At 40.0% G+C, this 121,896-nt stretch overlaps 4 protein-coding genes across 4 annotated transcripts; 2 read left to right on the top strand and 2 right to left on the bottom strand.

Annotated features, from left to right (window-relative positions):
• Positions 1-30,100: 30,100 nt before the first annotated feature.
• hsf4 (heat shock transcription factor 4) lies at positions 30,101-41,186 on the top strand. Its single transcript, XM_036561739.1, has 12 exons — positions 30,101-30,346; positions 31,788-31,896; positions 32,375-32,502; positions 32,617-32,741; positions 34,245-34,320; positions 34,436-34,503; positions 35,309-35,408; positions 36,646-36,770; positions 37,294-37,488; positions 39,122-39,230; positions 39,611-39,676; positions 41,058-41,186. Exons 1-12 carry the CDS (start codon positions 30,221-30,223, stop codon positions 41,154-41,156), a joined length of 1,326 nt encoding a protein of 441 aa, XP_036417632.1. The 5' UTR covers positions 30,101-30,220; the 3' UTR covers positions 41,157-41,186.
• Positions 41,187-51,485: 10,299 nt separating this feature from the next.
• On the bottom strand, positions 51,486-56,178 carry nudt21 (nudix hydrolase 21). The gene is made up of 7 exons (XM_036561763.1): positions 55,913-56,178; positions 55,458-55,658; positions 54,033-54,096; positions 52,626-52,715; positions 52,331-52,406; positions 52,122-52,236; positions 51,486-51,860 (listed from the first exon to the last, which is right to left on the bottom strand). Exons 1-7 carry the CDS (start codon positions 56,029-56,031, stop codon positions 51,839-51,841), a joined length of 687 nt encoding a protein of 228 aa, XP_036417656.1. The 5' UTR covers positions 56,032-56,178; the 3' UTR covers positions 51,486-51,838.
• Positions 56,179-57,734: 1,556 nt separating this feature from the next.
• Positions 57,735-59,656, top strand: LOC118801412 (leukotriene B4 receptor 1-like). The gene has a single exon (XM_036561740.1). It carries the CDS (start codon positions 57,809-57,811, stop codon positions 58,760-58,762), a length of 954 nt encoding a protein of 317 aa, XP_036417633.1. The 5' UTR covers positions 57,735-57,808; the 3' UTR covers positions 58,763-59,656.
• An 11,272-nt stretch (positions 59,657-70,928) lies between these two features.
• Positions 70,929-118,220, bottom strand: bcar1 (BCAR1 scaffold protein, Cas family member). Its single transcript, XM_036561597.1, is given in 9 exon segments — positions 70,929-73,063; positions 73,739-73,828; positions 74,919-76,112; positions 78,688-78,798; positions 84,679-84,822; positions 105,526-105,576; positions 105,578-106,204; positions 116,939-117,468; positions 118,161-118,220. Coding segments are annotated over 8 exon segments (2,742 nt in total). The 5' UTR covers positions 116,951-117,468; positions 118,161-118,220; the 3' UTR covers positions 70,929-72,550.
• Between the last annotated feature and the right edge of the window lie 3,676 nt (positions 118,221-121,896).

Raw genomic sequence — 121,896 nt, forward strand, 5'->3', positions numbered from 1 at the left:
AAGTGTTAGTGTGGCTCATAGAAAAGCAGTGAAAACTCAAACATGTACAGTTGTGATATCAGGTCTCACTCACACAAGCTGAAACTGAAATTTCACTGTGGCTCATGTGGAAATGTACCGTGTAACCGAACGCTTCACATCCACAGGTGAGTTTCGTTAACTTATTATTGCAGAAAGGTTTCAAGGACTGCTGTGAGAGAAAAGTCCCCAGAGTGGGCCTACATATCTTAACACAATCTGCCAGTTTCTTTATTCAGCTTTTCCCAGCCTTTTTACAAATATCACAAGGCAGTAACGCTTAGAAATTGGCTTTAAGGACAGTGATGAAAAAATACAATGAATAATATCAGTCAGTGACTCTGTGATTCTAATTTATGGTGTCTGTTTTATTACTATGAAAGTCCTTACTGAAAACATAACTCTTTTAGTGAAGGATAATTAAGAGCGCAAGCAAGTTAACATCATGAAATTACACCAGCCTTTGGGGACTGTGCTGGAAGCTACTGGTTAAATAACCCTATTGGCCCACATTAGCTAGTAACAGTGGTGAGAAACTAGGAACCAGTAGATTCTCCGATCAGATCACCAGATGGACTGGATATGAGGTCAAAAGGTCAGAAGAGGTCATGCTTGCCATGTAAACTAAAATTTATGGGTGGTCCAATTAGTGTTCTTCTACGACTTAATGGATTCGCATTGTTTCATTCCTATTCATTTTTTAGGTGCCACAGAAGAACCACTCTTGGTTCTCTGAAGAACCTTTCAGCAAATGATTCTTTGTGGATTTTTGTAAAGGAGATGTGCAGGTGGACCTTTTTAAAGACCATAATGTAAATGTTCTATGCCAAGTTTAAATGGTTCAAAACCACTTAGAAACTGCTAAAACCTTATTTTATTTAAGAGAGTATGTTACTTAAGACCATAATGCAAATTTAGGATGTGTCTCCTTGTTGATGTACAGATAAGCATGTACTGGAGGCGTTGAGCCAGTGGAAGGGAAGCTTCTGTGAGTCGAACAGGTCAGGAAGCTCAGCAGCAGGCTTTCCTCAGTGCAACTTGCACAAGACAGGCATCTGATATGATGCAAGAGTCGGAGGGAAACGTGCAAGCGTAGACATGCATGAACACGAGAGATCCAGCAGAGGAGAGCCTTGTTAAAACCAGAACGGTGCAGCTTGGCTGATGGTGCTATCGCACCTTGGGGCTCGTGGGAGAGGTGTTATTTGATTTAGGTCTGGTTGAAGGTGTTCTCAGAAACACTAGGTTCTTTTTCTGGCTGGGAAGGTGGACGCAGGCTTGATTCCTGGTCCAAGATAGAATAGAACAGCCATTCATTCGGTAACCAGCAGCGGGGTTATCACTTATTTGCAAACTGATTAAGCTGCCCTGTTAAAACTGAATTTGGTTTACCTGAGAAATATTATAATTGAAGTGATGATTTTGCATTTCTTCTACAAACCTGTTTCCAAAAAAGTTGTGATGTTGTGCAAAATGTAAATGTACACAATATCATTAAAAGATTCAGAGAATCTGGAGAAATCTCTATTCAAGGGACAATGCCGAAAATCAATATTGGCTGGCCGTGGTCTTCGGCCCCTCAGGCAGCATTGCATTAAAACAGATACAGTTCTGTAGTGGAAATCACTGCATGGGCTCAGGAACACTTCTGAAAACCACTGTCTATGAACACAGTTCATCACTGCATCCATAAATGCAAGTTCTCAAGCAGAGAAGAAACCATAGAATCCAGAAAGGCTGCTGCCTTTTCTGGGCCTGAGTGCATTTCAGATGGACTGAGGTGAAGTGGAAAAGTGTCCTGTGGTCAAACGGATCAAAATTTGAAATTCTATTTGTAAATCATGGACACTTTGGGAAAAAGAGAACAGGGACCATCTAGCTTTTTAACGGTGCTTAGTTCAAAAGCCAGCATCTGTGATAGTCTGGGGGTTAGTCATAAGTGCACATGGCATGGGTAACTTGCACACCTGTGAAGACACTAATAATGCTGAATGATATATACAGGTTTTGGAGCAACATGTGCTGCCATTCAGGTGATGTCTTTTTCAGGGGAGGCCTTGCTAATTTCATTAAGACCAACCACATTCTGCACATATTACAACAGCATGGCTCCATAAAACAGTCCAGGTGCTAAACTGGCCTGCCTGCAGTCTAGACCTGTCACCCACTGAAAACCTTTAACGCATTATGAGACGAAAAATTGGACCAAGGTAATACCGAACTACCGAGCAGCTGAAATCTTAGATCATATAAGAATAGAAAAACATTTTACTTTCGAAACTACAGCAATTGGTCTCCTCAGTTCCCAAATGCTTACAGGGCATTACTAAAAGAAGAGGTGATGCAACACAATGGTGAAAATGGCCCTGTCACAACTTTTTAATTTCTCAGGTTCAATGTTTGATATGTTGTCTTTGTTCTATTTTCAGTTACATACAGGTTTAAATGATCTGCACATCATTGCATTCTGTTTTTATTTACATTTTGCATTCTGTTTTTATTTACATTTTGCAGTTGTAGTACAAATCTGCTATGTGCATAGAATTCTCTTATTAAATTCTAATTGAATTCTCTACTTGAGAAGTCCTATTTGAAACAATATGAAATAACATCAATAATAAAAAAATCAAAAGTTGGTAATAGACAACACCACTTGTTTTTGGCAGCTGGAGGACAAGGCATTTAATGCTAAAATAGTGCATGCCTTGGCACAGTTCCTTGATTTTCAGTATAGGCCTACTGCAACCTACAACACTTTTCAACACTTTCCATTCTTTTCACTGTCAAGCTTGTTGTGCACTGTGTTGTTATTAAGCATCGCATAATGCTGAGGTATACATCAGGGCTATCATGATTCAATCTGGGGTATCTGTGATAATCTGGAGAAAACTGCACAGATACTTTATATGTACGAATCAGACAGTCAAATGCCATATACATTTTACATTATACGACTTATCTGCTAAAACTAATCCGTCTTAAATACGGCTTAAGATGACATTCTGTTTTCATTTAAACGTATTATACTCATACTTTAATGAAAAACAATGTAGGCCTTTGCTAATATATAGATGCATGATAAAAAGGTCCAAAAAGCAAAGAAAGAGTCAGGGACAACAAAGAATGAAAGGAAGAGAACAAACCAGTGTGCCAATTAAACTCATCCGTTCAGCCTAGCAGATGGCATGGACAGAACAGGAAAGGGAACTTGAGATTGCACCAGCCTCCACTGCTAACAAGGGCACTGATCTCTCTTCCTCTGGCTCACTCAGTCACTTCTTCCCCTTCTCTCTCTCTTTCACTCACTCACTCTCTCCTCCCTTTCCTTTCACGCTCTCTCTCTCTCTCTCAGATGGCCACTCATTTGTCTTTACTTCAGTAGTGATGCATCTGATTAGCTGTAATGTGTCTTGCTTGCAGTCATCAGGCCCTGATGACTGCCGGGGTGGGGTGTGGCAGCAGAAGAAAGCACGGAAGGGAGCATACACAATGGGGATGGGGAAGGCAAAGAAAGAGCCTCTATTAACTCCATTGTCACTAGAATCATCTCTGCTATTACCCAGTTCAGCTTTTACTATTACTGACATTTGGTTGAACTTAAAGAGAAATTTCACGAATTTTTCAAAATTTCTGCATTTTTGAAAAGTAAACAAAGTCATTCAGAATGGTTTGATATGAAATGGTTCATTGTAGAGAAGCTTACAGAGATTTCTTTACAAAGGCGGCAAACCAAGGACTGGAATGTCTACAAAGCAAATATAGCCATTTTATTTACTATACAAAGTAACCTACTGGCGTCTTCTGAGTTTTTACATGCAACGTTGACAATAGCAAAGAAGATTTTCTTTGGGACTATGTTGCCTTATAACATCCTACATTAGGCCAAAAGATCACAGAACTATCAAACAACAATGTCTCAGGCATCAGGCAGTGTATGTGTATCCATTTCAAGTAAAAGATGTCTGTGAGAGACCTTTTACAGGCATTACATGCTTCAGAGTTGTGGTTCTTATCACCACCACAGTGAAAATTTCTGACTCTGAATGACTTTGTTTATATCTCAACCATTTAATTATATAGAAATTTTCAAAAATATGTGAAAATCCCCTTTAAAGATATACTCCAGTTTTTTTAAACCTAATCTCATCTTTCACATCCATATTATATGGTCAATTACCACAGACAGTTCCTTAGAAAAGAACTGAAAAACGATTTACTTCAAAAGAGATTCATAATAGAAACCAATGGCGAGCTATCCAAAGTGTTCTGAGTCAAGAGGTTTTTTTGTTCTTTTCTCAGTATAGAAAAACACAGCATAACCAAATTCAGAGCGAACTTGGTTGAATTTAGGTTGGAAAATGCTGGAGTATTCCTTTAGTGACAGCTGGGAGATAAGGAGAGCTTGCCACTTCTCACAGTAAACGGCAGGCAACGCATGAGCAGTCATTCAGAGTAATGTTAGGCCTGTCTTGCTACGTCATCCCATCAGTTTACAGTAATAACAAAACCAGGAAGGGCATCCAAAACATTTCCACGATGTGATGATGACTTCCTGTGTCAGCACTGGGCTGAATCAAGTACCTTAAATAAGACAATGCAGGTGCACAACACATGCATGCATATGCTCATGCCAGAATTGGGATGATCACTGGCTCATATTACCCCCATTTTGAAACTACACTGGCTGCCTCAAAAACTCATTTTTGGTTTATTTGAGTCAAACGCTACAAACTATGTATACTGTTTTTGTCAGATTTCATCAGTGATTTCAAATATGCATTTGAAACTTTATCATGGTTTTTTTGTTTTTTGTTTTTGTAAGTCACTTCCTATTCAAAAAGATAGGTGCCTGGTATAATTGTAAATAACTGCCCGGCAGTGTTGCCAAGATGGCTGTTGAGTGGACAGACTTTGTAATAATTGGTATTAGAGAGATGTATAAGGATTTTGCCTGTAGTAATGGTAGTTGGTGAGCTAGCTTAGTTAATCAGCCAGCATGTAGCATCATGGTTTGTGTTCATACTTTCGCAAAATGGATAAGAACAGGAAAAAGGTTGGAGAGGAGAAGAGAAAGAGTGTGCTCAGGATAACTAATTCAGCAAGTCAGCAAAAGGTCAGTCTTTAGCTTCAGCCGCCTCTACTCACCTGAGCACTCAAGCTATCTGCTACTGCTGAGCTGATTATGGTACTGTCATACTTTATGGATGGGTATACTTAATTTGCTATTTAGTATCACAAGAGACATATATGCAATTTAAAAGTCTGGAATCACATCTTATTGTCAACAAACAATAATACTGCAATATACACACTACTGGGCAAAAGTCACAGGCATCTGAGAAAACTGTATGTAAAGCCAGTAGTAAAACCATAAATATTGTAGCATGATCAAGAAATCTGCGTGTTAATTCCAGGTTACTGTTTTCCATCAGTTACTTTCTTGTTTTTTTCTAACAAAGACTCTTATTGTGGAGGTGGGGCTCACCTTCCTTCACTGTGTTTATGCATTACAACAGGAAGAACCGGTCAGTCTGTTAGCCTAAAGCTTTGCTTGTTGTATGGTGTGGCTGTGGCCAACTACAGCCTTTAATAAAGCACAGCGTCTTGTGCATAAGCTGCATGTCTCTTTTAATAGCGGTAAATGCTACAAAATAAATGAACAAATAAGCAATTTATTGATGTGTGTTAGATAAACAGTTTCCAGCGCACTTCCTGAGGATGTCCAGTATTTATAGTTACTATCCAAACCCTAGATTATTTAATAAATCCTTTATTTAATTAAATCAGATGTGCTGTTGATGGAAAAAACAAATTCATGTGATGGCTAGAATATGAGAAGTCAGGAACCAAACCTGTGTTCTTCTAAGTGTATTCTTCTAACCTACATAATTAATAACTTCACTGACAAATAACACATTCTTTTACTATACTTTACTTTTTATGTTTTATTTGTTTTTGTTCTAATGTTACACAGCAATCCAAATAGATGGTCTAGCATAGACGTTTAATGATGGGTGGAGTGGCATGCCTTAAGAGAATCAACTAATTTTAGACCTAAGTAGAACAAATAATCATGCAAATTACATTGTCATTTTTCATTAATTAATAGTAATTTTGGCATGGGGGGGACATTAATACCACTGATTCATTTTTTACATTAAGGTAAGGACGCTGATCTGTTCAGGCATTCAGGGAAACCAATACTTGCTTTTTCTGCTTTTCTAGAAAAGTGTAGTACACTCGTTTTCTTTTCCAGCCACCGAAACTCAAATCAGTAACTCCTGTTTGACTACCAAACTACTTCCTCTAAAGCTGTTAACTTTCAGTTCCTTTGGCCAAATGGTGAAATGCAGACAGCAGGGACATTCTATCCCTTACAGCAATTCTTTAGCGTAAGTTATGTGTCCCATGTAACAAAAGCCTGAAAACATGATAGATAGAAAGAGAGAGAGAGAGAGAAAGAAAGATGGAGAGGTGTATACTGCAACACGTTGGCAGATGTGAAAGGATTTAATTCACACTCCTCCGCTACATTCGCAGGAGGCACCGGCTACATTAACAGCCTTTTGCACTCTTGCACATTATTTCAGATCAGAGGGTGACAGTCTGAGTCCGAGGGGGGGATGGGGTGGGTGAGTGGTGTTGTTTGACACTCTGGAAATTCCCAAATGAGTAATTACATATGCACTCTTGCACAGTATTTATGTGTATATCATCACTGTCGTAAACCTTGTATCTCCACTGTTATTGTTTTTCGCTATTTTGCATTATTTGAAAATGTCAGTTACTCTTTACATTGCGTTAAAATTTCATAAAGAATGGTCCTATACAACAATCAAAACATACTTGGGAAAAACTCTAGTTACATTAACTTCCATTACAAGCTAAGAGTGCTTTTTCATTCTCATGTGAAGTTACTATTTTGGAGATAAGAGATTTTGTTCTGACAGCAGTGAGATACACGTATACACAGACAAATAAACTTGACTAAATTCAAACCAAACTAAAAGTACTCCATGCTGAGCAAATAACAAGAACCGCATACGGACTGGCTAGAGACTGACCGATGTATCACTTGGCCAAAAATATTATAAATATCATTTGGCTGACGTTGATGACTCAATATCAAAAATATTCCTGCAAAATAAAAAATATTGCTGCTTAAGTGCTGTTGGCAACTTTTTTGGTTGTAGCATACAGCAATATGATTCACTCCCTCTTAGTAAAAGATATTGATACAGCATGTTAAAGCTGTTATTGTTAAACGTTGTTGAAGTTGAAGAACGTGGGCCCTTTAAGCAACATACAGCAATACAGCCTGTACTGCTGAATTGAATACAAAACACTATCGTGGTTAAACTACCAAACATGCAAAATGCATCCAGAACTTACATTAGAATAACACTTTTTTATAAATATAACTAATGATAAACAAGAAAAATGAGAAGGAATTAACAGACAAAAAACCCTAAGAATACTGGGTCGCTCCACCTCCAGTGCTTAAAATTGATATTATTTAAGACTATGAGTTTCAGCTGTTTATTTGAGTTTATGAAACATCAGGACAGGCACTCAACAATTCACCTATATACTCATAATTATTGAAGTATAACATTAAAATCTTGAATTTACATCTACATTTATATCAGCTAATATTATCCATTGTTCTCAGCTGACAATCATTTTTAGCCCCTTAAAATCAGCATCAGCTAAAATGAATCAAACATTTTTTAGCCTCTTCAGATCAACATCGGTTGGGTCCCTAACCGGACAGGCAAACTTTCATGTTTGAAAGAAAACAGTCTTCTTCAGTCCAAGTTCACAGGCACTTGATTTTTGCTTTCATTGTTCCAAGCTAAAAGTAGAGTTTTATGATTAAACTAGGTTCACAGGGACACACACACGCTGCTAGTGCACATGGAGCAATAATTAATCTATCAGCATGCTTCGCAACACATGATGCAGTTGTTCAGTTCTCGAGTCATATACCACAATCTAGAGCATATGCTTGAATTTTTGTAGAGTAAAAGTCTACAATGTAGGCCAAAAATGCAGGATCATTTCAGGGTCCAACTAAGGTTACCTATGACCTCTCTGTTAAACTGCATACAATGTGCTCAGCTACACTGGGACTTTCCTGAGAGCAAGCCCAGAACTGTTTTATATTGTATCTGAGAAATTTAAAACATAAAGCTATTTATCTGGGGAATAAGCATGTATTTTCTCAGAACTTTTAACTGTATTTATGTTTATTCTATTGTGAGAAAAAAAATGTAAAATGTTTTTTCAGGCAAAACATGCTCACTCGTTTGCTGTAACCTTAATAAACCAGATGTCCAAAGAACTGACATCAAAAATTTTCATATATTGACCAAATATGGAGTTCAAAACACATTTTTGAACTTTTAACTGACTGTAGACCAAAGTTATTTTGGTTATTGCTCTGAATGACCTTAGACCTTAATTATGTTCATTTTATTAAATAAATGGACATTCCATTTTGTCACCATCAAAACAATAATTACACTACTAAACGTTTCAGTAGTGACCATTTTAGCTAATTTTGAGTTTTGGCTAAATATGACTCAAAAACTCTAGCCAGTACATGACCAGCAAATACAGATTTGAATAGTTGTACCCACATAAAAAGTTTACTTCACTGAAGAAAAGATGTGTTTTGGTGGTGACAGTTCTTAATGTTACAAGCTGATTTTTAGACTTTGGGTCACAGTTATTTCAAAACAATGTGATCTAACTACTCATTATGTGGTCATGAGGGACAGGGACGCAATTTCACTTCCTGCTCTAAAATGCAGGGTTGTGGCTAAAATAAGGCTCCACCTATCGACTAAAACTCTTTGTGTTTTAGTAGTGACATGAAAACATGGGCCACATTTTTTTGTTTCAAAATTAACCTCATGATACTTTAAAACATGCTACTTTAAAAAGATCTTTAAAAAATATTGAAAAAAGTAAGTTTTTTTTTACGTTTTTTTTTACAAGTGACAGACACCTCCCAATGGAAAGTACCCTATAAATGATTATTTTATGTATATTTAGCTTAGTACTGTCTCAATTAATGCTGTGGATTTAAATATATTATAATTCTTATAAATGTCTAAAATTTGAATAGGTAGTTGATTTTTTAAACTGTGGGACTGCATTTTTGTTAATTTCACTGTGAAACTGCAGTACATCAGATCAGATCATCTATCAGATTTGTGTTTTGCATTATGGGAAAGGAAGGCATCTTGTGTCTGTAGTTATTTATTTTAGCATAAGAAGATGACTGGCTTGCATTTGAAGTGTGGTTGCATTGCCAAAAAGCTTGCATTTCCATGTTATTATTTTCCTGCCTTTAAAACTAAAATATCTAAATGGACTACTTTTTGATTCGGCTGCTCTGTATTGTGTTTCCTTAGACAAGCAGTGCAAACTGGGGGCAAACTGATTAGTTCAGTCTGAAATGCTCGATCATTTGGAAGACAGCAAAACTGTATTTGCTTCAGTCAGGAACAGCACAACATTTAATCAATGTTCTGAACGTCTCTTATCACTTCGATGTAAATTGGTGGTAATATGCAAACTTGTTCACAAGTTAGGAATTGAAAATAGGCTTTGTAGCTAAGTTTCCATATATAGCTTGTGTGAACAGGCGAGCGAACAGTACATTTTGAAACATTAATTATGTTCACATACCACATCAAACTCATATTTTAAAAGAGAAAAGAAAACGATTTTTTCTGAGTATATTGGCCATTTAAAATATCAGACAGTTGGAACAATACAATGTAAAATTACTTGTCAGATCAACCTAAAAATAACTGATATAGTAACAAGTAAATTAACTAGTTTTATTTAATCTAAATAAATATGTTGAGTGAATGATTCTTTTAATCAATGTAATTTTTTGAGGTAAATAAAATAAAACTAATTCAATTTCTTGTTACCACATGAAGTAGTTTTAAGGTTGATCTGACAAGCCATTTTTTACAGTGCACAGCTGTAACCACAACAAATTAAATAAATAAAAAAGAAAGGAAAAAAAAAGCAAATCTTAAGTAAATCTTAAGAGTCAAGTCTGCACTGTTTCAATCAAACTCATGCCAATTTCCTATTATGCATTGTATAGGTATCGACCATAGTGCAATCCATCCTCCAGCAGTTTCAGTGCGTGGGAAAAGTGAGTAAAAATATATTTTATATTGTTTACCTAACTGAGATGCAATGCTAATAATGTGAGTTAGGAGACCTTTTGACTAAGTTTGAGTTGGTTGAACTCTAGTGTCCACAAATTGACTTAACTCAAAAAAAGCTGTGTTATAAATAGCCTGATCATTTTAATGTGAGCTGACTGTTAATTTTTTCCCATTGTACATAAATAACAAGCAAAGAAAATAATTATCTTATTCTATTTATATGTTCTGCTATTTTATTAATTTATTGTTCTTTATACCCAGTGAATCTGACAGAACTTTCAAGAATGGACCGAAAAGCATATTTATGGTCCTCCCCAGAAAACAAAATATAATAACAATAAACACATTTTAAAAATAAAACAGCAAAAAAGATCATTTATTTTTAAAAGTTCACATTTTTGGAGTAATGCAGCATCAAACTGACCTAAACACTAAAACGTGAGTCGAAATTCATCTTAGTAGTGCCACGGAGATCATGTTAATCCAACATGATCCCTTTGTCACTGACTGTATACGATGCAGCACAACACAAAAAAAAATGTTATTAGCAAGCAGGAAGGGCACAAGCAATTCAGACATGCCCTATACACTGCAAACATATGAATGCCTGCTGCAAATACAAGCCCAGGACACTCCCCTGATACTACACACTGCCACTTACTTAATCTTACTGCTTTATTCTTAGCTCACATTCCCTGCCCCTCATTGGCTAATCTTGCTTATTCACTACCAACCACATGGAGATGTTCCTGCCTTTGTAGCAGCTGATTGTGAAAGAAAAACCCTCAAGGGGCCTTGGATAAATAACGTGCAGGAGCCAGCCTATGGTATCCAGCGTCAAACTGAATACAAAATACATTGAATGGGATGGCTGTAGGTCTACGAGGTCCAAAGAGGCATGAGTGATGATGCTGAAAATCTGTGTACATATAGATGGGACATATAAGGTCAACTGATGGCCGGTGATTGAAGAACCGACTGAGGAACTGAAGAACCACCAACTGATGTGCTTTATTGTTATCTGGCTATAGCCTATTTCAGCTCCAAGTGGTTCTTGGAAAATCAATTTATAACCGGCATGCACTGCTTGTACATCAGCAGCAACAAAATGTTCCAACAGACATTGCATTGTGTCATGAACTTCTGCGAAGAGGTGAAAAAAAAAGCTCAGTGGTGTTGAAACACTCACTAAAAGCACTCTGACGACATGTGCGGATGTCTTGTATTCAACAGGCCCGGCAAAGGAGCTATGAGTAAAAAATTGGTGCAGGCAAACAAAGAAAAGCGAGTCTTTTGCGTCTACAGTGATCTAGGAAGAAGCTGTTTTTTTGTGTGGGTTATTTTGGAAGGGGAGTGCAGGGGATTTAGTGGTGGTGGTGGCAGGGTAGGGTGCCTCGGAGGGAAAGGGGAAGGCAGGGAGTCCGAGGGGGTCCAGGGGAAGCTCTGTGAAGCAGAAGGAGAGTCACTTTGGGGGCCTGGCTCTTAACAGCACCAGCAGCTGAATAATGCAAAGGGGCTGGAGAGGGAAAAGTGTGGAGAGCAGCGGAGAGAGAGGCTTCGACACAGCAAAGTACCCTCGCACAGCCAGTTTCCTCCTGAATAAAACACATGCCATGCCACTCAAGCGGGCAGCAGGAAAAGCAAGAGGGGAGAGGCCCTTAGGGACAGAAAAAACACACAAAGCAAACTCATGCAGAGGCACACACAAAAACAAACAAACATCAATGATTAGGCTGAACAAATGAATGTAGAGACATACTATGGGTGCATGATGTGGATGAATGGTGGGAGCTAGAATATAATGCAAAATGTAGAATAATTTCTACATTTTGCATAAATGCACTGCAATATATTAAAAATACACTGGTGTACATTTGATGTAACCTGGTTAAAGACTAGCCTGCATTATTTTGGCCAAAATAAATGAATTTGTAGGATTACGTGAATATCTTCATTCATCAAAACACCCACAGAAGCACACAGTGAAACACGTTTAAGCCGTTTTTCCACTAGACAGTGTGATATGGCACAGTGCAATTACTAATTAGAATCCAGAACTACCTGTACCCTGCTCAAGTATCTGTGTCCCTTTCCCATCACAGAATGCAGAATTTATGGGTGCACAACCTTTCTGGATCAAAGTGGCCCGATAAAAGTATGGTACGAATGAATCATTTGAGAGCGAATCAACAGGAGAACCACACTTACAGCAGATCACCAAAGTTCTAGTCATATAGAAAATCTCCAGTTTACCTTCCCACAACATACAGCACATCCCTAAAATGCAGCCAATACAAAGCGATGCAAATCCTGCTATGTTAATCAATATAGCCTTTCATACTGGGCAGATGCGGCAAGCAGCAGCACATAATAAGTTTGCTTCCTCTTTATTTTTTGCCGCATGCCACTATAGAAAGATGTTTAAGATGTAGTGAATTTCATGGAGTATAAGGATTGGTTGGTGGGGTATTGTCCCAGTAAATGACCCCCCTGACACAAGCAGCTGAATGCAGCTGTAGCTATCTTCCTGATATAATGCAATGCAGAAAAGAGGCTAGCAACTGTTGCTAACAGCGATTGGAGGGCTATGAAAATGAGGCAGGCTTGAGATCGATCTGATACAAGGAACGACATGCAGTGTTCAGTACTTAATCGTGCACTACGCACTATACAGCACACAGTTTGCTATTTCTAACACAGACAGTATTCTGTCTAGCCTGTGTTTTTCAGAAAAGGTTGTGGCTGTCTAACTCACATAATGCCTGACGATTCTGTGGAGTGTGTGATCAATCAGTGGTCTGCACTGTTCCTAGCTCCCACCTGGTACCCTGGCAAGAAAGGTTACCAAATTCAGCAAGAATAGTAACACTTCACCTGACTAGGTAAAGGATGACAAAATGCATAATCACACATTTATAACTTGTGATTATACCATGCTGTACCACACTTTCCAGTGGACAAAAATCTTTAGTTGTTGGTTTGAAGCCCATCTGCACAATGCAGCTTCCTGTGATTAGCCCTAATGCACAGACGCACTGAATCCAAATAATCCTGAGACCATTAGCGTGGTACTAAAAACCAAGTGGGTATACCACAAGATAAAAATCTGTGCCAGCCCAGCACACACAGTAAACAAATAAACAACAGTATTACACCAGGGTGAATTCACAAGAAATGGAATCAGGAGATTGTTCTGATTAAGATCTGGGTTATGGAGTCATATACCAATGTCATTAGCACAGTGGTAATGCAAAAAGGAATCCTGCTATGAACTAAAGTGATTGAAAAGTGCACCACTTTTTGTTGTTGTTCCCTAAACAAAGAATTTGAAACATGTTGTTTAATTAGTCCAACACAATCTATCTCAGTACTAGAAACACATATTTAATTACAAACAATTTTCCAACTTTTGCAATTAAATTCAAATTTAGTTTCAAATTATTTGTGGCTGACCTAAAATGTTGACTGAACATCAGTAGTAAGTTAACAGAACAGCAATAAGGTCTTAAATTGTTATGTAAACTTTTTATCTGATGTTCAATAAACGTAAAAAAAAAAAATGAACAGATAACTTTAAGGGGTCGCAAGTGGCGCAGCTGTTTAAGTGTTAGGCCCAATGCCAGGAGACTGTGTGTTTCAACCCCACTGCGAAGAACCCAAGAGGAGAAAATACTTGATCTTTCTTCATTCATCATCCCAGATTCATTTCCAGTTTATGTCAATATGCAAGAATAATATGAACAAGAATTAACACGTTTCAGAAGCACTGTCAACATCATTGTGTACATTTGTACTACATGTTGCATGTTATTGTTTGTCACATTTTAAATTCATCTTCATCAGTTTATATTGTGTAAAGTACACTAAGGAGACCCAACAAAGATGAATGATTGTACTTACATGCTTATTAGAGAAATATAGATCTCACTTCAAGCACTGACAATTGAGGGTGATTACATCAACATATTGTGAATATCACACTTTGAAATTATTCATACGTGACACTGCACAGTGGTTTTCATTATTCCACTGCGTGGCCATTACTGCAGCACTCTATAGTGAAGCCAATACGTCATACAAAGAACAAAGAATTGCTTGCCATATTATATTGAGATATTCAGAGTGACCGTACTCTCTAAAGCTTTTTATAGCAGGAGAATAATAAAATGTAAGAAATGTGCAAAGGTACGTAATTCATCAGCAAAGTGTTATAAAGAATATGGCCTCAGCTGTCAAAACTTCAGCACGTTGTATGAGCTGTCTGACTGACTGAAAGGAGCCGCTGTTCAGTTTGGAATCACTTGGAATGACACATTTTACATTATATATTTCATATGAACCCTTCTACTTAATTAGTTTAAACTGCAGTCACGGAGGAAAAAAAAAGAAAACTATTTAAAAAATATGAAGTATTCAGATGTTTAACAGTGACAAGGATTGTGTTATGATCCATTTAAACCCAAAGCATTATCTGAGATAGCAATAAGCTAAATATATACTAAATCATCATTTATAGGGTACTTTCTACTGGGAGGTGTCTGTCACAAACCCTAAATCTACAATTCAGTGAAAATAATACTTACTTTTTTGCTGAAAGCTGAAAGATTCAGATTTATCATGAGTTTAATTTTTAAATTAAAAAAAACATTCAGAAAAAGCTGACCCACATTGAGTGTATACATTAAAAACAATACAAGCTTTTTTTAATGTTTGAAAATAGCCCAGTAACTTTATTTTGGGTAAAAATAAGCACATATTTTATTGAATATTATGATAATCAACTGTAACATTTGAAAATTGATGCTGTTGATTTGCTCTTTTCAGATCAATGCAATAGGTGAGGCCTTCTCACAAATTCACTGCTCATCTCTCACCATATTTATTATCTTTACAGCTTCCTAGTTTCTTTCTACCCCAAAAGTTTACAAGTCTAACATAGATATATAATGTGTTTTAACATGTAATATGAAGTCTATGCTACTTAAAAGTAACTAAACCTGGTCAGCCCTCTCCCCATCCCCTAACCTCATGAAATGTTAGTTCCAGCACCCAGCTCTGAATTTTTATTTTTTGTTTAAATTTTATTTTATTAAGTTTTATTTATAGCGTGTACTCTCTTAGGTAGTTTTGTGGCATGATGGTAAAAATCTGAGGGTTACAGTTAATGTTAGTAGACCTGCAAGCCCTAGAAAATATCTCACATGAGGGAGCTCAAACTGCTGAAACTAGACAAAACCCGTCATGTACCAGACACATAACACTTCCATCAGTTCAGTGGCCTGATTCACCAATAACATCTAGATGCACTGTTCAACAATTCAAGATTCACTCGCAGCCACAAACAGTCCAGAGATATAAAGAGTTATAAAAGATTCAACAAAAATGTTTAACATATCTACATGCTTCTCGGCTTGCCTGCACCCTGACCACAGTGTTTAAGGTTATTTTGAGAGTGCTGTGTTGTAGCTTTTGCCAGTATGTTATTTCAAGCAGTAGTGTACAAAAGCTGTGACTGTACTGCCTGTCAAAAAAAATGTTGTGGTAGGGCGCTGTGAGGGAATGAGCTATCCTTTCAATTTCCTCGCTACATGTTTGAAGGCAACTGGATTTAAAAAAAGAGGTAGTTTCCCAAAATGGATCCATAAATGTATCGCAGTAGTTGGTTAAGCAGTGGTGTAAATTTCTGATCTCACAAATATTTGATTGCAGACCTTTAGGAAATTGTTAATGCACATAAAAGCCTAATGTGTACATTTTATATCGGCTTTGTAAGTCTATTTTTTCTGCTTGTCATGAGCATCATACCACCACAGGCATCCGCAATGTACTGCATAAGGCAAATAGCTATAAACTATAGGTTTATTAGGATGTCACACTAAGGCTGGCTTTACTTTCATGCTTTACTTTCATGCAACTTAACTGCTTGAATACAACATGAAACAAAATTTTGCTTGGTGTGTATAATGTAAAGCATTCTACAACTCATTTGAAACTCTGCTGCAACAGTTGTAAGTGTCAAGTTTCATGAAACAGCCGATCAAAATGGCAATAAGGTATCATATTATAACGGCAAACAACATACTTTCAGATGATTGATTTAAGGTGGCATATTAGGTGGTTGAAAAGACACCCCCTCCCAGTTTAACTGACCCAAGGTTGGCAGTTTCCATAGCTATGTGCTGCGCCTTACTCTTCTTCAATATTCTGCAGCTCTAATGATGTACATGACTATACTCATTTTCTCATGATGCCCCTAATTTTAGACAGAGCTCAGATTCATTTTGAATCCAAAGAATGATTGTTACTGAAGAAGAGACTGAGACACACTCCTCGAAGAACTTCTAGGAAACAATAGATTACAGACAAAAAACTCAATTATACAGAAAAAACCATAGATAGATCATTAAATGGTCAACAACAATGACAAAATGAATACATACTTTATTGAATGCTATTATAATCGATTATACCATTCCAAAATCAGTTCAATTGAATTGCCACCTTCAGATCAGTGCAATAGTTAAAGGGCCCGTAGCATGGAAACAACATTCCCTCGCTTTGTTGAAATAAAAGAGTTTGAGGCAAGATGTAAACATGGTCAAGTTTTAAAATGAACCATTCACTACTCAGTCCATACACTCCAAACATGGAACCAACTCATTTATATATATCCACCTATTCGGGTTCGAGCAGTTTAGCCCCGCCTATTCATATTAAAGTTCTAGGGAGTGTTTCAGCTCTGAGCGCCTTTTAAACGAGGCACAATACAGAGCAGACAATCAGAACAGAGCTGATTTATCTAATAGTCTTAAAGACATGCTAACAAAAACAGCTTGTTTAACTCTGTTTAAGTATTCCTATTAATAAATTCTAAGGAATAGAGAGATGTTGGAAAATGATGATGTAAAAATGAATTCTGACCCTTTTTGGTACATAAAACCACAAAAATGTCATACGTGGACCTTAAGGGAAAAACAAAAAATACAAGAAAAATGCAGGATATGGACCATTTAAGGTCCTCTCACAAATTCCCTGCTCATCCCCTCCCATCTACATTTAAAGCTAACTTAATGGCAGAGCTTTTAGAGCAGCAACTGGCTGAGAGAAGATAAAATTTCACTGAGTGAAAAGAGGAGAGAGAACTCTTCACAAGGTAATATAAGCTTTGAAAAATGCAAAGCGATTCCAGTACTGCCATCACTACCTGACAGAGAACGAGAGAAGAAAGAACAGAGATGCAGGAGCATGGTGAAGCTCAGTGGTACTAAAAGTGAGAGATTAATCCACTCTTGCTGCTCTCTCTCAGCTTTGGGCCCTTCACCCCTCTCTGTTTCTCTCTGAGCGTGAGGCTTTGATCCCAGCGTGGCCTTCATAGCCCCAAACCCTGCAGGGCCAAACGTCACGCTCCTAACACACCAGTCAAACCGAAGCCTCACTGACAGATGACTCAATCCATCTCCTTCCCTCCATTCACTCGCTCACTCTCCTGCTCACCATCATAGGACTGTCCATGGGGCTGTGGCTAAGAACAGACATGTGGCACACCTCGGCCCAGCTGTAAGCAGGGACAGTTGCTTCTGTCAAGCTGAGGAGACAGGAGAGTGCATTGTCTTACACTGTCACACTGGAGCCTCAGAGGGATGTTCAGGATGCCTGGATGGTGGGTTAGTCATTTAGGAGAGATTTGCATTACCAGGCTATTTGAGACAGGCGGCATATTTGACCAGAATACACATTTTCTTCAGGTGGATCAACTTCGTTCTGGCACAGCAAAGCTGGCTGCTCATCTCACCAAGAATATGAATAAAATGGAAATGCAAATAGAGACCAAGAAGAAAAGACTAGACCCCACCGATATTAAACATGACATTGATACCAATTTTAAAGGACCCATACACTCATAGAAAAAGGAACGAAACTGTCAGTGGGGCAGTACCCCTCTTGTCACTGGGGTGGTATCCTCAATGGTACATCTCAGTACCTTAAGTCAGGGAACATAACTGTACCACAATCCATTGAAATTATATTTTTTTAAGTTGCGTTGACTCTGCACACCCCGTCTCGTCTCCAGGCTTTTTAATTTATTGTTCTGTTTTAAATCGTTAAGTTATGAAAACATACAAATATGAACTTTTCACCTGGGAAAAACTGGACCTTACAACCACTGTTGTACTTTTGAGGGTACATTTACATTATTTGTACCTTGATGAACAAAAAATGTACCGGCACTGTACTTTTATTTCTAAAAGTGATATCATGGAAAACTACATTTTTGTCACGTTTCTAAAATAAAAGAGAAATGCAGTATATACACTGCTCTACACTATTACATTTTAAAAATGTACAATTCAGTCCCCACTACATACATTTTGAATTTGACTTTGTCCATTCATGTAAGTTATAAGGAGTGTTTCAGTCCAGATACCAGTGCAATACAGGTTAGCTGATCAGAACACAGGTCATTTATAAATATCAGTCTTAAAGGCACAGTCACAAAAACAATCTCTTTAATTCTAAGAGGTTATAAAATGGTCATAAAAAATGAATAAAAAATGTTAAAAAAAAATAAAATACCCAAAAATATATAGGCCCTGAGTTAAAAATTCATAACAAGTAACATCCAATATATACTATAAATAGACATACATGCATTTACTCACACACACACACACACACACACACACACACTCACACACACACACACACACACACACACTCACACACACACACACACACACATATATGTGTGTGTGTGCGTGTGTGTGTATATCGTTGTTGTTGAAAGAAAACCTCATATCTCCAAAATGGTAACTTTACAGGAGAAGGAAAAAACCTACTTTACTTTTAATGTAAGTCAATGGAACCAGACATTTTCCCAAGTCATTTTAGATCATTTTTTAGTCCATTCATCATAACATTTACATGCAACGTAAAGAGCAACAGGCATTTTCAAATGTCAAAAACTGAAAAATGGAGATTTTCCTCCGACAACAGCAACATATATATATAAACATTAAAAATATTATATTATAAAAATGGCTGACACTCAGTCTTAAGTAAGTGTGGAGGGGTGCAGAGCTTTTTGATATTCCTAGCATTGTTGTTTTCTGATAAGAAACAAACAAACACAAAGATTGTTGTGTTATAATGTCATCATCCTGCTAAGGGCTAGGTCTGGTTATTTTAATCACCGTGGTGTTTTGTGTTCAGCTTTATTACTCCAGTCTGTACTGCAACCAGTGCCTTCAAACTTAACAGTCAACTTAACAGTCTTCAAGAAACTGAGAGCATGAAACACCTCTGAAATGAGTGATCTCACATTAGAGGCCTTAGATCTTTAAACATAAAATAAACCTCTTTTAAATAATTGTGCTTGATTGTCATGGTATTTGTTGATGCCTTAAATGGAAACCTTACTATTAGCTGATTTTATTGGCCAAACAAAATATAGATCAGGCCCTTGTACACCTCCATCTGTTTGAGAGGTTTCAGAGCGCACACTCAACCGATGCTAAGATGTAGTTTCCATTTTAAAGTGTTTGATGAAAGTCACTGGCAGAGAAGCTTGTGTGTTTGGCCACTTCTAAAACTGTAAATTAGACACACATTTCATATAAATATATATATGTTATGAGAGACTTGGTATGGCTCTTCTACATAACTAAACCTCCTTCATTTGATACTGAAGGAGGATCACTTAAGCAAGCCTAGTTTTGCTAGATGAAGGCAATCTGGCAAGCCAACATTATAACACATATATATACAAGAAGTATAAATTAAAGTAGATTTGAAAAGAATTAGTGTACATATATATGTATATATACGTATGTGTGTATTTACTTGGTGCTATGTTTCCTGTAAAACTGCAAAGGAACTTCTCTGTACATTCAGCGTCTATCAGCATAGATACTTGCTGCTTGTTGCAGTTTGTTAGCTGCTATTCTTATCTTTTTTGGTTCCTTTCAGTCAGAAAGAAAATACTGAAGCTCAAAAATGAATAGAAATGAGTTCAGCATTACAAAGAAATACAACATTTATTTGTAGAGGGTTACAAATGCAGTAAAATGAATAAAATGCTGACATTTTAGCACATCGCCCAAATATTCTGTTTTTCAAGAGTACAATAAGTACATAGACAAATACTGGTTTGAAATATTGGTCAAACTAAACTTCTAAACTTCTGTCTGATGCAAATTTCTGCAGATACCAGTATGATTCCAATATCATTGTGTATCCCTACTCATTAGTGCAAGAACAGTACAGTGGTCCCTATTTATGACACCAGGTCTTTCACTGCTGTGTTCAGTGTTTAATCCACATATTGGTTTACATAATGAGTTCCATTATGAGTTACTGACTATTCATATTAACAGCAAGACATTTCTCTGAGTTACTTAACTAACTAGACCTGATACTTGGAGAACATGTACAATAGCTATACTACAAGAATAAGTGCCATAGCTAAATGAAGTCAATCCTCATTTTGTTGTGTAATATTACTCCTTACTATAATGATAGTTGAAATGCAATTAAATCCAGGTGCGCTTTGTTAATCAGTGCATTGCAGCAAACTAAAGCTGTCCAGCAGAGTAGTGGTGGAAATCTGACCAGGACAGTGGGGTCAGTGCCCAGGGGCCTCTGACTGCCAGGGGCCTTAACGAATGGGGATAGTACAGTGCAGATGCAAAGATTAGAAGAGCAAATAGCCCTTAAATATGTAATGACTAAATAAATGAAATAAAGGCCTCTCAGCCCATACCTCCTGCACATATAACATGAAAAGCAAGCCCCTCGGACCTCTACAAGTAACTAGTCACGCAGACACGACCTAAAATACCTTGTACTAAAACCTTGTATCATAATATCTTGTATTATGAAAATATTAAATGAATTAAAAGTCCCCTAACACTCAAAACTGAGCAGCAATATAACTGTGCAGGAAATAATAGGAAATTGCATGTTAATAGATTTGTTTGTTTATATTTGTAGTAATTAGTTAATTAGTTAAAGTTATTTTTCAGGTCTTTTTTAACATATTGCATTAATGAGTGTGTGGGTGGGGAGGCATCCAAAAATGCTCATGAGGGGGGCCTTTTGAGACCATGATTCGTGTCTGCAGTAGAATAGGCAGTACTGAAAAAAGGACTCTTTTAAAATCAATGTGAATCAGAAATTGCAACACATTTTCTTTCTGTACTGTGAGGTATTTCTGAGTGAAATGCAGTATCAGGGAGGGTCGCTGAACTAGCTGAGTGCTTCACTGGATGATAGGTGGGAGTGGTGAGATGGGGACAAACATTTAATTATTGGTTAATATTATTTTTCCCCACCTGCTAGTACACAGTGACATAAGCAAAAATCAGAAGACATTTTTAGTGGGCAAAAGTCTCTACATTTACAAAGAATTTTGTCTTTTATTTGCTGTGGTATGATGAATCATGCTTTACATGACCAGGAACACGAATTAACAAGGTAAAAAAGAATCATTTCGATTTCAGGTTGACCTGAATGGTGTGCTTATGTGTGAAACATCACTCTTACAGGAACATCACTGCAGAAAATCAGCCTTTTGTCACACTTTATTAGGGCTTTTGGAGGAAAAAACTAATTGCTTTAGAGTTACAGCTCCATCTGGTGGATAAAAATTCTGATATAACTGAACTAGGGGTGGTTGCCAAGGACCCATGGAGATAAAGGCTGCCTTTTATATTTGTCCATCTCTTTCTCATCTCTTTCTTTTTGTTTGTCTGAATTCAAACAAAATCCATGTTAACAGACATTTAAAGATAGACTGTGATTTTACAGCAAAAATTGTGTCCTCTTATATGTCAACAACCTACAGGTGTACGCAAACATTTGAACACCCCCAGTCAAATGACGTGTTTTGTTGATTTTCTAAGGGAAAATAAGTTAACGCATCTTTTATAGATAACATTAGCATACAACTGTATATTAAGTCTTATTAAATGTATATTAAATTGCTCTTTGAATTAACAGACCAGGTCAGCCCGAAAACAGTCAAGAACCCAATGCAGCAAATATTCTAAACAGCAAAGTAAACAAATCTTTAAGTTACTTCAACCATTTAAGGAAGTGTCTTCAAGAATAAACTTCAAATGAATGTAAAATGAACCGGTTTGCCCCATGTGGCTTGAGCTGTAGTACTGCCTCATCTGTTAATAAAGCACCCAGCCATATGTAGGACTGTACACAAGAACAAAAGCCTGGAGCACAGCTCGGTCACTGGGATTATGCGTTTGGCCAGATTAGCAGAATACAGAGCTGGCTTTTAACTTTATTAATAACGAGTTCATGAATGAGCGCCATCAGGGTTTGGCCTACATCACGCCGTCCAGGTCTCTCTGAGCTCTCTGGGCCAGGGACGCTTTCATGGGCCACTGATGAGATTACATGATTTATGAAAGATGGGAGTTGTCTGAGATTTAGGAGATTTGAGGGCAGACTGGAAATGTTTATTCATGTTTAACTGAGCGTGTTTCAGCCTGTAACTCGGAGCAGATATAAGAGAGATGGACATACGCCCTGTGAATCTTTTGACGGGTTTGATTTTTGAGTCCTCCAGCTGCAATGTGCAAAGTATTGATTGGTTAGCTTTGTTGTAGAACAGTGTAAACTAAATGTAACAGAGCTACATTAGCCTCACCTGCACTAACTGTGTAGTGTGTCAGAAAGAAAGGCATCTTGCTGTCATAGCTGTGTGTTCCAGAATGACCACAGTTATTTTAAATGCTGAATAACATTTAAAATCTGTGTACACTGACCTGCAACAAGGCACTCAAGTAGGGCAACATGCATGTATGTGAATACATCTGCATTTTAATAAGGGGGCATGGTTACACCTGATCAAGGTGGTGCAGTGGGTAGCGCTGTTGCCTCACAGCAAGAAGGGCCTTCGATTCCCAACTAGGCAACCAGGGTCCTTTCTGTGTGGAGTTTGCATATTCTCCCATGTCTGCATGGGTTTTCTCTGGGTACTCCGGTTTCCTCCCACAGTCCAAAGACATGCAGTCAGGCTAATTGGACATGCTAAATTGCCCCTAGGTGTGAGTCTGTGTGTTAATGTACATGTCTGTATGGCCCCTACATGTCCTGCCCAATGACACCATTCCATTTATTTTGATAAAATTTTTCTTTCCAGCAACTATTGCTCATTTCATGGAGCTCTAGTCATGTGACAATGATGTGTTGACCATGTGTGAAACAGGCAGTGCACCCAGGGGGATACATCATGGTCACATTAACATTTAACAGTTATGAAAACCCTTTGTATTGTCACATGCAGATTATGTATCATTACGTAGATGGATATGTCACAGGCCGGACCCATCATGCACCACGCAGCCACATTTGACGAAACCAACGCTTCCCATTGGAAACAAATGAGATACATTGCTTTGTGCTGTTGTGCTGGAGCAGCCGCTTCGCTTGTGCTGTCTGTGTGAAAACACTGACCCGTTAACATGAGCGGCAAATTGAAAATCAAGACGTTCTGTCTCACTCACGTCACGCAGAAGTAGTAATCAGCCCTAAACAGAACACCGCCATGTGTCGATGTGAAGTGAGTGCGACAGTGTGCACACCTCCATTATAAACAAATTTTCGGATTCATTTCCAAATTTCTTCCCACCTAGATAGGTAAAAGCGTTTAGGAACCACAGCCATGAACACCACGTAAAGTTACAGGGCTGGTTGCTCCTCAGGCATTAACATCAGCAAAAAAAAAAGTGCACCGGTAGCTTCATGGCATGGGTTTCCATGGCCAAGCAGCTGCATGCAAGCCTTAAATCCCCAAGCACATTACCATGCATTGGATGGAGTTGAGTAAAGAACATCGCCACTGGATTCTGGAGCAGAGGAAACGTATTCTTTGGATTCACAAATCACGCTTCTCTATCCTGGGTCTGGTGAATAGGTTTGGCAAATGCCAAGAGAGCGTTGCCTGCCTGATTGCACTGTGCCAACTTGGTGGAGGAGGGATAATGCTATGGGGTTGTTTTTCAGGGGTTGGCCTAGACCCCTTAGTTCCAGTGCAGGGAAATCTTAATGTTTCAGTATAACAAGACATTTTGGACGATTGTATGCTTCCAACTTTGTGGGAACAGTTTGGGGAAAGGCTTTTTCTGTTCTAGCATGACTGCCCCAGTGCAAACAGCAAGGCCCATAAAGGCATGGTTGGGTGAGTTTGGTGTGGAAGAACTTGACTGGCCCGCTCATCCAACATCAGTCTGACCTCACAAATGCTCATCTGGATGAATGGGCAAAAATTCCACAGACACACTTCAAAATCTTGTAGAAATCTTCCCTGAAAAGTTATAGCTGTGAAGGGGGACCAACTCCATATTAATGTCTATGGCTTTAGAATGGGACGTCATAAACACTCCTGTAGGTGTAATGTGCAGGTGTCCCAATACAGCAAGAAGGGTGTGGGTTTGTTCCCCTGTCTGGGCGACCAGGGTCCGTTCTGTGTGGAGTTTGCATGTTCTCCCTGTGTCTGCGTGGGTTTCCTCCCACAGTCCAAAGACATGCAGTCAGGCGAATGGGACATGCTAAATTGCCCCTAGATGTGTGTGAATGTTAACAAATTAAATAGGACACTGTTGTAAATCCAGTTTGTTTCCAGCTTTGTAAATTGTACACATTTCCATTGAAAAACAGTCCATCAATGTTATTGCAGAACAAAGTATTCCACAGTTTTCTACTAATATTATTATTAGTAGTTGTGGTAGTGGTATTATTATATGCCCAATCATACACACACACACACACACAACACACCTCTTTGTCTTTACCAGACTGTTCTATGCAATACTCTTTCAATCTTTCTGAATCCATTTGACAGAAATTGAGAGAGTGAGAGAATGGAAGGGGGTCCATCACATCTGAAGGCAAATATCAATTTTTTATGCTTAAATGTTTTATGGAAGTGATACCTAGCAATTACTTGATTTCCAGTCACAGCACATTCAGCGCTTCTGTTAGCATGGCTTAAATTAGCCCACAGAAAGACAAGTCTGTTTTTATTAGCTCGCTAAAACACTTTTAGCCAGTTTTTATTAGCTCACTAAAACATTTTCTGCCTGTTTTTGTGCATTTGTGCTCTGTTACTATGCTTTCTACATATAAACACATGTTCATCCTTCTTATGTCCTTCTCCAAAGCAGGAGCTTCACTGCCATCTAGCCAAAGGGAAATTCAGGGCATCCGGCCATGAAAAATCCCCACGAGCAACATCAAACCCTAATGGCCGCTCATGCTCCTGAAACAGACTGGTCTCAGGCTGCTGTAGTACATCTTATACAGCAGCTATACAAAGCCTGTTCCAAAAGGAATACACCATTAAAGGCCACACAATATAGGCCAGTTAGGGTGAAACATGTTGCCCTTAGGGCAGGGAAGCAAACTGTTTGGAGATTCATACAAATGTTTAGCATATCTAAACAGTGACTATAGACTTTAACTCTGTGTAATTCAAAGTCAGTGTTTATTCACACTTAATTGAGTCAGTTTCTGACCTGAGGTACTGAGGAAGCTTTTAGCATTTGCATTTGACCTTGGCCCCTGCACCCTCAAGGAAGGCTATGCACTTATTCACTATGCAGATGAATAGTTACCCTTAATCAAACATTTCAATTAAGCCAACTAATGTGGCTGAGACATTTATGCATGTCTGTTTTTAACTGGGCAAAATACAAATCCCAGTCCACATTTATGATCAGAAACAGCATGACATCTTCTTACAAGCACTATTATTTTCATACTTATTAAAGATATGTAATAGGCCATATTTCCCTGATATAATATAATTTCAGCATCCCTGATGCCTACAACACTGTTCTGGCACTCTTCATATTGATTTAATACATGTACAAGCAACATGTACAAGCAACTGAATATACAATTTCTGTTCTAATGAGTAGTGCAGTAAATAATACACACATACAAGCTTGAGTCTAGGTCCCTCTGCTGGCTGTGATTTGTGATGCTATTCTGATCTCTATCTGCTATGACCTGTGTAGAGCAGTGTCAGTCCAGCTCTTCTAAATTTGGTGCAAATGTGTATGTGGGCATTTAATAAGGGTAGAGGTTAAGGTGGCCATTTAGTCACACACAGTGAGGATTTAAAGGACGTTACATTTTGTTGAAAATAACATACAGTGCTACAGTTTTAAAATACCCTGTTCCACATAACAATTTGCCAAAGAAATTCCAGTTATATTATACACAAACTTCCAAAAATATTCAGTCCACAAATAAATTATTGTAAACATTGTCATCCCTTAATTTTCAAAGCCAAATTAAGTTGTCTGCAGATATTTAAAAGAAAATGAAAATAGTGCCACAGATTCTCAAAGAGATTGAGGTCAGCACTTGACTCTTCCTGCTTTAACACCCATTTCGACCCAGCAAGAGGATGTTAATGAGCTGATTAGCTGGATCAGTAAAATATGCAGAACAGGGACCTCCAGCAACAGGGCTGGAAAAACTGCTCTAAAGGATTTGCTGACACTTTTCCGGGTCGTAATTTGACACTACGGCAAGAACATGCAGCACCCCAATGATAACTGATATTGGGAGTGACTGAGTGTCAGTCAAAGGACTCCCGACTCAGATGGCAGATAGGTACCGACAGGCGAAAAAGGTGGCAGCCGCAACGGTGGCAGAAGCAAAATCCAGGGTGTGGGAGGAGTTTGGAGAAGCCACGGAAAAAGACTTTCGGTGGGCCTCAAGGAGGTTCTGGACGACTGTCCAGCAACTCAGGAGCGGTTGGGGTGGCTGCGCCCAAGCTGTATTCGGCAGGGGTGGTGGTCAGTGGAAGGAGCACTTTGAGGAACTTCTTAATCCAGTAGACATGCCTCCCTCACGGGAGTCAGGGCCAGAGGCTTCTGGCGTGTCAAGCTCCATTTCCCTGGTGGAGGTCACTGAGGTAGTTGGCAAACTCTTCAGTGGCAAGGCACCGGGGGTGGATGAGATTCGTCATGAGATGCTTAAGGCTCTGGATATTGTGGGGCTGTCGTGGCTGACACGTCTCTGCAATATTGCATGGACCTCAGGAACAGTACCCTTGGACTGGCAGACCAGGGTGGCGGTCCCTATCTTAAAGAAAGGGGACCGGAGGGTGTGTGCCAACTATTGGGGTATCACACTTTCCTCCCTGGGAAAGTCTATGCCAAGGTGCTAGAAAGGAGACTTCGACTGGTTGTGGAACAATGGACCAGCTTTTCACCCTCTCACGGATTGTTGAGGGGGCATGGGAAATTGCCAACCCAGTCTACATGTGTTTTGTGGATTTGGAGAAGGCTTACGGCTGTGTTCCCCGAGATATCTTGTGGGAGGTCCTCCAGGAGTATGGGGTGCCGGGGCTGCTACTCCGGGCCATTCAATCTCTGTACTCCCGGAGTGAGAGCTGTGTTCGTATACTCGGCATTAAGTCGGACTCTTTCAGTGTTAGCGTTGGACTCCGCCAGGGTTGTGCCCTGTCTCCACTCCTGTTTGTGATATTCATGGACAGGGTGTCAAGGTGCAGCCGGGGTCAGGAGGGCATTATGTGTGGAGGCCGGAGGGTGGCGTCTCTGCTATTTGAAGACGATGTTGTTCTTTTGGCTGGATCACATGGATGCCTCCAGAGCGCACTGGAGCAGTTTGCAGCTGAGTGTGAAGCGGTTGGTATGCGGATCAGCACCTCCAAGTCTGAGTCCATGGTCTTAGCCTGGAAAAGGATGGTATGCCCACTCCAGGTAAGGGGAAAGGAATTGCCCCAGGTGGAGGAGTTTAAGTATCTCGGGGTCTTGTTCACAAGTGATGGGAAGAGGGATCGTGAGATCAACCGCAGGCTAGGACAGGCGGCAGCAGTAATGCGGTCGCTATACCAGATTGTAAAGGTGAAGTGGGAGCTGAGCCGTAAGGTGAAGCTCTCTGTTTACCGGTCGGTCTACATCCCGACCCTCACCTATGGTCATGAGCTATGGGTAATGACCGAAAGAATGAGATCGCGAATACAAGCGGCGGAAATGAGCTTTCTTCGCAGGGTGGGGGGCTACACTCTGTTTGATAGGGTGAGGAGCTCGGCCATCTGGGAGGAGCTCGGAGTAGAGCCGCTACTCCTCCGCATTGAGAGGAGCCAGCTGAGGTGGTTCGGGCATCTGATCCGGATGCCCCCTGGACGCCCCCCGGTGGGGGTGTGCCAGGCACGGCCTACCAGAACAAGACCCCGGGGTCGTCCTAGGATGCGCTGGAGGGATTATATCTCCAGGTTGGCCTGGGAGCGGGTTGGGGTCCCCGGGAATGAGCTGGAGGAAGTTGCGGGGGACAGGGTCGTCTGGGATTCTCTGCTCTCCCAACTGCTACCGCGACCTTAGCTGGACTAAGCGGTTAACGATGATGATGATGATGATGAGTGTTCTTACATCATTTCACCATATTGCATTGGCTATGCCATTTGCTCCCCGCTATGGAGAAGAATTTGTGCCAAATTGAAAAGCAGTCACTTCAGTGGAAAAAGGTGAGATGTAATGCACGCATGACATTTTTTTCCATGGTGTCATACAGAATATTGGTTTAATGTACTGCACAGTGGAAAGCAATACAGCTGTGCCTTCATTACATTGACATATTCTGCACCTGCTACAGGCGGCCCGCGCGCGCGCACTTACATTCGATTTAAATTCAAAATTCAATGGAAACAGCGGAGCAGTGCGAGCCCCAGCCAACAGTTAGCTGAACTAGCTGAAGCCGAGAGAAATTATTATTAGCATTAGGTCTTTTAGTTTGTTATTCTCAGAAATATTATTAAGAGACTGGTGATGATACGTTGTCAAAAGTCTGATAGATTTACATGAACACAGTAAACAAGTTGCATCAGCTGTGTTAACGCATCTTCTCCAGAGATGTTATCTCTTCACTCCCTAACTGCTAGCTCGCCTAAGTTAGCTTGGCTTGTGAAATAAAGGTAAGTAAAACTCGGCATGTTCAGGTCCGTAGCTATTGCATCAGGTACATACATTTCATTTTTCACTCCGTTCGTATCCTTACAACCTTTGAACACACGGAGGCGTCCATGAGCTGACATCTTGGTTGGATCAGTCCTGCCTTCAAGCTGATTTTTCTTGTCCATGTCCTTACAGACCAGTTTTATGCGCATTTTCCTGATTGATCCAGTAGTGCATGCTGGCACAGGCAAACACTTTACCTTTTCCTAAGTTGTGCTTTGTTTTACTTTATGATCATTCTTTCAGGTTCAAAGCCTGAGCAAGAACTATTAAACACAGGTTTAAGGCTAGCGTTACTGTAATAGTTCTCAGGTAGAAATCGTGTGCAGTAAGGAGACACTTATATCCTTGTTAGAGATGTTGTTGCGAGCTTTGAGTTTTCACAGCACAGAGCTCAAAGTAACAGTAATAATTGGAAAATATGTGTAAGTATGATTTGTATTAAATACAGTAATGTACAGAAGTCAGAGACCACCCATTCATATTTTAAGATTAATAATAATAGGAAGTGTAGAGTTCAAGAGGTTATTTCTGCATATATTAATATTCAGTCATATGTTAATATTACCAATACCTGTGATCATATTTCTGAACTGCCTCGAAAACAGTTCAAACACCCACCCACCCACGCACAGCTGTGTAGCTCACTCACTACCCTTCACAGGTTGTGTTGGAGCATTGTGCCATTTGGCACGACAGAGTGGTATTATTCTAGGCTTTGTGCGGCGGCACATTGTTCCTGCGCGGCCTCTTTTGTTGAAGGAGCAGTGATGCTGTGGGTCTTTATGCTGACTCCAGCCTGGGGCAGTGACACGGCCTGATATGGCCAGATGACTGAGCCAGAGGGAGAGTGAGAGATACAGAGAGAAAGAGAGGGACAGCATCAGCAGCTCGGGAGCTCAGAGAGCAGGGAAATGGAGATGGATTGAGGAGTTGAGGAACAAACACACACCCCACTCACTGCTCAGCGACGGAAACCCAAGCCCAAGCGCAGCCATGCAGGAGTCTCCAGGATCTATAGGTGTGGATGGAGGCTACGCCAGCAATGTGCCTGCTTTCCTCACCAAGCTGTGGACCCTGGTGGAGGACCCAGAGACCAACCATCTCATCTGCTGGAGCACCGTGAGTCAAGCCTGATGCTTCCCATTAGCTAACAACTAGTAACTAAATCTAACACCATGTAGACCATAAAACAAATGTGATGGGCCTAGATGGTTCTAGATGGTGTTTTTTACATACAATGATTCAGAAAAGTCTAAAGGTGAGAGCAAGTCCTGATTTTGAGTGAACAGACATGGAGAAGACTATGCAAAAGTTTGAGGGGTGAGGTAGACATACATATTATTTTTAAGTTTAGCATCTGTTGTCATATGAATAATTTTTGTCAATTTATGTACAAAAGTGACTTTTACGGTCTAGATTTACAGATCGTACACAATCAATATTTGATTTTTTAGGGTGGAAGAAGAACTAATGAAATTCTAAATAATGTACTAATTATCTATTTATAATAACATTTTGTCAATGTCACCGCTTTTGAAATACCAGACTTTCTGGTTGTTCAATTTATTTATTTCAATTTCTTTTTTGATGCTATACAGCTTTCTCAGTCATTTTAGAATTATCTACAGCTCCGTTTATCATTCTGGACATGTCTAATTTATTCATACATTCCTATTTAGGAAGGCAAATTATATTTTTGAAATTATTCATTCAGAAGTTTTAAATATTCCAAATATAAGTTTTAAATATTCCAAATTTTTATGTTATTTTAACTCCACGAATAATATTGACATCTTCCAAGGTTCAGTGTTCAGGCTTGAAAGCTCTCTGTAGCACACTGACTTATGAGTTTTGTGTTTCTGTGTGACTAAACACAAAGTTCATCATATATTTGTTTCTGCGTGTGGTATTCCTCTCAAGAGCATAAAGTAAAAAAGCCTTAAAATAGTAATATCTATCTTAAATAAAGTAGTACTTAAAAGCGTAATATCTCTTTACATATAGAAATAGCATCTAGTCTTATTGTCTTACTTTATACATTACACACTTCAGTATAAATAACCCTACCTCAAGTTTACTTAGCAGCTGTCATGAAGGTAAACCCTGTAAATCGAAGAAAGCTTGTCATCACCTTCAGCTCAACAGCTGTTATTTTCACTGCGGGTGTTTTTTACAGGTCTGAAATTTCACACTGTTGAATTGAGTGTTTCTGATCGTACATGCTGTTAGCCTGTTGAATACTGAGCAGCACTTCTGAGAATTGCATTTTTGTTGAAAAGCCCATCTACTTTTCTAGTGTGCCACTTCTTTTCAGAATCATTCACTTGCTTCACAGTTATAGTCACGTTAGCAAGATTAGATTGTAGATGATAGATTAGATTAACTAGGTATTGGAGGGTAATTGTAAATACTGGAAGAGGTTTGGAAATAAGTAAGCTAACACAATTGATTAGTTTTTGAACAAATAAATGTTTACTGTCCAGATAAATGACTTTCTACATCATTGCAAATGACTTGATTAGTAATAATAAGTCATTGTTTCTTGGTTTCTTCCATTTAGACTGGGACCAGCTTTCATGTATTTGACCAAGGCAGGTTTGCCAAGGAAGTTCTGCCCAAATACTTCAAGCACAACAACATGGCCAGCTTTGTACGCCAACTGAACATGTGTATGTATTTTTGCATAGCGTGGCAGCGAAGAAGTACTGAGCATCTAATAGATCCAGCCAGTAGCAAAGCAGAATCTAATGTTTTTATAAGGTTTTAAAATTGTAATACATTTCCCAAAAGCTTTATCTAGTGTTAACAATAAAACCTTATTGACTTAAAAGAAGTAGCAAATGTGTTTTTATTTGTGATACGATTGCCACTAAACTACAACAACTCTCATCTTACGCTGGGTGTTATTACTGATAATTAATATTTTTAATGAAGTGGTTACTTACTTTATATGTAGCATTACAGTACCCAACTAGCCAGCTATGTTTCATAGTTTTGTAACTCCTTGTGAGGTGACTGATAGCTTAATTGAAGAATCGAGAAGCTTCTGCAGCAATAGTTGTGAGTTAATATGTCTTTGCTTGTGTGTGTGTGTGTGTGTGTGTGTGTGTGTGTGTGTGTGTGTGTGTGTGTACGGTCTTGTCTCAGATGGCTTCAGGAAGGTGGTGAACATTGAGCAGAGCGGGCTAGTGAAGCCAGAGAGAGACGATACAGAATTCCAGCACCTCTACTTCCTCCAAGGTCACGAGCATCTGCTGGAACACATTAAACGCAAGGTGTGGCACTTAACTGTACACATGAACACATCATTTAATGTTACGTTAAGAAACTGCTTCAGGACATCCTGAATGTGGATAAAACGCAACCAATGTAATGATATTCCTCCTCAGGTGTCCATAGTGAAGAGTGAGGAGACAAAGGTCCGGCAGGAGGACTTGAGTAAACTTCTGTATGAAGTGCAGGTGCTGCGCAGCCAACAAGAGAACATGGAATGCCAGATGCAAGATATGAAACAGTGAGAGCCAAACACACACGCACATGCATTCTAGGTGTTCAGAAGTTTATTTTGTTTAGGCACGTCTTGGGAACTTCATCCTTAATGGATGACGCAGATTTTATAGTTTGTTGTAACCAATTTAACTGAAGGCCTATTACATTTTTAAAAATAAAAGTTCTGGAATGGTTCTTAGATAGAATGTATGGTTCTAAGAAAAACTTTCAGTCCTTGGTGCATTTGGTGTTACACATAAATTGTCATAAAAACATTTTAACACAAAAAGATTCACACACATAAAAAACATTTCCCCCATATTGTGAAAAAAAAGATCAGGATGGCATTTAATGCATTTTGAACCACTTCATATAGAATCTTCACATATGTGGAGGTTGAACTTTGAACTTTAAAAGGGCTCTTCACACTCTCAGATTTCATTTACAAAGTTTCCATTAAAAATGTTTGAAAGGTTCTTCTGCGGTGTCATTGCTCCAAAGAACCCTTCTTAGCACTTTTATTTTTATGAGTGTATATGGAGTATGAACTGGTTGTGTTGACCTCAACTTAAAAAACATTGCAAGCATTTTGACCACAGATCCATATGACCCTTCACCTACTTTCACCTTTTCACTCTACACCTACTTCTGGCCTGTATTCACTGGACCTGTGCTTTGTGCTAGCTGCTTCAATAGAACTCTCCTGACTTTGGGGGAGTGGGGTGGCGATGGAGGATGCAGGGCATTGAAGTAGACCAATAGACCTTTTCCACTGGAATGGAGAAGATGTCACGGCAGAAAGAGGCTCATATAAAGAGCAGCTTTATCTCAACTAAACACACAAGCTCTTAAAAAAACTGTCACAGAGGTGTCACAGAGAAGATTAGAAGAACCATATTTGGTTACTTAAGCCATGTTTGGAAAATGTTTGAGTGAAGATGGATAGAGAAGGTGACATAAATGTTCTATAAAGATTTAGGGGTTACCAGAACCTTTACATGATGTGGAGTGGAGGTTCTGTAAACTTTAAAAAGGTTCTTCATGCTCAGACATATCATTCGATGGTTCTCTAGAGAACCATCCTTTGAAAGGTCCTTTAGGGAACAGTTAAGTTCTTCTTTAGCATTCATCCAAAGAACCCTTGTTGGCATCTTTATTTTTAAGAGTGCCTTAGAGAAAACCTTTATTGTTCGAATTTTGCACTTCAGTCTTAAAACTTAGAAGAAGCATTAGAGACAAGAGATACGGGAGAAATAAAAGACGAGAGTTTAGTTGCTGAAGAAGATGAGTGTTAATAACTTGGCAAATCTGAGCACAATGTGTAACTTTGTTGAGATCACTAGTAACACAGGATGAAATGTGAGATCACTGGGCTCTTTTGCTCAGGATAAACATCTGAACAACAGTAGGAGACTTAAGCAAAAGTGTCCTTTGTCTTTACATCTGATCTCATTGGTCTCTCTGTGACCATCTCGCTTGTTCCATCTCTCAATAATTTTTTTATCTCTCTCTCTCACTGTCTCTCTAGGCAGAATGAGGTGCTGTGGAGGGAGGTGGTATCACTGAGGCAGAACCACACGCAGCAGCAGAAAGTGATGAACAAGGTAAGAACGTACAGCACGTAAGTTTTTTGTCATGAGAGGGCAGGGAAGAGGGCGTGTGTGTTTGATGCAGTTCAGTAATGCTGAATCACTCTCTGGCTCTCGGCTCTATTATTAGCTGATTCAGTTCCTGTTCAGCCAGATGCAGCCCAGCACCCCCAGCACTGTTGGAATGAAGAGAAAACTGTGAGTACACGTCCTCGCCTAAAACACACACACACACACACACACACACACACACACACACACACACACACACACACACATACAGCCAAAGATAAAGTATTTGTTTGGATTATCACACACAAACAAAAAAGTGGCAAACAGAAAACAGCAAATCAACATGGCGAGGGCCTAATAAACACTGCAGTGCGAACGGCCAACTCAGCTGGATGTGGTCAGCTGACACAATTCACTGGCCCAGCTGGCCTGAATGGAGCTGAATGCTGAATCAGACCTACTGAGCTCTGGCCCTCACACACGCACACACACCACCCCACTGAACCGCAGCGCATGACCCTCTACCCTCTATGAAGAAGTGCACTGTCAGCTAGTGTGACCCGTGAGAACAAATCGGGTGAGAGGGAGGACAAGGCCCAGTAACATACTGCACAATGCTGCAACTGTCATTCATCGCACCACTGTGAATTCTCAGGTGTTTACATGCTAAACAATGCCATATTTGCCTCGATTATACTTTAAGATGAAGAGCTTTAGGTTGTGTTAGCTTTGTCGCTAAACATATGAAACAGTAGCATCCTTCAGTTTCACAAGCATGCCACTAGGTGGTGATATAGGAGACATAGTAAAGAAATACTGTATTATGAACAGTCTGATATGAAAGATTTGAAAATCTTTAACCCACACTAACTCTGATCCAAATCACAAATTAAAGTGAGGTCCATAGGTCCAGTCTGTCATACATACTTATAAAGCCTAATTTTATGTCCAGCTTTACATAAATTGTATTAATTCTACTAACTCTACTCAGGCCCCTTATGTTGGATGATGGCTCCACCACTCCTCCTGCTTCCAAATTCAGTCACAGTCATTCCATGGAACCAATGCAGGAGCCCTTCTATATCCAGTCGGTAAGCTGGTAACATGCAATACAGAATATTTCAATGATTTGGTTCAGAATCATCATTTTAGAAATTATTATTTGAATGAAGTTGCAAGTTGTAAGTTAATATCAGTCAGCAAACTGCGGAGTTGGTCAGATTTCTTTGAAAAAATAGTGATGGCTGAATACTGAACACACTGTCCTCAATGTATTCAGTAATATATTTGATGAGAATATATAAAAAGGTAACATTCAGAATACATTTAGAATTTATATTAATGTGGTACATAGAAAAAACTATGCTCTTTTAGGTTGTTATTTAATTCACATTGTGCCTTGCTGTTACTAGAGGCTGTTTACTTCATGTAATTCTTCTGTTAATATTTTTAATCAAAATTTCACTTATTTAAATGAAGTTACAAAATGTATCAACATTATTAACATTATTTTTGCGCTTATCGTATGCTCCAGTTCACTGCTGCTTCCATAACCCCACTGATGAACTAAGCGAACAAGTTGCCATATACCAGTTACAAAATAAATAAAAAAATAAATAAATAAAAACATTTTATTATCAAGTGGGTATCTGTCATTTTCAGTTAATGACACATGCAAACTTATGCACGTGTCCAGTACAACTTCTGATGTCCACAACTGAGAAAACTGTTAAATTCCATTGTCCCTCAGGAGAGTTTAGTAATAATGAGATTAATAACTGGCTTATCATGTTGATCTATCAGTCTGCTCAGGCATTAGCAGGGACTTCAGTGATTGCCTTCATTTGACTTTCTTCCTAGTCCATTTTTATACACTATGTGTAGATATTAAAATAGTTCATTAACAAGCATTGATGGTGTGTTTTTAAAGATGGTATATTCTGAATACTGCCTTTACTAAATGTAACTTGAACTGAATACACATACTTAATTTCTGTATTCTGAATACATGTTCCCACTACTTGTATTTTGTTACATCCAAGCTCTGGCAACTGTGTGCTATTGATCTAGAAAAGCTGAAACTGACCATGTATTGTTCAAAAGACACTTACAGTACTCTTTGAATCTCTGTATCTTAATTGACAATCTCTTCAAATATCATTTCGCTGTAGTGCTAATACTAAAATTAAAAACAAAGCTGTCCAGGTATCTTTGCTAATAGAGGGAAAAAAGGGTTTTGTTTTGGAAAATTCAGCATGCACTGAAGATTTTTACTACAAGGCCCTGAAACTTTCTTTCTTTCTTTCTTTCTTTCTCTTTCACTTTCAGCCATCCACAGAGGCTGCCTCTTGTTCCACTAGCAGCACAATGACAGGAGGACCAATAATCTCAGATGTCACTGAGATGTCACAGCCCACTGCTTTGGCTATGCAAATGCAGGCAGATGAGTCGAGGTATATATATATTTATAGAGCATGTTTTATGAAAGCCATAAATTGGACTTCAAATGCCTTGTAATGTTTTTATGAATTTGCAATTGAGTCGTTTCATACTAACTCACATAATCCCTAGGTGGTCACTTCCTAGGTTTCCATGACAAATTCAAGTAAAATTCAACTTTCTGTTCAATTCAGACAACCAGTCAAAATGTCAAAACTGTGCTCCAAATAGTTTTAAGTTAACCCACAACAGGTTCATTTATTGAAGGGTGTATTTTTTTATGTCAGCGTATGAAATATGACCTCTTTGATGTTTCATGTTTCAGTCAGTTTTCCCAGTAGTATTGCAGCACATTTATCAAACCAATATTTGAAGCTCAAAAAGAGTTCAAAAAGACTTCAGAACAAAGAATCTATTTTTTTCCCATTTTGCATATGCAGGTCTGATGACATATACTATAAAATATACTATTAATGTTCTTATATTGTACTAAATGAACACTGAAGCTGATAAGTCTATGATGTTGTGATGTGTCAGGGAGAAGTGTCTGATGCTGATTAAGGAGGAGCCGGTGAGTCCAGGTGTGCGTGGGCGAGGTGAGGGCATGCCACTCGGCTCCTGTGAGGTGTGTGCTGAACCTCCCGTCCTCCCTGTTGCCATGGTACAGTCCGTCCTGGAGGGTCGAGGATCAGGCTCTGGCGAGAGAAGGGCCAAGAGGAGCATGATGGACAGGTCAGAGAGCTGTGGTCAAACTGCCTTCCAGTCCTTCCTGGAAGACCACGTGACTGCAGAGTGTAGTGAATAGACACATTTAGGGCTGTCCCGAATAACAATTTTGTGCTTTTTTGTGTGAGCTTTGACAGTAATTAGCAGCGAATATTCAAAGCTTTGCCCCATGTAGCGGGGGGAGCGGAATCCGTGTCCGATACCTTTGAAACATATCTGCGGCTTTGCTCCATCTACCAGGCCCGCCAGCCTCTCTTAGCGTGACATTGCTGTGACTGAGGGAATGTTACGTCCACATTACCAGGTTGAAGACTTTCATATATGGTCCTAGATCGGATACGTATCCGATTCGTGGCTATGTGACCATAATGTGAACGCTCAGATCGGAATTTATGTGCTTTTTTCCTCTGCACATGTTCTATCATTCAGCGTTACCATGGCAGCAGCGCTGAACAGAAGTTAAACTCTGTAAACGGTAGAAAAGCAACACGCCTGACCCGTTTCGACTTTGGCTCACTCTAATAATGCAGCTGAGAGCTGATCAGAGTTAATTATCTTCGTAGCAAAGGCTCTTTCTGCTCGTTAGTTTGTTTGCTGAAGATGCACGTGATGCACGCGATTCATTCGTGTGACCTTACTGAGAAGGATGTAGGCATGCGGGTCATTTCAGGACACCGGTTTGTTCACATTAATGACATATTTGAATCAGTTACCTAAAATCTAAGTGTGAACCATCGTGTCAGAGAGATCAGATTTGAGCAAAAAATCTGATTTGAGCAATGACGCCTGTAATGTGAACATAGCCTTAGGCACCCAAGCTAAGGTGGTATATATTTCCACATTTTAACAATGCAGTTAAAAAATATAAATAATGTACAAGAATGTGCTGACAACATGTATTGTGGCGTCCCTATGCAGCGTTGTAAGTAGTCAGGTTTTTTGAAGAGTAGAAATATCTATGTTGTTGAGCTGTTTTTGTAGAAGGACTTTACCTTACGTTGAAAAGCCTGAAGACAGGTGGAGTGGTGGGTTTTCTGGAGTAGAGCAGAGGGCTGTGTTTTTAGCTGTGAGCGCTGGAGAGGGTGTGTTTCTTCTCACCTTGTTGGGTGCTGTTCTCAACAAACTAAAAATAAAGCTGCATATGGGCCATAACCTCGAGTCCTCTAAATTTCTCCTAAGAGCCGTGAACGTTACAGCATTTTGCAGTTTGCCTTTATTGATAGCTTACATTTAGCAAAAAAAAAACAAAGAATGTCCGAATCCCAAAATTTAAAACCGAATATCTACCCAACGAATGAATATCTGAATGGTCGAAGATTCAGGTCCAGCCCTAGATGCATTTGATTAAAATAATTTTATGTCCTGTAAAACATAACCCCCTGAACCCATGACTTACTGTTAATTAATTTTGAGACATATTATTCAGTAACTTCTATTAATTATTCTGTAACTACTTTAAAACTATTCAGTAAGGTGTATAGTCATGATAGTAAAGTGAAACTTTAGTGTAGGGCCCTACACTAAGGGGTGTTTAAGGGGTTAATTGTGGTTTAATCCTGCCGGGATGTGTGTCTGCGTGTGTGCGTGTGTGTGTGTGTGTGTGTGTGTGTGTGTGTGTGTGTGTGTGGGTGGGTGTTAGACCAGAGATGTCTGATGCTGTGGAAAATGTGGACATGAGTCTGGAGGAACTACAGCTCCTTCTGAGGAGCCACCAGCAGGGTATGGAGCCCAGCACTGCTGCTATGGATGTAAGTATGGCACAAGAAAATTTTAGTTTATGTATAGATTATAATACATGTTCCCCGAATGCCTCAAGAATGAGTATAATTGGCCTTGCACTCTCTCTGGGTGGGTAAGATGGCCCTTCCTCTTCCCCATCTGTAGTGTTAGCAGCAATTCGAAAAGATGCAGTGGCTGACTTCATGAGTCCTGGGGGAAACTACTGCTAGACTTCACCCTCCCAGCTTGATATTATTGTTTAATAAATAAGGATTATAATATGGCATGTAAAAAACTTAGGGTCCGCCAGCAGACCCTGGCCATTTAAGGGGTTAAATAAGTGAACTGTATTAACAGGATAATGTTAAATGAATCACCTAATCATAAAACACTATTTGCTCTTTCATAGCCATTCACTTTTAGCTTGCCTGTGAACGAGTGGAACTTCACGGAGATGGATCCGAATCTCAAAACGGTGAGTGGCTCGCTCAGCTTAACATTATCTTACATGCATTGACCTTTACCTCTAAAGGAGTTCTTAATGCATCGTAAAGAAAAGAGCTTTTAGAAGGCAAACACACGTGTAAGTTAAACATCCAGACAATGTTACTCAGTGTAACACAACGTGTGCTACCCTGGGAGGCAGGAGAATCCTCTGCAGCAAGCATATTTTTGTCACTCACAGAACACAACATAAACAAAACTAAAACTGGCCACCTCATCCTGAAAAAAGGACTGAAAAGTGCTCTTCTCCAACTCACTGTGGCTTTTTCAAAAGACTGAAAAAGCCACGGTGAGTTGGAGAAAAGCACTTTTTTAGTCCTTTTCTCCAACTTGAGCATTCTAGCTTATCAGTCTGTCGCTCCTGCTGCTTGTCCCTCTCCTCTCTTTCTCTGTTCCCTATCTGCTCTTTTTTAAAGGAGCTCACACTGCCGATGCCAGATCACCATCAGCTGGCTTTCATAAAGGGCGGTGTGAGCACCTGGGCTGAGAGGGAAAAGGAGCTCACTGCCCCACCTCCCTGTCACTGCCCCTGCTCCATGGCTCGGCCACTGGGATTGAATGTGAGACATAGTAAAGTGGCTTGCCATGGGACTGGAGGGGGTGCCTAGGAGGCGGGGCTCGGAACGTGCCATCCACCACCCCTCATCCTCTACCACCTGTCCTCGTGGGGTTTTGTCTCCAACTTCCTGCTGGCTCTCACAGCTGGGGCCTGGGAGATGGGCGCATGGCACACTGATAGAAGCTTTTTCTTTAGTTTTTCTGTGTCCCACGTTTTAGAATAATAGTGAAGACACGATGAAATAACACAAGTGAAAACAGAAATGTTCTATCCCATAACACATTAATTTATTAGAGGGTCCACTTTTTATGTTGGGATTTTTCATCTTTCTAAATCTTTCAGTCAGTTTTCAAAATTCTTTCTTCAAATGTTTCCCACATAACTGTCAAATCTACAGATTATTTCTCTATGCAACATTTGAAGCTTCACCGTGAGTTGAAAATGGCTGCAAAAGTCAAAATTTTAGAGATCTTTTTTTATTCTGTACTTTCTCCAATGGACAATTACGTCTCCTGTAAAATTAAATACATTTTAAAGAACTGAAGGTTTAAACTTAACAATGACAGATTTCACTTTCTGACACAAGTATACTATTCAGTAAATTAAGATCTTTTGGGGAATTAGGGTTTAAGGGGTTAGTTGTGGTCTAATCCTGCTTGTACTGTACATCCAAGTAAGTAAAATGACTGATCAGGTGGAAATACCACTTTGTAGCACGCCTTGAAATTGATCCCAAAGTCCTGTTGAATCCAGCTAGTGAATTGTACTATGTTGTCTGTCTTTGTATTTGCAGGAGTTGGCTAACATCCTCATCCCTGCTGCTATGTCCCAGTACATGTTTCAAGGCCAGGAGGGAGAGGCCTACCCCACTGCTGGCTGTGAGGAACAGTGAGGGCCTGATACTGCAGCCGGCACAGGCTACTCCTCCTAGACCATCAGGTAACCATCCCTGCCATTGAATCCAAACTGTATTATATTCTAGGTAACCTTGATTTCTAGTTGACAGCACATGCTGGACATTTCTAAACTGGAATAAGCTGTCTGGTTGTGGGAGAAGAAATAGACCGTGTCAGATGCAAGTCAGTCATTTTCATCTAGTAAATAAAGTAGCCACAGAGACCTTGTGGGATGAGATCATATACTCACTTGGTACTGGGATCAATCAGGTATTTTTTTTCTTGAATCTTGCAGAATTCAGTATGCCTGGAATCTTGCTTAGACATTGTTTTAACTGAGCTTTGTATCTGCATCTTACCACAGCAAGTGAGAACCAATTAGAAATGCAAAGCAGTATGTCTTCATATTGAGGTGAATTGAAGCAAATTATTTTTGCTTACCCTAAATAGATTTTATCAGCCAAGACATTTGTTGTTTGCAGTTTGTGTCTTTAGTTTTGCACTGGGGGCTAATGTAGCTAACTAGCAAAGGAAGCTTATGCACAAATTAGCATTGTGCAGGCTGTGTGCCTCACAATGCAGAGACACAAGTACAGACAAAATGCAGGCTTCAAGATGGCTGCTACAACTGTTTTTAGCTATGAAAAAATAACGTCATAGCTCCAGTGTACAAGTAAAGAAGCAAACCTTGGGCACAAAAAATCTTGGCTGACTACATTCAGGGTAAGGGGAAAATGTGTAAATTAGATTTTTTTTGCCAGTGAAGAAGAATGTGTAAAACTGAAAAGGAAAAATAACATCTCCATTATTTAATTTTCATTCTGTTATTCTTATTTTGTTATTTTTTTTGTTTCTCATGGCAGACCTTGGTGAACGCATAGCCTATGGATGGCAGACTGTCCCCACATCCATTCAGAATACAAGGCCCAAAGCGATTTCAGGGTCGTGATTGTGAAAGCGAAAAGGTGTCGTGGCAATCAAGCGTTTACTGGCCAGAGTTTCACACGGAGATCCATAATCAGTTGTGGATTACAAAAGCACATCATGAAATTTTAAACTGATTAGTCTGCTCAATGGGATTCATGTGTTTGCAGTTGGAGACGTGCCATTAAAGCGAGCATCTGCTTGAAGATTAAAGCCACAGGTGGAGACAGCTTCCTGGATTTTAGATTGCATCGAAACCTTGTGAGAGATCAAAATCACACTTCCACTGAAAACTGCAACACTTACGTCAAATCTTTGCCTGTGTGGTCATGACCATTTCTCTGCTGAGGTAACCACATTTCTGCCATTATGAAGGGGGAGTATATGCGTTATTGCATAAAAACGTGGCCCAAGTTTGAATGCACTTTAGTCTGTGTGTTGGAGTTACTGCTTGTGGAGCTGGGATTTCATTTCTAATATTTGGTTGTAAATATAAATTTATATATACTTTCATTGATGGAGCACACACCATATTTGTATTCAAATATATATTTATAGCAATATAAAAATAGAATTAGTTTTACTACTATTATGTATGTATTAATGTGAATGGTCTAGGGAATTAAGCAGACCTCACGTTTGGAATAGAGAACTGAAACCATGCACTGCTTTTTTGCACAATTTTGTGTCTATTTACTCAATAGCAAACTCTATATCTGAAACAGATACTGAGTAATCCAGTATCTTTGTGCACTAAAGTAATTTTTAGTTGGAATTTCATTCTTACTGAATTTACATAATCGTCTTTGCTTCTATGCTATATTGATGAATTATACGATTGTCTATAATAAATTTGCGATCTATAATATATATCTTTCTATAATGCATTGTCTGTATTAGCCTTGGAAACGAATGATTGAAACAGCATACTCTAATGATTTTAGCCTGAGGCTAAACAGTCTTAATCTTTTATGTTACATATTATTTGCTGCTGAGTTTAGCAGATGAATTTGATGTATTTCAATTTTTATTTTTGTAACAACAGTTCAGAATCTTGGAGCTTCCCTTGACTCCAGAAAAGAAAGCCTTTTCTGCTTGTCCAAAATTCAGTTTATAACTTTGAACCATCTCAATCATATCCCAATCTTAAGCCATCTTGTTTTATTTTCCAGTTCAATATATATATATAAACCTAAACAAATTGTTTAAAAAGATTTATCTGGACAGTAAATATGCATTTTGCTTGTATAAACACCATATAACAGTAGAATAAATTCAAGCTTACATAATGCTGTAGAATTTCTTATTTTCAAAACAGTAGTTGAAATCTTCTGAGCTAGTTAGAAGAACACAAGTTTGGTTCCAGAAGTCTCCTCAATGCCCCCAGCACCCCCATCATCACACTGATGATGATAACAAATAATAATAATAATTGGAAATGCTTAAACGAAAGCATTGACATACATAAAATCACTGCGTATCGGGTTTATATTGTTTTTATTTGTTCTAATATTAGTGTTTTTTTGAGCATAAAACGCTTACTGCCCAGGTAAATCACTGTTTTGTATATAATTTGCACTGGCTAATAATTATACAGAAGTGAGATTCTGCATTTCATTAGAACACAAGTCATATACTTAGAATATTCGCCACAATATTATCGCTTTATCTTTTATGTGAAAGTGCGTTTGCTGTTTCAGCTGGCAGTGAAAACACCTCATACATGTAACTGCTTAAAATGGATGTATGAGATCCGCTAATGTCAGAAAGGGGAAAATAACTTTGTGTTGCAGCCATATTGTGCAGAAAACGCCCTAGATCTCTTACAGTGTTTTTCAGCTGAAAGTGCAATACTGTGGTACTGATTTGTAAGACTTCCCAAAGATGCAATACATGTGCCATTAGAATGTGTGGCCAGAAACACACTGTATTATAGTTCTACTGAATACGAGTGTGGGCGCTGATGATGAAAACAGTGATGGCATAAGAGTAATTGCACTAAGAGTGATAACTGTGTTAGAAATAGCAAGGTTTCTTTTTATGTTTATCTCAGTTCTCTCTATAAGACACAAAGTGTTTTATGGTTTGTTTTGAAGAGGGAACTTTTTTTCTGAAAGTCTGTTCACAAAGGCCTTGATTTTTAGCAGCTGTTAAAATGTTTTTTTTTTTTTTCACTTGATCATTTGCACTGTTAATAAACGAATGTAGCCTAATCCAGTTAAACATGGTCACACTTGTCAGGATTTGCTGACTTCATACATTTATTCTTTTCTCAGCTGAATCAAAGAAAGGGCTGTTAAAAAGATCAATGCTGCATTTTCACACTGGAGTTTTTCTGTCCATGACTGCCATTGTCGACAGTGCACTGTGTTTAAAAAGGAAAACCATGTACACATATGTGCACAGGAAAAAAGAAGAGGATATGTACATAATATGTATACAAAAGAAACAGAAAAAAATGTTTTGGGCTCCAGGTGTCATGTTAATTCTTGAAACAAATAAAAGAACATTTCCAACAGTATGTGTAATGGGTGGCTTATTTTAGCACTGTAGCTTACAAGAGTCAATATTTATGGTCTTGGACTAAGATATGAGATTTGGCATAGAATATGAGTTTTTCATTTATTTTATTTAATGTATTATTTGTAACCTGTCCGGGTTGCTTCCTGCCTTCCGCCCCGGTGGCCGCTGGGGTAGCCTCCGGCTCCCCCCGCGACCCTGAAAGATAAACCGGCTTGGAAAATGTGTGTGTGTGTGAGTGTATTATTTTTAAGATTAAGTTTATGTCTTTAGCTTAATGATGCCAAATATATTGGAATCAGAATGTTGGTGGCGCAGTGACCTGTGAAAATGAAGCCTACTTTAATTCAGACATTCTCTTCATAGTTCACGCAAAGGTTACATCTCTGGGCGGACAAATAATATATTACAAATGTACTACAGGCCATGGGAGCAGAGGATTATTAGACTGTGACATCTTTAGAGTTTGAAAGTGTTCTAATTTAATTTTTCCATGTTTTGGACATAATCAAGTAACATGCACAGTGGTTTGCACACCGTTCAAATGTCACTTTTTGAGCTCTTATTTTGTAAATTGTTTATTCACTTGCAGGCCACATGGGGCCACTAAAGGAGCTTTGCAGAGAAAAATTACAATCCATATAAAAGGTTTTCAGAAGTTGTAGCTCTTGGGCTCCTAACAAAGACACAAAGTGTCATTGATGTGAAGCACCAGCAGCATGAAATGACTCGCAAACGGAGCAAAACAGGTGTGTTTGGAAACCACACAGATGAACCCAAAGCTGACATTTTCAAAGTTTATTTGTAGCTTTGAGATGGGTAGCAAACACCGTCCTGACCTCTGTTAATGTATGGGGTGTATTTTAAAGTCACCCAGGCGCACCCGCAAGATTTCATCAGGCTCCCACAGAAAATCATTTGTCCGCAACTGAAACGATTTGTCCCGCGCCCGCCCACACAGTTCTGTCAAGACGAACTGACACCAAATAGCTGACATGGTATATTCCCAGATACATTATCCTCTGCTGAAATAACTCAGCAGTCATGGTCATCAGGCTCACTGTGAAGTAATTTCACCAAACGCTGTTTATTCCTAGTGAACACAAAGCAAGAATTAAACCACAGATCAGTTATTTTTGGTGTTTTGCTCGGCAGCTGTGGCCGTCGGACTGAATGCTCTGCCATGTCAGACCTGGTGAGGGGCTCTGCATGGCAAAGTAATCAGTAGCTGAGCTGAAGACAGGATTTTGGCTAAAAGCTCACTAAAATAAACATTAGACCTTATTCAACATCTATAATATACAGAGTGAAACAGTGTAAAACAGAGTGAATTAATCCACCTACAATATGGATTTGTGGAAAATTATGGTCTATAGCTGGGTATCTGTTTTTTTACTTGGTTGCTTTTTAACTCTAGCTAGCTAACTTTAGTTAACGTTGAGTTTAAGTGAGGTAAAGAAAAGAGGCTAGGCTAACACTAACATTAGCTAACTAGCTGACAAGACAACTAGTTTAACCCATAGAATCTGTGGTTTAACTCTCTTCATAGTGAGTGCAAGAGTGTGAACGAACAAGAGGGATAGAAATGACAGCTCTTTATATTTTTGCCAGCTAATATGGCTTATCTAGTGTTTTGGTTATAGTCATTTTCACCAGTCCATTGATTTATTATTCTATTATTATTATTTGTTATTTATTATGTTAACTGACGTCGCTGTACTCTGATAGCTGTCAAGTTTTTCCACGAATCGTTTGTATCATTTATTTAGTTTGGACGCTGAAGTTATATGAACGCCTGTATTTCTGAGGTTAGAAACTGTAAAACTGAAAGGTAATAGCGGAACTTGATTTACCCAGCGTCTATGCATTTCTGTTTTTACGTGAAAAGGGCTTATGGCCCATTCAGGTCATGGCAAAATGTTAAGTACAAATAAAATAAAAACACAGCTGGCCCACGGCGTTTGGGTTTGTTGGTGTTTGTTGGGTCTGTGTGCTAATCTGGCCTTAATGAGCTGTTCTGATGCCATCAGTGAAGCCTTGGCATACAGCTCTAAAAGAGTATGTGTGTTTCTTACCGTAAGAAGAAGAGAAAGCAGGTCAGGCAGACGATGATTCAGTTCATCTAAAGTCAAAGCCAAACAACTTTGCGTCTTGGTGAGTGAAGATGACATCTGATGTGCACAGAGCCTGAAGCAGTTGGAAAGACTTGGTATTGCAGCTAGTGGTGACATTGAGGTCCAAAGACCTGAAGCCTTCTAGAATGCTCACCCTTCCTAAGCAGATCAAGCAGAGAATAAACTGTCATGTCCTCTTTACATGCTTTTATTTTCTTCCTGCACCAGCCGAATTTCTGACCATGTCTTTACACACAAAGGTGTTTATCATCTTTTCATGAGCTCTCAAAATGCAATGATATGCAAATGATTTAAACCCTATATTTCATTGAAAATAGTACAAAAACAACATATCAAATGTTGAGACTGAGAAATTTTATTGTTTTTTTGAAAAATATATGCCCATTTTGAATTTTATGCCAACAACATATTCCAAAAAAGTTGGGACAGGGGCAACAAAGGCTGGTAAAGTTGTGCAATGCTAAAAAAAAAAATAACACCTGGTGGTTAACTGGCAACAGGTCAGTAACGTGATTGAGTATAAAAAGAGCATCCCAGACAGGCTGAGTCTTTCAGAAGTAAAGATAGGGAGGGGTTCACCACTCTGTCAAAGACTGCACAAGCAAATAGTGCAACAATTCAAGAATAACGTTTCTCAATGTAAAATAGCAAAGAACTTTTGCTTTTGATCGTCTACGGTACATAATAACATTATCATATCATATCATATCATATCATTGTCATCATTCAGAGAATCTGAAGAAATCTCTGTATGCAAGGGACAAGGCCAAAAACCAGTATTTGCTGGCAATGATCTTTGGGCCCTCAGGTGGCACTGCATTAAAAATAGACACAATTCTCTAGTGGAAGTCTGTGTAAACGATTCATCACTGCATCCACAAATGCAAATTAAAACTCTAAAATGCAAAGAAGAAACTACAAAAACAGGATCCAGAAACACCGCCGCCTTCGCTGGGCCTGAGTTCATTTAAAATGGACTGAGGGGAAGTGGAAAAGTGTCCTGTGGTCTGACAAATCAATATTTGAAATTCTTTTTGGAAATCATGGACACTGTGTCCTCCAGACTAAAGACCACTTAGCTTGTTATCAGTGCACAGTTCAAAGGCCAGTATTCATAATGGTACAAGGCTGCATTAGTGCGCATGACATGGGTGACTTGCACATCTGTGAATGCGCCATTAATGCTGAACAATAGATACATGTGTTGGCAACATATGTTGCCATCCAGACTACATCTTTTTCAGGGAGGGCCTTGCTTATTTCAGCAAGACAATGCCAAAACATATTCTGCATGTATTACAACAGCATGGCTCCGTGTTAAAAGATTAACGTCATTACTGGTTTATTAAAACCCTTTCTGTAAAAGTACCTAAATGCTTGTTTCATATCCTCAACAAAATGCTCTCGGTACAATAATGTAGTCTTTGTGCTGAAAAGGTGCACTATTCTGTTTTCTCTACTGAAGAACAGGAAGCAGAAATGCCCCTATCCTGCAGCAGCTTTAATCAGTTAAAAGCCATTGCATTTTGCATTGGGTATAACAGGTACAAATAAAAGCAAATTAGAGAACAGCCCGAGGGGTCTGAATTTATATAAAAAGATCAGAGCTCACATGAAAAAAGCACTGATGTTTGTGAGAGAGGTTAGAAAGCAATTTCAAAGTAATGTCACATTTTTAAACATGCAATTAGAGAAATTTCCAAACAACTATCTAAAAGAAGGCAGTCCTACCAAATGCAGCCCACACACTAACTGCTCCAGAGGTCTACAAAACTCTAGGCCTTTTACAAAGACACTGACATCATTGCTCTGGACAGTGTCAGATTTTCCATTTGGCATAATCCAAATCCAGCATCATTCAAAATCTTTGACTAAGGAGAGAATACCATTGTTGATTTAACTTTAAGGTCAACCCTGAAACCAAGTGGATCTTGCTACACAACACTGACCCACAGTACTTGAGGAAGTTCGCAGAAGAATGTCTCAATGCAAAGAAACGAAACTCAAACATGTACATGGCAAAATGCCAAAACTCCTTCCAGGCACTGAAACTGATAACAACGATTCAAGAATAACGTTTCTCAATGTAAAATAGCAAAGAACTTTTGATTTTCATTGTCTACGGTACATAATATCATTATCATATCATATCATCATCATTCAGAGAATCTGAAGACAAGGCCAAAAACCAGTATTTGCTGGCAATGATCTTTGGGTCCTCAGGTGGCACTGCATTAAAAACACAATTCTCTAGTGGAAATCACTGCATGGGCTCAGGGACACTTCTGAAAAACACTGTCTGTGTAAACAACTCATCACTGCCTCCACAAATGCAAGTTAAAACTCTATAACGTAAAGAAGAAACTGTACATAAACAGGATCCAGAAACACCTCCAGGCTAAAGACCACTTAGCTTGCTATCAGTGCACAGCTCAAAAGCCAGTATTCATAATGGTACAAGGCTGCATTAGTGCGCATGACATGGGTGACTTGCACATCTGTGAAGGCACCATTAATGCTGAACATATGTTGCCATCCAGACTACATCTTTTTCAGGGAGGGCCTTGCTTTTTTCAACAAGACAGTGCCAAACCATATTAAAAGAGTATTAAATAAGAATATTAAAATCCATATTGAAAGAGTCCGGGCACCAAACTGGCCTGCCTGCAGTCCAGACCTGTCACCACTGAAAACATTTGCCGTATTATGAAATGAAAAATATGGCAAAGGAGACCCTGAACTGTTGAGCAGCTGAAATCCTATAACAAACAAGAATAAAAAAACATTTCAAAACTACAGCAATTGGTCTCCTCAGTTCCCAAACACTTACAGAGAGTTGTTAAAAGGTGATGAAACACAGTCGTAAACGTGACCCTGTCACAACTTTTTGGAACGTGTTTTTGGCATCAAATTCAAAATGGGCATATATTTTTCAAAAAACAGTAATATTGCTCAGTTCCAACGTTTGATATGTTGTCTTTGTAGTATTTTCCTTTAAAAATATGGTTTACTTGATTTGCATACCATTGCATTCTATTTACATTCTGCACAGCATCCCAACTTTTTTGGAAAGGGGGTTGTAAAATAATTGCATATTTGTGTCATTTTTTCAATGTTTTCCTTATTATTGATACCATGGTCAATCTAAACACATCAACACTGTTATTTTAATATGGATGAAGCACTGATCATATATATATAGTCATGCCCACATGGACACCACGTGGTGAAATGGCTTTAGCTGCAGACCTAAACCCTGTTACCAGCTGTGTTATTAACCTATTGCTAACAGGTAACTTTCAGAAAGGTTTGGGGATACAAAGGGTTTATTAAAACCCTTTCTGTAAAAGTACCTAAATGCTTGTTTCATATCCTCAAAAAAAAGTTCTCGGTACATTAATGCAGTCTTTGTGCTGAAAAGGTGCACTATTCTGTTTTCTCTACTGAAGAACAGGAAGCAGAAATGCCCCTATCCTGCAGCAGCTTTAATCAGTTAAAAGCCATTGCATTTTGCATTGGGTATAACAGGTACAAATAAAAGCAAATTAGAGAACAGCCCGAGGGGTCTGAATTTATATAAAAAGATCAGAGCTCACATGAAAAAAGCACTGATGTTTGTGAGAGAGGTTAGAAAGCAATTTCAAAGTAATGTCACATTTTTAAACATGCAATTAGAGAAATTTCCAAACAACTATCTAAAAGAAGGCAGTCCTACCAAATGCAGCCCACACACTAACTGCTCCAGAGGTCTACAAAACTCTAGGCCTTTTACAAAGACACTGACATCATTGCTCTGGACAGTGTCAGATTTTCCATTTGGCATAATCCAAATCCAGCATCATTCAAAATCTTTGGCTAACACTCAATCAGTTGTTAAGCATGACAGTGGAAACATGATTACTTGGAACTGCTTCGGTGCTTAAGGAGAGGATACCATTATTGATTTAACTTTGAGGTCAACCCTGAAACCAAGTGGATCTTGCTGCACAACACTGACCCACAGTGCTGGAGGAAGTTCACAAAAGAATGCAAAGAAACAAAACTGAAGCATACATGTACATGGCAAAATGCCAAAACTCCTTCCAGGCGCTAAGACTGATAAAAGAAACATACATTAATACATCAATAGCCCTTAACTGAGGAACGGATATCCATGTTTTAACAAGAAAAATAAAGACAACAGACTTACTAACAATGGATACAAGAATAAACACAATATATACTCTTAAATTGCTCGTCAAGGGTTGTTTTGTAAAGGCAGTGCTCCTTTATAGAACTATGAACACTGAATAAACCATGTGAGTGCACAAATGATGGTTCTCAGGGACGCCCACAAGGTCCAGATTTTTGTTCCAAACTAACCTGCAACACATAAGGAGAGTGCAAAAATGTGCACCATCTGGAGATCCATGAGGACCTATCAAGTACCACTGCTATTAGCACCAAAAATCGTTCCACTATTATTACAAGAACGCTTTTTGCTAAGAGTATAAATTAAGACATATCCATCAGGGATATAAGGGATGTAAGCATGACACTTGACTGACCAGATGCAGTTTGTTCCACCATCCAGACTACAACTTTGCAGAAACAAGAAGCAAAGATGTTATTGCAAGACAAAATAATCCCTGCTTCCCTTTCATTATACAAGTGTAATTACAGCAACTGCACTTCTTCCAGTACGAACACTTACTAAAACAGCATATTATCAACAGTTTTGTAATGACTATTACACACAAAACAAGAAAATTCTCAGATAGCAGTTTATTATAAAAAGGAATGACAAACATACAAAGATAAAAAAAAAACTAAATCACATCATTTTATTTATTTGACTAAACACTATGCACTCCTTAACATAAAACTCAAAAAAACCCAGCTTTTCAGCAAAATGGAGATTTAATTAAGAGTAAAATTACAACACAGTTGTGGAAGAGACAAAAACTAGATGTCAAAAAAACCCTTATAATGAAGTTTGAAAACAGGGACATGTTGATTCCTTCTAGTGACGGTGGTTATTCGTGGTCACTTGTCGGCCTCTTGTCCTCTCATCTGTTCGGGCTGCACTCACAGAGACAGCCATACAAGCTACATGCCTATCAGTTGTAGATGAAGTTAAACCTGTTTGGGGGAGGGGGGTTTGAGGGGAGTTATAAATACATGGAAATATTTAACCACAAGAAATTTGACCTATTAAAAACCCAAACGGAAACCGCTGTCTCTTTCAGTTTGACTTCAATTATGGTAAATATGAAAGACATAAAAATGGCCTGATCACTGGCTAAACATCTCCAGAAAGTGATATCACACTGACTTTTATACACAGTGTACTACAGTGACAATGAGCAATCATTTGTCATAGATTTTAACCTGATTTCTCACCTGCTGAGGAGTTGAGGGAGGCTGGATATGATGGGCCCGTATCCAGGAGCATTATCATAAAGCTCAAACAAAGGAGCTGCTACTAACTTGTAGTTCTTTGGCACAGCAAACAAAGCTGGGGACAACAACAAGAAGTTCATTATAACAGGATTTATTTCATATGTGTGGATAGAAGTTTAGAGAAATCCTGTTTGTGTTAGAGGTCTTACCTTTCTCCTGTAGCTGTACCAAGAAAAGTTTCTTATGTTCCTTGGGCTTTGTGATGTGTGCTGGAATGTAGGGGTACTAAGGGAAACCAACACAGATGTCAAAATAAACAAATGACCATCTTAATTTGTGAGTGCAACACATTTCACTTCAATTTAATATAATTTTAATTTTTAGCTATACTGAAGTGTGTTAAAGACATTTTGAATAACGCAGAAAACAGAGAGAGCATCAAAATTAGGCGCTGACGATGTGCATGGTGTGTAATTGCGTGGACAAATAGGAAAGGTGACCAACCTGTGGTGGTTCAAAATTGGGTCTCCACCAGTTTCCAATGCAGTCATCAATCACCCAGTCTTGCTTCACTCCATCCTGACGGCCCAAAATCTGGCCAAAGCACAAGTCACCTTTATCAGTGAAGCTTAAAATCTTAATGTAATACTTTAAATGAACAGTTGAACTTTACATAGCTAATGTAAAGCTGAGCTTGGGCAAGCAAATTAGAATGCCCTAATGCTAAATGCCTTTTACCAACTTCCAGTGCCCATCATTAATACTTTGTAGGCTGTTTTCACACCCAGTTTGTCAGCTAAAAATCTGCTGATGCTTGGCCAAAAATACACTGTGTTCAAAAATCAAATGCAATACTCTTATTTATTTTATTGTCTGTGGTTAGCAGCAGCTCTTGTTGCAGTAGGTATGAACATCTGTGAAGAGTGCATTTTATAAATAAATAAATAAATAAATAAGCAGACAGTAGTACAATACTGGCACACTCTTTTTAAGAGAAAAAGAGAAAAACAGGCTCTAATGTTAAATTCTCTTGTTTGGTGCATTCCCACCAGAAGCAAACTAAACCAAGCTTCACTTCAAAGCAGACTGAGACCAGCGATATTTGGTGGACCACGGTTCAGGCGTTCACCCAAGAACAGGTGGAGTGTTCACAACTTAGTTAAGGTATTCCTTTGAGTTTGAGAGTGCTGAAACTTTGCACTGTTTTAGACCTTAGAGCTGTCTAAGTAGTTCCTCTGAAGTCCATGTATATCTTTAGTCACATGAAGTACATCTTTAGTCACGTAACTCATCAAAGAAAGTCTGCTCTGGTGTCTAAATTAAGAAGACATGCCTGCAACAATTTCAGAAGATTACAACCACGTCAACAGTAATATAGACTATACTTGGCAACTGAAAATTACATTCATATCTCTATTTCAGTTAGACCTGCATGATATTGACAAAATGGTTCACTGCATGACATGTCTACATATTGCAATGGTGAAATGCCATTTAATACTTAAAAAAAATGAACCCATGATGTGCTTGTTGTGGTTAAAGACTAATTTGCATGGTCAACAGTTCATTTGTATTTTCTGCAAAGCATCGATAATAAACAGGACTGGGGGGGTTCATAATCCTATGTAACTCATACCTATAGCCTGCATTCTTCTATAACTCAGTAAATATTAGACAGACTTTTGAGATGGTTCCAGTTGCAGAACCATAAAAATAAACCCAGATATTTACTCACAAACTATCACAACTGTCTACTCTATTTGTTCTGCTTACCCTTTACAGCTCATTCACAAATCTGCATAAACCATTACATCTTTTTTTTGTAATGTTTTGTAAACAACATACTTATTAACACCATATTAGTTACCAAAGAGAAAACAACAACAACAACATCAAGAACAAGAGCAATACCTCTGTCATCAGGCGTTTTAAACCCTCCACCTCATCTTCTCCAGGGTTTAATTCTCCACCAGGGCTGAAAACAGATACAATAACAGTGAAGCACTTTAGAAAAGGTTTAGAAAGAACTTTGAAGATATTATCACCATCAACTCTCAAACTCTTTTACAGACAGTACTGGGCAGTAGTATGGCTAGAAGTAGCAAAGCTACTTGTTTAATCCTTTAAATGGTCAGGACCCACTGACAGGTTCAACCTTTTACTACACACTTCTGTAACCTATGAATAGCTCAACCAGTTTGCATTGTAGCCCATGCAGTTACTGAAAAATACGCCTGAGTATGTGATAAGCCTGGGATTTTAAGGGGTTAAGTATATTTCCCAGTATCAAGGGGGCAGTGACACAAGTCTTTATTCAGCACAGTTTAGTTGTAACTGAACCTTCGCTTAGTCACGCTCCCTTGGTTACTGTTGCTAAGTCTCACAAACTTTCGAGGCTGCCACATCAGCTGTGGTGTTTTCAGTGGCGAAGGTAGGCAATTTACTGTGAAATACTTAGTAATCTTTGGAGCAATGGATGCCAAAATTTTAGAAGAGTAGCAAAAAGGTCTCCAGGATGCCTCTGAAAGTTACATACATAACACTGTGATCTTTCAAAAGCCTAACAGAGCTTGAAGGAAGAAAGACGGTGGCTATAATGCGTACACATCTCAGTGAAAACCTAAGTAGCTTCATCAAATAGTGATCTGTGTAGGTGAGACAGAAATAAAAGAGCAGCACTGTTCCCCTACAGCAGGGTGGGTAAATGGTTGATTATATTTAATCATATTTAATAACATTAATTCAATATTAATATAATAAGTTGCTGAACTGTCTTGTAATTAACCAGAATGAGAATTTTGAGCTGTTGCAAATCTCTGATATTTTTTTGTGAACACATCTGCCAATGCTGATCTAAAAATAAAATACAGAAATTGTGACAAAATCTATCTGGATGAGCATTAGAGAGAAATATAACATTTATTTTTATTAGTAAAATTAATAAAAACACATTTTTAGCACAGTAGTCTAGCATCACCTAAATGTTCTACTCTTCTGGAGTACAGCAGGTAAGTCATCAAATATCCATATGAACTATCAGTTCGAAATATCACTTAATTTCAGATGCTGATCATTTTTAAAGCAATTATCGGCTTATACTAATATTATTACCTAGAACTAACAGATCATTACAATGTTAATTAGCTTCAGAGACAGTATAAGTCGTGATGTAGCTTCATTACAGTAAGCTTATCTGCATTTCTCTGAAGAACAGCTTTCATGTATATGAGCCGAACTGAATTTTTTGGAGAGTAACTGGCAGCTTAGCTGGATATTTTTTAAAGTAGCTTGCCCAACACTGAATATTTATGAGTATTTAGTATAGAGAGTATGTACAGTTTGAAGAAGGTGGTTCCTAGCTGCAGCAGTAAGACATGGGGCAGTCTGTGTTCGTGTACTATCAACACTCCCTCCACAGTCCGCCTCATCCCGATCTTCTCAAACTCCTCCCGCATCCGCTGGAACCTGGCGGCCACCGAGCTGTCCTTCTCATACAGCGGCTCCTTCGTGCCGAACGTGTAATTGGTCAGAGGATATCTACACGGAGCAAAGACAACGGCATGCATTAAAAACCTCCAAAGCAACACAGACCTCGTTAGCTCAGCAGCCTCTTATGCTAACAGGCTACGATTTGCTATGCTAATGCTAGCTCGACACATCCGGCATTTAAAACAGAAGCCACGCAGCGGGCACTGACATGCACTGGCTATTATACTGCATAACTGTAAACTACATTCGGTGGTGCAGTAACAGTTATCGATCTGAGCTTTATGGGTTCAGAAGCTCCTCACAGGTTGATGGTTCTCTCCAGGGTGAGCGGTTTAGCCGGAGGGCTGATGTATTTGTTCCCGAACTGATTCACTCCGCGCGGCCAACCGGTGGACGAGCGATTCGGAGGAACGACTGACATAGCTTAGTGGTTGAAATGTGCACTTTTTAAAACCCTCTCAGCTGTTTTGTTGCGATTAAAAGAAAGAAACCAAGCGTGGAGCGGGGCCGCTCTCGGGAGAAAGAAACAGCTTTGTGAACACAGCGACTCTACGGAGCTTTCCCCGGCGGCCAGCGGAAAACAAAATAAAAGTTCGAGTTCAAAATAAAAGACTTCATACTACTACTACTACTACTACTAATAATAATAAGAAGAAGAAGAATATTACACACACACACACACACACACACACACACAATAATAAAAGGAATTTGACAAACAGCTTCTTTGTAAACGTTGACATTCCCGCTACAGTGTGAGTAGACTGACAAATCAATTTGATGAGCCAGTTATTAATCTCAGCATTATTAAAGTTTTTGATGGATGACTGAACTGCACAATCTCTTCAGTAGTGGACATGTTCACGAGTGATAAGCTTATCATCAGTGTTGTACTGGACTCCTGCTAGGGGAGACTGTGGAAGCATCAGTGGAGCAGGTGACGAGTGCAAAAAAATGAGAATCTTGTAACTTCATACAAATGATAAGCAGAATTTTTATTAAATATATTAACAGGCAAATTACATGAAGAAAACTGTCAACAAATAACAGCGAGAAATGGTGAGAATGAAATAAAAATTACAACAGGGGAGTTTTACCATGTACTTCATCAAGTTTGGAACCACTGTTTTCAATAATGAATCAAAAATTATGTTCTATTTGTTTGTTTGTTTTTGTGAGTCATGTAATTTTTAGAAACACACACCACTTGAGACAAATATGTCAATACTGTTATAAATAACAGATATTTACATCAGAGATGGTAAAATTCCTTACTGAAGTAAAATTCTTAAAAGTTATTATAAAAGTAAAAGTAGTCCCCTGAAAGTGCATTTCTTATGTCCTTATTAAAACAGGATATTCTCTGTAATTAGGTAAAGGATGGGCAAAGTCCTGCAGCACAATTACTCCTTCCTCAGTTGAAGAACATCATCACTATACTTTGAAATTCCATATTCTATCTCTCATTTACCCTGTTACTTCTTCTGTCCCTTGCCCTCCTTTTTGGAATAAAAGACTGCATGTAAATATACACGTTTCTTCGGTAAAATGTTAGCCAAGTTAGAGAGAAATTTGTAAATAAATATATTAAGAGCTTATTCACCTCTCTGTTCTTGTTGTCACATTTTTTAGAATGTAGCTTTGTTGGAAATTTGCTGCTGAATGAACAGCTGGAAGGTGTCTGATGATCTCCAAAAACATGTAGATGACAGAGTAATGAAACTGTTTCGAGATTTAGAGAGTAGAAAGTAGATATTTTGATATTAAAAAAAAACTCAAGTAAAATAATGCCATGCAGTGTGTAGCACAATTGCAAAGGCACAATCACGTCTGTCATTTTTAAAATTGTAATTTCTGTGGAAAACACATTTAACAATATTTAACAAAAGGGGGAAAATGCATAGATCAACACAAATATCAAAGCCAAGTCAGAACTTCAAACAGTTTATTAGGGAAGGATCCAGATACCTAGTTCAGCTTTTTAGCCACTTCTCTCTCTCTGTTTCTAGTCTGAGAGAAGTGGTTTATAAAGTGAGTTCAGGAAATGATGAGAGGAGTCTATGTCAGCAGCTGCTTTACCAGCAATACACCAGCCAGAATTTGCTCAGAAGCATCACAGCTTTGGAGAGAGCAGCACGTCTGGTTTGGACATCACCCTACAACCAAGTGACACATTTTCTCAACTTCTTTTGCTTGACATGGATCATCTCAACTTTAGCTTCAATTCCACTTGTGGTCTTGACATCACCAACAGCACTTGGGGCTCCAAACAGGTAGGCCCCTCTGTGGTCCTAGGCTTGTGCTGTTTGGTGGGTTTGCCCAGCAACATTGCTGTGATCGTCTCCATCGCTCATCAATGGAATGAAAAAATAAGCTTCACAGTTAAGCTAATGCTCAATCTGGCTGTATCTGATGCCTTGACCCTTGGATTGGCTCCTTTTGCAATGTATGGTCTACTCTGTGGATGGACTCTGGGCATTTGGCCTTGCAGGATCCTGATGTACCTGACCTACTGTGCAATGTACGTCAGCGTGCTGACGATCACTCTGATGGCTGTGCACCACTACCATACCATCAAGTCAAAAACTCCTAATCAGAAAGAACTGGAAAGACTGCAGAAGGGTCGCAGATGCTTACTGCTAATTGGACTCTGGGGTTTGGCGATCATCTTTGCCTTGCCTATTTTTTTCACTCGAGGTGTTGCGCTTAAGCGAGGACTTCCACGGTGTCAGAGGACCATAGACTCAGTTTCTGGAAAAGCTATAATTCTTCTGTTCGAGGTCATATTTGGATTCATCCTCCCTTTCTCCATCATACTGACATCTTACTGCTGGATCAACAAGATAAAGCTTCGAGGAGGTGAAAACGCTAGAAAGCGAAAGAGGAGGATGAGAAGGCTCGTGATCAGCATCGTCATGGCTTTTTTTCTTTTCTGGACCCCTGTGCACATCATCAATGTGATCGACGTAGCTACTACCCTGACTAAAGCATCTTTTCCAGCCGTCTATGAGGGACTGAAATCTTTCCGTAGAGCAACTGGAGACTTGAGTAAGACTCTGGCGGTAATTAACTGTTGCGTGAACCCTTTTCTGTATGCTGTTGCATTAGGGATCATCAAGAAAAAGCATGATCACCAAGAAAAAAAGACATAAGTGAAGAGTTCTCTACACAGACAATGAGAAGGTTTAAAGTAATTTTGTGCTCTGCCAGCACAAACGCTTAACATTTCATTATACTTCTCACCAATGTATCTTTATTAAAGATAATATTTTTTTTTGTGCCCATCCTCATTAGACTCTGGGGTTTGGCGATCATCTTTGCCTTGCCTATTTTTTTCACTCGAGGTGTTGCGCTTAAGCAAGGACTTCCACGGTGAGGACCAGAGGCGTTTTGTTGTGTTATTTTGACCTAAATCTAAATGGTGTTGTAATCAGGTTTCTGTTCTTGTCTGGTTTCCTGTTAAAAGGACAACTGGTATCAGACATACCACAAAAGTAGATGACAGTCAGTTGCATGGGGTGGTTTTGACAGCTAGAAGGGCTGCGCTGTCATTCATCACAGTGATTTCCAACCCTGGTCTTAGAGTTTCCTCTGCTGCACATGTTAGTGTCTTATCCAGACCTGTGCACAGACATATTTTTTGGGAGGGGGTGACGAGGGGTGGCGGGGGCTCAAGAGGAAAAAGGGAAACATAAACTTAATTTAATTTAGTGTATATTTCAATCAGTCTTATCACCAAAGGCGGTGTTATTGTGTATGTGTATGTGTAGGTATGTATATATATATTGTGTGTGTATGTGTATGTGATGCGATGACACACCAGATGTACACTTTCAGAAAAAAAGATACTAAAACTGCCACTAGGGTGGTACCTTCAAGTGTACGTCTTTATATATTTATATTTTATTATATATTTTTAAGGTGACATTGATTCCATATAATTCATCTTGACTCCAGGCTTTTTTTTTATCATTTTAAAACATTAGATTATAAAACAATACAAATTGGTCCTTTTCCACTGGGAAGTGAACGTAGTGTATCTTTAAAACTCATTTAAGGTACACAGTTAAGCCTTAAGACAATTACTGAGAGTATATTAACATTGTTTGTATCTTACACTTTTGTCCACCAATTTCTTTTTTTCTTTTTTCTGACAGTGTACAACAGAGAATTTTTTATGTTAACCTTAACATGAATAATATTCAATAAATAAATAATGTTAGGGATGTTTGTGTACCATGTTTGTATTCTAGGCGTAAGTCTGGAGAACTCTGGAGTTCCTGTCAGAGCTGGCCACTTACTATTTCTCCCGTTACATCAGAACATGACTACTAAACACCAGAGGGCGCCAGAACCCGATACATTTTGTCCTGTGAACATTCTCCTCTCGAATACCACTGGATCCTCTGAATTACGAGATCGTTAAAGTGCTGAAATATGGATATTGCTAAATGTAAGCTAAAGCTACTGCGCACTGAATTCACGTCATTAGACTGACAGCCTTCTCAAGCAGGTTATCACCCCCTGATAAACTGATTTAGGCTATCAGAATATCCTAATTATTATTTTAATGCTGGTAACATTTTTCTGAGAACATCTTCTCAGGACATTCGCCAGCTTTTTGTTCGACTTTTCCCGTTCTTTTCCGTTCCACCTTAAGTGGTGCAGCAGTTACGTTCTGAAATGCTGAGCCATTTAAGGTGGAACGGAGAAATTCGAACAAACAGCCAGCAAAAAAGAAGCTGACTTCAGCTTCATGGAAGATTGAAAGGCATGATATGGGGAGGTTTCACTATTAACTAGTGATGGGCAAATGATACCGAGGCTTCGGAGCTTGTGTCGAGAAATCCAAGAAGTCGTTTATGAAGCGCGTATCGAGGCTTGTTTCCTTAAGGGCGAGGGACGTCACTGATGACGTCTGAAGCCTCGCTGGTTCAGGCAGTGGTTCGAGTCTTGGCGTGATTTATGAACATGTATAAAGCGCAATGGATCCCCGCAAAATTTGCGTGTTAGTGTTCGTGTTGGAGTTTCGCCAATTTGCCTGTGACATAGAGGAACCTGTTTTCATGGAGCCTGGTAAGATAATAATGACATTGACAATACTAATACTATATTCATCATACACATCACAAAATAAAAACAAAAACAACCATTGCACGTGTGCACATGTTCATGTAATTACTTAAGACATGCAAATACTGTAATTAAACAATAACCTAATTTTACTTTTGCACAGTTAACATTATTATGCACATGTAAAATGTGTATATACTGTACATACATATTTATATATTGCATTATCCTCTGTACCTTACATGCTATTTGCTATTCGGATTGGACGCTTACGTGAATTTCATTGGTGAGTACTGTACTTTTCAATGACAATAAAGTTTAATCTAATCTAATCTTTACAAGGCAGTGACCAGAAAGGAGGAGCTGGATGAGGCTTTGGTCTCCATGATTGTTAAAGACACACAGCCATTCAGCATAGTTGAGGATAAAGGCTTCAGGGACTTTGTAGCTAAATTGGATCCAACCTATGTTCTCCCAACTAGGAAGGTATGTGTGATGACATGGATAAAGTACTGAAATAAATAATCATTATTTTCTACCTTCCCTTTAGGCTGTAAAAGCCATGGCTGAGGCCAAATATCAACAAGAGAAAGAGAAGGCGAAAGCTGAGGTCCAGAAAGTCCCTGCAGTGAGTTTGACAGCAAACATGTGGACATCTCTCAATATGGATGCCTACTTGGCTGTAACCTGCCATTTTATAGATCACAACACATGTCTGAAGTCTACACTACTTAGTGTAGTGAAATTCCCACAGGCACACACAGCTGAAAATTTGGCCTGTGTGAAATCCTCCCTCATGGAAGAATGGGGAATAAAATCAAAAGTCACATGTCTTGTTACTGATGGTGCATCTAATATGATTGCCTGTGGCTGCGCCATGCAGTCTGCATTGCTCACACCCTGAATCTAGTCGTTAAAAAGGCTCTTGAACTAACCCCAGTGCTGTCCACCATTCGTACAAAGGCAAGGAAGCTGGTGGGCTATTTTAGGAGCAGCACAACTGCCAAAGTCAGTAACATTTTCATATTTGTTTACACATTGTTTTATATTGCTACATATGTAACATTCACTTTTTTATCTTTAAAGGAGAAGCTGGACCTTGTTCAAGAGCAGATGGGAAAACCAAAAAAAAACTGATTCAGGAGGTTGAAACAAGGTGGAACAGCACATTTCAAATGCTGGAGCTAGTAGCAGAACTCAGGGAGCCTGTGGGGGCAGCTTTGGCTGGCTTACAAACTGACATTCCTGCGCTGACCTCTGATGACTACAATAATATTTGTGGGTGCCTGTCTATACTGTCTCCTTTTCACGAGGCTACTATGGAGCTGTCAGAGGAGAAAAAGGTATCTGGCTCCAAAGTGGTGCCATTATTGAAAATAGTTGAAAAGATGCTCCAGGAAGAGTCAGCAAAGGCAACGATCCCAGTAGCTAGGGAACTGGGAGAGCATCTCATCAGGCTCCTTAGGGAAAAGCTTGACAAAGCTTGACAAAGTCCAAAGCATGAGCATTATGTCGCTGGCAACACTACTAGACCCAAGATACAAATCACTTGGCTTCTTTAACCCTACAAAGACAGATGAAGCAATAAAACGACTCACCTTTGAATGTACCAATGTAATCTCACATTCATCTCCAGCTGCAGCTTCAACATCACAGGATGCCGTAGCTGAAAGACCTGGTCAGTATTTTTGCTTTGGTTTAAAGTCAATTTTGGAATTATGTCCTCATTTATATTATCAGTTTTTGCTTCTCAGGAAACAAACTGTGGTTTCATTTAGATACCATGGTCACTGAGTCCAGAAGAATTCAGTGTCACAGCTGATGCCACCGTTGAAGTGCAGAGATACCTGGCAGAACAGAACATCGGCAGAACAGAGGATCCCCTTGGGTACTGGGAGAGGCAGAGGTGCAAATATCCAAGCCTATACAAGCTTGCTGTGGGATACTTGTGCACCCCTGCCTCCTCAGTACCATGTGAAAGGGTTTTCTCCAAAGCCGGAGAGGTTATTTCCAAAAAGAGAAACCGACTGAGTCCAAGCACAGTGGAAAAAATATTGTTTCTTAATAAAAATTAATAAAGTTACCATCACCCCACAATCACTGTCTCATCTCTTGAAAGCACTGCAACAGTTTTAACATAAACATCTCATGTCCTATTGGATTTATTTATTGACTGAAATCATACTGGAAAGTTTTTTGACCTCTATTACCATAACCCACACATTAATCAAAAACAGACTAGATGAACAAATGAATGAACCACAGAAAATCAAATTAAGGTGTTTTATTCTTGGCAGTGATTATTCCCATGCTGACAATGTTGCAAGACAGCCAAGAGACCATCACAAATAGTTGAAATGACAATAAAGGTTTTAACCAGCAGGGGGGGTTGTGTGCACATGAAGCTTCAAGAAATGAACCTTTTTTTGAACCAGCTGGATGGAATGCTTCAAGGCTTCATGAGGCTTCATCTGGCCATCACTACTATTAACGCTTAACAGCAGAGTAACATTAACTTATTTTTGCTGTTTCACCGAACTAACAGGTCAGTATTTTGTCTTGCTTGCTAATGGTTGTGATAGCTAGTCACAGCTGCCGCACAATTTAAGGTGGAACAGGGACATTCAAAGAAGAAGCTGTGAAAAAATAAGCTAAATTCAGCCTCGTAGTTCTAACACGGGTAGTATTTTTGATAAGGAGTTTTAGTCTACCAAAATATCCCACCCAGAGGTTTTATTTACGGGTATACCTGTAATTTGCGCGACAGTAGAACATTTTGTTAAGGTAACACAGCTTGTCAGAGCACCGGCACAGCCTGCCTTAGTTTCGTGTAGCTTAGTGACATCAAATTGATGCGCAGTAGCTTTAGCTCGCATGTAGCAATATTAGTATTATAGCTCTTTAACGATCTTGTAATTCGGAGGATCCAGTGGTATTCGGGAGAAAAATGTACACAGGACAAAACGTATCGTGTTCTGAAGATTATTATTTAACACAGGGGGCGATAGAGGCGATTTATTGAAAACCCTATTCATTTTGCCCATAGAGAAATGGAGCTCAGACCCGGAGTTCCTAATATGGGCATAACGAGGACAACAGAATGACGCACGACTACAGTAGTCTATTAGTATTACTGCCACTGACGTCATGAATCACATGAGGCTACGTTAAAAGTCCTAAAGGCGCTCAAAAATAAAACAGCAGTGTTCAAATGTTTTATGCTGTTCTGTGTTCAGGAAATAAGTGCATTATTTTATGTAAATATTTAAGCATTTACAAACTATGATTTATCTCAAATGCTCCGATATTAACCCATTCATTTTGGACTCACTCAGGAGCGCACTGTACACATTCTCTGGATTAACAGCGCTACAAACACTTAAATGTAAACGGCTAAGCAATAAACACAGAAGCGACGAACTAATAATTCACTACAACGGCGATCTAAACAGTATCTGCGGAAGTGAAACTAATTCGAGTACTCGATTAACAAACAGAGCTTAATGCCAGTTAGCAAAGGATAATCACTTCATTCACGCACACAGCAGCGCATAAACTTAATTAACTCTACCGCTGTTAGTCTCTCCTGAAAGCGCGACACTCAGAAGGGTCCAGAGAGAAACTCTTTCTTCTCGCAATACAGCAGGTTAGAATAAAAGCGTAAAATACAGAATTATTAGAGCTCGAGTTTGCCCTGTCCCCGTTATCCAGAAGAATAAGCGGCATGTGTGGGTGTGTTTGCCCTGTGCTAGTAGCTGATTGTGTAGCCAGCATCGGAAAAATACCTTAGTTAGTGTGCAGCCGGCTGATTAAATAAAATTAAATGAATAATGTCAGAATTTTTGACGCACTTCGTGTAATTCGACGTACTCTCTGCGTACCACAGTTTGGAACCACTTAATTAGACCAGTAAGAAAACATTTAACAGACCACAAACACATTTGTACCCATTTCCATGGACCCTCACAGAGCAGGTACTATTTGGGTGGTGGAACATTCTCAGCACTGCAGTAACATTGATGTGGTGGTGGTGTGTTAGTGTGTGTTGCGCTGGTCTGAGTGGATCAGACACAGCAGTGCTGCTGGAGTTATAAACACCTCAGTGTCACTGCTGGACTGAGAATAGTCCACCAACCAAAAATATCCTGCCAACAGCATCCTGTGACCACTGATGAAGAACTAGAGGGTGACCAACACAAACTGTGCAGCAGCAGATGAGCTATCGTCTCTGACTTTACATCTACAAAGTGGACTGACAAGGTAGGAGTGTCTAATAGAGTGGACAGTGAGTGGACGTAGTGTTTAAAAACTCCAGCAACACATACTAACGCACCACCACCATGTCAGTGTTACTGCAGCGCTGAGAATTATCCCCCACCCAAATAGTACCGGCTCTGTGAGGGTCCATAGGGGTCCTGACCACTGAAGAACAGGGTAAAAGGGGGCTAACAAAGTATGCAGAGAAACAGATGGACTACAGTCTGTAATTGTAGAACTACAGAGTGCACCTATATAGTAAGTGGAGCTGATAAAATGGACAAAGAGCGTAGAAACAAGGATATAATGCATAATGTTATGCCTGATCGGTGTATGTATTCTAGAGGCGAAACATCTGATAGCTTTATTTTGGAAAAGAACAGAGGGGGCCTCCATTATGCAATGGATAAAGAATATGTCCATTTGTTTGTCAATGGAAAAAGTAACATATATTATAAGGCAAACAGTATAAATTTAAAAAGGTATGGAATCCCTTCCTATCCTGTTTATCACATGTAGACGTTGACAAGCAAGAAGACTTGTAGTTTTTTTTAAAGGAGACGTGTATACGTGTTTCTTTTCACAGATCTGACACTGCCTAAGGGCCTCTTTTTGCTAGTTGCCAATAATCTAGGCCCACTACCGAAGTGTTCTGCTATCAAACTGCTATGTACCCAGTGTAGCTCTATTGTCTAACTGCTCTGTATGTAGTCTACCTGTTTTTTTTTTTATTGTTGTTTTTGTTGGCTTGTTTTCAATTAATTAATGTATTACTTTACCTACTTACTTACTTAATTAATTTCTTACATAGTTATTTGTTTTATGTGTGTTGTTTTTTGCTCCAAATAGTTGTCCGTTCTGATGGTCAGGCCAGAAGAAGACAGTTGTCCACACAACGGGAAGAATGGAACAGATACAAGGTGTGGTAGATTTCTGTGTGCATCTTTGTTCTCAAGTGTCTTTAAAATATCTTTGTGAGGTATCCAAATTTGTTGAATTCTTTCCCTTTATCTGTGCACTGAAAATCCTGCATGTCTCCATGTGCACTGCAATAATCTTACAAGTGATTGAATGGTACCCTGGAGCACACAAGTTGGCCTGTACACGTAACAGAGAGTTTCAGGTCAAGTGTAATCAAAACAAGATTTTGTAAGTAACCTTGGTTGCTGTAACACCATAAGTGACTTATTATTATTATTATTATTATTATTATTATGATTATTATTAGGTATTACCATAAACAGTTTTTCTCTAAAGTAATGCTTTAGAAATAAATCCTCTTTTACAGAATAATCTTGACACCTCACAATAAGTAGTGAATATGTGAGTGTCTGTGTAGAGGTAACTTTCAACACTTTCAAAACTGGTTCCGCAAAAGTCACATTGTTTATAAGGCTCTGTTTCACGTTAGTTGGGTCTGACTTTTTGTCCTGCAAGATGAATGGTAGAATATTAACACACAACTGTGTCATCTGTATATACAGGAATGTAATGATGCGATTGCTTCTACAGTGGTCAGATGAATATTTCACCTTTTGCCACATTTAATTATCACCAGCTGTCCATTTCAGTGCTGCTTTTAACATGCACTTGACCACATGGCCCCGCCACTTCCCCTGGAGGGAATTCCTGACGCCATCTAAAGGGCCATTCCATTGCTTTATGAGCTCAAGTGAAGTGAGGCACGGAGGGACAGAGTGTCACCTTAGACAGCAAAACTTGCCCAGAAATGATTGTGACCTGACACATTTCCCTTATAAAACCTGAAAATAATCTTAGAAAAAAACTGTTCATAAACTATAGCATATACTTTAAAATACTTAATATTTCAAAAATATGTATTTGATTCCCTGGGCTTTAAGTTGCAAACTGCTACATCTGTTATACATGACTGCTGATTCAGCATCATCAATTTACTTGGCTAGCTTGCTGGTTAGCATGATAAAGGCTACACAGTAACAACTGCAAAAAGAAAAGCACTACCCCACACTTTCAAACCAAAGTTTATAGGCAGCAAGTATTTGTAAATTTAAAGTATGTTATATTGAAACTTTTTGCATTGGAAAGTTTGCCTGGTCAGCTCATGCAGGAATTTGCTCGAGAGGTCTCAAAAATCAGTTTCTATAATGATTGACAACCAGAGCCATGAAGTGGAAGAATAGAATCTATTATCTTTCACAAAACCATGAATCGAACAATAACAAAAAGAAGTTAATGACTCAAAGCCTAAGATGAAAGATCTGAAAAGCAGAAGTGTACAGTGCCTTTTAAGGACCAGATGACGTAGCGCAGGATGGATGGTATGAAAATCATTGGTTGATATAATGATTGAGTAAAATGCAGTTGGCTGCTGGATTGTGTTGCCAGCCTCTGGATAAAATAAATATTGGAACTGGCGAAGCGTTGATTGGCTGACAGTGATCTCAGATAACATAATTGTCAGAACTGCTGCCATAAATGGAATCAAACCTTCTAGAAGATTCAAGCTTGTAATTACATGCGAAATTTATGGTGACAGACATCAGAATTTAAATATCAAGCGGAAACCTATCTGGACAGTTCAGGAGACTCAGAGCTATGTTTTGATCAGATGGGAGGTGTAATAAGTCTGGACCTTTTGTAAGACTTCTAAATGATCTTTACGATGCCCTGTGCAAAGATAAAATAGACTTCAAACATTTAACCACATATAATTAAATTACTATCAAACATTTAATCAAATTATAATCATTTATGCATATTAACCCCACAACGCAGGATAAGCAGTTTAGAAAATGTGTTTATGTATATTACCAAGATATCATTGTAGTTAACTTTAAATTAGAAGTTAATTATAAAACATTAATGGCACTATACTCATTTTCAACTATCACAGAATTATGAGTGATATCTTACTATGATTCCAAAACAGTATACAAACCATATCTGAATAATATCTGAATCATATCCATAGGATCATTTTAATCCTTTATAGTTAATGATTTATGAAAACTCTGATTAACACCCATTGATCTGATACAAGCTTTCAATTAACCACCACCTCAAACCTCAGTGCAAATGTAGCCATTTTGTTACTAACCTATTGGTGTCATTATGTGCAGTGTTGATGATGGCAAATACCTCTCCACCATGAATGGATTTTAAAAAATACATTTTAGACCTTCTCAGAACTATCATAAACCAACGTCTCAGTCATCAAACAGTATATTCATAACCATTTCATATAATAACTTTCCGTGAGGAAGTTTTTAAAAGCATTAAACACTAGATCTGGCTCCTATCACCACCACTGTGCACAGTTTTGCTTCATTTCACATCAAACCTGTGAATGACTTTGTTCTTCTTGAATGTTGAATAATCCAGGAATTAAAAAAAAAATCAGTTGAATTCCCCTTCAAAAGGTCAGTTTTATGCAAAAATATAAAACATAAAATTTAGTGTCATCAAGGGGTTTCAGATCATGAACAGGTTACAGCTATGAAATTAGCTGAAATGACAAGGAAAATAACTGTTTTTTTAGTCCTGCAAATAAAGACATTGAACACTTACAATTCTCACACTGTATGTGGATTAAAAAACTTAAGATGTGAAAATATCAAGGAGGTTTTCAGATCATCAGGGTTCTCAGCTAGCCTAGCTCACCATTGAAGTTTCTCACACAATGAAAAAATACTGAAATGAGTTAGTGCTGGTGTTTTCATAGTTGATGAAGTCATCCTGTGGAGAATAAACTCTTACAACAGGTGTTCATGTGAAATCAGATAATTTGTCCAATATATTACTGAAATCTTTTGGTAGTGAGACTGAGGAATTGTCTAAGACTCTTGCTCCCCTTTAACTTACCTGTGGACCCTTTAAGTCACATCTTTAGGCTGAAGACTCTTAGGCCCGATCCCATTTCACCCGTTGCCCCTACCACTTAGCCCTTAGCCCTCTGTTCTGCACATTCACGTCTAGGGTTAGGGTGTCCCAATTTTTGTTGTGATGGAGGGGTAGGGCGAAGTGTTAGGGCTACATGGCCCTCCAAACGGAGGTTTTTCAGAGGCACACTCCAAACGGAGAGTTATCAGAAAGAAAAACCGGCAAGATGGCTGCACGAGCGACCCAAGGAAACCCGCAAATGTATTTTCTCTGTTAAAAAATTACAATAACTATCGTATTATCTTACTTTAATGTCGTTTCAATGTATTATGGTCGCTAATAGCATGCTAATGTTTCGGTAGCTAGCTAGCTAACTTTCCCGTTCCACCTTAAATAGTCCAGCAGTTCTGACGCCTGAAGCGCCAGAATTTAACTGCTGCACCATTTAAGGTGGAACGGGAAAATTCGAGCAAGAAGCTGGCGAATAGCAGACTTCAGCTTCGTATCACCAAAGAATTAGCGGTGGATGATAATAAATAATTGCTCCCCTCTTTGAAGGCGTATGATGCCCTAAGTGTAACTAAAGGCCAGCAGTGAGGTTCCTGAACTTTTCCGTTCTCTGCTATCATGAAGACAGGCCAGGTCGCCTACAGAGCACCGCTAGTAGGCTGTTAATGAAGCAATGTTTTTTTTTTTTTTTGAGGGTTGTCCCATTTCGTAGGGCAAGATTTCAACCACTACCCCTTACAACTCAGTTCCAAGGGTTAGGGTGACACTCGAAAACAAGGGGTAGGGGTAAAAAGAAGAAACTCTGTATTTGTAACCAGCCTCAATTCCTGGCTGTTCAATGTGACATTCGTTCTGTACCTTCAAAGATGTGTGTTTTGAGGCTTTTGAGGAAACCAGAATGAGTAATATTTTTTTAATTCTGTGCTCTCTCAGGCAGTGTTGAACAGAGGTGCTTTGACCTTGTAAATGTCATTATCATGATCTTGCTTTTCTGAGCATATTATTTTAATGCATAATGTGTATCATAAAATTGTCTTGAAATATCATGATGTAATTTTGGCAGATCACTCACCCCTATTCTGGCCTGATTTGTGCATCAGAGGCCCATTTTTAAATTTAGCATTAGCACTTGCTTATGCTTGTACTGTAGGTTATTCCTATTATCACTTATCACCTATTATCATATGAAAACCTCGATTTTGTTTTACATGTTTTGAAAATACTAGCTGTCTTTTCAATTAATTATGCTGAAATGGTCCAAAACTACTGATTCCATTTACAGGCAAGTGAGGAATTTTTTCCTTCTCCAGTAAAGTTACTGTTTTGGAGGTTTTCTTACACCAGTGGTCATTTTTATATGTGGTAAACAATGAATATCAAAGAGAATATTCTGCAAGGAGCAGTCTGTAGCCTCTGTGTTTTGACCAAACTAAAGTAGAAGAGAGAGCAAACAAATTGGTTACCCTTTGCAAAAATCTGTTTTCTTGACCACATTACAACTCACAAACTCATCTTAGAAATTCCCATTTGCTAATTAAGGGTAAGATGTAGATTCACCTGAAAGAGCTGGTTCATTTAGAGGTGGTCCATTACATGATAACCTATAATGTCTTGTAACAGTCTTGATTATTTTCTGTGGCAGGATCTACGACATGCAGAGCAGCCAGTAACACCACATTGGTTCCCCAATGTCAGTGTGTCTGTGGATACTAGGGAGAGATGTAAATCCATATGAGTAGTAGCTCAAGCAGTTTGATGTAGAAATTTGACATTTTGAAAACCCAGCAAGTTTACTCTTCACAAACTACTTACAATCTGATCAACCTTTGGATTATACCATTCGCTTAGCTATGGTAAGATTTTAGTTCACCTGAAATAGCCAATAAACAACTTTGAGGTGATCCATCAGCATGTAGAGCTGCCAATAACTCATTCACACCATCATGCAACATGAAGTGTTTGCCATGTGAACCCTGAAGGTATGCGGTTCCCCAGTAGCTGTGGATTTCAGGGGGAGAAGTGTACCCATGTAAATAAAGAGCCCCAGAAATTGTCAGACTTCATCTGGGGTCACTTCATTGGAATCTTAACTACATTTCAATCATAACTCAACAGAGATCAGGATGCCTTGATTTTATTTTTTTTAATGAAAATATATTAAACATATATTTTCCAGTTATGCAATTTACAGTATGTTCTTAACATATTACCTCAATGTGTTTCAATCCCTTAAACACAGATTTGAGAACAGAATAACATTACAACAAATACCAGGTCACTATTTTTTTCAATGTACTCTTTTTTTTTTGTTTTTTTTTTAACTGGATAGGGATTTTGACTATATGCACAACAACATGTTGCAGTACTTAAAGATATAATAAATTTCATTGAACTACTTCTGCTGACATATTCTGATATTTAGAATACAACCAACAGGGTGTTAGAAGGCAAGGAAAAAGTTTGAGGCAGATGTTTGGGCTTCTCAGCTTTGCCTTTCATCAACAGAACATCTGAAAAAGCTGAGTGACTCTACAGAATAGCTGCTGCCACATTACAGTACAGAGAGACAGTCGCTTTTAGCTGGTCTTTGGGGGTTCAATAAAATTGACCATTTTAATACAGAAAGCTGAGGTGGTTAAGCATGATTTTGTACAAAGAGCTGGAGAGAAAAAAGCCTCTTTGTAGGAACAGATCTGCCATTGTTAGTCATAGACATAAACAGTGTAGAATGTGCCTTCAGAAAGAAGCATCTCTTATCAGTTACTTTTATTAAGCGTAGAACCCTTTGGCCATGATGACCCTGTCCAGCAGGGTATGGTACTGGAGAACAGCTTTGGCAGGCAAGTTTGCCCCGACAGGAACGGAAACCGTATCTAGAACATAGGAAAGATCTGAAACAGTGCACAGGAACTCACAAAAACGAACCTGTTCACAATAGTCCAAACACAGTAAAGAGGAGTGAGAAAGTGGTGAGCAAGCATTCTGGGAGGAGTTACTCATTTTAACTTTGTGCTTTGGAAAATGCAGACAGTCTAGTTGATGGTTAAAGTTATCTACTCTTTCCACGTTTCTGTTTTAATCTGGTCTTCCAAGTCAAAACTCAAGCCTTTGACAGTCTCCTGCATTTATGAGTGTTTTATTAGAATATTTTAATAGCAGTTAGAGCTCACTGATTTAATGTAGCCTAGCATGCTTTTGCAGCTACCTTGAACCAGCTCCTCCACTAAGAGTCTGAAGCACTGCATGTCTTTATCTGCTGACCTCACCTTCCTCATGCAAACACGCAAATTCATGAAAAATCCTCATCACCGATCTTTGATGAAAAACAGCATTAAGTACTTTTACGTACACATTTGAAAGTTTAGACATCCTTAATCAACATCTCATAGTAATAATGATGACAATTATTATAATCAGAGCAATAATTACATTATAGCAATAATAATAATAATGGATCATATCTAAAAACTACTTTTCAGTTGTTTTCTCTCATCCATTATTCCAAAAAAAGAGATATGGTTCACACTTTCTTGCTTTGTCCCACTATTCCCCGCCCTCAACCTACATCTGCACCTTACAGAAGCGCCAATATTTACATCAATTAATTTACAACCAATGGCACTGCCCAGTCATAGTGTTTTAGTCCTTTTGGGAATAAAAGCACAAGGCATGGAAAAGATCCATTAAAATGTCCATTAAGTCTGAAAGGGACCCCATGCCTCAGTGTCCGTACATGGGCCTCACATGGCCAGTAGCTGGTTGAGGGCCATGCGGAACTGCTGGGTGCAGCCGGACAGCTCCCGTACCCTCTCTGTCATGTCCCGGGCTGCCCCCGGAGAGGGGTACTGCAGGGCTGCAGTCTTGGTGCTCATCACAATGTCTTTGAGTTTGTCGCAGAGTGCATTGCTGTGCTGGGCCACTCTGCTGCGCACCTCAGGGGACTTAGCCTGTCTGGAGAGCGTGTCCCCAATGAAGACCAGCTTGTGGGCACTGAGGATGACAAACTTGCTGTGGGCGACGAAGATCTTGGGCGGCTGGTTGTTGTTGATGGACGAGTAGAAGGCGTCAATGGCATTGGTTAGCGTGGTTATGTTGGCCTCGCACTGTTCAGAGTAGAAGAGCAGCAGCTGCCGGTCGCCCATACACAGCTTACTGCGTGAAGATGGAGGGTAGTGTGGAGGTGGGGTCCAACCCGAGATGTCGTTGTTGATCGGCTGGCTGACTTCTTGCTCCAACCTCTCAAACTGTTTGAGCTGCAGGATGCAAGGCAGAGAAAAATCTGTATTTTACTAAATGAGCTGGACAGCCAGCCTAATTAGTGCTAATCATGTTAACAGGGGTATTATTTGTATTGCATACTCTATCCATTACACAGGCCAAGCTAGATCATTTTATGTGGATTTTAAAATAATTTTATCTTACTGAAAGGTTAAATTTCCCTAATCTAGTCATTGCAAGAGAATGCCAGAAACTGAATAAATTACAGCTGCAGTCTGGTTTCTTAACAAGTACCAGTACAATAACGTCAAGATAAAATCAGTTTCAGTTGAAGATTTAATGATCTAGTGTTCAGTGAAGGAAGGAAGAGATATTGTAGCCAAAAAATAATATTTAATTAAACACAAACAGATCTAAACTAAAATACAACTTAATAAACATCAAGTAAAAGGAAATATCAATAAGCTAAATAATTTGACCCATTTCCAGTGGTACAGTGGAATTTTAGATTATTTGATGAATCATACACTTAAATGACACACACCCAATAACATGATTTATCCACAATTGACAGAATTTTAAAACTACCATTTCAGAGTGAAGTAGAAATTGAACATAACACAAAAGAGCTTCATGATGAGGTAAGGTATACTATTACATTATACAGACTGCCTCTTTTTCTTATCATATGCCAAGCCATGTTGACTAACCTGCTGTTGCTCTAGCTGGGTCTTATTGTGTCTGTTGATGCTTCCCTTCTCCAGCAGCTGTCTCTGGTTCTTTTCAAACTCCTCTTTACCCTAAGAAACAACAAGCACGTTACACTCTCATTTCAACCAGACAAAAATACTATTGTATTGTGCATCTTGAGCATGTTTTACAGCCCAAGACCTACTTTTTAAAAGAAGCCTAAAGTAAAGTAGCAGTACTGGTGCTGGTGCAGATGTAAGTATTATCACAGCCACAAGGGGGCAGTGTGGGCATAGCAAAGAAAAAGCATATAGCTATTTCTCAGCTGCCAATTGAATGCATAAAACCAACAAATCCTATCACAGCAGTGGTGGACAAAGATCAGGAAACATCTCTGTGGCTGCATAAACCTTAAGTCTGCTGCTTTGTGTAGTTTTTGACAGTACCACACAGCATAGCCAGTGCAGCTGCAATGAGGAAAGATATATTTGGGCTATGAAAAACAGGCCAACACACGATTAGTAGTGATTGATGATGACACCTAAAGCACTACACTGGGGGATTAGGAGCTGAGCCCACATGAGGGACGCATGGAGACCATTGCTCACTCTGACGGCAGTGCAACCATGCGAGAAGCCACCTGCATCCTACACAGCTTAGCTTGGAACCATGTTAAGTGAAAAAATACAGCCTAGGGAAAACATAGCCAATGTGCATCAGCCACAGAAATGTAGCATTTTCCGTGCTTTAGTCTTAGGCTCTGCCCACAGAGGTTAATGGACCATGTGATGTCCTGATAGATATTCTTGCGTGTTTGCTTAAGATATCACTTTTGTTTCATACAGGTTTGTTTTTGTTGCAGGACCGTTTTGACAGTCATCTGCCTGTACTATTTGTAATTGGTGCAGTAAATTATATGGTGCCCAACCCATTACTAGAGATCTGCCTCCTTGCATAGTTACTTCTGTCGCACTTGGCAATATTATTCATATCATACTGAAAGCCTTGAGTAGCTGCATCAGATGTGTTAGAGTATGGCTGTAGCTAAACTCGCTTGTGGCTGTGGCTTGCATGATTTCGGTTAAACGTATATGGAAAGAGCATCGAACTGCATTTGCAGTTAAATATTTTCCAATACGTTATTTACTTGTTTACTGGTGATAGTTAAATGTCCAGTTTGGCTGTCATAGGCTCCCGTACCTGTAAATGCACATAGTCGTAGTCCTCCATCCAGCCCTCCTCTGTGGTCTCGTATGGCCTGTCAGGAGTTTCCTCTTCAGCTGTGAACTTTGGTGGTGAGGGCAGTGGGCGGGATTGGATGTTGGCTCTCTCCGGCACACCTGTCTGGTAGGCTGAGACGTTGTTGTTGTTGGTCAGCTGATCTCCAACATGTGGAACTGGTGGCAGCGGCAACTGCTGCTGCTTGTTTGTCCGTTTGAAGAGCAGCGAGGCGTTGCCATGCAGGAAGGATGCCAGCTGCTTGGTGTCGTCGGGCACTCCACGGGCACACATGACCAGCCGGTCCAGGTCGTCCCCTCCACTGCTAGCTGGTGGCGCTGCTACGAGGGCAGTAGGTGCCCAGCCTATGGCGTCCAGCGCCTGAGTGTACTTAACCAGGCCCTGGAAGGCCTCTTCCATCTTCTGCACCTGCTTGTTGAGCTTGGCCTGCAGGGTGCGGTCGGTGGCCTGGGCGGCATTGGCCACAGCACCACGGGCAAACTCCAGCAGGTCCCGGACAGCCACACGGAGGCGCTCGGCTGCCTGGCGGATGGAAGGCAGACTGGACTCCATTTGTGTGGGGCTGCGCCAGTTTCCGCTGATGAAGGACATAAGCAGTGAGGCTGAGCTCTCCACAGCCTGCTGCAGGCGAGACAGCCGCTCCATGGCTTGCTCTAGGTCCAGGGGGAGCAAACGTCCTGGCACAGTGCTGTCCCGCACTGGCACCATGTCCAGAGAGGAGGTGGACAGGTTACTGCGTGTGCTGCCTGTGCTGGAGGCTGACAGGCGCTTGAAGCTGACTGTCAGCTCCTCAGTAGCTGCTGCATCACGCACTACCTGAGGGGGCACGTCGTACACGTGGTCACCCGACTCCTCGCCCACAGCCGGGCGCTCACGGGGGAAATCATAGACATCTGCAGGATGCTGCTCCTGTGGGCCGGTCTTACGCAGGCTGGTGGGGATATCGTAGATCTCCTGTGCCTCAGGCTGGGGTTTCCCAGCCAATGGAGGGGGTGGCACATCGTACACATCTTCAGGAATCGGTGGTTCAGGAGCGGCTTCGATCTGAGAATCGAGGCTCTTCATTTTGGCAAAATGAGGGGGAACGTCGTATGTCTCCTCCCTGATAGGACCATCCGGAACATCCTTGCTTACTGATGGGGGGAAGTCATAAACCTGGAAGGTATATGGAAGTCAGATTTAGTTGGAACTACTGGACTACTGAAATACAGGTATACTAAATCAAACTGAAGTGAAATTAAAGTTGGACAGTAGTAGTGGGTGGTATGGGCAGAAATTTGTATCATGGTATAATTACGATTACTGATGGTTTTGGTATACATCACAGTTTAGTGTATTTATTTTTTCAAATAAAACCATTTAAAATGCTTAAGTAAACATTTTTTGTAGAATAACAATGGCATATTATTCTGGATGTCCCTTCACTTTTAATAAGTACCATATTGAACAAGCGAAGTAAATTAAAATATTTTTCTTGAACAAAATAGTAAAAACAGAAACGAACAATATATGGACAGATGTCAGCCTTGCTTTCTAACCCTAACGAGATCGAGTTTATGTCCACAGCAGCTTCTCCGAGTGCAGCAAAAATGGTGTAAAGGTTAAGTCAGCTCCTTATTTGCCAGCTTCTTGTTTAAATTTTCCCATTACACCTTAAATGGTGCAGTAGTTACATTCAACAGGAGAATTTCAGCCTGTATGTCACGTTATCTGCATTTATTCACGTATCAGTATAACCTTAATGACAAAACTAATACCTTAAAAAGAAATTATGATGAACCGGTATATCGCCCACTACTACTGGACAGTAACATTTATCTCAAAGTAGGCCTTTAAACACCAACATTACATCAATATCAACAATGTGTGTATGAGGAGTTTTAAATATTTTAAAATAATTATGCTGTTCCTTAACCTTTTCAACTCCTTGATCACCTCAAATCACACTTCGTCATATTCTTCATAACTTTCATATTTCATAAGCTACATTCAAAAGGTGGGTGAGAGCTGTAACTGTCTTTCCAGTCAAATAGATGGGCAATGTAATTTTAAACCCTTATAATAAAAAAAGCTGAACTCACCATTTTTTTTTCTACTGAAAGTTGACCCATTTTTTCACAAATCTGGGCTATAAACTATAAACAGATGGTGCCTCTTCAGTGATCTGCTCTGTAAAAATTATTTTTATAAAAAAATACAAAGAGCGTCTAAGATTTTTGGCTTTCAGCAGTAAATTGTAAGCATATAGCAATATGTGTATGATCATAAAACATGTTCTGTTATTTTGAGGGGAGCTTTTACAAAAAATATATAAATAAATAAAATAAAATAATAAAAATAAATAAAATAAAAATGTACATTTATTTCATGCAGTTACTGAATAATTTGCCTTACGATTTAGTCTTGTAAATTCAGATGGAAAAACCAAAATATACCCTGGTGAATAAGATCTGGCATTACCAGGAAATGCCTGAACTTGGAACAATTAATACTTTGGTATACTAGGTGCATGACAGGAGTGTTAGCTAGCAAGCTATTTTTTTAATGTACATATTATATACACCCATCAGGCATAACATTATGACCACCTCTTTGTTTCTATGCTCATTGTCCATTTTATCAGCTCCACTTACTATATAGGTGCACTTTGTAGCAGCACTGCTGTGTCTCATCCACTCGTACCAGCACAACACACACTAACACACCACCATCACGTCAGTGCTGACAATGATCCCCCACCCAAATAGTACCGGCTCTGTGAGGGTCCATGGGGGTCCTGACCACTGAAGAACAGGGTAAAAGGGGGCTAACAAAGTATGCAGAGAAACAGATGGACTACAGTCTGTAATTGTAGAACTACAAAGTGCACCTATATAGTAAGTGGAGCTGATCAAATGGACAATGAGCGTAGAAACAAGGAGGTGGTCATAATGTTATGCCTGGTAGGTGAACAGTCGTATGGACAAATTGCATGTTTAAAAACAAGTACACAGCCTCTGCAGAGAACATAACTCTGCATACTTCAATGCACAATGACAGTTTTTTTTATTTAACATGTTGGAGAAAAAAAAAAAACATGAAATGTGGCCTGTGCAAATGTTCTTTTATATTTTATGTTTTATTTTTTTCCCAATTTTGTTAAACTCAGCAAGTAAATAGAAACATGCTGTAAATAGAAACTGTGCACTAAAATTAAAGTTTGTTCCTTCTAGAGGATGTGTTTCAAAACATGCCATTTGAACAGGGGTGTTCAAACAAAGCCTTTTATTTTTCTCAGGGTTCAAAAACTATGCAGACATACAACTGAAAATTAAACAATGCATATGATTACAGATATAGATTGATATGGAAGCAAATTATATTAGACAGACGCAGGGATAGTCCTCTTAAAACATCCTGAGTAAGTGGCTTGCTCATGGGTAACACTCATCAGCTGGGACCAAAGCCGTGACCTACTGGGTCCTAGCCAGTTTCTCCACTGGTTTACTTTATGTGCTAGATCTCAAAGGGTGTAGTGTGGCGTTAAAGCACAATAACCCACAACCTCAGAGCTTGGCATCAGATTTCACTATTGTTCCAACCACCACATAGCTCTAAATGAATAAGTTGGTCTCTTGTGAGAGAAACAAGCTCTCCAGCTCAGAGATGTTAGGCGTTCTGCATTAGAGTCTAATCTGATTGATCTGTGTCAGTGTGTGTGTGTGTGTGTGTGTGTGTGTGTCTGTCTCACTGTTTGCTGGGAGAGCAGCTGGTTCTTGTCCACACTGGGAGGTGTGTCGTATATTTCCTGTGCATCTCTGCTGGTTGGACCCTTCATTGCCATGGGAGGAGTATCATACACCTGTAGAACACAGAAAGAGGTCCAATCATTGACAAAATAAAAACACAAACGAACACATTCCCAGTCTTTTCAGTTATTTTGCGCACACATTTTCATCCAGGCATTTAATGTGCTTATGTGCACACATAATCAAACATGATTAGACATAATTGGATCATAAACAGTATACAGAATATTCGTGCACATTCATGCACACGTGGATATAAAAAAGCAGTATAATAGGAGTAATTTCTTAATTGCTGCTGCTGAGACATAATTCACAAGCTTAATCAAAGAAGTGACTAATTAAATAAGACTTGAGAGCGAGTGTTTGCTTAATCTGCCATAAATATGCTGGCAGTTCTAAGGATTCTCTCCCCCAACCCTCTCTCTCTCTCTCTTTCTCTCTCTCTTCCTCTCTCTCTCCCCCTGCTCCCTCCCTCCCTCCCCAGGGCCCCCCACTCTTTTTTCCTGCAGTCTGTGATATTTTTCCTCTCCCCTCCTCTTCTCCTCCCCCTATTCTTGTCCATGTCCGGGCAGAACAGACAGATTATTGAGGCAGCCGGATGAAGAGTCAGTGGGAGCGCAGATACACGCGATAGAGGACCCACTCCTCCTAAACACACACACACACGTGAGATTAGCAGAGCGTGACAGGAGACTGAAACACCTGGAAATAATCAGTGGCGTTGCTAACCTTCACCCTCCCCCAACACCAGCCCCTCTGCTACCTGTCACACTGGCCTGCGTACACACCTCACACGCACTACAGGTCAACAGCAAACACAGAGGGGACTGCCGGGTTATAAAAAGCAGAGCCAAAGAGTAAAAGAGCACAGACTTGAGAAGCAAACACACACACACGTTAACTCATAGGCATACACACCTGAAGGACTATGCCGACTTCATATTAATGGGACACACTGGCCAGAATGAAATATTTAACCATCTTGCTACCCACATAGTAGACCCAGTAGACCTGTGAAATTTTCCTGTTTGAAGACTAGGAAAACTCCTTTCTGATGATGCATCTTGAAGGTGGAAGAATCTTCTGAAAAACTACAACTGTTTTGGGGTTTTGGGGCTGATTTTTGGGGTTGGACTGTTTTGAAATTTCTTTCTTTAAGGTGAGTGCAGAAGGAAAGCAGATAACTAACATTACTATTAGGAAGTTGAATATATTGCAGCCGTTTACCTGTGGTCTTCAAATCATAAATACAATGGAGAGAATGGACTACTCAGAAATACAGAAGAAAAAAATTAGTTTTTTTGACTGTTTTTCTGTGCTGATTTATTTTATTCGTTTTATCGAGTTCTCGAGAGTTACTTAGATCATTAGCATGACAAATATTATCTCGATAAAACAATGCTTCTCATGATAATAATATACATAACTTGAGGTTGTGAAAGAACAAATGAAAATAATCATTGAAAAACGACTAAACAAAAATGCAAATCCATGGCCCTTTAGGGCTTACATACAGAAATGAATGGATTACTCAGACACTGTAACTCAGTCAGATGAGGAGGACAACAAGCTAAAAGCTAAAGTTAGAAAGACAGCTGAAAAAATGGTCCCTTGCATCCATTTTGTGCTGCATAATGATGTTTTCTTCTTTCTTTACATCTAGCTTGGTTGCCTAGATTGGTCTATAGATCAGTGGCTAGGATTACAGTCAAGACTGGTTGACACCACAGAGATTCTCAATAGCTGTATGATGTATTTGTAATGTTTGCTGGGTATTCAGGATAATATTGATGAATGAAAACATGAAAATGATATAAAGTTGTGAATTATGTCAAATTGATGAGGCTGAGGGATGTAATTTTGCGTAAAAGAATACTGCATAACATAACAACATAAATTCTAGTTTTAGGCTGGAATGCCCCTTTAAGTACTCTAATTTGACCAATAACACTAAAGCTTCCAAACAAAGAGGACATCTGCATATACATACTTTTAGGTTATACTGTCTTTAAAAAAAAAAATAGCCACACATGCGCTCAACGTAGTCACAAAGCTAACAATGTGCTGCTGAATGTACTGTACACATGTGTAATACTTATATGTATTTGTCTCATTGCTCTAATATGTTGTTGACTGCCGCTTCTACTGTCTTTATCCTCTTAGCACACACACACACATACACACATTATAAATTATAATCCTGCCCAAACAATGCCATGCAGTGTGCTGTGTGGGCCTGTGGGCTGGCCTAAAGTTTAGAGGGAACAAGAGACAGAAGTATGAATATGAATACCAAAATCTCTGCATGAAAACGCGCTGGGCTTTCCGCCAGACGACTTTAACGTGAAGAAGCTTTGTGAGTTTGAGAGTCGAAAAAAACAGCTTTGCAAACATGGAAAATCTACATGTGTGTTATTTAGTGACAGTGGGCAGTGAGTAGGAGGGTGATTTTACCATAAGACAGTAATGTACTGTAGCTGATATATAAACTAAGACTATAATGATGTATTCAGAATAACGCTGTTATTGGAAGAAAACCTTTTACCTCCATTTTTGACGTTTTTTAGTTTTTCATCTAATTTGAAAATACCTGTTACCCTTTACATTGTAAGTAAATTTCATGATGAATGGACTAAAGTAATGACCCAAAATGACTGGTTACATTGACTTACATTAAAAGTAAAGTATGTTTTCTCCTTCTCCTGTAAAGTTATAATTTTGGAGATAGTCGGTTTTCTTTCGACAACAGCAATAGAGGAAATCAGGACTATATTTGTGTTGCTGAACAGTTTACTGTTAGTGTGTGTTAACCTGATTGCAACTTATGGTGTTTAAACAGCGCAGCTATATTAGATGCCATAATTATCAGCATGCAGCCCATAATGTGCACCGTCCCATTTTTGCATTGGGACATATTGTCACAATGTGCTGTTGCTAAGCTTGGACAATAATGTTAACTTTTTAAACAAACGCAGAATTGTCTGCAGAATTGTCATGATTCAGTTACTGAGTACCACACCTGAGCGTCACAGAGCCTTAGCCTTATAGCCTGCATTGAAGGTAATAGAATTACCATATGATTCCCAATTGGGCCAGCTTCTAATATTATAAAATAATTTACAATGCTGATGATATTCTGTGCAGACGACAACTAACACTATTAACTTCCAGTGGTACTCTGTGTTAGTCTGTTTGGAAACGAAAATTCTAAACTGTGCGCGCCCCCTTTTCTGGACAAGCTCTAGTGGAGAGTAGTTCTCATGTACTGGAGGTTCTTTGTTTCATTTGCATATTACCCAGCATTCCTTGTCAGACCGACAATCTACATAGTAATCTTTTCAAGTAGTGTTCAAAGTATGTATATGTGTAGTTAATTAGTCACTGTTCTGTTTGTAAAGCCTGTAATTAAGTTCAGTCTTTCTCCTGTATACAGTTTTGAACCATAGACACTGTAGAACTAAAGTGATCGCACAAACAGAAAGGTTAAATAAAGGTGAAGCAATACAATAAAAATCATGTGGTACAAGAAACGAGAATGAAATATGATAATTTGCGTACTTGTTTAAGTTATCACAAGATTCAGTCACAGCAGTTATCAGCCCTAAGCTGGCTATTATGCCCCGAAAATAAACTATACTGCAGTTAGTGCTGCTGTTCAGAGTGGAGTCAGTGTTGCCATGGAGCCCCTGGTCCTAACCTGCTACACATCAAACACCACACACCTGCATGCAGTGATACCTGTTGTCCACCGACTCTCTCCTCTGTTCCCTTCACTCCTCTACTGCTCACTGTTTCCTCCCACATCCTTCTCTCCTCATGTGTTTCTCATCTTCACTTATCTGCTCTCTGTTTATCTCCTCCTTTAATTTCTCCTACCTATTCTCTTCCTCTCGCTTTTTCTTTTCATTCTTTTTATCCCTCCTTCAGTCTCTCTCCCCTCTCATTTTTTCTTTTTTCTTTCCTTCTTTCTCCCTTTTGTTCTCTTTCCCTCTCATTCTATCTCTCCCCCCATTTTGTTCACTTTCTTTCCCTCTTGTGCTCTTTCCCTCTCTCTCTTGTTCTCTTTCTCTTTTGTTCACTCTTTCTTTCCCTCTCATTCTCTCTCCCCCTCTCGTGCTCTCTCCCTCTCTTTCCCTCTCTCTCCCACTTGTTCTCTCTTCTTTTTATATGCTCTTTCCCTCTCATTCTCTCTCTCTTCCTCCTTCTTGTTCTCATTCTCTCTCATATTGTGAGTCTGCCTCTCTGCTGCAGGGCTGTATGTATATATGCATGTATGTATGTCTGTGATGGGGTGTGCTGCACCGAGGAGCTGATCTTGCTGACAGCCGTTTCACCTTCAAACACAAAAACACTCATAAGCATCCGCTCAAGCACACTGTTGTCCCAGGACATTTCGCTTCGTTCACTTTGTGAGGAAAATCAGACACGCACATACACACATACACACGTTCGCACAAAGTCGACCTTCTTTCTCAGACGCCTCCAGACACTAAAATATCTACTTCCCCTGCGAGTAATGCATGACCTCAGCCAAAAATAGAGGCGCAATCTCCCAGCCCACACCAGTTTAACAACACAGACTGAGAGAAAAAGAGAAAGAGAGACGGTGAGAGAGTGTGGATTTAATATTCCCAGCACATCTAATATTAATGAGAGCGGAAACAGTCCACAGATGGATGACCAGTCTAGCAGAGTGTCTGAGCTAACAGAGAAAAAGATAAGCCATCTATCATCAAACACACACTCCAATCACACTGATGACATCCGAGACATTTATTGGACAGGCACATTGAATGAATACAGCAATCCAGGAGTGGCTCTCGTAGACCCTCAGTGAAGTGCAGTCAGCTGGACTCTATCATGGATCTCTCACTGCTTTCCCACAGCCTCACTCTAAGCTGCTAAAGGAGCTCAGCTCTAACGTTCAGAATTCAGGAGCTTCTTAGTAGCTCCACTAGCCAAAGCACTGCAGTGTTGGCCTGTATCACTGAGCTTTGTTTCCATTCATGGCCCAAGAGTATTAGGACTAGTTGTGCTGCAATTGGATGGAAAGTACACTAATGTTCAAAAGTTTGGAATAATAATATTGTTATTACCTTACATACACTAATACTTTATACTATAGATTTAAGTATTAGAATCTAGACATCAAAATGTATAAATTTAGATATTATTTTGAATATTTTGGTATCAACAAGAATTTATCAAATGAAAAATCATGTACTGCAATTCTGTTTCCAGTAATATGTTTGTGAAATTATCTGCCTCAAGATTTGATTATCACTTTTGAAATATGGTGTTGCTATCAGTTCAAAATCAACTACAGCTCTTTTCTTTTTCTGGATACATCTAAAACGTCCTTTTTCTCATTTCCTCACAGCTTTCTGCTAATTATTTGAAACCAGTGACGTTGCACATGACTCACATGTAGAGCAATTTTAGACTTTTTCTGCAACAAGATATTTTATTGAAAGGACCGATTCCAAACTTTTGAACAGGATTGTATGGCGAGGTTCTCATCTCACTGAAATAAGCCCTGTACGCACCCAGTCTGTCTGTCTGCTGGTCATGTAAACCAAGCTATTCGTGTTTTCCTTGCAGTGTGTCGTGCTCCCGTATGAGTAATTAGGTCTATTTCATCATGAATCATTATGTGAAATCTGTATTTTTGAGTTGAATCTACTGTACCAGTCAAACATTTGACAACATTTTTCATTAAAAAACAAAGGATCCCTCCAACAAGTGGTTTTCAACAGCTGACAAATGCTCAGCATATGTGGAAAGTCTTCAAGTCTGCTATAAAAGCACTCCAGAAGCCTTCTCATGAAGTGTTCTTTATAGCTCAGCTGATCTGAGGAGAATGATATTGTTTATGAAGCACAGATATGTACGCTTGGTAATAATGCAAGTTTAATGGGTGGTTAACACTGTACCTGCTGGTTGTATTGGCTGCGGGTCGGTGGCACATCGTAGATGTCCTGGGAGGGGGGCAGGTGTCGCGGGACGTCATACTCATCCTGTTCTGATTTCCCTGTGTCATACACATACACCTGACCAACTCGCGTGGGCACCACCACCTGAGACAGAGCGAGAACGAGGGTTAAATTTATAGCTTGGTAAAAAGGGCAATACAAATAAAATGCATTGAATTGCACTAAATATTGTATATGGAAATGGAAAATTCAGCAGCATGCTGATGTTCACTCTGATGTAAGTGTTAAAGAAAATTAAGATTTAGTTCAGCCAGCTGTTTCTCTATAAGACCAGTGACCTGTGTTTAAACTTTATTAGATTTCATAAGTGACACTAAACTCGGCTCTAGTGGCCCTTTCACCATGTTAACCCGATAACATCCAAAACAAATGTGGGGGTCCTCAGGAGTCACCGTGGGAATAGGGGCTGTCCTATTGTCTGCCTGTTTACTCTCTGTCTTTTGCTCTCAGGACTGAGTCAACCTCCCGAGCCTGGGAAATGAAAACAAACTCGCTGTTGTATTTTTACTACAGAGCACACTCAGAATACCGTTCTCACAACACACACATAACTACTGCTCATCCACACATGATCCACAGCACCACTCGCTGTCCACACAAACTGACTGCTTAGATCACCTCTTAATGTTTGTAAGCTACAATGTTATGGTGCTATGTGCTCATAGTGCTCAACTTGCTCAACGTTTGACCTTATGCAGCGGTTTAGCCTGTTACACTGAAATAAGGAAAGCGCTTAATCCACTTGATTCAAATGTGTACGTCATTTCCACATGAATAAATATATTACATCAACACAATTATAGCAAGCAGTATATGAACTGTGTGTGTTTGTAGCAAAGTACAGATAGCCTGTAACAGCTGGGGCACACAGAGCAATAATGGCATGTTAAGAGTTAGTTTACCTAAACAAAAAATAGATAAAATACTTTGCATTAACACAATCTTGTCCTTCAGTTTACTTCCTATTGGCAATAACTGTGCTGATGTGGTAGATTTTATTCATGTGTAATGTCTGAATCTAAATAAAAACATTCAGTACATCACTTTTTCAGTGCATGGAGGGGAGCTGAAGGCTAATTCTGCTTCATTCATTCGTAGTTTCTTACTCACATACACCCTCGATTTCACTCAGTAATGCAGGAAACAGTGCAGAATAAATACTCATCCATGTACTGGCCTTTAGCCTATACCTCCATAAACATACACACAGGATGAGAGAGCGCGAGCCCCTGAACTTCAGCCTTTCAGTTGTGTTTGGAAATGGCCTGAATGGTTAATGAAAGTCTCTCTGATCCTATAATAATATTTGCTCTCTCTCTCAGATAGCCTGTCACTGGCTATGTGACAGCCCTGCTAAACAGCCAATTAAGTCGTTACCCATTAAACAAATCTGACAATATGCCGCAGCTAATTCCACTCAAACTTCTCACTGTGCCTGCCTTTCCTCGCATTCTCTCTCTATTTTTCTTTAACCCTTCTGCCGTTTTTTTTTCAGAAACGACCATGAGAAATCAAATTACTGATGCTTTCACTTCTTGCAGTGACGTGCGGATGTCATCAAGCAATATTTTTTACAACCATTTTTCCTCCTTTCACCTCGCTCTCTCTCCACTCTCCACGCACAGCTGTAGTAAATGGGGACATTCTCCATGGTGCTGTACACACTTTCACACGCATTTAGACTCCACTGCAGGTGTCTGACCTAACACTAACTCACAGCATGTCCTGCTTACTGTATACTCACAGCCTTCTGAGATAACACAGGCCTACTGAAATACAGCCAGAACGCTTTATTACACTCCATTTTGTTTACATGCGCATCAGCTGGGCAGGCTTTTCCTGAGTTCCACACCCATGATAGACCACAGAGGCCTTTTACTCAAAAGAAACGCAGGTGTTCAAAGATCAGCTGAGACTACATACTACAGATGGCATATTGGTATTGGCATCAAGGCAGTATTAGCAGAAAATGCTGCATCGGGGGGTATAAAAAAGAATGACTGCCGTCCAAACCTGTTACAAAAGCCTGAAACAGCACAAACTTACATTGTGTGATGTTCTTAGCTGTGTAGGTCTTCCTGTGTGTGTGTTTGAGTAAATTAAGCATTATAGCCTAATTTTAGATGTTCATCTTAAGTGAAGCTTCCATTAAAAACAGCTAATTTTAAAGCTAGTTTTTACAGAAGAAGAACTGGATTATTATCATCCTGTACTCAAGGTTTCTCTCCGGTATTGAAAAAGAAACAAAATGTGGTACTGTGCCATCTCTACTACATACACAACACGGACAGTAGGTCTGTACAATATAGACCAAATACTATTTACAAAGCATCAACTTACATTGCTACATACTGCGATTGCAATATACTTTGCAATATACTTGATGTGAACTAGTTTAAGATTGGCCTATTGTTCATGCATGTATGTGTATATATATATATATATATATATATATATATATATATATTAGGGGTGTGGGAAAAAAATTTATTCTTAGATGCATTGCGATGCGGACGTGAACGATTCTGAATCTATTCACAAATGCCAAAAATCAATTTTCTAAATATTTCATTTATACCACAATGTTCACATAATGCAAAAGGCGGAACTTGGAAGTGGGTAAGTGCAGCGCCCGGTCAGTCTGTGGCGGCACACAACAAAACTGGATGAGCGAGAAATCCGACCGGCTCCCTCTGCATTAAAAGGTTAGGTTAGGAGTCACAACAAAAAAATGTTAATAAAGAAACATTAATAACGAAAAAAATATATACAAAAATGAGTGAGAAGGGTAAATTACTAAACAGACATAAATAAATGCAGACATTAATTTATGTAAGATTTTAATTATTAATATATTAATTGTTATGTATATTTATTTATTTTTAGATTTATCATCGTTATTCTTTGCAATTCTACTTCATATATTAATTTATGTCATTTATTTAAGTCATTTATTTTTAATTTTATTTATTTTTCATTTTGGCAAATCCGGTTCTCAGTCGTTGCGAAACAGGGCTTTCACGCTATGTTGCACACGTCCCGTAGTTATTTTACTGACACAGCAATCCCCCCCGTCTCTACAACGAGACCAAAACCGAAGTTATTAAATCACTAAAGAAAACGGGTAGAATAGCTGTAACGTGCTGCGTGGACATCCACGGCCACAGGATCTTATTTCACCATAACTGCGCATTTTATCACAGATGAGTAGCAGCAGCTTATTTACTTATTTACTTTCTGTAGAGTGATTAGCTGAGCCTCACCACAAGCATTTCAATGCATAAATGTCCTGACATGTTGTGCAAATGACAAATAAACTTGAAACTTGAACTCGAAACTTGAGCTCACACAGTGAGAAAATAGAAATCCGGAATAGAAAAAAAGATGCATCGATAATCGTTTTATAATCGCATCGCAGCCCTCCGAATCGTAATCGAATCGAATCGTGAGGTGCCTAGAGATTCTCACCTCTAATATATATATATAATTTGTTTCAAACTTTTGACTGGCCACCCCAGAATCCAGACCTCAGCATAATCAAATGTGTTTGTGATTTACTTAGATTATAAAAAGCAGAAAATGCAACCAACTTTTAAAACTTTTGAGGTGAAAAATATCCCTGCAGATTTTTTCCTTGGCAAGTCGAAGGGTGGACACGCTAAATACTGAAAGTTATTATATTTTGTTTTTGAGGATTCTCTGTAAATATGTCAAACGCTTTTATGAAATGCTCAAAAATTATTAATTTGTACTTAATGTACAAGTTACTGCTACTTACTACTTAGTGGCCTTTTTGACTGGAACTAAAATAAATGCAGGGTGGTCTTTGCACAGTACTGTGTATCAGTATTAGGAAGGCCAATATTTCGATATGGACTAACGTCATTGAACCCTAACATACACAATGCAAGTGCATGCACACACACATGCGCACACACACACACACACACACACACACACACACACACACACACACACACACAGCCCATAATCAGCAGAGGAATGCAGATAATCATCCGTTAACCCCCCACCCCTTCCATGAGATCTCATAAATATCTGAAGAGATTAAAAGCCACCTTATGGTCATTTAGCACAACTAAACCTGCTAGCCTGCTCAGATCTTTCTCGCTTCTGCCCTCACGACCCCTTCAATAGCCCACTGAGACCTGCTGAAGGGCCATCCAAAAGAAATGGCAATCAATAATGTGAATTATCAATAAGGATGGGGGGAAACATGGCCCACTGATGATCACCACCCACTCATCAATTTAACTAAAAGCGTGTTGGTCAATGAAGGAGTTGGATGAATGTGTGTGTGTGTGTTTGGGGAGGGGATCAGCTGTCACAACATTCTTTTAGGGGGGCTATAATGATGTCATGAAGAGGACACTGTGGTGCCATGCTGGGGGACAAAAGCAGAGAACTGTCTGACCAATGACAGCTGGCCAGAAGTCACAATCACAAGGCTTAGCCGTATCCAAGAGGGTCACTCCGAAGAGAGGAACAGATTGCACCCTCCCTAAAAGCCTCATCTAAAGTCAGAGGACCCCCCACTACACTCGCTGTGACACTGACGCATGCCACCACAGAAAACTGTAGCATTCCAATTACAATTGGACAAATATGTAGAATTATTTTCTACTTATCTTGTATTTATTCAGTTGTTAAACTGATACCGTTTTACAGTTTGGTGGGTCCAGGTATGGTTTATATTTACAGCCCCATGTAATGAGGTACAGAATGTAATGAGGTGCAAATCATTTAAACACTCTATTTAATTGAAAATAGTACAATGACAAAATACAAAATGATGAAACTGAGAAATATGATGTCCTATAATCTGCAGGTCATGTACTGTTATGTTCAGTACTGTTTATTGTTCATATAGCAATACAGATTTTTAAAAGTTAACACTCATCCCTCCTGAAGAGATCTTGTGCAAGCGCCAGAGTTAGTGGCGTTAATTATAGATGATTAAACGGAACCTTAAAGGCTCACTCTAAAAATAAGACTGAGACTGAAATGAATTTTTAACAATATTGTTTTGCCTCTTGCGTGATCATTTGTGTTCATTGTGTACAGCAGCATATTAGACTTTGGCTTCTTAGTCTTAAAAGCATCAGATTGGGTAGATTTTGTTCTTATGGCTGTAATATGATTACAGTGTATTATTGGTGGCACCCATGGTTACACATATAATTACTACATCTTACTTACCCTACATACAAAACACATGATAACAGATTACACAACAATCTAATCTAATACTTCTGTTTAGTATACAGTAGATGGCTAAAAAGTATTAGCGTTCATTCTGCCCTCATGAAATTAGTTTGTATATCTTTTTTAAGACCAGGCTGGTTTAATTCAGTTAAGATGAAATTAGTAAAGCTGACCTTAATCCTGATGGTGTGCCACTGCTTGGACTATGAGGCAATGAATAGCAAAGTCCACGAACCCGCAGACATACAATTTCAAATGCTTTTACATATATATGAACTGGTCATGCATGAGAATCCTCTCTTAACCCCCACCACTCTCACACAATGGCCATCTGTGGAGCAAGCTGTCCTCTCTGTGTTGTTTTGTGAGGACAGGGGTGCAGGTAGGAGGTCTCTGTGAGTGTGTGTGTCCGGTTGGCATTTGCGTTTCCATTGTTCACCCGCAGCTGAATGGCTTTATTACCTCCACTGTCCGCAGCACCAGTGTCAGCATCTGTTTATTCTGACTTTGGGGATTTCTATAATCCAGTAACAGGATGGGTCTAGCACATTTTTACTGTATGTGAATGCCTTCCATTTGGAAATGACCACACTCAGATATTTCCTGGTTGTAATAATTTGGAGAAAAAGCACATTTACACAGTTTTCCTCTTTCCTCAAATGTAGTTGATCAGCTATGATGTTTAATGTCTGCTTGTAGATTTGCACTGGAGCTATAAGGCTGGAGTTTAAGATGGAACTGATGTCTAAACCCCATGTATGTCACTGAAAATGTGTGGAAGTATTTATATGGGCATCTCAGGCATCAAATGAGTTCAAGTTTATATAGAATGACAGCTGTCCATCAATGTGTTTCTTGCTTCACTGCTTCACTCTTTTAACTTAGTGTGTGAAGCAATATATAGGCTATAGTATTTCAGAGCGTGCTCAGCTGGGCTGTGTGACAGGATGTGATGTGGGTGCCAAAACAGCCGCATCTGTGCCTTTTCAGCTACACACACATACAGTCGGCTTTCTAGGGCATCCATGCAGCTGTGCTTTCAAAGTGCCCACTCCACTCACTTTAATTTTCATTCTGGGACCAGAGGTTTTAGTTTTTATGCCATTCTGACTGAAGTCGATCCTTCTCCGTTTTCATAACTGGGCAGCGTGCAAGTTTAATGTGGGCAGACTCGCACTGACCACTTTACTGTGATCCACAGTGGGTGTGGGGTTTGGATAAGGAGCCTTATGGCACAGGGAAGAGTGTGCAGTTGAGTGTGTGAGAGATTCTAATCCTTCCTCAGCCTTGAGAATGGTTAAGGCCAAAATTAAAAGGGGCTTTAAGAGTGGGCAGCTGCTGACTGACCCAGATCAGAACTGTCAGCCCAACAACAGCTTCAGCACAGGAGCCAGAGAGAGAGGGAGAGAGATTTGTGGTCCTGCTTTCCCCTCCAAAACTCACTCTGTTGCATTAATCAGTGGCTAATTAACTCCACACATGTGAGCATGTGTCTGTGGTGTGTGTGTGTGTGGCTCCAGGCCTGTGCCACGTGGCATGTGCCGTGTGTGAGGGTCATGCTGCTTGTTTTAGAGGGTCTGCAGGACTCCTGGAGACAAAGAGACCCCCGTCCTTAATCCACACGGAGCCATGCTAGCAGCGCTCAAACACATGCTCCACATTACTGCCATGACTGTGCTGGGTGGGACAGCATGCCAATCAACAACCTCACAATCAACAGCCCCCCTTTGTTTTATTGCTTACTTTGTCTTGGTCACTCTGTGTTGTCTTGTGGACACTGGCCCAGTCTTGTACTGTCGCTCCAAGGCCTTGAATGAACACTGTTTCCAAAAATGTCCTGGTTTGAATTGAAACATCAGTACAGGAGCGGAACTGTTACTGGCTGTATTAATGCTGATGCTTTTCCCAGGCTTTGCTCATGCTATTTAACCCCACTGTGCTCTATTTCTGTCACGGCTGTACAGGTAAACCAACATCACCTGCAACTCAAGGCAGTGAGGCACATTTTCAAAAGGTGACAAGTGGTTTAAGTCTGCAGTGTGAAGCTATTTAAAAGTGGAAGATGAAAACAGCCCAACAGCCACTTGTAATATCTGCAGTGGCAGGGTTTGACAGTTAAACTAACCACTCGTAAAATAGGAGCACGCTGCTATTACACACTTGGTGCATTTAAAATCTGAGAAAAAGGAGTATGTTTACCATGTTACACAAACTGGAAATATGGAAACAGTGCATTCACGACACCACAAAATGGCAATTTCTAAAAAGTAATGAAAATGTAAGCGCACACAGTGTCACACTAAGCAGATACTAAAAAAGGAGGATTTTACTTTGCATTTTAAAGTAACTGTCAGCCTAGCATATCTTACCTAAAGCAGATTGGTTTTAGAAACTATAAAGGGGATTTCTACCCCTTAATTTAAAAATTTCGGCATAATTCAAAGTCATTCAGAGTGGCGTGAACAGGAATGATACAGCTCTTAAAAGTGGTGCTGATGTCTACAACACAAACACATGCATTTTATTTACTTTCCAAAATGACCAGTTAACATATGCATGTCTTCTGATTTTTAATCACACATCAGACCATTCTGAGTGACTTTGTTTACATCTTAACAATTATGTGCAGAAATGTTTTGAAAACTTGGTGGAATTCTCCATTAATGCACTTGAAGTGAGCACTGTGTACTGGATCTGTATCATCTGATACATAATATTAAAAGATTAGCAGCAAAAAAAGATCAGGACATCATTAATTATTTCATTCCACTTGGATGGGATGACAATAGTTTTTCTTGACTCCTCACTCTTCTTGACCTACCAGATATTCCATCTGCATAGCCTCAGCTTCGTTTTATTTTCCCTAGTCTCCTAGAGGTGGATCCTCATTTAGTATCTGCATCTCTTTATCTCACTTTCTCTACTCTCTATCTCTATCTCACAAAACCAATTTATGTGCTGCATGCTTGAATGCCATATACGCTCATCCGCAACACTCCTCTATTGCATATCTATCTCTCCCTCTCTCCAGCCTCATTTCTTTTCCTTCTCTCCTCTCTCCACTCTGCGTACGCTCTCTCTGTCCCTGCTTTCTTTCATGTCCTGGTCGGAGGAGTGTGAGTGTCTGAAGAAGCATGTGTGCAAACTTACTCACACATACGCAAAATCTGCCTGCGCTCCTGGCAACACAACACTCGGCCCGGTCCCCAGCACCCATTAATAAGAGTGAAATGAGTGTGTCTCCTTGGAGACCACATCAGCCCTGCGGTCTGCGATCAAAGGTTAGCCAGAGGCTGAGACCACTGTGTATGTGTGTGTGTGTGTGTACGTGTTTGTAAGTGAAGTATATGACTGGTGATAATGCACACATACACACAAATAGCACCATTAAAATATCTGGATTTTTAAAGATATCTAACATTACATCATTAGTATATCGGGCGGTAGAAACTATACTTAAAGTTAGATGCTGTCTTTATGAACCGAGTTTTATCTCCATCAGGTAGTCATTAGGTGATGTTGACATTATATGCCGTAACATTTGGTTTTCATTTGAAAGTTAAGAGAACATCTAGTTCCCTTTGATCTGTGCCCTTCAGGAAAGGACAGTAAAACATCATAGTGATCAGTAAAGAAGTGACCACTAAGTTTAACCCTGGAGCAGGGTGCTAACAGGAAACACTTACAGCTTGAACCTCTGGTTGCTGCAGAAAATATGCATGTACATATACACTACTGTGCAAAAGTAAGATACCACCCTTAGTTTGTTTAATTTCCAGTAAACATGGCCATCAAGTACAAGTTATACATTATCAGCATCAGGTAAAAAAGTGCAAAACATATATTTAACAGAAACTTACCCAGAAGCCTCAGCAGCTGAATGTAATATCATTTTTTCAGTACTTAGTGTGTTCATGTTTTGCCTCTATTACAGCTTTCATTCTTTTCGGGAGCTTTCAGGTTTTCAAAGAATCTGCAGGGATATTTTTCCCACACTTCCAAGGTTCAGTCTTAGAGGTTGGTTGCATTTTCTGCTTCTCAAAATACAAGTAATCCCAGCCACAGTGATGTTGAGGTCTGGACTCTGGAGTTTTTCTCAATAACAGCTTCTTGACAGCTACACATCCTTTATCCAACACTCACACTGTTGAGTTGTCTTCTCACAGTGTAAGGATGGACAAAAACACCTGTGCATTTTTCCAGATCTGATGCAAAAAAGGAGCTTGATCTTCTCCTATGAAAGCTTTAAGTGCTGTTTATCTGAAGGTGATAGTTTTGGTGGTCTACCAGGTCTGGCACGTTTGTTAGGAGTCACATTTTCTCTGTATTTTTAAATAATTTTTTAAACTCCAGTTTTAGAAACTCCTGTTTTTTACTTATTTTCCTTTGACTTTGACCTTAATTTTGCAAGTCGATTATCTAACGTCTATCTCTGAATCACCTGAAACATGAATAGGACTTAATGGCTGTTTTGACTGAAAATTAAATAAACGAATGGTCTCCCTTAGTACTTTATACAGAAAATGCACTCATCAGCAATGAATGTGTGTGTGTGTAAATATGTGTCTGCACCAGCCCCCTTGCTCCTCTGTAACCTTTGCTTTTCCATGCCTTTTAACTGCGTGCGGTACAAAGCGAGCCCCGTGCCCTGCTGTAATATCCCAGGCCTTTGATGAGAGCCACTGGAGCACAAATAAAGCTCTTGCAGGAGGCCCCGTGTTTATGGTGAGGGGGCCGGCCCTGTCCCTGTCCCACACTGGCTTTGTGGGGAGCTAATGACAAGTCATGAGCTGCAGCTCTGCATGAGAAGCCCAGTCCTACCTCCTCCTCTTCCTCCTCCAACAGCTCCACCCACCACAGGCCTCGTGTTCTCTTTGATTCTCACTTTCATCCTATCTCTCCATCTCTTTCTCTTTCTTCTCTCTTTGTCAGTGTTCAGCTACCAGATCTGAAAATTCCACAGCAGGTAATGAGGTTACCTGAGTGTGTTATCTGACCTCTTAACTCTGGCTGTGTCCAAAGCTATACAGTGCAGTCCTGGAATAACTATAATGCACTGTCATCTGGTTTGAAGATTCACATGCAGTGGCAGCTGCAATAGTAAATAGTTTAGATAGTAACAGTCATTTGAAGACTATTTTTAACTATTTTTAAATTCTTTTTTACAATGAATAGCTCAGTGGTGTTAAGTGTGTGTGTCTAGTGCTCGCAGATGGACGGTCTGATGCCTCGGTGAAGCAGACTGACCCAGTGCAGAGCTCCCGGGCCTAGGGCACAGCTGCAGCGGGTGGTGGGCAGATGGGCACTCGTGCTGCCCTAGACCCCCGAGCTCTTCAAACCAGTAAGCTTCAGACTTTAGGAAACTCATTTTCTCTCCTTCTATCTCTGTCTGCCTCGTCCCTCTTACACACAGCGGTCACTCTAACCACTCTTCTACTGCTGAGAGGATACTCAAAGTGTGGAGTATCCCTGAGTCAGGAGCAGAAGAGAAGAAACTGAAAAAAGAGGAAAAGAGCTGAGAGGAGAGGAGCAGAGATGAGAAGAGTAGAGGAGAGCAGAGGACCGAAAAGAAGAAAGAAGGGAAGAGAAAGAACAGAGGAGAAAAATACAGAATATATAAAATAGAAGAGAGGACAGGAGAACAGATGAGAAGAGAGGAGGAGAAAAGAGAAAGGAAAAGAAGAGAGCAAGAAAGAGAGGTCAGAAAAGAATAAAGAAAAAGCGAAGGAGGAGAGGGAGAAGAGGGTAGGAGAGTAAAAGAAAGGCTAAATGTTGCATTGCTCCATCAGTGTGCAGTGATGTGGGGACAGTGAGAATATCGCTCTTGGGGAAAAAGGCACAAGCCAGCACAGTGCAGTGAGGCTCAGAAATTCTCTCTCTCTCTCTCTCTCTCTCTCTCTGCTACAGCCACACTCAAGCCTAGAGGAGCTCTGAGTCTGCATTAAAAAAAAGAAACAGTCAAGAGCTTTCTGTTCATTAAGACTTATTTGAGGGATCTGAGGTGGTGGGGGGAGAAGAAAGCATGTTTTAAAAAAGAAGCACACTGGATTCAGGGCACGTTTCGGTTCCTGACTGGATACGTGTGTGTGTGTGTAGCTGGAGGGAAGGCAGGCAGGGAGGAGAAACTCCAACACACAGGAACGCGCGGGCAGAACCATGCCCAAGATTACAGACCTGCCCAGCGAGGGGAATGCCCACAACATACACATAAACACATATATACATTTACATACATATTCGTAGTGCTGCATGCTGCACTCCCTGCATGTGTGATGCCTGCTATCATTGTACAACAGCTCTGAGCAGCATATGGTCCACTCAGTTCTCTGTATATGTAACCTAAAGCTATATGCAAGTCAGCAGTACAGTCAGAGCAATATGCCCATACTCATATCCCAAAATACACTCGCACTAACACTACGCCACACTACACTAGGGCTGTCATGCAGTGATTTTTTGGCAGTGTGCAAAATGATAAATACTGTAAATTCTCCTACTGGCCTCTCTTACAGTGAGAATCAGAGCCTGATTAGTCTCAGCCTCACACACTCTGCCCACAGAGGTATGGACTAACAGATATGTACTGAACACTTACTTGACCACAGCTATTGGGATGTTGTCAGCTGCATTTTGATTGGCTATCCACACGTCCAGTGTGCACTTCCAGTTTCGCAGTTTTAGGCTGTCTGATGCAGGGAGGCCAATTCTGGCAATTCTTTTAACCAACTATAATTATTTGGTGATTAATTGGTAGCCGGCAAGCCTAAAATCAAAGATGCGACCCATCAAAATATCACTTATAAAATGTACAGTTCTGAAATCTGACTGGCTGAGCCACGTTCAAAGACACTGTATAACATAAGTGATTTAGCACACACATCTGAATTCTGTATTAGTGCACCAAAATATTAAAAACTGTTCCTTGTATGACCCATGTAATTTTGCCAGAAAGAAGCGCACATATGAAGTAAACGACCAGAATCTATATTAAACACACACTGCAAAGAAACCTGTTTTAGGTTTAACTGAGAGGCTGACAATCTGACAACTATATGTTCATGATTATATGACCAAAACCAAACAGTTGACTGGAAAATACAATGATGAGCTATTGAAGGTTCTATATTCTTCTACATATTGTTCTATATGTACCACTCATTACTAGCCCAAGTAAAAAGAGATATAAATGTCGTGACCAGGACTAGCTTTGGCTCAATAAACCTCAGTAGCTCTGGCTAGCCCATATCATATGTGGATATTTGCTTTTGTTGTAGTTGTGCTACTGTCCTTACAAAATGTGGTCCCAAAAAACACTATTTTTATCTGCACACTTAATTTTTTAGTAGGTGTATCAAGTGGAACCAACTGCCTCATCATGAATGATAAACCTGCCTATTCAAATAGGAACTGTTGTTTACTGGAAATAAAATATACCTTAACCAATATATTTTTAACCAACAGCAATTATTTCTAACGTAATGGTTAATCTGTAAGTCATTTAAGGAAACACAGTTTTGCAAACAGTTGCCATGACAAGTGTATTGTTGCTGGACTAAAAAACGTGTGTAGTGGCAGTTTTCTTTGAGCGATTTAGATGCTATTATGCAAGATATCCTCATGTGTTTGCAGGCGCATAGCATTTGTTTCCCATAGATGAGTTTTTTGTTGTAGCCCCATTGTGAAAATCGCTTACTCCTTCATGTCACACTAACACAAAGGTCTGTAGTTGGCTGTTTTGGATGCCAGTCAGACAGCCCTCTCCTGCCAAAGTAAGTGGATCTTCGCTAAGTGACAAAATGCGACAGGCTTGTGAGAACAGAACGTGATGGATTCATATGCACTATATAGTACAATGGAGCGTGTAAAGGCATTTTCATTCATCTTTTGTCAGTATTTTAGGATGTTAGAAAGGTATGGTTTGTTATTGTTATATTCTTGTTGTTTGGCCTTTTGTGAAACCTCTTATTACTTAATTAATTGTTAAAATAATGAGAAGATTACTAATGTAGTCAATAGTGGCATCTCTACTGAGCCAGCCGGCAACACTGAGGTGTACCACACACACACACACACACACACACCTGTAGGTGTTTATTATCATAGCTTTTTGGATGAATTTTAACAATAGAACAAGCTGCATTAACTATAACACTGTATTGCCAGTGAAAGGTCAAACACAGGTACATTCTTTCTCTGCTCACGCTTCTCATCTCTCCCTCTCTTCTCCCAATAAGACCTGCTCCTGCAGATAAGCTCTCTCACACTCTTCGTCCTCCACTCCTCCTCCTGTTCCTCTCTTTCCCTCCTCCCTCCTGTGCAGGTGAGCCTCAGCGAACTCTCCAGGGATTATACATTTACTTTCTGAGCAGGCAGCGCAGCAGACCCACGGCAGAATCTTAATCAAGCCTTTCTCTGTTCTTCTCCCTCTCTCTCTCTCTCCCCGCTTCCCTCTGCATCTCACTATAAGGCCAGGCTCTCTTATCAGTATCTCCTGTGAGGCTAAAACAGGGCCATTAGAGGCAGGAGGCGATAAGAAAGTTGGAATCAGGCTTTTCTCCACGCCAGAAGGGACAGCTCCAAACCCAACTGCCTTCCCTTCCTTCTACTCCAAAAACCTACATGCCAACAGACCTCTCTCAACTGCAAATCCGTAGCAACTGTCAAGAACCATCTTGTATGAAGGGTTATGAATAGCTTTAGCAGTAGCTTTTCAAAAAATCACATACAATCTTCCTCTCACCACTAAAAAGTAGCCAATCAGCCAAGACATGTCTGGTATCTGAAGTTTACTTCTTTAGTCTGCACCAGAGCTATAAGGCCACAAAACAACTTAATCTAGAGTAACCTGCATGCCTACACAGTCATACACTTGCCTCAAACTTTATTAGGTTAGTAAGTATTGTCAAACAGACATGCTTATGTGGTTTTTGACATTCTACTACTGCATGACATACTGTTATCTATAAAAATGGACAAAAGTGCATCTTGAAGCCTGAATTTTGTGTGTCTTGTCTATTATTATAGTTAACAGTAAAAGTCTGAATAAGCAAGTCTATATGTGAGATATTCTAACACAGTGTGTGATGATTTAGGCATTAACTACATTACACTTCAGCGCAAAACTACGGACTCAGACTTTAGACACCAAATATGTCTTAGCTGATGGACTACATTTTGGGTAAAGGAAAAATGCTAGGGGCAGGTTTAGCAGCCATAGCTTCAGAAGCTCTCAAACTAATTATAATTTCCTCAAATTCTTCAAGAGATTAGGTGTTCCAGGCACGCAAGGTGTGCCATGTGCCTCTGTGCCTCAACTTCAACCCTTATACCGGCACTCAATACCAAGTTTAAGCAATGAACTCTCTCTCCTTCACTTCAGATCCATCTGTTCTGGCTTTATTTGCTCAAACAGGTCAATGTGCAAACAGTGCTGTTATTGCCACATCCCTCTGGTTAACAAGTAACTAGGCGACTGAGGAGAGCGTTAGCATCATTAGGATATAAGATCAGCAAATTCTACCAAGGTCTTAGTCAGAGAGGTGGGGACGGCTCTTGTTCCACTTCAAAAACAAAAATATGTTTTGTATTACACTTTATTTATTTATTTAGGCTATTAATAAATAGTATAACTATTAATATGACTAGGCTGGTCAAAAACAGTTGTTTTCAGGTGACTGTATTGTGCTATGATGTTTATTTTTGTGGGATCCTCAAGTGGGCCTAACAAGAACAGTCCCTAACTGACTGACTCCCCATTGTTAAAACAGACATGCACAAGAGCTTGAAGCGACGTCCTGCAGTGCAGGAGGCGCCATTTTGGGGCCCTGCAATATCAACACTACCATTTGTTTGCTGTGGCTCCAACAATCACAAAAGACAAAGTGGAGTAATATTTCAATAAATGACTTGCTGCTTTGAAGAGAGACCACTGTTCTCTCAACAGTCTCTTAACCCTTTGATCTCCAGCACAGCCGATTACTCAATTATTAAACTTAAATTGAAATTCCACCAGTTTTTCTTTATGCATTAGAATTCTTCACAGTGGTGTGTAATAAAGGCTACATCACAGAAATTTATTATATGAATTGATTACAAAGATATTGCCCTGTGTCTATTTTACAATAGCTTTGAGGGAAGTTTTGTGTGTTGTGATTTTGAAAAAAATTACTAAACACTACATACTACTTGGCAACTACTATGAAACAGATGTGAGTTATGTAATTGTGACAGTGGGGAACTGATTTGTGGGTCTAAAAAAGGAGCTTAGAATTAGGGGGTTAATGAAAGATAGCTAGTTATATGGATGGATCACATCCAAGAATGTCAGATCTCACTAACGTTAGCTAGCTAGCTTTGTTCAGGATAAACATTTACTATGTGGCTAGTTAATACAGTTACAGCATGTTGGTGATCTACTTATTAAAGCTAACATTCTTTGTAGTCTGCATTTGTTTTCCAGTGAAACTACACTTTCCTAGTCTTGTTTCTGTGTGAGTTTGTTTTCCTGACACCCACAGGGTGGTAAGGCTGTTGTCCTAGTTTTAAAGGTGGACTTTTTAGGCACAGCAATGGGGCATAAACATAACTAGCTCTGAAAACAACTGTCAAAGCACTGAGAGAAAGAGATCAAGACAAAAAATGGATGTATGGAACACATGGAGAAAGAAGAAACTGCAGAGCCTGTCAGAGGAGTGTGCTGGAGCTTTATGGGTCGCGTGCCGCCACACCCTGTCTGAAATCTTCTTTGATCTGACACCAGTCCCAGTTGCTCCGGCTGCCTTGCCTTGCCTTAGCGCAATTAGCCCCCCACATCCAATCCTCCTGACCCCTACTGCAGCCCGAAGAGGCCACCCGCTGCCAGGGCACAGCTGAGCGGATTCTGGACTACCCTACCCCACCCTCCACCTTACCTCTTCATCCTTCTCAAAAAGGGTCCTTCAGTGCCCAGCAAGGCATTACTACCCCCACTATCACATACACACACACTCAGGAATGGTCTGTCAAGTACTTTTAGGATTAAATAAGACACATGCAGATTCACATTTTCAACAAGAACTGAAATATCAGGGCACTTGGCTTCATCCTTCAGTCTATCCCCTCCTCAGACTATGAGTGTGTGTGTGTGTGTGTGTGTGTGTTTGTGTCCATCATCCGCTCTCTCAGCATGAACTCCTTATCTCGTAATGAGAAAGTGGCGGGGTGATGGTGGGGGGTGAGTTGTTTCCCCAGAAGGACAACACTGGAGGACATTCACAAAAAATACATACATAAAAGCATCCTCCACAGTCTGGCTAAGGCAATGTTTTTCAAAATGGCATAAAATAAAAAGTGCTTGTTCTCTGTAGGCACAGAAGAATAAAAACTTGCTGGGCCTCAGCACTGTACTAGTCTGTTTTAGTGGAAAAATGTATTAGATATTTTTATGTTTTATCATTTCCAATTTACTTATTTTGCATGTATATGGAAGGTATTCAGGCATGATTCAATGACTTGAGGGGCTGTGTGGTAATTTGCCATGTCTTTTATGTAAGACATTGTTCGATTTAAGACACTTCCAGTGTCTCAAATGCAGTATGCAGTTAAAGATCGGTTTATTAGATACTTCTGCCTTGTACCTATGAAATCTACCTACTATATATGTCTGCTAGGTGTATAATTGCAGACTGTAGCTTGTTGTCCACCCTTTACCCCATTCATCATAGATCAGTTTCTGACCATAGGATTGGAGTTTACCAGAAATTAATTGAGTAGTGGATCATTCTCAGCACAGTAGTGACTCTAACATGGTCATAGTACTGGGCACATAAATACTTCCCTTGTAGCGGGAGAGACTGTAGCCCATCAGAGTTTGGATTATTTTTGGATGGTGGACCACTATCAGTCTAACAGTGACACTGGCAATAGTTACCTCAGCAACACTGCTTTGTCTGATACACTCATACCAGTAACACACACACACACACACACACACACACTACCATGTCAGTGTCACTGCTATGCTGAGAATGAACACCACAGTACTAATATCTGGTCAGCAGCTGTTCCATGGTCCCTTTCCACTGATGAATCCAACCACTGCGAGTGGTGTGTGGACTAACTGCGTTCCATCACAGAAATACAGAACAAATATACAAGAATATCCGAAACATGAGTGTTTGAATGTGAGTCTATTACCAAGGACTTGACAGCGTGGCTGTATCATTTATTACTCTAGCTGATGTTAGCTAGGTCCAGAAACAACGAGAACATATTTCTCTGACAAATAACATGTTGGCACACTGTCCATTGAGGAGAAAATACCTCATATAGAAGACAAGTCCTCGTCAGCATCCAACATGACACGTGTTAGCTCTGTTAGCTCATTAGCTTTTCTGTGGAGGGAGCCTCTGTTATTCATGAAAACTTAACCGATGTCCCTTGGCTGTTTTTTGAATAATAAAACATGGTCCTCTGTATGCTGCTATATTTTTGTGCTCTCACCTAAAAAGGTAAGCTTACAGCTCTGTGTGATTTTTTTTTTCCTTCCCTGTAGTCACCCAGATGCATTCGAAGTGTAGACAGCAGTGAAGAATAGGAATCTATTCCTTTAAGACAACTTAAGTGTTACAAAAGTACGACAGAATGATGTGAGGCGAACATGAAAGCCAGAGGAGTTAGGCGGAGGTTTAGTGTTTTTCAGTAATGAAAAATGTTTGAGAAATTCATTTTGACTGCCAGAGCTGCATACAAAAATCCAGGAATTAGATAGTGAAGTACACAGCTTTATAGTGTAATCACTTTCCAGACTGAAGCTCAGGGAATACCCTGTTCCATCTGAAAGCCAATGAGCTGAAACTATGGCCAATTCTTGTCTGCATCTACAGTGTAAAATGAGGTGTTTACAAGAACATAGTCGGGAAACTGATAGAAAATTCTGGAAGCCTTCTGGAGCAGTGGAATAGGGTGTGAGCTGGACAGGGACAGATATTGCGTTATCTGTGAGCTGTAGCATGATGCTAGAGCCCTGAGGACCGCTGGCATTGATCCATTCTACCATCCTCCACCCCGTCCCAACCCTGGCCTTGACTGCTGATCAGTGAGACATGGCTCAGCTTCTATCTCACTGTCTGTTCAAAGCTAGGCTTTCCACAGCGCCCTGCACTGACATGCGCATGTGTTTCTTTCTTCTTTCTCCCTATCGATTGCTGGTTTGGGAGAAGTTGAGAAGTAGCCAGCCATATACAAGACTCCTTCGGGTATGGTCCTTGGCTAATTTAGACAGTGACTGGAAAAGTTTCAAAGAAAATGCTTTCTACTGTAGCCTGTAGCAGTAAGTGTAATCTGTGAACAGAATATCTGTCCACCTGAGATCATGGAATATCCTCACTGGACAAAAACCCCTGATATATGTTCAGTATTTTGTTTAATGCTATGGCTATGCTACACATTGGTTAAAGTAGCTCAACAAATGTGCCTGAAGGATAATAGTGATAATACTGCCTGAGTTGTAGCTCCACAATTCTGCCTCAGTTTGTTGTTACACGCAGTGCAGCAGTCACTGAACAAGTCCGAGCACACAATCAGACAATCATTAACAGCTGATTTTAGATGTCTAAAACATCTAAACAGTATCAGATAGAGGTAATTGAATTGGAAGTATCTTCCAGTGCATCTTTGGCATGCTGATAATGGTAGCTAATGATGAAAATCTGAGAATTTTCAATATTGTTAGAACATTTTCTAGGTATGATGACAATATTTAGAGACTGCGTTAGTACATCAGAAGAGTAAAGTGTAAATAGGTTAATCCAGCTGCAAGATGCCTTGAACATAAACATTTACATCATTTTACGTGACTTGAAATACCAGTATAGTTTCAATCTTGTTTCTCCATCAGAGTTTAGGGACAATATTTCGATGCAGATCTGATGAAGAGATCTGACTCTAGTCCTGGCACGTGGGGTTAAGATGGTAGACGTGGCATGGGCTAGAGGGGACGCAGCTGCACCTCTCTTCTACTCTCCTGCCTCGATCATTTCACTTCACTTCATTCACTCCCCTGGCATATGGCTCAGCGCCCCTGACTGCAGGATGGTCCCAGAGGAGCATGCAGGTCCCACTGCAAATCTCTTACTCACCCTGCACCCCCACCCCACCAAACTCTACAATGCCCAGAGTCACTACTATTACACAAACATGTATTATTTATTACTGTGTATTTCACTCACTCCAATCCTTTTTCACAACCTCTCCTTTCTCTCCTTCTCTCCTGCACTATTTCCTTCCTTTCTTTCAGTCTCTCTGCAGCCACACTCTTCCTGGCTTCCTGGTTATCTTTCCTTTCATCACCACTGCCATAAGCATTGCGGGGGAATTGTTTATTTCTGTCTTTCAAAAAAAGTGAGTGTATCAGAGGAGAGGATGTGAGAGGAATGCAATAACAAGTTTTATCTCTGGTATGAATCTTCCAAGTGAAAGAAAGATATACAGCTAATATTTCTGGAACTTTCTTCGATTTCCTGTTCGGTTCCTGGTCCGCTGATTCCCACACAGATATGTTAGAATTTACCATTCTTTTTGACTCTGTGCAAATCTGACGCGTTAACCGCATGTCCTTAAAATGCTGAACCACTCTATGAATCACTAACGGCCAATTATTTATAGTAGAAATGAAACATTTGCATGTGCAATTTCATACAGCACTTCACTGCTCTTTTGATTAAAAAGGTCACTCTAATTATAATTTTCACTTAATTTAACAATTATTTATTGCATGCACTGCAATTTACCAGCATTAAAAGATAAACAGTTGACTGCTGCTGATTTCCAGTTGTTGAACAGAAACAGAAAAGTTCATGTAAAAAAGTGAATATGTCAACTCTTAGAAGTCCTTTCACTGTCACTCTGCTGTACTATTTAAATGTAACTACATCTGTAATGAATTACATTTCCATTCAATTTTCATTCTTTTCGGCAGAAAAAGAATCTGCACTTCTGTCAAACAATTATAAAAACAAAAGGCAAAATGTAAAGGACATTTTTTCTTTCTACGAAAAAAAGACTATGGAAAGTTTCTACAAAAAAGACTGCTGCTTAGTACAAATAAAATATGCTTATTATAAAACAAAGGGATGCAGCATATATCTGCTGATAAATATTGATAAAATACAGAAACGGGTACTACATCTACCTGGATAAGCATTTTGGTGAAATGTAATTTTCATTCTGTAGTGTAACAAATGCAGTAAAATTAATAAAATGCATATTTCTGTACAGCAGCCCAGCATCATCTAAATATTCTGCTTATCTAAACAACAAATACGTCATCAAATATCAGTTTTAAATATCGGTCAAATCTGAATGTCTGTCCAAAGCTGATAAATGTTTAAGCAATTATCTGTTGATTGCTATATGAACGCGATACATTGTGCATCCCTAATTAATCTTGCTGGCTAAGCTTAAAGGCAGCTTGAGTTCTAAAAACCCTGGAATTACAACACGCTTCTGTGTTATCACCAGAAACAACTGTGACTTTTAAGGGTTCGACTCTTAAAAATCTTAGATCTGTGTGTGTGTTATCCCTACCTTCCCCAAGGTCTTGGAAGAGTCCCAGCTCCTCTTGTCCAGGGAGGGGGGGGATCTGGTAAATCTCTTGTTTCTGGTTCAGAGAGGGGGGCACTTGGTACACATCTTGCCCGGGACATGATCCTCCAGCTGCCGGGGGTACCTGGTACACCTCCTGTCCCGGAGCACCCATGGAGGGGGGCACCTGGTAAATCTCCTGCCCGGCTGGGTGGTACTTGCCATGACTTTGTTTCTGTGTGAGGGCGGGGGCTTTGGGCTGGGGCTGCGGAGGCTGGGGGCCAGTGGGCACCTGATAGAGGCTGGAGGGTGCAGGTTTGCCGTGGCTGGGGGGCAGCATATAGACATTGTCGGGGTTGCCAGGGGTTGGGGGGCTGGTGCAGTTGTAGGCCGGGTGCATTGCTGTGTACTGGGCAGCAGGCGGGGGTTTGGTGTAGGCGCTGGTGGGTAAGCTGGACTGGGGGGTGGGGGACTGCTGCTGCTGCTGTTTGTCGTACATGCCCACAAGGATCTTGAGACGATTTCCTGGCACAATGCCCTGGCGGCCATGCAGCGAGCAGAGCCACCAGCCGTCCAGTCCCTGCGTGTCCCGTTCCAGAACGGTCATGATATCGCCCTTCCGGAAGGACAACTCGTCCGGAGACTCGGCCACGTTGTCATACAGGGCCTTGGCCAACACATTCTGAAAGAGAGAGAAAAGAGGAAAAGGCTTTAGCAACAACTTTGGAGGAAGGCTCTGCATACAAACAAATACAAAAGAAAACTCCCTTCAAGAATACTGAAGAAAAGTACTGAACGAAAGAAAGTAAGGATCAAGTAGCATGTAATCTGCATAATGCTAACCAGCCCCTAATAGCTCTCTCTAATTACCAGAAGTGCAAAATTGCATCGCTGCATCAATCTGAAGGCTGTGGTTTTGGAATAGAATCGATTACAATCCATAACTGTCAATACAGTATATGATTTTTGGCCAAAATAAGATTACTCTGCGATTTTTTTAAAGTGTAAACATCAAAAAGCTTTGTATTTATTGTATATATATTCCACTAGTGTGTAAACAGTTGTCTAACAAAATACAAAGTGCCACACTTCCACTCATAGAAAATGCTGTAGTACTCCCTGCCTTTCACAACAAGGGCTGCATCTGTCCTAGTACTAAAAGAGCCACCCACAAGTGCTGCCAGCCTTTTACACTAAACAAATATTTGCTCTTAGGCCCCCCCCTTGGAGTAGCCCCTCCACCATCCCAGGGCTGTAGGGAATGGCAGAGCCTGGCACGTGAAGCACCCATCTGAATGCGCCACTTAATAAGGCTCACAGTCCTTGAGCCAAATGAACAGAGTGGGGTTGGATAATTGTGAGAAGGTTCTGCTTGCAGATTAATCACCTGGTCCCTCTATTGTCCAGAGTGTAGACTTATTATAGAAAGAGAGAAGAGAATTACAGTTTTTTTCTCTCTCCTCTCTCTCTCTCTGCAGTACGAGTCAGTCCATTCAGCAGTCATGCTTTGTGTAGAGAGTAGGAGTGTCTGGCTCATTTGTGGCACTGAGAATATGTGCGCAGACCCAACTCTGGGGGTGATGTCAGCTAAGGGTGGGAGTTACACTGGTATAAAAGTGAATACCAGTGTGACGTTGTAGCATGGTATGGATTTTACTGTCTTGTAGATACTGTGTTAAGCCCAAATAATAAAGCACCCAACAGCCCTGCTCCAACACAAATTAAATATGAACTTCAGCAGCTTAAATAAGTCAAAATAAGATAAGTTATGCTTGCACCCAAGCTCTGGTCTTGTTTCCTTAAGTTATTTATAACCTGTCAAGGTTCCCATTTTTAGAGAACTCATAATAATTAGAGCCTTAGAGCATCAGGCACTACTAGCAAGCTCACAGCTTCACATGGTGTGTCTTTCCATACTGCATACGGTCATTAGAGCAGAGTCTACCTCCGGCAGGTCTACTCTCTTGCCCTTTATTTGCTTTCTCTTTCCCTCCTTCTCGAAGCTATATCCCTGCGTCACACAAACAAATGCATAGACCACCCTCATTATCTCTCCTACCACAGCACGCAAACACATACTCATACACATACACACACACAGTGTTTCTGTGCCACTATAGTAAGTGGCAGTACGTGAGTCATTAGCAGTGAATGCGATCTCCATCGCTGAGTTGAGTGAGAGACTCCTCACACTGCGTGTGTGTGTGTGTAGACATGTGCTGAGACTTGCAGAGTGGTGATGAATGCTGGGTCTGTGTGTTGTGTTGGAGGAGAGAGCAGAGGCGCAGTAAGGCCGTGTCTCGCTGATGAATGCCCTGCTTGTGTTGCCAGTCTTGGGGACAGTCACTGCAGTATCTCCTTTAGGCCGAGCCTGGAGACCCACACAATAAACCAGAGTGGCTTACTGCTGGCTAGCAGCTGGCTGAGATGTCACCCTACAGACCCAGCAGACACACTCACACACACACACACACACACACAAATGCCAAAATAATGAGAAGCTCTCAATGCCAGTTCAAAGGGCTCATTGACTCAGTAGGCTTTCTCCATGGAGACAGCTTAAGCCTCTCTGAGAGCTTCTGCATAGGAATTTCAGGTGCTGTTTTACTGCCAGTTCAGACCACCTGATCCATTACTGTGAAAAGAGCGAGAAAACAGTGACTCACTGCTGAGACACTGGCAAAAAGCTACTGATGCACTTCCGAGAAACGTCCTCTGAAAGCCTGCAGCTCACGTGTGTTTAAAGTGGAACCATTTAAACCCCATAGGCAGCTTCTGCAATCTGAAAATCAACTTCCTGTGACTATTTTCTCCCTTTTTCCCTCAATACAGCTGTCCCTCAGTCTTCCTCTTTCTGTCTGTCTTCATTGTCTTCTCTGCATCCACCCATCGCGATGGATCCACAGAAAGAGACATTTTGTCGGCAGAAAGTCCTCCTGCCAGGAAGAGGAGTCCTCTAGAGAATGAATGACATCACAAGGAGCTGAACTTTGACTCCATTATAAAAGTATGCCAAGCCTTTCACTCTCTCTCTCTCTCTCCACTCTCTTTCTCTCACACTCCTCCACAGTTCCCTTACTGTTTCTCTACTGCTCTCTCCCTCTTTCTCTGAGCACACAGGAAGTGCCTGAGGAGTGATTCACGTGTGTTTCTGATGGCGGGTGAGTCAATGACACAATGACTCTGAGTGTAATCTCGCTTCTTCAGAACAGACGGTGTGTGCAACAACACGACTACATACTGACTCACTGATTGCCTAGTTAAACAGTGTTGGCTTCTAAACGCATGATAAAGATTTATGAGTGAATGGAACAATTTAGGACACTGACATACTGTAATCTCTAAAAATGAACAAGAGTACAAAGAGAAAGGTGTCTTTGAAAAAAAATATTTGAGAGCATGAAGAACAAGAACATGTTCATTCATTATGTAAAGCATCGTGGAGATACCAATTCAAGATTCCTTCCTAGGTGATGTGAAGGTTCTTTAAACTTTAGAACCCACAAAAATGGTTCTCTAAAGAACCACCCACTAAAAGTTTCCTTCAAAAACCAAAAGTAGCTCTTCTACAGCATCACACATCACAAAGAAACATTTGAGCTACCATTTTTAGGAGTGTGTATCACATAGCTAAAAACCGTAGCATCATCCATGAGCCTGAATTTTGGTTCTTTTAGGGATACGCCAGGCTAACAGAAACGTGTCGGAAAATACCAACATCAGAGAGACAGATGCTGTAGACCTGGCTGATATCTCAAACCAATATCTCTGACTGATGTCAACTCAGACTAAAAATGATATTTCAAAACATAAATTTGATGATATTTACGAAGAACAGACTGTTTAGATGGCTAGGCTAGGCCTCTCCGCTAAAATATCTGCATTTTATTCATTTTACTACATTTTTAACCCACCACAAATAAAGGTTTAATTTCTCCACAATGCTAATGCAGATAAATGTAGTTCCAATATCTAATTTTTATGAATGTTTATATATGGCACTGGCATTGCAATTGGCAGATGACACCATGAAAAATACTGGATATTGGCATCAGCCCACAATTCCCTAGTCACAGTGCATCCCTAGTCACTTTTGTCCAGTTTTAAAAACAAAAGTGTGTCATATAGTGTCAGAAACTACATAAGTGAGTCTATCTAAGACAACTTTGAGACAAATGTTTAATGATTTCGGCATGTAGTTTGCATAGTCTTAATTGATGAGGTCTAACCTTCCTCTACTATTTACTAATTAGCTACATTAGTCTTGTAGATCCGGTGCAAAATTAAAGAAGCAAATTTCAGACATTGAACTGTATAAATTTCGTTTTTCAACAAAGTACTTCTATAAAGACAGGCAAGCTCTGGTATAGCTCGGCTTCACTTCACCATGGTGACCATCACCGTGAAAATGGCCAGGCCAAAGGCTTCTCTTGAGCTGACGGTAGACAAAGTCCGGACACCAAACTTTATTATACTCAGGAGAAAAGAGAAAAAAGGACAATAAAGAAGAGGAGAAGAAAGAAGAGAAGGAGGAGCGAGAAAGAAGAAAAGAAAATTCATCATCTAAGGGACTAAAAGTTCATCCATTTGCATTTAAAAGGGTCACGAGCAGAAGATGGACAAGAAGTTAACGATGGCGGAGAAGACGGGGTGTTTAGGAGAAACAGAAAGAGAAAGACATAAGAACTAAAATGAGTGAAAGAAAAAATTCCACAGGATAAAGTGTAGATAAAGCGGAGAGAGAGAGTGAGAGAGAGGAAAGAGGGATGCAGAGTTGTGGAAAGAGGGAAGGAAAGGGTTGTGCTGGTCATTCAGACACGGCCACTGAACGGGAAATAATGTGGCAGCTGGTGGAGCGCGCTCAGTGCAGACAGGTCAATGAACGGAAAGACACAGAGCAAAAGAGCAGTATGTGTGTGTGTGTGTGTGTGTGTGTGTGTGTGTGTGCTAGTTGGGGGAAGCAGCTTTTGTCTTCTGCCTTTACATGGAACAAACATTAGTAAAGTCAGCAAAGCGTGAGGGGTGTGTGTGTCTGTCTGTGTGTGTGTCTGTCTGTGTGCATATACCCCAAGGGCAAAGGAAGGCCATGAGGGTGCAACTGTTTTCTCTTTATCTCTCACATAAACTATATGAACACCTCTAGTTTTGACAGTCCTAGATGATATACTAAAGTGGTTTTATGTATGTGTCCTAATTCCCCCTTCAGTCACTCCCATCTGCCATGTGAGCAAACACCACTGCCACCAACAAAAGCTTTATTAGCTTTAAAGCAGGTGGACGAAAAAAACATCATTGTCTCTGTGTCTCTCACATGCACCTGAGCCTGACTGGTTGAGCCTAGAAGCTTCAGATTAATGTTTTGTCATCTGAGCTGCATAGTCAAAACAGGGAACAGAGTGGTACACTGTGAGACTGGGAAAGCAGGCTAACAGCCTCAACATGGTACATGCTAACTGCTGTTATCATAGAGCTTTTCAGCCCAGGTTTCGTAGCTTTTGTTCTGTGATTCGTGGGGATTTGCAGATCAGGTATATAGGAGTTACAAGAAACAGCAACAAGACAGTGATTAAAGTAAGGTTTAACAGGCACACGTGCATTGTTATCAGACGGTGAGATCAGACTAGACGGACGGTTGTAATGCTGAGAAACACTCAGCGAGCTGGGAGATGGGACTGACTCAGACGCAGATGGGTGTTTTCGGCCTTATTGGCTCTAGCGAGGGTGCTGTGTGACACACACAAAGCACACACCTCAGCTCATATGCCAAAGTCATAAAGGTCAGGCAACAGTTGAAAATACAAGCCCTCATGTGTATCCCCTTTTACTTATGAAGGTTCTTAAGTGTTTCTTGGTGTAAGAACTTCACTTAGTATAGAACATCTACATTTTATGAGGGGTCTTTGAACTTTAAAAAGGTTCATAACCACGTAAGTGTTGGCCTTATCATTGCAAGTTTGATCCCCTGCAGCCATCCGTAGCCAAGAGTCCAAAAGAGCGTAACTGGCCTCACTTTCTCTGGGTGGGTAGGATGGTCCTCCTTCTGCCCCCCATCACCCAGCACGACACTAGCCAATACAGGTGTGTATTACCTAAAGTCACAGAATTGGCAGTAAATGTTCTTCTGCAAGTGCGTGCTCATATGACTTAGAGATAGCACCAAAGCTCAGAAGCTTTATATAATGGGCAGACCTAACTAGCAGGTGGAACCAGCACTGACTAAACTAGGGACAAAAAAAAAAAAAAAATTAAAAAGGTATTCACATATCTCATTTACAAAAATGATTCTTTAAAAACATCCACTCACAGACTTTTAGGGAGCCAAAAGTGGTTCTTCTCTGGCATCCCTTTTGCTACTTTAATTTTTAGGAGTGTAAGGCTGACATAGTGAAGTTTGTCAGATTATCAGACATGTATGAACAGGACAAATTCACGAAAAAGAAAGTGATGCCTGAAATACTTTGGATAGAGGAGGCTACACAGTGGAAATAGAGCACAGAGTATTTACAGACAGACAAGACTTTTTGCTATCAAAAAGGAAAAAGCAATACGCCTCACTTGGCTTGAGCTACTTAAGGCAAAGAACAATAGCTGCCTGATCTAGTTTCAAGAATATATGGGCTGTGTTTGCTACAGGCAAGACCAAACTTGAGCACTAACAACAGGCCATGAGAGAAAAGGGAGTGAAGGGAAAGGGGAACAGAATTAATTGTTGGTGTGTACATGTGTGTGAGTGTGTGTGTGTGAAGGATTGAGGATATGAAGGAAAAGAAAATTGAGGAATTTTGTGTGTGTGTGTTTGTGTGTGTGTGTGTGCGCATAAGTGTGGGTTTGTACATGTTTCCTTCTGCAAGTCTAGGCACATTGCTTTGCTCCTGCTTGCCAGCGGCCCACTTACCGGAGCATTCCTCTGCTCCTATGCACCTCTTCCATTACTCCACATTCCACCATGTCATAGAGCTCTCTTACAACATACTATAAAACACACACACACCTGGCATGCACATCACCCACACTCTACAAGCCCCTCTGAAGCAAGTCAACCAGACAAAACCAAAAACATTCCGACAAAGGCACCAAAACACTGGCCTTCACAGATGATTCCCAGCTTCAGTATCCCCGAAAGCAAGATAAATACACTCCTACACCCACCTACACACTCTAAAACTAACTGACTCGCTACAGAGGAGTGAATGATCATGTCTTCCTTCAGGCGACAGAAAAACAAAAGCCTGCTCTCTAGACCCTCCTTTTCCGGCTAGGTGAGTGTGTGTCACTGGTAAGAAAACAGCTCGGATTCTTGTAGCTACAGGCTATAGTCAAGTGCTGGCATGCTGCCCACTTGTAGCGGTCTTACTCGACTGACACGTCGCTTGTATATGGTCAAAACATATCCCTGTAAGCCTTTAAAAATAGGCTTTGCAATTTAGAACATAGGGGCAGCCCAAGATTTGCTAACACAGACTTGGTTTTATTTTTGACTCGCAAGCACAAAGCAACAGTCCGCAACATTAAATAGGCGCATTCCCAAGCCTTTAATTGTTTGGTTAAATAGCTGTTGGCTATAAGCCTTGAGGTTTTTGCAAAAGAATGCTGAGCTAAACTCATGTAGTGTTGAAAAATTATAATTTTTCAAATGGTAGCACAAACGCCGTAGATTTAAGCTGGATGAAAGCAGCTTCACAGAGTTTTAAGAGTTGACTGTAGAGAACTTAGAACAAAAACCATATGGAGGCAACAAGGACAAAGCACAGTTTTGTGCTCACTAGCTGTTGCACATGGCTGAAACATTTCCTTGTCTCAGCCCTGAGTTGAGAAATCTTCATCATGGCGTAATCACGCCCAGAATTCTGCCGATTCCGAGTGATAAACCCAAAAATGTTAGGCTTTCTTAGGACTACAGTGATTCCTCACTGCCTCAGAGCGCTGCTGTGACCTCAGTCCAAAATTCCAGTGGTTCAGTAGCACTGAGGAGGCCGGGAACAAAGGATCACGATAACGGTACAAAAACAGGAAAAACTCCAGCACTTGGTGTTGAAAATCAAACAGCTTTACTGTTAAAAGAGACAATTGTTTAGAGGCTTATTAACACATTAGCCTTTTATGTTGTTGATCAACCATGAATATGTTGATAGGTCCCTTGTGCATAGAACTAGTGTCAGTCATATTACAACACAGCTATGTCTGATTGCTTCATTCCAGTGTTAAAAGCTCTGAATAGCATTGGCTTCAGTCTCTTTCAGGTAAACAGCACATGCTGCTTGTTTCTCTTCAAGATCAAGACATTCCAAGCTAATACGAACGGGAAGCCCTACAGCTAATGCAACATGAAAAAATTCACTGTAGAGCCCACATCTTCGACATGCAGGAATCCATTAGCTTTTCCCTAGCAGTAATGCTCTGTTCAGATCGCTTATCAGAGCTTTCTCTCTCTTTCTGAGGGAGAGAGAGGAGGAAAAAGAGAGGCAGAGGCAGAGATTTGAAAAAATAAAGAGGGAGAGAGAGGGAGAGAAAGAGGCAGTTTGATTGGTGCACAATTTGATGATAACACAAAGAAAAAAGAGCACTGAATTTACTTGATTTCCACATGAATATATGTATATGTACATAACATTAACAGTTATTGTCAGAAGTAAGTTAATGACAAAATGTTTCAGTGTAATACATTTCATTCATGTGGAAGTGATGTACACATTTTAGTCAAGTTATTTTAATACTTTGCTCTTTTTCAGTGTACAGACCAATCAGGCAGTGGAAGGAAAGGACCAGCAAAATGTCAGGCTTTAGGTCAGTTTGGGCTGATCTGTTTGGCTCTGTTTTCTAATAATTTTCTGATAATTTCGAGCACTCATGCACCCCTCTCTCTCTCTCTCTCTCTCTCTCTATATATATATATATATATATATATATATATATATATAGCATAGTCTGGCTAAAAGAGAACAGTTTAAAATTCCACATGAGTCATGGACATCATTATGGAAACATTATGACCTGTGACATCATTTCTTCAGCGACACATCGACCATGGATGTATTCATTTTACAGCAGTCTGGCTTTGGGTCAGGTTCGAATTTTCAATTTAGCAGTATGAGTCTGGCCTGGTTGGGTCGACTCTCATAGTCACAGGTTGGGTTCAGGGTTAACCCCTTAAACAGTCAAGTCCCAAAGTTTTATTACACACTTCTATAACCTAAGAATAGCTCAGACAGTTTGCCTTGAGGTCCCTGTAGTTACTGAATAATAAGCCTTAGAAATTAATAAAGCTAGGATTTTAGGGGGTTAAATTTAGACCTCTAATACAGACCTTTACCACAGTTAGAATCAAGCTAAACTTAACTGGCATCATAACTATAAAACCTCATTCCACCACTAACATAGCCATGTATTGTGGCCTTTTACTTGGAAGGCTATTCTTGGTAGTCAACTCCAACCCAAAAGAACAAACCTTCTGATAAAGAAGACATTTATAGTAACACTAGAACAATCGCTTTGTTTGCACACCTGCCCAGGTTGACACTGGCGTTTAAGATAGAGCAAGCTAGCCGTATCTTTCTGTCCTAACCCATATCTTACTGTCCTAACCATGTTACCCCGCAGACGTCTTTCTCATAGCAGTGCTGTAGTTAAACTACAGCCAAATCGCTGGACACTGCCTAACTCTACAACATCCACTCCACTCCTTTATTAACCCATTCTGATCTGCTCAAAGGTCATGCTAACCCACCTGCCAATCCCTCCCTAAGCAAACCTGAAGTTTATCCTATGAGTCATCATTCTGGAAAACACATCCTTTAGTGTGGATCTTAACTTGTACAGCTTAAGTTCTTGGCTTTCTATTAAATAGAATACCTGCTTCCAGATCTCAAATCTGCATGCAAATGGACCTTCTATCTTGTAGTGCTGTTATTACCACCAATAACTAGCAAGAGACGAGGAGCAGGCCATGTCTGTTGGACCTCCCAGTAGAGCAGGTGGGGGTGGGGGGAATTCCACCCTCTTTTACCCCAAAGGGTGGGCGTGAGTCAAGGGTGAGTCAGTGGTCCACTGCAGCACTGGAGTTTAGAAGAAGAGCCTCTCTCCGTCTCCCTCTTTCTCTCATTAAAGTCCACTTCTCAGGGGCCTACACTCATCACCAGCATGAGCCAGCACTCTTTATTTAGAAGCTGATTCAGGATCAGCCCTATGAGCCAAGTTCCATCAGCTGAGGGTGATTTTAATTAGTGAATCCAGTTCTGAGTGCTGTGCCTATCTCCCCCTAAGTGATTAAGAACTCAACAAATACACCCTATGAAGATACTTGTGGTAACACAAAATAACATGAGTGGCAGGAACAAAAGCTTATTCACTGAAAAATGAAAAAAAAAAATCATATGGATATAAATAACTTCAAAGGTCCAAATTAGGCCGTAACTCTTAATTTAGACCAAAGATTTGCACTGTTGAGAAACACGTTTGATCCCAGACATGCAAAGAAAGTTCTCTTCTGTAAAGCAAAAAATGATCAAATATGGCATGGAGGCTGTTGACTTCATAATTACAGAAGTAAAACTCTTCCACGGCACGTCCCAGTCTCACGGGGAATATCCCAGGGCCACGCAGGGGGTCAGCCTCAGAGAGCAAAGTCTTCTCTGACGGAAATAAAGGTCCGGCCCAGCTCTTGCTTCCAAATACCAAAGCCTTGTGTCATTCCTGCCCTTACAAGCTGACTGCGTGCCAACACTTTCAAACAATAGCAAGGAACGGATGCCGCTTGCCAAGACTCCGGCCTGGCCTCTGCAATCCACTTCTCTCTTTCTCTCTCTCCCTGTGCGCCCCTCCATAATAAAACCTTAATCTTTCAACTTTCTCCTGACTCAGCAGTGCCGTGCCTCCATGGCTCCGGTTCCACTCTCCCAGCTCCAAACACACACACACATACATACTCTTCTCTCAGAGAGTACTCCATGCTCCAAGAGAAAAGACTAGTACCAAAAAAAGCAAAAAGGCAAAAAGTATAGCACACAGCAGTCTAGGCTCTAACTGTGAACTGCTATGAAAGGACTGAAGGAGAATACATCTACATGTTTTCCACTTTACCTCATCTGACAAGTCTTTTTCTAACTTCTAATACGTCGGCTTTTACAATCAGACTGTTTCGGTAAAGCATACGGCCGTTTACAAATCCCCCCAGTACACAAGCACTGAAAACAGACAAAACACACACACACACACACACACTCATAGACCACCAGCTGAGTCACAGCAAAAGGAGTTCTAATAAAAGAGTTTTGAGTTCTTTTCTCTGGCTCTTTTCACTCTCCTTGGCCGGCTAACTCTTCAGGCTCCTCCACAGCTGGAGTGTTGGGCACAGCCAACTCAGAGGAGTCAGACAGCACTGAGGACAGTACATATACACGTATATGACCCACACACTCACCAGATAGTTCATTTTCAGCCCCTGCTGTGTGAGTCGCTGGGACTCCAGACGGCTCTCAACGGCCCCGAGATCTAGCCCGGGAAAAAGAAAAAAAAAAAACAAAGAAAAAAGAAAATGACCCCTCAGGCCGGCCACCTCCAATCCCAAACTTCCACTCGCTGTGTATGTCAGTCGAGAAAGGAAAAAGTCACAAAGTCACGGTAGACGGGTGTACATAGTCCTATTCTGTGATCTCACAGGCCAAGAATGAGTCTGTCCCATACACTTCTCTTTTCTCTCTCTCTCTCTCTCTCTCTTTCTGTCTGTCCTTTGCTTTTTCTCCGGCTCCCTCCCTCTTTCCCTCTCTCTTGCTCTCAGCCTAGAGGAGGGCGGTCAGAAAGTGCCGTAACCCAACACCCTCCCTGTTCCTGCTCAATCCTGGCATTCCCTCTCCTGCTTTCTGATTGGCTGAGGAGGTTCTTCTTATGTTAATGCTACTCCCCCCTTCATCCTTTGCCTGTAAGGAATGTTTAAGGAGCCTCCATGTAGACCTGTGAGGGGAAACAGACATTAGTTTTTCTTCCCCCTCGTATACACACACACACACCTCCCCCACTACTACTTTGTCCACATCTTTTCCTTTAGACTCCCAAAATTCCTGTCTTTTCTTCACTGTCTGGCCTTCTTGCTGCCCCTTTTTCCACTGCAACTTTTTCTCTTATATAACTCCTCCACTTCCAGTCCAGCTACACAGTTAACTAACTTGAACTATAACAAAAGACAAGTTCAACTAATCTCACAAAATAGGCCATAAAAGCACAGTTCTAGCTCTGGGTTAGGTCAGGTTCTAATTCCACAACAATAGCAATTTTATAGAGTTGTATGTACTCAACCAACAAGTAATTGGACAGTTCCCATTTTTGTTGTAATATATTCCAGCACATTGGACTGAACTATTACATTTAAGTGTAGCTTTTATTTGAAGGTCTTTACATCTACTAATTACTCACAAACCCCACTTTGTTTACCATGGAATCTAATCAAACATCCAGTTAGAATTCCTTATCTAAGCTTAAAAAAAGTAAGGAATGACAAATATTCAAGGTGGATTCCAGATATAAGTGTCAATGTGGTGACTGAATATCTCTGTCTGATGTTTAGGATTGTCTCTGTGCTCCCTGCTTGAGTTCACATTGTCTTGAAAAGACAAATATCTATGCATGAAATCACTGTCAACTCTCACACAAGGGAGGGAGCTGGTCAGGAGGTCAAGCTGGGTCCACCTCATTCAGAATCAGCATTGCAGACAGGAAAACCCAAACGCTGAGACATATTGTGTATCCAGTCTCAGAGAGAGAGGGTGTGAGAAAGATCTGACAGTTTAGGTATATGGTGTTCATCACTTCCATGCCATCATCCCAGAGTCCAGTGAGGTCAGAGGTGAAAGCACTGAGGGAGCAGACAGAGCCAAGGATGAACTTCACTCAAACAGATCAGCGCTGACACATTTTAATTACATTTCAATCTAGTTTGCCTCTTTAATTTATGGAGGTATGTCACACAGTTAATAACAATAATAGCAGCTACTCTGAAGATTTGCTTTTATCTGTTTCTATAGAAATATATAACAACTTGACACCATTTGGGGCAGGTATGTCATGAATTAGACATGCAATTTGGGCAGTGCTGACTGGTGGGGTATAAACTCCCATTACTTGTTAGCTACATTAGCCTCATAGCTCTCCAATGCAAAACTAAATAAGCAAACCTTAGACACCTAATATGTCTTGACTGATCAACTACATTAGCAGTAAGGGAACAACTGTGTAAATGAGATTTTTTGACAAACTATCACTTTAGTTGGAATTTAAGATCTTGGTCTGGAAAAGCGGAAACCCCTAACCAAAGACCAGTGATTCAACTAGAATCGAAGGGCTATGAATTAAAGAGCATGGCTGATGGCACATTAAAAAGCTTTTCCTACCGATTTAATACGCTCTGGGAATCTGCAGCCCTTATCTTTACATAGCGGCTGCCTCTTTAGGCAGAGGGATGCTGTGTCTCATCTCCATGGCAATTGAGCTGCACTTCATCTCACGCTATGGCATGGTTACTAGGAGAGATTTTGGTGCACACACACCCCCTCACACACAGACACACACTTACACACACATTTACTCCCGGGATGTTAGTGATAGGCTCTTGCTCTCTCCGTCTCTGTCAGAGAGCTAAGCCAAAGTGCAATCAGAGCTGTCGTTTAAGATTTTGTGTGTGTGTGTGTGTGTGTGCACGTGTGGATTGTGTCACCACAGAGATTAGTCTATCACATCAGGCACCATTTCAATTAGCTCCCCTCCTCCGGCCTTCATCCATCACCTAATGAGCCCTCGTCTCCACAGGGACCTGCTAACCACACCCCTCAACCACCCGGCAACTGACAAGGCAGATAAACCTGCCTTAAATACCTGCCACCAACCATCACAACGATGCAAATGAGCCTAATATTACTAACATCTTTGCTGTTTCGCATATGCATGCAGCATTCCGACACAGATTTAAATAATATGAATCTGAGCAGCCTGTGCTTGAAGCAACATCTAGGCGCTAACCATTAACAATAATGAAATATTTTTTTCTATATTGATATCAGATGTATGATTATGATTTAATTATGATTTTATTATGATTTAAAATACTATTCAGACTTAAAATTAAGCATTAAGAAATTAAAATAATAATTTTAAGGATATCCCAATCCAATTCAGAGAATCAGAATCAAGGCCAACACAGGAATATTTGAATGGGTTGGGAATCAGTTATATTAAGCTCGATCCACCTCCTTTCTCTTGTTATTTTGCACTCTATTAATGCCACTGTCATAAACAGTAAATGGTGTAACTAATTTATTAGTGTTGAATGTCTGCAGTGTGGAGCTAATCTTCAAGTAGAAAATAAAAACTTGTAATATTTGCAATCTCAGTGTTTTAAATGTGTTGAACTTGCCACCATTCATCCAAATGTTTGCTCATAAAAGGTATGAATCTGGTGATTTTGCTTTGACTATTTTCTGCCATTTGCCATGAGCAGCATGCCACCAAAACCATGCAGAAAATCCACTCCCGCAGCATTGTTAACTTTTTTGAGCGAGTTAAAAACAAAACTATCACAGAAATGTTCTTATTTTACCAGTAGCAGTGCCATTTGGCTGTTTTTTACACTTTATTTGTTATTTGTTGTTATTTTGTTATTTGTATTTGTTGATCTTTAATGCATTATTTTTAAACTAAATGGAAGCCAAATCATCAAAATTACTAAAATTGTCATTTAAAGAAGTAGGACAAAAAACATAGACATATCAGTCTAGAATGTCACATTATGCGCATACTAAAAGCAGTGTGATCTTACTGTAGCATTAATTAGCAGACTAGCATATGTCACTTGAATTATTGCTGTATTATCTATAAAAACTCACATTCTGGATTGGATCAGCATTGGCTGAATCAGAATATCCCTGATAATTACTGATACATCAATATCAAAAGATTTTTGGCCATATCGCCTAGCCCTTAGTCTATGTTCATGGTTCTGAGAGTTCTTGACTGTGTGTGTGTGTGTGTGTGTGTAACAGTGGGCTCATTGTGTCTGCATGGCCTGGTCCCCATTGGGTCAGGCTGCCAGAGCATTCCTCACACCTACACACTATCCCATTCCATAGACACACTCTTACACTCAGTGCCCTCCTGCTCTTGTCTCCTTTGGCCCACTGTCCAGCCTGGCAGGCCATCCACGTCATTCAGGCTCCGACCAAAGCCTGGTCTGACCCGGTCCGACCCATCCTCTCCAGAACAGAGCCACCATTCACTGCAGCAGATGTGGGTCACTGTAGGAGAATATGGAAATCCCATTTGCTTCTGAATCCAGGTTACGCTGCTATTTTTCTCTCACTCGCTCTCAATACACCTCCTTCTGGATGTTTCTGCACCGGTCTGCTGAATTCCAGCATGGTCTGCTAGAGACATTTCAGGAAGGTCAGTAAAGGAAGTAGCTGGACGGTATGCTTCAATATTTAGCGACAATGTGTTTATTCAGAACAAAGAGCTACAGTGTGCGGTTGGCAGAATCTGGCACAAATGACATGATCCATCATATAACCACTGATAGAGCCATGGGCGATAAGGCTTGATTTAGTGTGCTGTGAGTGTACAAGTTGGCTTGTTTTCACTGTTCTTAAATCATTATTGGAGCCTCTGTTACAGAAGTCAAAGAGACACTTCCCTTAACAATTAATGTAAGCCATTGCTGATCAATTAGCATCATCTCATTTGCAAAGTGGTGCTAATGAGCTCCCACTGATTGCTGCTATTGATTACTAGCACTGCCATCGTTTTTAAGTGCCATTTCCCTTTAAAGGTATGGTTTACCAAAATTAATGGTTATCCCAAACGTAGTCAAGTGGCCAAGACTTTTTTGGTGTCTTTTGCTTTAGTTTGCAGTTTAGCTACAAGGCTGATAAAGTCTGTATCACCCAAAAATTAGTTTTATTACTTGTTAGCTACCTTATCTACCTTAGCCGCCAATGTTATGCTGCATTTGGAAAACCTACATTTATGATAAAGGAAAAAATTGTGTTAGATTTCTCAGTGAACCACTCATTTACACACAGTATCACTTGATTTCCTGCGACTGAATGATGGCTGCTGTGGTGACTTCTTTGATGTTGGATCATGGATGGTGTTGCTAATATGAAACTATTGTCAGAAGCGCAGAGCACAACACTGGCAGGCTCCTGGAGAGAATCCTTCCACTCCGCTGCGACTTCGGTGACGGCGTGCAGCGTGAAACAATGCACATCCTTGTGTTCTGACATCCGCCCCCCAGGCCAACAGCAATATTCATGCAGCTTTGAAGGACATGACAAGAAAGGCTCTCTTTCTTTGCTGGAGCTGTCAGTCCAGCTGTGAAGTCTGTCACTAGGGCTT

This window comes from Colossoma macropomum, unplaced genomic scaffold, assembly GCF_904425465.1.
Source record: "Colossoma macropomum unplaced genomic scaffold, Colossoma_macropomum, whole genome shotgun sequence".
NCBI lineage: Eukaryota > Metazoa > Chordata > Actinopteri > Characiformes > Serrasalmidae > Colossoma > Colossoma macropomum.

Coding starts and splice junctions, on each gene's coding strand:
- hsf4 (XM_036561739.1), top strand. CDS start 30,221: ATGCAGGAGTCTCCAGGATCTATAGGTGTGGATGGAGGCTACGCCAGC. Junction 31,897..32,374: donor TGTACGCCAACTGAACATGT/GTATGTATTTTT, acceptor GTCTTGTCTCAG/ATGGCTTCAGGAAGGTGGTG. Junction 36,771..37,293: donor ATGCAGGCAGATGAGTCGAG/GTATATATATAT, acceptor GTGATGTGTCAG/GGAGAAGTGTCTGATGCTGA.
- LOC118801412 (XM_036561740.1), top strand. CDS start 57,809: ATGGATCATCTCAACTTTAGCTTCAATTCCACTTGTGGTCTTGACATC.
- nudt21 (XM_036561763.1), bottom strand. CDS start 56,031: ATGTCAGTCGTTCCTCCGAATCGCTCGTCCACCGGTTGGCCGCGCGGA. Junction 55,659..55,912: donor CTGGAGAGAACCATCAACCT/GTGAGGAGCTTC, acceptor TGCTCCGTGTAG/ATATCCTCTGACCAATTACA. Junction 52,407..52,625: donor CCAATTTTGAACCACCACAG/GTTGGTCACCTT, acceptor GGTTTCCCTTAG/TACCCCTACATTCCAGCACA.